Source organism: Anolis carolinensis, chromosome 2 (assembly GCF_035594765.1).
Source record: "Anolis carolinensis isolate JA03-04 chromosome 2, rAnoCar3.1.pri, whole genome shotgun sequence".
In the NCBI taxonomy this organism is placed as follows: Eukaryota; Metazoa; Chordata; class Lepidosauria; order Squamata; family Dactyloidae; genus Anolis; species Anolis carolinensis.
In genome coordinates this window covers 309,037,044-309,181,222 of record NC_085842.1, presented here as the reverse complement: position 1 = coordinate 309,181,222, position 144,179 = coordinate 309,037,044, and the positions used below count along the sequence as shown (strand labels likewise).

The 144,179-nt window shown below is 40.4% G+C and overlaps 1 protein-coding gene across 1 annotated transcript; it reads right to left on the bottom strand.

Moving 5' to 3' along the window:
* Positions 1–59,454: 59,454 nt before the first annotated feature.
* Positions 59,455–135,673, bottom strand: mbd2 (methyl-CpG binding domain protein 2). Its single transcript, XM_008115106.3, has 7 exons — positions 135,264–135,673; positions 95,573–95,732; positions 92,492–92,629; positions 79,899–79,989; positions 78,493–78,670; positions 63,052–63,196; positions 59,455–60,669 (listed from the first exon to the last, which is right to left on the bottom strand). Exons 1-6 carry the CDS (start codon positions 135,377–135,379, stop codon positions 63,067–63,069), a joined length of 813 nt encoding a protein of 270 aa, XP_008113313.3. The 5' UTR covers positions 135,380–135,673; the 3' UTR covers positions 59,455–60,669; positions 63,052–63,066.
* Between the last annotated feature and the right edge of the window lie 8,506 nt (positions 135,674–144,179).

Sequence of the window (144,179 nt, the reverse complement as noted above, 5' to 3'; positions counted from 1 at the left end):
TCCATAGGTCACAACGTTGAGTAATGTTATTGTAGCAAAAATCTCACTTCTTTAACTGATTTCTATGGTAATAACATAATATCCACTTTTTGGCATTCATGACTAATACCTCTTAATCTGAATTTTATTTGTTTCCCTTTGTGTAGGTAGTATTATCGTCACCATCCTCAGCAATGTGCCAGCCAAAGGCCATGACAAATATATTGCAAATAGATAAAGTATGAGAGATACAAGATATACAAAAAGACAACATGATTTTACAAACAGTAATGACTTGTTACTGAATGACTATATAAAGTATAGAGTCATTATATGGTTTAATCATGATATAGTGAACTAGGCTTGGTTGAATATTGGTAGAGCCACAAATGTCCTGACTATGTTTCTTTCATGCTTGAAAGGAACTATAGTTTGTCTAGAACTTCCTGATTGGCATGTCCTCTAAACCTTTTAGAATAGCCTTTCCTCCTTCTATACAGGAATATTTTCTCCTTTGGATATTGGCATATGTTTATTCATTACAGATTGAGTGCATCTCTGAAGTTGTAGATCTCCATGCAACCTTGGTGGAGTTAGGCAATTTTAAGACATGTCAACATTTTAAGGTCAAGACAATGTGAACATTGAATTAATCTCCTCAGTATCATTTATCACATCAATTAAGTTGGATTGGCAGGCAATTCTGTCTGTGTATCTCCTAAAAGTAATGCAAATTTAATCACTCAAAAAGCAGAGAAATATTCTTAAATTGGTGGGAACTTTATGGAAGTACATGTACATGTTTTCACTTCACCATTTTGCCAAAGAACAAAAGGGCAGATGAGCAAACATCTGCACATACAAAAATAAGCTTTTTGAGCTTATTTTTCCCTTTCTCCCCAGAAATCTGTTGTTAAAGTAGAACATTTTAAAATTCTACATTCTAGCTTCCCTGCATACCATATATTACAAAATCTCCTGTGCCGGCTGGAGGGTTATCATCGCTTCCTCAAATGCCACAAGTGGTTCTCAGCAACAAAACACTTGTAATAAAAACTTAATTCATGAAATGCTCCAAGTCTAAATCATTTATTACCAGTTGGCTGTGTATTAGTGACAACCTGACTGTACGCAGTGGAAATGTTGCTATTCTAATTGTGCTTTGGCCATGCTATCAGGTGTCCTTAGTTTTTCATGTTTTGTTTTGACTGCCTTTGCAATGTCCCTGAGTTTCAACCACGGTATCAACACTCTTCAGTAGTTCTCTGTTATCTACATTAAACTTATGTTCAGTAGTACGGCAACAGCATGACTGAGGTGGCTTCTTCCAAAACTATATTCAAATTTTCTTCAATAAGACATGCTTGGTTAAAAACATAAAGAGAGCCACACTGGACTAGACCAAACTCTTATCTAGTCCAGCATTCTGCCCTCATAGTGGACAACCACACACCTTTGAGAAGCCTCAGCAGAACATAACACATAACACTTGGGGGACCACAACTCCTCCTACCAGCCCACACAAGCCTTGAGATCATCAGGAGATGCCCTTCTCTCGGTCCCACCGCCATCACCAGTGCAATTGGTGAGATCGAGAAAGAGAGCTTTTTCAGGGGTGGCCCCGTGGCTCTAGAATTCCCTTCCCAGAGAGGTGTGATCTGCCCCTCCTTTCTGTGGAATCAGGCCTTTCCCGATAGCCTATAATAGGTAATGACTAGACAGCTATTGGTAAGGTATATCACTGAATGTTATTTCAAACTTGGCAATGTTTACATGACTTAAAGAAGCTGAGTTTTTAGGATCTTAGTACAATGTTTTTATGGATAACCTCAGTGGCCTGAAGCCCAGGAAATTTTTAATGGTATATGTCGCATTTACTAAGCCTATTGTAATGTGCAATTTGTTTATCTGTTTTATTTGGTTTATACTGCTGTGCTTTTTTTGTGTCATGTAATTTCTGCGGTTTTTAATCATTGTACGCTGCTTTGAATCCCACCCATGGGATAAAAAATAAATAAATAAATAAATAATGGCACAACAACTGGTATATTGAAAGAGGCACACTGCCTCTAATTCTGGAAGTTAAATGTAGTCATTTCATAATTTGACCATATCATGAGAAAACATGACTCACTAAAATCATAGAATTGGAAGACATTACAAGGATCATCCATTCCAATCCCTTCTGCTATGAAGGAATACACAATCAAAGCACTCCCAACAGATTCTGTCCAGGAAAGTACTCCACCACACTCTCAAACAATAATGCTCAGCAAGCTAGAAAGCAAAGGAAAATAAAAACCACACATTTCAAATGAATAGACAGTCAAGGAAGCCATGGTCTTTGAGTTTTGCACGACCTGAGTAGGACTGTTGATGATAGTAACTTGGATGTCTCTAATTCACAGGGTTGCATTAAGGACCTCATCACATAAAAGTGGGAAAAGTGGAGAGAACCATCTTCTTTCATTCCCTATTGTCAAGGTCCCATCTTCAGGGATGGCAGCCATCCCATATCATTTCCCTGTCTCTTCCCACTTTTCTCTAGCTTCTGTCATTGGGAGTTGAGTAGCACCTGACTCTTGAAAACACAGTCTTCATTTCTATGTGCTGCCGCAACAGAGTCCCATAGCTACAATTTCCACACACTCATTGCCTTCCCACCCAAGAATTTGAACTATCACCTTCTAAATCCAGCCATCTTGGTGACCATCATTTCATCTTATGGAAGCAAATTGTGAAGAAGAATCTCTTTGTGCCAGCCTTCAATCTCTCACTGTGGAGGTTTAATGAGTGATCATTGACCATGACCCACAAGGGAGCTTTAGTTTAAATATTGCAAAAAAGGGAGAAAAACACCTAGACTTATAAAGCTAGAATGTTTCCCAAGGATCACCAAGACAGACTTTTTGCCAGTGGAAAAATTTGCAGCTAATCCATATCTGACATTCTCATTAAAATCCTCCAAGGAAGGTAAGCCCTATTTGTTTCTGTTTGCAACCCACTATAAATCCACCTTGTAACAAATCACATGGAAATGTGTAAATTCAAGATGTAGCATCTCTAGTTAAATGTATTTTAGATGCCATACTAATTATGAACAGTTTATTTTGAGTGACACAGTCAAGTAGTCTAGCTCAGCAGGAGGCAGTTTGTTCTCACCAGCCTTCGTTTCATTTGCATTCATTGCCATTTAATCCCATTGGTTGTGGCTGTAGATGGGATTGTGGTTTGCGCAAGCACATCCAACGGGATTAAATGGCAATGAGGACAAATAAAGTTCAGGGGAAAGGAAGAGGAAAATGGTGACAAGTGGCACAGTACAGGAAAAGCATCCATATGTTTCCACCAAGTTTGTCTTTTTAAGCAGAAATTGTTTTTTGATACACAAGAAAATAAACAGAAAACAAACCAAGTCATTACTGAGCAGTCAGCCCTATTCAAAACCACACAGAGTAGCATTTTTTCAATCTTTTTCTCAAAGCTATTTTAGTCTTTTTATTTAATCAGTTTATAAATGCAATGCCTTTATTTGCCTAAGGATAGGTTTATGGCTTAAAGCATCTCATTACTGCATTTTGGCATTGCTTATGCCCTTCATTTAGTCTGTGTGTGAAATCCATGAAAACAAAAAAAAATGGGCAGACTGTTTGCCATTTGATTTAATTTCTCAAAGGCCCATTATAACTGACAGCACTGAAGGCAACACTTTAAACCTTAGTTTCTCTTACAGAAATTAGTTTGTCCCCCAGCCCCCACCCTCACACACAAACACACACATTTCTGGTTGGCAAAAATTAAACATACAAAAAGATATTTATACAGAACAAATTTATACAGAATACAAAACAAGGAAATGCTGCATCCAGAGTCCATGCTTTGCCTACAAATGCTCCAGAGTCGGTGCTTGACATCTCCAGGCAAGCAAAGACTCCTGTCTGAAAAGCAGAAGTGCATCTACATAGAATGAACACAGTTTGAAACCATTTTAGCTGCCGTGGCTCAATGCTATGGATCCTGGGAATTGTCTTTTGGTGAGCTACCATCACTCTTTGGTAGAGACAATTCACCCCAGGAGAGCCCAAGAAGGGGCATCTAGGATTAATGCAATTTGAGACCACTTTAAGTGCCCTGGCTCAATGCTGCGGATTCACAGAAGTTGTATTTTGATGAGGCACCAGCACTCTGTGGCAGAGAGGGCTAAAGAACATATGAACTTACAACTCCCAGTGGGTTTGATGATCAACCAAGGAATCGTAAGCTTGGTCTCCAGAGTCATAGCTTAATGCTGCTCAAACCTCTCCACGGCTTTCCCTTTTTGAAACAGACCAACCAAAACTGTGCACAGATTTCCAAATGTGACCAGCACACTCTAATCTGATATCACTGGCATTTTCACAATATCAAAGTGCACATTCACCCTTCTCCCTAACAAACCTAGTCTGGAATTTGCCCTTTTTTCACAGCAACTGAAGTGGGTTAATGTTCTGAAAGAATGATCGACCCTCATCTGGATGCAGATTTTCAGCCCAGCCATCACAAAATCTCCTCCTCCCATCCCACTGCCACAGCATTGACTCAAGTGTTGTGTTGCCAAGCAACACCTGCCCTTTGATAACAGTAAGTTCCTCCTTCCCGCTTTAGATCCCTTAGGCTGAAAGTCATTTGGAGACACATGGTCCAACCTCCCCACCTCACAAAGGCAGGATTTGCTGGTTCCTGCAGCAGCTTTTGCCTGTCATATGAATGGATGCTCCCAAGAAGCAAATATTCCAGTACTTCTCAGAGAGAGAAAATGAAATGTGATCCAATGAAATGTGTCTCAAACCAGCATCCTACTTTTTGATCCAATCCTTCAAACTAATACCCTACATTTCCCTCAATACTTGAACCTAAGGGCACATATAAAATTAAAAGCAAAAGATACAACTGAAAGCACAATAAACTGTTATATTAAAATGCAATTACAGAAAGTATCACAATAATACAAAAGCCAAATGAAAAAATAATAATGTAAAGATAATTTAAAAAGAGATTAAGGGGAAAAGCATCGCACTCCTCTTCAAAGCATTTATTTAGCAGCTGTTCAGTTACAAAACATCACTGAATAAAACAGTCCAATTGTCTTGGACATGACAACCTGTTCTCAGAGATGGGAATTTTACTTTTTTACTACATGTTCTGGAAGTAGGATGGTATAAGTTGCTGCAATGGCTGATTTGATCAATTTTTTCATGGCCAGAAGCAAGCCATTTACAGTTGAAGACTTCAGAATAGATCTTACCAGAACTTGGAATTATGGCCATACTGGCTGGAGGATTCTGGGAATTGCAATTCAAAAAACCAGAAGCCTCCAGACTCCACCTGCTATATAATTGGCCTTTCACATCCACGGATTCTGCATTCAGGGATTCAACCATTCGGGGATTGAAAATATGCAAACAAAAAGCAAGGGAGGCCATTTATGCCATTGTATATACAATAATTAGACTTGAGCATCCATGGATTTTGATATCCACAGGGGGGTCTTGGAACAAAAAAATGTGGATGGATACCAAAAGTCCACTATATATCTATGGGTTTGAGGTTGGTTTTTCCTACATTTAAATTCTGCCTTCTCAATTCCTAAAACTAAATCCCAAGGCAAATACAAGACATGCAATATTCACAAAGCTGTGCAGCTTTCTGATTCTAACAGTAGCCAGTAGGCTTGATCGATCCACGAAAAATTTGATTCTAAACTCGTTTCAAAACTAGAGGGGGGCAGCGTTTCGTTTCTGAAGGTATTTCCGAATTTTGCCCCCCCAAAAAATTCGAAATTAACAAAAATTCGTTATTTTCTAAATTAATTCGTTAATGGCGGACGCGCATGCGCAATTCCCAAAAACAGCACAGAGGGAAGGGACTTTACAGGACTCTCCCACCCTCATTTTTTGAGTGATCTTCTTCAAACTTGGTACAGTGGTAGAACACATTTAACACTGATAGCTCACCAAAATTTGGAACGTTTCCCTTATCCTCTGATTTTTGGCGAATTTTCATAGCTTTTATAATAAACCATTTTTTAATAATTGCAGAAATCTGTTCCTGGTTTGAAAGTCTTATTTCCTGTTAAATTGGGTTGTCTTTACTGTGAAAGTCATTGTTCTACTTCAGAAACTTTGTTTTTGTGGCTGAAACTTTGTTAAATTGGTGTGTGTGTGATATATACTGTGTATATATATATATATATAGTCCCTGCATATGTGTGTGTGTGTGTGTGTGTGTGTGTGTGTATATAGGTAAAGGTAAAGGTATCCCTTGACGTTAAGTTCAGTCATGTCTGACTCTGGGGGTTGGTGCTCATCTCCATTTCTAAGCCCAAGAGCCAGTGTTGTCCATAGACACCTCCAAGGTCATGTGGCCGGCATGACTACATGGAGTGCCATTACCTTCCCGCCAGAGCGGTACCTATTGATCTACTCACATTGGCATGTTTTCAAGCTGCTAGGTTGGCAGAAGCTGGAGCTAACAGCGGCCACTCACTCTGCTCCCGGGATTTGAACCTGGGACCTTTCGGTCTGCAAGTTCAGCAGCTCAGTGCTTTAACACACTTCGCCATCGGGGCTCATGTATATATAATATACATACACATACACACAATGTGGAGAATATGTGGAAAGGTAGATAGATAAGTTGGGAGCCACAGCGAAGGCACCTTCCTGGGAGCAAGGTCTAATAATAATAATAATAATAATAATAATAATAATAATAATAATAATAATAATAATAATAATAAATCCCTTACAATATCCAAGATGGCTCACTGCTACAGAATCTTGGGAGCTTTAGTTTGGTATGGTACCATTATTGGCAGAGAAAGCCAAGCTGTAGGAGTTGAAATCCAATCATTTATCCTCCCTATAGAATCAATTTTATATGCATTTTTAGCTACAGAAAAGCTAAAATCAGGACAGTAAAAGAACAACACCCAGAAAATGGGAATTCCAGACAGGAAACAATCAGGGCCAGCTAATACCTTCCAACAAAGGATTCCCCCAGGTAGGAAGCAGCCAGGCTTTGAAGCTGCAAGGCTATTCAATGCTAATCAAGGTGACCAATTGCAACATTCACACTTGCCTCCCACAGACAAGAGTTCTTTCTCCCACCCTGGACCTTCCACAGATATATAAACCCCACTTGCCTAGCTTCGCACAGACGTGAAAACCTCTGAGTATGTCTGCCACAGATGTGGGTGAAACGTCAGGAGAGAATGCTTCTGGCACATGGCCATAGAGCCCGGAATACATACCACAACAGTGTGATCCCGGCCATGAAAGCTTTCGACAACACAACCACAGTATCCATTCAAGTTCATGTAGCGTGGTATGGAGACCTGTATTGGGGGAGGGAGGGTGCGAATCTGGGCCCCTGGGAGTCGTAGTCCTCCCTCCCTCCCTCCCCGGGAGCAGCCGAGGACGGGCCTGGCCCACACCCCCTCGCATCCCGGGCCTCTTCCTCCTCACCGCCGGGCCCCTCTCTCTCTCTCTCGGTCTCTCCATTCCCGGCTCCATCCGCCGCCTTCCCGCCTCACAGGGAGACACCAGGCCTGAGCTGAGGCGAGGCGGCGGCGGTGGCCATTTCCCCCCTCCGTCTTCCTCCTCCTCCTCCTCGGCCTCCTTCCCCCTCGCCCCCTCCCATTGGCTGAGCCCGTGACGCCCCTTTTGCTGAGGGGCAAAAGGAAAGGGCCTGAATGGTGGGAGTTTGGGTGATTTGCAAAAGCTTTTTTTTCCTAACGAAAAAAACGACGAAATAAGAAAAAACGGCCTCTCGCGATTCGAAACCGCGATATCCAGACGTGTGGACAATCAAGGCCGTATATTGCTTCAAAACTAACGAAAATAACGAATTAATAACGGGTAACGGGGAAATCGAATTATTTGAGCAAGCCTAGTAGCCAGCAAAAGTGCAGGAGGGTAATAAGCCAAACCCTAAACCTATTTCCCTGTGTACAGTTTTGGTTGTATACAATTCAGTGATGCCTTCCAAATTGAACAGCTGTAAAGGAGGAATTAATAAATTCATGCAAATTGCACTAATCAGCAATTATCAGTCAGATGACTTTATGTCACCTCCAATATCATACACAATATATGCCTGCATATCATCTGCTAGGAAACACAAGACACAACGTGAAATTGTACTCATGTCCTGTTGGCAGACTGCCAATAGGCACCAGAATGTTGTGATAGATTGGCCATTGGTCCCATGCATTATGGTTATCCTTATGTTCTCAAGTACACATAAGAACATATCCCAAATGCCCCAAAAAGGAGACCATCCTGAGGCCCAGCTTAATTTACTTCTAAGTTAGGACTTTTTCACCCATTTTCTCATGACAATTACATTTTTGAAGCGAACTGAAATGTATCATTGTTGGAACAATCACTTTTCACACCTCAGCCCAATTGCACTTTGATGTTGGAAATCCCCATGGTCACTCTTCCACACAGCCTTGCTTCCTACTTTTGCCTTATCCTAACTTTCTTATTTTTCTGTCTCCTTTTTTGCCCCAACTGCATAGTCGCACAGTTTTGTCAGTCTCAAAAGACCTTTCTGAACTTTGCAATGCCGGGACTGCAATGGAAAGAAATGATCATGCAAGGAAGAGTAGCAGAACAAAAGCCGCATCGGATTCATTGATGGTTTTTCCCTTCAGTGAAAAGAGGCAATCCAATCATGATTCAAGTGCAAGATGACTATGGAAGAACCTCTATGATGCACAGTAAGCCCCATCAAAAGGTGCTCTTATCCTGCTGTGATCACACTTTATCAACTTCGTGTGATAAGGTCCTTAATCAACTGCAGGCTGTGTATCTTTTGACATCGGTACCTATTTCCTTCCATGTTCTGCAATTAATCCAGAGTTTCCCTTTGCATTTTTTAAAAGTGCATGCCTTTATTGCCACACTGAGAGTTATAAGAAAAGGTGTTTCTGTGAGCACAAAGACTGTTTCATCTCTTTAATGGGTCTCGTTTCTCGTCAAAATGATGTTCTCTAAGCAATTTGGCATTTGTGGTGCTTTTTGCTGCAAAGAAAATACTGCGCTCTTTGCCTGGATCTTAAAAACATTATTTAACTGACACTGAAAAGACAGCAGTTCAGGGTAAGAAAACAAAGTGAACAGCCACTCCCTGCTGAAATTTAAGTGTGTATGCCAGTATGAAGTCAGTTATTTTCCTGTTTTAGAAACAGCAAAATTTCAACTGGAACTCCACTTATTTGTGCAGATGCCTTCAAATTCCTGATTATTTTTAGCCACCTATCAATCCATGGCAATTTTAACCGGTTATCTATGTGGAGTTTGAATGATATGTTCAAAGCATATCATTGGGAGCAATTCCAGTGGTTGTGACAGGACTCCTCTGAGCAACTGCTATCATGAAGGATGCAGTTGGATATCGCCTGCAAAAAGCCCTTGATTCGCAAGTAACATCAAAGCCAAAGAATGCATAACTGATGGGGAAGCTGGGATTGCCCCTGTGGAAAAACAAAATGTATTGTCTGAGCTGACCTCAAGATATATTGCTTCCATGATACACATTTACAGTGTAATAACTAAGAATAATGGCAAGGGAGTCCCCCAACATGTATCTACAAGAGTGGCAGGAGTGTGATAAAACTCAGGGCTGTTTCGCCTCCAACGGAAAATGCTGATTGACTGAAATGGCAGATAAATGACCTCTATAAACAACAGCCTCTGATAGTAAGTGTTGTGTCTGACCCCAAGAGGGTAAACTATCTTCAAAAGAGCAAAGGAAAGAGTGAGATGTAAAACTGTCTAAATGTTAGAAGACCTGCCCTGGTGTCTTATTTACTGAATACAGTCAATCCTCTACGTTTGCTGGGGTTGAGGTCACAGAACCACCCAAGAAGGGAAAAACTGCAAATAAAAATGTTATTTTTATTGTGATTTTTGTCTATTGCCATTGTATAAATCTTCATTAGTACAATATTTCTAAAATTACTTTTTTACTTGAGAGAATATCTCTCTAGAAATGTTGATGTCCATCATGCACAACCATATGGTCAATTTCTCTGGAAGATGACAACAGAGTCACACTGGAGAATGCAGAGATTCCTAGAGATAACATTTGAATCAAATCACGAGTAATCAAATCTGCAAAAGTAAAACAAAATTGCAAATTTTGAGTATCAATTTTACTTGGAGCAATTTTACTTAATTGAATTTTCAGGTATCCTAATAAAAAATGTGCCAGGCCCTTTCACCGGTGTTCTCCATTAATTCGGTGTGACAAACCCAGTTTCTTTGGATTTATAAAGGAGGCTCATAATGTGTCCTCGTTATTATTATTTCTTGCAATTTTTCTCTCTCAGTCATTATTTACACACAAAGAGACACACACAAATAAACAAACAATCCTTGTAACAGAACTTTACCAACCATTTGGTTTACTGATTTTATAAAACTGATTCTGTAAAAAGAAGAGCACTAGCAAATAAATCATGCCATGTCCATCTCTGAATTTAGAAAACACTTCTTGTACCTTGGACAAAGGGGTGTTTATTTGCCATGGCCTTTTGAGTAGTAGCACCCATTTTACTTAGTAATGAATAATGAGGGTAGAAAGAATAGTTGAGACCTTCACCAAAAACTTTGGTGGGAACCAAGGGGAACTATTGAATCATTTTGCTCTTCTAAAAGTTCTGCTTGAATTTATCCAGCCCTACTTTTTTCCTATTGGTCCCCAACTGACAGATAAAGAATCATCTCATTTGAAATGTGAGGCTAGAAGAGAGTTTTATAGATACAACAGAATATCAAAAAGACAAATAAATGGCTCGTACAGCACATCAAGCCTAAACTCTACATAGGAGCTGTAATGACGACTGGGAGACACTCATGTTTGGACATGTCATAATAATTGGATAGACTCAATTTTAAAAAGCCACAGTTTTGAATTTATAAGACCTGAACAGGGCTGTAAAAACAACAGGATGCCTTGGAGGTCTCTCATTCATATGGCTTCTATACGTTTCTATACGTTAGCTTCAACATATAGAAACCATATGAATGAGACACCTCCAAGGCATCCTGTTGTTTTCACAGCCCTGCTCAGGTCTAACTTAACATAAATTAGCTTGTATTTCCATCAGGTAACTACCAAGTGTCATTTAGACTTTGATTTGACTTTTCTCAGAATATATTTTGTTATCTCTGAAAGCCAACAAGGGTTTTAAACTGAACTGAACAAACAGTTTCTGAGAAATGAACTCTTAGATGTTTTTTTCTGAGCACAGATCTTATGTAATAACATTTTTTAAAGTTTCTGGGGAGATGGTTGGGACCAGTATGACAATTAATAAACAATCTCCGCATTACAATGCTTGTCACATCTGCTGCATTATTAAAATTCATACCAACTGCATGTGTTACAGATAATTTGAAGCCCCTGCAATGCCTCGGATTAATAATCCAAGCATCCAAATTACAATTTATATGACAATTTCCTAAGGGGACCTGTTACTGTCATTTTGTGTAAATGATACTCTTTTAAAATTGTATAAATAAAAATGGGTTTTGCGTAACAATCCGCAATAGCTCCAGAGGAACCATTATCTTCATCAGCTAAACAATATGCATGTTTAAAATGTGTCGGTATACATTTTTAATGTATTTTCCTCCTTTTCCAAGAGGCACTGTAATGTTTCTTGCGAAGCTGTGATGGTTTATTGCATCAATTTCCTTACATGTGTGGGATGGGGAAGATTCAATGGCTTTGTTTTCCCTTGGTGTTAAAAGCAAATGTGCCTGTCTAAAAATCTGCGCTCAGGATTTATTTGAATGCACACGTTTCTGACTTAAACCCTCCAAAGGAAATAAGGAAAAGATTAACATAAAGTTTCCTTTTTTATTGTTGTAAATTACTCCACACTTGTTGGAAAGAGTTGATAATTCGATACAAACATCCAGTGCATGCGAAAGCTTGACTATTGGCCATATTGGTTGAAGAGTGCTGAGAATTTAGAGCCCATAAAATATCATATTTTTAAGGTCTGTGAATATCGTAAACACATATTGATGATTCTTCTGTTGCATTTCTAGAATACACGTCTGGAAAAGAAAATTACACATGTAGCTTTTATGAACTTGCAGCTTGGTATGTTGAGAAATATCCAGTCCTTTTCAACTGTAATGTTTTGCATTAAGAGCATAGCCTTTCACTAACTAAAGATATGGAAGTGGTATGGGGAGAAATCTTGGTTTTGTCTCAATTTTAGCTGAGATAGGTTGCTCTAAACCCCACAAGACAGCTTGTCTCTGGCACAAAAGGAAACGCCTATGTAGTTGCTTGTATTTTCTGCAATATGTGCGGAACACCTTTGGGCAAACATAGTGCCTAATTTTTTAAAGAGAGAGATGCAAACACACACACATACAGCTTGATTGATCACAAAGATTGAAACAATCCCTACAGCTATTACTTTTACAAGCTCATGAAACAAGACATCGCAATGATTTTTGCCCCTATTGCATATTTCACAGAACAACACCAAAAGTTATTTCAAAAAATGTATTCCCATCGTTTCCATTTTGTGCATTTCAGAATGGACTTAAACCGTTTTAAAAACAAATCAAATAATTGAGAGTGACTAAAGGGGTTGAAGAAACATGCCATCTTGCAGCAAGACCCTTTTCCAAATTTCTCATGTACTAATGAAGAAGGGTGATGTTTCTAACATCATAGTTGTGATAGTACCTCCTGTCCACATTGTGTAAAACCCCATGGTTATATTTTTACTGAAATTGTCCACCATCAGATTCAGAGATGACACATGCCAAAGTTGCCTAATCCTTCAACCCAACAGCACTATCTTGTGTTTGTCTGATGAAAATATGGGTATATCTACACTGTAGAATTAATGCAGCTAAATACCAGGCTTGAGCAAATTTTTCGTTAGTTCGTTAAATTCGTTTAAAATTCGTTTCGTAATTAATTTTGAATTGATATTGAAACATCTGCTCACTGCCTTACAAATATTACGAATTTGAATAATAAAAGTACCTTTTTTTCGTTTGTTTCTGATGTCTTCGGATCGCCCCCCCGGGGCCACACCGGCTCAGTAGAAGCCTTCCGCGAAGCAGGGAGGGAGCGAAGAGAAGAGAGAAGAGCCATGCCTGCGTGCCTGCTCTTGGCCTTCTCCTCGCCCTGCCTCGCCCTGGAGCCGCCGTTTGGTTTTGCTTCTTCAGCCAGGCTTAAAGGGGAATACCAAAACAAGGCTTGCCTTCCTAAATGGAATCCTTAGAGCCAGAGGATATCCCTTTAAGAGATATCTCCACTGAGGAGATCTCCCGGAAAGGATTCTGGCACCAGCTCAATTGCAACAGATTCAGCTTAATTGAATCCCCATCTAGACTGCCATATAACACAGCTTTGACTGCCTTTTAATGGTCAATGTAGACTCATATAATGCTGATTGAACTGCATTGAACTGGATTATAGAAGTCTACATGCCATATAATCCAGTTCAATGCAGTTAATCCGCATTCCAAAACTGCATTGTAAGGCATTATAGATGGGGCCTGACTCTCTCCAAGAACGTGATATGTATTTTCAGTCATATATTTATTTGCATGTAGATTATTTTTGTATCTTTTAAAATTGTGTAATGGTTGTACATATTCACATGCTAATATGCATTTCTATTCATATCCTAACTTTTGTTGGTCATTTTCTATTGGCTACCAGAGTTGAGCCATAGAGATCAATCTAGCAGATGAATCAAACATCTATGTCATATATTTGATGTGGAAATCTTGTGCTTTTCTAGATCAGTACTACTCAAAGTGGTGGCCCCTTGATCCATATACATCCCTGGCACATTGACTATGGGTTCCTGACAAAATACCAGAAAAGAAAAAACATACTCCATGGGCAATAACATGGCACTAGTCCAGTAGTTCCCAACCTTTGGGCCTCCAGGTGTTTTGGACTTCAACTCCCAGAAACCCCAGCCATTTTACCAGCTGTTAGGAACTGTGGGAGCTGAAGTCCAAAACACCTGGAGGTCTAAGGTTGGGAACCACTGCACTAGTCCTTGGCACACTGGCAAAAATGAATTGCATTTAATGTATCAGATAGAATTAAATGTTTCTAGATTTCTGTTCCCATCCGCTGTAGTCCACCTAATTAATCCTGCCATGATAGACATTGGAGTTCATCAACATCTAGAAGGTCACACACTCTCTACCCCTGTTCAACTTATGCTGACATGGATGAAAGATAAAGGCAGCTGTGTTTCTACTTTTTATTTGGCCCTTTCCAGCTTTTAAATTTTTTATATTTCAACATTTTTCTCCTGTTGCTCTCAAATAGGTGAGGGTAAACCTCCTTATTTATCTGTGTATAAAATTCTGACTCATCCTGAAATTTCTGCCACATCTTGGAGACCCCAGATACATTAGCATTGCCCCCAAATCTAGTAAAAGAGAATATTTTTGCAGACACAATTAAAACTTTGCCATGTGCTCAAGCCTTGCGTTACCTGGGGACATTTGTGAGCATAGAAGCAACAAGGGAGCTTATCTCAAAAATATTATAATACCATAATATAACTTTGTGGCACTCCTTAGCACTTGAATTTATTATTGTATTAATGATTTATTCCATGGGTTTGGATTATTTAGCAGTGTCAGTGAACTTTCTTCCTCTCTCCCTCTCAATGGAGAACTGCTTTTGTTTCAAGCTTGAGCTGTTGCCTCAAAACATTAAGATTTGGAGGCATTGTGAACTCCTATTAATCTGGCATTATTCTGTGTTTTCCATTGAATAGCAAGGTAGGCAGACCTGAAAGCAGCTTAAGATCATTAGTCTTCCAAAAGGAAACAAAACAATATCCACCCCATTCCTTCAACTTCCTTTGCATTAAAAAGTCAACACACTCAACTAGGAGTCTATTCAAAATTGAAAATAATGTTCACCTTGACCCAATCCCCATTCTTTACCTGGTCACAGCAGAAATTCATTTGACGGCAAAGAAATATTTCTTCCCTCTGGAATTTAAAATAGTATTTCCCAGAGAAGCAAGTGATAGAGAAGTTAGAAAGGGAGAGGGGTGTTCATCATGCAGCAGTATTTTAAGACGAATTTAAAGTTACAAGTCTCTACTTTTATACTTCAAAATTATAAGGAAGAGTACATTGTTCATGGGTAAATTCTTGGAAAGGATGGTGGATAAATCAGTCCTATTGATTTATTGGTGCAATGGTTTAAACCTTTGTGCCGGCTGAACTGCTGACCTGAAGGTTGAGTTGCTGACCTGAAGGTTGCCAGTTCGAATCAGTGAGATGGGGTGAGCTTCCATCTATTAGCTCTAGTTTGCGAGGACATAAGAGAAGCCTTCAAGGTAACACATCCTGGTGTCCCCTGGGCAACGTCTCTGTAGACCGTCAGAAGCTATTTGCAGTACATTTTCAAGTCGCTTCAGACACAATTTTAAAAATTTATTTACAGTAGTTATACCCTGCCCTTTTCACCACAGAGGGGATTCAGACCGGCTTACAGAACACACACACAGCAAATATTCAATGCCGATTATACAATTAACAAGGGCAGATAACACAAACAGAGGTAAAGGCATCTTATTTCTGGCATCTTGGAGGCTGTGCTCGACTCCAGCCATGGGGAGTGCTGTTGCTCTATCTTCCATGCCAAGGAGCTTTTCTCAGATCTATGTCCTTAAGACAGCCTTTATTACCTCCCTGCTAAAAGCAGTACTATTTATCTACTAGTATTTCTGCTTTCAACCTGCTAGGTGAGCACATGAGCTGAGACTAATGGTGGGTGCTCACCACAACCTGGGCTCGAACTGGCAACCTTTTGATCAGCAGGATTTTTCTGCAGTTTAGCCTCCTGTGCTAAGCCCAGCTAATACAAGTAAGGATTTAAAGGTGTGATGATAAAAACATAAATTTGGACAGGTGAGAGATTATAAGGTAGTGAAATCAAAGTTCAGTCTGCCTTCCACATTCCACAGGGCCCATGTGAAAGTAAGGAATCGTGAATAAAGAATCTCTTTTTTTAATGTGAGAGAACACTTTTCTAGGAATTTCTAGATCTTGCAGCATGCTTGACTTCTGCTGGAAGCTGGCCACAAAATTGCACTGGAGAACCTAGAGATTCCTAGAGAAAGCATTTGTAATCAATCCCATGAATAATTACACATGCAAAAGTCAAAACCTCAAATGTGAAGACTGCTGTAGAAATGAGCTAGCATTAAAACCTTCAAGCTAAAATTGCCCCTAATGAGACGACACTGCAGAGATCCTTGAGGTTTGGCTGGTGGCGGAAAGAGTTAGCAATGCGGTAAGAGATCCACTCTGTTTCCCCATTTATAAGGTGTTGCAAATGTATTTCCCAAGCCACAGCACTAAATGAAATGATTACATTATTCATTTATACTAATTTCCTGTTCAATAATGATTCAGCTGATTAGGAGTTTGTCATGCAAAAAAGCCAGAAATTAGAGAAGCTCATTACAGAATGAGGAACTCAGCAGCAGCAGCAACTGAATACTCTGTGGTAGAGACCTTGGTGACTTGGAAGTCAAGAAGTTCACTGTTTTTGCTGCTAATTGACCACATAAATGTAGACCACGAAGGCCTTGCATTTAGCCTGCTGGTAGGGCTGGGCTTCCCCTTCACCAGTTGTCCCTTTGCATGCATGCCGGCAAGAGCTGCAATGTCCACCACCTCTCCCTGCCAAGCTATAGAGGCTTGCCTTACAAAGCAAGCACCTCTGTAGTTCAGTGAGGACAGACAGGTGGGCTGGCGAGTTCACCCACCAGCTCACCTCGTGCCTCCACATCTATGGAGGCCTGTGGGTGGATGAGAGATGAGCAGGCATTATGAAACTGCATTATATGGCAATGAAGATGGGACCTGCATGTCCTCAACAGTTGAGCCCATTTCCATCCTTATCATACACCAGACCTCCTCAATGGATTGTCACCTTGTGATAGTGAGGGTGAGAGAGAGCAATAAAGAAAAGTGTTATCCTGCCATATAGAAGGCAGTGCTATAAAACTGCAGCTGCTTGCCACGTACCCAGCTTGCCACATACTCAGCTGAACTTGTTCTGCAAGTGGCTATACCCCTACCCAGCTTGCCACTTACTCAACTAGCTGGCTAAACTTGCTCAGCAACATTTCTGCAATAGCATATTTAAGGAATATGTTGAAATAAGGAAAAACAAACTGGTCAGACAAGGCTAGATGTGGACAACGGAATATGGTAAAACAAGGAAAAACTGATCAAGGGTACATGTGAACAACGCATGAATGCAGATATGGAACCAATCGGATAATGCATGCACACTGTATGGAACCAATGGTTGTAGAGATCAAGTTATGGGGCAAGAGAAGGGAATGCTTAAAAGGTCATCTACTGCCGCCATGGGACAAGGCAATCTTTCAAAGCCCACCCAGCATCAGAAGAAGGCAACATATCTTGCAAAGAAAATCCCATGAGAGATTCACTTAAGGGTGACTTGAAGGCTCACACAATAGTTTAGCCCTTTGGAGAGCTCCTTTAAAGTTCGGAAAAAAACTCACCACTCCCTGTAATAAAAGCCATTCACTACCACAGTTTCTGATTTTGGCATTTTCAAAGCCTATTTAAAAATAAAAAGAACCTTTGGCATACAAAGTTATGTGCTCTGCCACTGGGCTGTAGACTTTGTCCATATATCCCAATGGAAGAGGGATTAAGGCAATTTATCTATTGTATATGCCTGCCTGTTGTAATTTGGGCCACTCACAGTGTGAAATACAGCCATGAATAAACCAAGCTTTGACTATTGGGAAATATTAGGACATTCAATATAAACAGAATAATGAGAGCAGGCTGCATCCTTTCTCCTTCTAATGGTTAGCTCTGCTTACTGCCTTAGCAGCTACATAATTGTCCCTAAAGAATGGGAAGTAAAAGAACAGGCCAGTAACTGAACAATCTAAACAACTTTAAGAAATATCAGAATTGGACATGCAAGTAGTTAACTGTAGCGCCAGTGTGGTTTCAGGATTGGAGTAAAAGATCCATGATCAAATTTCCACTGAAACATGAAACTCATTGGGAAATCATGGACTTTTCACTCTACCTCAGTCCAACCAATGTCACAGGGCTGTTATGGTGATAAAATTAGGGGGAACTCATTAGAGGAAAGACAGGATATAAACAAAGCTATTAAATAAATCCTTTCTGTTTGATAATGATAGGATAGACCACTGCTTAAGATTTTGTCAAATAACACAGATGGAGAGCCAGCAACGTAGAATAGTTTGAGCATTGGCTTAAGACTCTTTTGACCAGGGTTCGAATCCCCAATCCACCACAGAAACCCACTGAATGACCTTGGACAAATCACACACTCTCAGCCTCAGATGAAGGCAAATCTAAATTTCCCTGTACATGTCTTGCCAGGAAAATATCATGATAGCTTCACCTTAGGGGCATCATAGATCATAAACTACTTGAACATACATATAACAACAACAAGTATGGCAAAGGAGCTCATTTGCCATTCTAAAATCAAGAGGGAATCACTTCATACCTTCAAGCACTCAAATTATTTGAAGCCAAACCAGTGGCACAACTCCTGTATGGAGCCCAGCTAGGTCCCTTCTCTATTTTTGTCCCCCCCCCCCCCCAAAAAAAAAAAAGCTTGTACAATCAAAATTTTTGAGATTGGCCCTACAAGTACCAAAATGCGTCTCCAATGCCATTCTGCGACTGGAGACAGGCTTCATGAAAGTAGAGGCCAGAGTGTGGGTGGTCATACTCAACTACTGGCTCAGAATATCTGTGATCCCCCTGGCCTTGCCCCACTAACCATGAAGGATGACTTTCAGTGGAAACTTTCATGGAAACAGGCAGTAACAACAAAAATCTCATCACTGGGCTTCTCTCCAGGGTTGCTACTCAGTATGGAGCCCAATCAAGCCAAAGCACTCATCAAACAACATATCTCAGACACAGAGTGCCAATTGGCTCTAGCTCTCTCCCAAGCCTTTATTGTTAACAAAGCCAAAAGATATCTTGCCTCCCCTATGGCATACTTAACAAATCTAGAGATTCCCAATCATCGAAGGGCCTTCACCCTGGCTCGATGTCACGCCCTTCCATCAGCTGTACTCGAGGGCCAATACTAGAAGACCCGCTACCCAGAGAGATTCTGCACCTGTGACTCAGGTCAAATAGAAACAACTGTGCATGTGCTCCTCCAGTGCCTGTTCTACAGGGACATTCAGTCCAGACTAACCCTGCCTTTGCTATATAATTACCCAGGCCGTTCAGGACAATTTTACACCACCCTACTGCTCTCAAATACAAACCCAGTATAACCTACAATGCTGCCAAGTTTTCTCTAGAAGTACTTAAAATCCACTGGGTGATGACTGGATCCAAAGGTTAACAATCTAACTATCAGCTAACTGAAATGAAAATCAGTTCTTCCAGCCCAGTCCCCTAGACTTTTGCCCTGAATGCTCCTACCCCTCCATCAATCTCCCTCCCTCTCCATCCTTTTTTAATTCCTTCCCTTCTCTAAATGGTTTTTGTGCTTTAGCCTTCAACATACCTTTATTATTTTAGCCTTTTAGATTTTAATGTACAATGCTTTTATGAGACTATATCCCACTTTCCTTATGGTAGTCTATGACCGTAATAAAGATTTTTGATTTTGAACAACAGATATGTGGATTAGAGGCAGCAATCAAAATCAGGGATAGAGGCAAAGGAAGGGAGTTAAGACCATCCTGGGATCTAGTGAAAATTCTTCCCTCTTCCATCTACTATTTCATTCTCCACTCAAAGAAAATTTGCATGTCCAAGCTTTCTTAGTGGCATACTGCCAGCCTGGGTGTCCAATCCATCCCTACAGTAACTATTTGCCAAAATATCAAAAGAGTGTCAGAAACAACCACAGATATCCATTCTCTGCATTGAGTTTGGAAATTTTGGTTTTGTGATGCTATAACTCCCCAAATCCCCTAGGCAGTATGGCTATTCTGGTGAATGTACAATGTACAGGATTTTGTGTGCCTTCTATTAAAAAAAACCACACCAGGTATGCCCTCTGCTGTGCTTCCTTTCACATTTTCTTATAGCACTTCAGTGTACAATAATCCTTTTGCTAAAATAAATTAATTATATGCAATCTCTTGTTTTATAGCTATCTATAAGTAATTTCCAAGTATTCCAGTGGGGAGACCAAGATTAAAACAAACCAATCACTGACCTTGGTGTGACTCTCTCATTTTTCCATCAAGCTGTTGTACTTATCACACTTAAGAAGAGCTGCGCTACAAGAGAACAACTGATCTAACTACTGATTTAATTCAATCTTTCTATGGCAAAGTGTTTCCAGTTGCAGACCAATGTCCTATTATTATAATATTCTGTCCCCTTGTGATTTTTTAAGGATTTCTGTAATTTGAGAAATGCAAAATTGCCAGAGTGGACATGTATAAAAATTGATTGTTCTGTTGTTGCTGCTGCTGCTGTTGTCAACCTGGACATTGTTTCTAATGGATCTTACACATACAGTAAATGGAGTCTCTCACCATCATTAAAGCAGAGTATTGTAAGTGATCAAAGCTCGGGGCTGACCCAATACAACATTTCCTTCAACAATACACTGATGAAATCTGGAATGCATGTGGCCAAGCAATCTCAGGGTATGATGTTGATGATAAAATCTACCAATGAGGAAGAACACACAAGCTAACAAAGGCTGCAGCAGTTTGCTTTTGCTTGAGCCTATTGGGAAGGGCAAGATTCTGCCCCTCTTTTCCTTTCCTTCCACTGAGTTGATTGCAAATTATGTTGGCACTTTAAACACAGTTTGCAACAAGTGAAGTAAGTTAAGAACAAAGGGGGGAGTGGGAGGAGAAGAGAAAAATTTAACATTTTAAAATCTGCTGAAAAGCGGGATGATAGAAGTCTAATTCGGGCTATCCCTGGCAAATCAGGATGGCTGGGGGATATAATAATAATAATAATAACTTTATTTTTATACCCCGCCCCATCTCCCCGAAGGGACTCGGGGCGGCTTACATGGGGCCAGGCCCGATAAAACAAACAAAACAGTAACAAAGCAATAAAACAATTATCCCAGTAAAAAACATCAACATCAATAAAAACAATCATTAAAATCAACAAGCAGGATACAGTGTTAAAAACAGGAGACTAATTCGTAGATCCCAGGCGAAATGCAGAGTGATACGAAATGGGAAAAGGAAATTTCACAGTTGGACAATAAAGTGTGGTATAAAATGGCAAGACAACAACAATGGGACTATTATGGAATGGACAGATAGATCAATCCAGCAACAACTAAACATCGAAGGCCTTTTGAAACAGCCAGGTTTTTAAGCTCTTCCGGAAGGAGAGGAGGGTAGGGGCCTGCCTGATCTCTCTAGGTAGAGAGTTCCAAAGCCGGGGGGCCATGACGGAGAAGGCCCTCTCTCTCGTTCCCACCAACCGCGACTGTGAGGGTGGTGGGAGCGAGAGAAGGGCCTCCCCCGACGAGTGAAGAGAACGTGTGGGTTCATAGAGGGAGATGCGGTCTCTAAGGTAGGTGGGTCCCAAACCGTTTAGGGCTTTGTAGGTGATATGAAACATTTCAGTTTCTAATGAAGGACAAGATAACAGTTCTCCCCATTCCTTGTAGAGAAGCTGATAGAAATCAACACATAAGATCAGAGTGTCTTCCGTCATACCTGATGATACAGAAAAGACTGAGGCCCCATCTACACTGCCATATAATGCAGTTTCATAGTGCATACTTGCAGGACACCTCAGTCAGTGGCTGAAACTGGATGAAAAAACTCCCTCCTGGGCACACAGAAGACTGGGTGACTTAGAAGGCACTGAACAGACTGAACTCTGGCACCACGAGAAGTAGAGCCAACCTTAAGAAATGGGGCTACACAGTGGAGTCCACAACATGTGAGTGTAGAGAGGAGCAAACCACAGAACACTTACTATAATGCAGCCTGAGCCCTGCCACATGCACAATGGAAGACTTTCTTACAGCAACACCAGAGGCACTTCGATTGGGCATCTTCTGGTCAAAGGAAATTTAGCGTAATGCCAGGTTTTTAACTTTGTTTATAGTTTTTAAAATACATTATAACTGTATTCTCAATTTGCTTCTGACACAATAAATAAATACTGTAGTTGAACTGCATCATGTGTAGACTCATATAATGCAGTTAAACTGCATCATGAAAATGCATTATATGGCAATGTTGATGGGGCCTGCATGTCCTCACCAGTTGACCCCATTCCCATCCTTGTCATACAGTGCACCAATAGCTACCTTCATTTGTCTAATGCCCAGTAGATCACTAGAGTTGGTACCACCTTGTGTGGTAATTCATGGTGTCACCCTCATACGGGCTGGGCTGTGGCACAGGCTGGTTAGTAGCCAGCTGCAATAAATCACTCTGACCAAGAGGTCATGAGTTCGAGGCCAGCCTGTGCGGAATGAGCACCCAACCATTAAAATAAAATAAATAGCCCCTGCTCGTTGCTGACCTAAGCAACCCGAAAGATAGTTGCATCTATCAATTAGGAAATTTAGGTACCACTTATATGTGGGGAGGCTAATTTAACTAATTTACGACACCCTAAAAAATCGTCCAGCAAGCTTTTGGAATGAGGAAGTTGCCGTTGCAGTGGATGATGAAGCAGCTGCTCCCCCTGTGGCCGGAATCAAGCATAGCCTCAGGAAGCTAGAGAAGTTTAAATTGCCTCTGTGTCTGTCTCTGTTCTATGTGTATATGGCAATGAATGTTTGCCAATTATGTGTATATTGTGACCCGCCCTGATTCCCCTTCAGGGTGAGAAGGACAGAATATAAATACTGTAAGTAAATAAATAAAATAAATTGTCCTCCTCCCATAGAAGAAATTATGTCAAAATCAATTGCTATAAAACATCAACAATAAAAACATGTGTGATTGGATGTATGCAGACAAAACTGCATGATTGAAAGCATATGAGAAGTTTCAAAAAGTAAATTAGCATACAGTTTAAACTTGTAGGTAGGTAAAGGTAAAGCTAAAGGTTTCCCCTGACGTTAAGTCCAGTTGTGATCGACTCTGGGGGTTGATGCTCATCTCCATTTCTAAGCCGAAGAGCCGGCGTTGTCCATAGACATCTCCAGGTCATGTGGCTGGCATGACTGCATGAAGCTCCGTTAATTTGTAGGTGTATCAATGCAATACATGCAAGCTAGGTTTATAAAGGGGGTTTTGTGGCAATATCTAACTAGATATTTTTAAATAAAATAAATACATTCCTGCTGAACACACGGCACAAATTTTATAGACAATCCATTTGGTGCCACTCCCTCTGAGGGTATCACTCAGTGCGGTTTCCACCACTCCACCTCCAGTGATGCCACTAGGTATGTCACATCACAAGCAAAGAAAGTTGCAGTGAATGAAGGGGGGAGGGCATGGTTTCATTGTCTCCAGTGGTTTTAAGAGATTTAAACTATATCTACATAAGCTCTGGCTTTCGGCCTGAATGCCCTTTGATGTAGACTAATCCCACATATATACCTATCCCTAAACAATAAATTAATAGGCCATTCACTTTTTAATCATTCTGCCTCAGTGGTTCCAACTTTTCATCTGGAAAGGAGAAAAGTGCATTGGTAGCAACCCTGTGAAAAAGACTGCACACACAAGAAGAATCCAAGCAGGGTATATACTCCCCATTGTTGCAACTGCCCATTATATGTTAAGTCAACATAGATATACATTTAATTCCTCTGAAAAGTTCTGTGTTCTGGCCACTAACTCATATACTCTTTGTATTGATTCTTTATTAATGAGAGTGGTTGGAATGATGGAAGAGACCAGATAGCAGAAGGCATTGGTGATTCCTCCCCAAGGCAGGAAGGGAATGAGAAACAGAGAAGAGAGCATATACAGTATTATACCAGGTGGTGAAGTGTGTTAAAGCACTGAGCTGCTGAACTTGCAGACCGAAAGGTCCCAGGTTCAAATCCCGGGAGCGGAGTGAGCGCCCGCTGTTAGCTCCAGCTTCTGCCAACCTAGCAGTTCGAAAACATGCCAATGCGAATAGATCAATAGGTACCGCTCCGGCGGGAAGGTAACAACGCTCCATGCAGTCATGCTGGCCACATGACCTTAGAGGTGTCTACGGACAATGCCGGCTCTTTGGCTTAGAAATGGAGATGAGCACCAACCCCCAAAGTCAGACATGACTGGACTTAACGTCAGGGGAAACCTTTACCTACATTTATCATACCATACCAGTAATTTCTTTCTTCCAAGCTCTGGTTATCTCAAGGGGTACCTGGAAAGCTTGTGTACTACAGGGTTGTTGTATGTGTACTACTATGTACACATAGTACTATGTGTACTACTTTCCTGGGGAGCAGCCACATTGTTGAGTTAAAGGAATTTGATACTAGTTTAACCATCATGGTTCCCTCCTAAGGGATTTGGGGATTTGTAGTTTAGGAAGGGTGAATGAATGCACGCTGCTGAACTGTAGCATTTGATCTCTGGCAGAGAATTCCAAGTAGCTCATGACAATCAAGATTCCATGGGATGGAGACATAACATAAGTGGTATGAAAGCACTATTGTTGTGTTGTATGAATCCACGCTGGTTTTGACTGCCTGTGAAAAATTCATCCTTTACAGATTTCAGCTGGTGTCAACCATTCTTTTCCTGGAACAGAGCCCAGAGTTTGTCATCTTTCTCATCAGATAGAAGAAAGCAAAACAGAAAAGATGCAAAACAGAAAGGACAAAACCAACTCAAGAGATGTCCAATTTGCACTTGCAAGATAAACATCCTTAAGCCCCTGCTTGAGAAAAGAACAACAAACAATTAGCAGGAAGACTTGACCTACATTTATGTCAATTGTTCCTTTTCAGCTGGCTGCATGTAAATCTGCTCACTGTCATCAAAAACTCTCAGCTCCACAGAGAAGAAAGAATTCCTCTTCATAAACAAAACTAGTGAATAGAAGGCAGGGACTGCAGTGCAATAAAATGGCTAAGGCCTGTCCTGAACCCCTTGCTAGGGACTTCCAATCATGCCAAAAAAAATTACTGAGAAAGAACCCTTGATGTGCTGGGAAAGAGTCTTGCAGGATTTCTGCAGCTGGTACAGGCAACGCATGGAAATGGTCATTCAAATAATCATGGACTTTATCATGCAAAGCTGCTGTTCTTCAGTGGTTGCATGGTGGATACATATTGGAATAATCATCGTATTATTGCACAACTGTGTCAAAGCAGCAATCTGTCATATTATGCTTGTACTTCCACATATGATTGTAACCCCATCTTACTGCACATCCACTGCTCCGTGTTTTTTTTTTATTTAAAACAATTTTGCAGTTCCAGCAATGGTGATTTTAAAAATCAAAATATTACTTTAAATAATATAATAAAGACCTCAGGAATAACAAGGAATGGGTGTGGGAATGCCAGAGAAGGTCAATCTTGCCCCATGATATCACTTAAATGCCAGCATGCTGGCACAGAAGAGAAACAGACCCAGGTAAGTGATGGGAATGCTGTAGGGTAGGTACTGGGCAGCTATTGATGGTTTTTTTCCCTGCCAATAGCAGGAGACAAGTAAATCACGAGGACGAAGAAGAAGAAGCATCAGGATGTGCATGGCATTGTTCAATAGGGGTTGTCCCCATGCATGATTGTCCTGCTTTAAGGCTGCTGTGCCTACTTTGTGCAATAAAGTCCCATGTCTCTGGAATCAGCCAGGATGCCTTAGGCCCCTTCTACACAGCCATATAATCCAGATTATCAAATCAGATAATCCACAATATCTGCTTTGAACTGGGTTATCTGAGTCCGCACTGCCATGTAATCCAGTTCAAAGCAGAAAATGTGGGATTTTATTTAGCTGTGTTTCCCAAGCCAGGTGTGTTAGAAAGGCATGCAATTTACAGTCTGGAAACTGGGTGTTTGCACTGCTTAGTGCACTATAAATACCCAAGCTTAGATAAATAGTTACGCTTGGATAGGTAGCTTGCTGGTTATAAAATATTGAAAACATTACTTAAATAACAGGAGAATTAGCATGCGGAGTTATACTCGTGATAGTCTGTTTGAGAGATTTAAATCCCCTTGGTGCAAATGTACTGTGCCAGGCAGCTGTGCTACAGTATTCTTTTGACCTAGAAATGAGAGGTGTGAGACTTCTCCTCATGTTCTACACTGGAGCAAGGGTTGGACTTCAGGAAACGCTTTCCATGTTACGATATCTATCCCAAAACCCTGTGGATCTGTTGGAGAACTGTGGGAGGACTGTGAGAATCCTATGTATACCTTCTGTATACTGGGAAGTGTTTTGGGTTGCATGTTCATTCTGGTCAATAGTGATGATTAATATGGTCTACAAATCTGTGAATGGATTCAATTACATAGTCATAGAAATAATTGTGCAATTTGAGAGTGTTCCCAGAGTGCACACATGATACCTGTAGAGCCACATAATACAGAGGAAGACTGTAGAATTGCTCCTCAAAACAATAAATCGAACATTAGCAGCCTTTCAGTAGAGATCAGCCTGAATAGGGGATAGGCCCTCATTGTTGGCCTTGTGTTGTATTGGTGGAACTTCTTCAAAAATGATATTAGGTTAATGTTTTCAGTAATTGTTAACTGCCATCAAGTTGATTTCAATTTATGGTAATTCCATAAATGAGAGACCATTATGGGCCCTTCCACACAGCCATATAACCCAGAATATCAAAGCAGTTAATCCACAATATCTGCTTTGAACTAGATTATCTGAGTCCACACTGCCATATAATCCAGTTCAATGCGGATTTTATACAGCTGCGTGGAAGGAGCCTAAGAATGTATTCCACATTGTATAATACTGTACCAAGGTGGCATTAGGTAAGAAACTGGGCTGAATTTCTTAATCTTTGGTTATTTAATATCTCATATTGCTGCTGATTTATTTTATTAATTAATGGTTTAATTAGTTTTATATGAATGTTGGACTAGACTCTGATATATTTCAACTGCTGGCTTAAAATTATTGCATTTTATTGAAGTAGGATATTATAATTTTATGGCTTCTTTTATAGACGCCAACTTGGGAGAGCTTTTTGCTCTGAATGGTGTAATTCTTCTTATCAAGGGAAACATCTACAGGATGACAGAATTCCTCAAGCATAGTTTGAAATATATGTTTTGAGCTGAAAAGCGTCTTAGACTGAGAAGGCCGCTTCTACACAGCTGTATAAAATCCACACTGAACTGGATTATATGGTAGTGTGGACTCAGATAACCCAGTTCAAAGCAGATATTGTAGATTGTCTGCCTTGATATTCTGGGTTATATGGATATGTGGAAAGGCCCTGAGAGAGAATGACCAAATGTCTTCTTTTATAAACGTAGTAACCTTTCATGTTGGATAGACTGCTTCATACATTTCTGACCATTGATTGTCTTAACTAGACCTGACATATCCTCCAGCTGTCCTGAAATGTTTGGGACAAACAAATCAATCCTCTACTTTTTTTTTCAGCTGTTTTTGTTAAACCCCAGCTTCTCTCTCCTACATTCGCATTATCTGATTTGAACTGGATTATTTTATGGCTCTTCTACAATGCCTTATAATCCAGAATATCCAGGCAGATAATCCACATTATCTGCTTTGAACTGGATTATCTGAATCCACACTGCCACATATTCTAGTTCACAGCAGATAATGTGGATTTTATACAGCTATATGGAAGGGCTCTTAATCTACACTACCATATAATGCAGTTAATGTGGATTTTATATGGCAGTGTAGATGGGACCTAGGGCCCCTTCTACACTGCCATATAAAATCCAGATTATCTGCTTTAAATAAGACTATGGCAATGTAGACTCCCATAATCCAGTTCAAAGCAAATAATCTGGATTATCTGCTTTGATTGGAATATATAGCAGTGTAGAAGGGGCCTTGGAGGGATAGAGGGAGAGAAAGAGTTGAATCTTGCCCTTCCCTGTAAACTCAGGACACTTTGACACAATGGAAAAGTCTGCTTCAACCCGATTTTAAAAACCCAGGTTGGGGCAGACTGTAGTCTTTTAACATCCTTGCCTGGTGAAGAAGCCAGTGAAACCTCAAAAGCATGATTTTACGCTGTTTTACGCTTTGGAGTTGGCCCAATAATGGTATGGCTGTTTTCTGGATTTTGGATTTTGTTGTATTTTGCTGCAAAGCCAATGTGGCTATCCTGAATATGTTTCCTGCCAACACTCATAATCCTCTGGTAATGAAGGACTTTCAGATGACAGATTCCTAGGAATGACAAGAAATATGTGGCATTCTCTGTCTGATGATTCATTGGACTATAAATGGCAAACTTCTTACTCAAGAATTTTCCATTTTCCTTCCAATTGGCATTGGGTTCACGGATTATTTTCAACAGGAAGATGTAGAAAATGTTTCCTATTTGAGCTGAAATGCTCAGCTGTGTGTACTTTACATTCTTGGAATCCTTTTACACTTCAGGTATACCTCAATTAATGCATTGCTTCTTTAATGGAAAATTTGGTGCCACAGATAGAAATAACATGAACTGAAAAGGGAAGGGCTCCTATCTACTCCACTAAAAACTTGTTATGGGGTAGATCCTTTTGTTAGGAGAGAGTATAATACATCAGCGTTAGCCCAAGGTATTTTCCTGACTGAAGCAAAGCACAAAATGGTAGCACACAACCACATCTGCAGAAGCTGAATGGATGAGCTCTTGAATTCCATTTTACCACTGGTGATAGAACAATGCCTTCTATCTTACCTGAGGACTTGCACTCTAGATTTTGGAGGCAGGGCAACACACAGCTGTGTTCCTGGGGACACACATCACCATACCACTGTCTAATGATTGTGCTAACTTTACAGTACATTTTCTCTTTCAGTAGATGAATCCTGTGATGGCACGCCCAAGCCTTTGGGAAAACTATGGTGTCTGGCTTTACTCGGGGGCTATCTCTTTACATTCTGTTACAGTTAAGTCCCTTAACATACAGAGGCACTTTAGGCAAGGTGAAAGATAACCAAATGAGTTTACTGAAAACAAGATGAGTAAAGGGTTAACTCCACCCGGGACTATTATAAGATAACTTAAAACAATACATTACTAAAGGAGATTATGCTGGTTGCAGTCATCTCTCTGGAGTCTTTGAAAGTCTTTTGCCTCTGATGCAAAGCAATGGTTTACAAGCTGGAGCTCATAAACTGTCTTAATCTTCTTTCTTGTGAAACTTAAGTTGGTCAAAAGCTTCTCTTGTCTCTGGGTATATGTTGGTATATGAATACTGCTGAAAGCAGAGTTTAGTGCTAAGGATGCCTGTTTTGGATTGCTTGGGCCTAGGATTACCAGACAATGCCTAAGCCTCTAAACACTGTAGCTCTGTTGCAGAAAGAAGAGGAGTCTAGCAAAAGAGCTCTGTGCAGGCAAATGGAAGAGACCAACTAAGGCTGGCCTCTAGGGGGGTTTTATGCTCCACCCAAAACTAATACAAATGGAGGTATCTACACTATTGGGAAAACCTATAAACAGTGGGAACTAAAGCAAAGGAGAGGAAAAGGCAGAGCCAAGACTTGACAGATCTGGTAACTTTAGAAAGCCACGTCAATTAAAAGTAATCTAAACTGGCTAGTGGTCTAAGTCATCCCAGTCCTTTCCTGTACTTTTAATGCTAGAGGACCTCAAATATTGAACAGTAAGCTAGAAAGTAGACATTGAAGAGTTAAAATTGTTCAAATTTTCCTCTCCGACACCTACATGGATCTGCTCCTTCTAAAACAGTGGTTCCCAACCTTTGCGCCTCCGGGTGTTTTGGACTTCAGCTCCCACAGTTCCTAATAGCTGGTAAGCTGGCTGGGATTTCTGGGAGTTGAAGTCCAAAACACCTGGAGACCCAAAGGTTGAGAACCACTGATCTAAAATGTAGTATTTCAAAAGTGCATGCCAGACACCTTCTTGAGATGGGTTGGGGGTTGTTGTTGTGGTGGTTGTGGTGGTGGTGTCAGTGTCTTCAAGTCATTTCTGACTTATGTCATTTCTGACTACAAATCATTTCTGACTAGGCTGGTTTTTCTGAGACGGAGAGTATGTAACTCCCTAAGGTGACTCAAATGGTTTTCATGGCCAAATCAAATCTTGGTCTCCAGAGTCATAATCCAGTGCTCAAAGCACTACACCACACTGGCTCTTGAGCTACAGTATTGCATCAGGACAATAACAAGAAGGTTTCCAATAGCCAATTATATTTACAAATAGGAGGTTGCAAGTAAATGAATGAAACCATGAAGCTGCAAAATAAGAACATACATATTTTCTTGTCTTGATTTGCCTAGTTAAATCTCTATAGTACATTATCTTTTATTGTAACCACCTCCTTTTCTGTCTAAATGCCATGTTTTACTTGACTGTCCCAGCCCCCACAATACTCATCTTCACTTCATTTTGTCAGCTTGTAAAGAGCTACAGATTGTTCAAAGTAGTCAGCGTTAGACAAATAGGCATATAATTAGCATAATCCTGTACTCATATGCATAAAGGGGTTTTATCTCCAAATCACAGGTGTGGCATTTGTGTTGGAGAAAAGGGTTTCCCCCTTTTCATGGTGTGGATCTTGGTAATTTTTTGGCAACAGCAAAATATCACCTTCCTGGATAGAAATCAATGTGGAACCAGAATCAGAAGGCATTGTCACTGAAGTGGAAAGGCTGACCAAATATCTAAAGCAATTCAAACTAATCCAGGCTATAAAATGGATATTTGCGATTGACATGTTCTGAATACACCTTGAGCTAAATTTTCCTGCTGGTGTACTTTTCTCTGAGAACATTTTGATAATGGATTGCTCTTCCTCAGCCAATGATATGCTCTCCTTCATTGAAGACATTTCAGTAAAAGCTTGAAAGCCATCTATCAGTGGGTAAGAAGGCTCATGTTTGATCTGACCTACCTAGTCCAGCATTCTGTCTAGCCAGTTGGATCTGGCAAATCCACATGTAAGGTATCAAATCATGCCAGATGTCCAAGCAGGTTTCAAAAGGGGAGAAAAAAGCTTTCTGGGGGCCCTTCCACACAGCTGAATAAAATCCCACATTTTCTTCTTTGATCTGGAATATATAGCAGTGTGGAGTGGACTCAGATAACCCAGTTCAAAGCAGATATTGTGGGATTTTTTGCCTTGATATTCTGTGTTATATGGCTGTGTGGAAGGACTCTGAAAAGTCAGTACCTTCCACCATACTGACTTTTCCCGTATGTGGAATTCGCTTTCTGAATCCATATAAAAAAAGTGAGCAGACTCTGTGTGTGCATCAATTACATTGCAGTTAAAGATTAGAGAAAAAAACTATCAAATGCACATTAAACTGAGTGATGCACCAAATATTCACGCTATACTGTTTGGAGAGTGGGATGAAAATGTACCTTTTAAATGGCCTGCTTTTCCTCACAATTGGACTGTTTTTGTTTTTAAGTTCATTTCAAAACGTTTGGCTGGCACTCATTTTTGAAGCCATGCCTGTTTCAGTGCCAAGCGTTACTGCTGTTAAATCCTTATCAGCAATGATTTCTAGAAATAAAACCATGCATTTCCTCTGTTCAGTGTGAGAAACATGGAAAACAGAGGAACACAGCTCATCAGCTCATGCAAACTAAACATTTTTGTTAGTACTGCTAGTAAATCAGATCAACAGATTACAGATGTCACTGCCACCAGTGTGTCCTTACAATGGAATGTAGTTAAATGCATAGTGTAGAAATATTACCACCAGGACTAAAACTTCCACAATACCCCAGTCAGCATCACCATTGGCCAGAGTCTGCTTGCAAATCACATGAAAATGGACATAGGCAAATACCTTGAGTCAAAATAAAAGCCATTTCTTTTGCAAAAGCCACACACACAGAGATGTGGATTTTAAATACTCGCTGCACGTTTGTAACTTGTAAAATATTTTTATCTGCTTCCAGGGAATCCAATTCTTTTAATAGGCAAATCTGAACATTGTGTTAGAACTTGGCAGACCTGAAAGCTGTCAGGTGAGACAATCTATCTTGAAATCAGAGAACAGTTCCTTCCTTTTCTTGCCTGTTATCTTAAAAAAGATTCACAGCAGCTGCCTTCACACAAACAAGTTATTCTGAAAAATATGTGGCAGCTGAGCTGCAGACAACCAGGTAGAATTGACAAACTACTGCTGCTTGGAAAACTTCTTCTGAGTAGCGATATGCAATGATCTAAAACTAAGAGCATACATGGTTGCATGTAGCATAAGAGTTCTGGATGTGGAACAATCATATGAATTCCCTGGAGTCACCATATTGCTTTGATTTCCATGGCTGGAAAAAAAGTGAAGGGAGGGATCAAAGAAGCCAATATCTATGTTCTGATAGCCTGATGCAGAATGAGGATTTCTTCCACCAAAACCTCCAGAATTCTTAGTTGATGATGCCATCTATCCATAGCTGGCTATAGTAACAATCAGTTATTTCTCCTGCCCCTCCCACTCTACCAGCTTGTTGGGAGTAGAGTTGTTACTGCACAATGATGAGTCCTGGAAGAGGCGCTTTGGTCATTGTGAAGGGAAGTAGGAAATATCAACCTCAACAAAAAGGAATGTTACAAGCATAAGGTGGATTACTCTTGCATATATCACTAACAAGATTCTGGTCTAATATGTTGGCTAAATGCCATGCAAGCTTTGGATGGATGTAAGCATTGTGATCAGCTTCTGGATTAGAGGCCTTCTTTGTGCTCTTATGAATTACCTTATAGTCCTTGCATGTTAATATACAGCAGAAGCTTGTGTGAACCTCTTATCACATGTGCTACTCAGTAAAATGGTGAAGCAAACCATTCAATTCATACTGCCACCTCTGATTCTGTTATATCTACATTTATGAGCAAGTCAGTAAGTGGCATTACTAATCGGTACTAATAATGTCAGCATCAATGTCAGCATCGCCAATAGGTTCTAGGTATTGTTGTCCACAACCTAACTTACTCACATTCTGTGTATATACATAGGAAATATCGGGATTTATTTATTTATTTACATAATTTATATTCCATCCTTCTCACCCTAAATGGGACTCAGGGCGGATCACAGTACACATATACGGCAAACATTAAATGATGATTATAACAATGACAAGGCAGTTAGTCAATACATCAGTCAATCAAAGTTGTCTTTTATTTAACCAAAAATACATTATAAACCATCTAAGAATAATTATTTTTCCATAATAATATACATGCCAAAGTCAGGTTAGCAAATTGTGTTAGACCTGCACTGTCCACCTCAATAGCATTCAGGAGATTTACATACATAAATACTTTTTGCAGCAGTAGTAAGCAAAGCTGTTTTGTGTGTGGTATATGGGTAAAATTTTGAGAGCACTCAGTGTATCATCAAAACCCGGCACCCAATAAACAGGGATGTCAAATATGTCCTATGAATCTCTCCCAGGGATTTGATATAAATAACAACAGTCAACAACCAAATGTATTTGGAAAGACTGAAAGCAACACTAGATATCGTCAGAAAAGTTACTACACCAAACATGACAGATGTATAAAAGCATTGACTCCAGGTCTTTAAAAAAAAAAGCCCAGAAACTTAGGGGTGCCTCTAAAATAGACCTCTCTTTTTGTTAGAATTGAGACATCACTTCAATAAACCCTTGTTCATCTTCAGTTCTTTTCTGAGCAATCCCAATCCAAGACAGAAACCAATTAACTATTAGTCTTTTAGAGCTGCCAAAGAATGTATACGTATATCCTTTAAAAATCTTCTTTATTGGTTTATTTTGTCAAAAACAATGTACTTCAGAACTCAAATAAAAAGCAAAGACAAAAAAACAAGAAAAAAGAGGAAAAGCAAATGTGTGAGTTGTGTGTGTGTGTTATTGGGAAAGATTCTGAAAGACTCCAAGTAAAAGCTACAGAAATAATCATCATCATGGTACTAATCACGAAAAACTATTTCTTACCAGCCTCTCCTCATGGCCCAGGGCAATCCCATATTCCTAATCTAAACCATAAATACTAACTAAAACTCAATATATAACATTACATATCCAGCTAATCAGGCTAATAGAATTATAGTAGGCCTATTTATTATGCAACCTCATTGAACACAGTGTTAGTTGCATGTGATAGCTTTGAATGCCATAGCAAAGTGTATAAGACCTAGCAATGCGTATAGAAAAGTTATCTCCAGGCCACTTGTGTAATTCTATCATCCATTTCTATCTGACATTTCTCTCAAGATTGCTAGGTCCTCCTGCACAAATCTATGGCATGTTTTGGTCAGAAATCCATGGGTAAGAAAATAGATTACGTGAAATCATATAACACAAAGCATCCCAGAATGGATCCCTGATGTAATACACGGGTCTATTGTACTAATAATAACTAATAACTATAGTCCCAAATTATTATTGGGCATCCCAATCCTATAAACATGGACAAAGAAACAACTTCCACTGAGTTAAATAAATAAATAGATAGATAAATAAATAATAACAACACTTTATATTTCGCCCTATCTCCCCAAGGGGACTCAGGGCATATCATAGTACACATACATGGCAAACATTCAATACTGTTTGGACAGACAGGTCAGAACAGAACAGACAGAAAGGAGGTATGTTGTCTCAGAGTTCAGTTTCGATGCCTTGGAGGTTGAGTTCAGATTCAGTCAAGGGAGGTGCTGTTGCTTCATTCTCTATGATGAAGAGTCATCAGGACTTCCACCTTCCTTTTTGGTCATCACATTTCTGGTCTTGTTCTTTATGGTGTCGTAAAATACCTCCCACGCTAATTAGCAGTACCTGTTTTCTCTACTTACAGCTCTAAGGTTAACAGTGAGCTGGGCTTGACGGTCAAGTGCTCACCCCAACCGAGCTTCGAACTGGCCACCTTTAAGAACCGGCAGATCTTATTACTGCTGGTGATTTACCAGCTATGCTAAAGCCCAGCCCAGAAAAGGATTTTCTCATTTGCAAGCATAGGCTACATTATAGCGGAAGGAACTGGCAAAACCAACACTGAGTAAGTATTCCCTGCCTAAGAAACCCTATGAAATCCATAGGGTCACCATAGGTTGACTTGAAGGCCCATGTACATGTAAGCTGAGCCTACTCATGTTTACTTGAAAACAAATTTGATTTTGTTCAATGAAACTTATAAACATAACGAACACTGCTTCCTTCCTAACAAAACGTAATTTTCCTATCACCATGTCAGCTCTCCAAAAAGAGGAGATACATTTTCCCCCTTAACTTTCCATCTTTTTTATGCTTCATTAACAACTATCGGAAAGTTCTGAAGCCCTTAAAACTCATAACCTTATAAAGTTATAAGGTTCCCTGGTCCCTCAGCTCTGCAGTAAAAAAAAGTCCTTAGTAGAAGCTGACTTCATTTGAATAATTCTACAGTTATTGGCCAATAAGTTTTCTGGTCATGAATCGCAAAGTATAAAACAGAGGAAGAAGAAAAGAGGAAACTTTCCAAGATTAGGTTCATCTGAACTGAAGGTGACTATTTTGGAGCCAGAACACATGCTTTGGGCCATTCTATCTGGAATAAAATATCAAACTAGACAAAGAAGGTTTTATAGACAGGATGTAGATGGAGATTTGTGCTCTTTTATCAAATGCTAAAAGTATTACCAGTAAAAGGACACCTGATTTGTAATGGAATCTTCTTTGCACTCTCTCTGGATCAAATGCTGCATCGTAAGTCTATAAAAATGATTGTCAGTCTGTAACATTAAAGAGAGAATCACTTCTCTTTCGGGAAGCGGTCATTTTTTATAACAATGCAGTACATTGCCAGCATTATATAAGATGTTGCATAAGAATACGTTGAATGGATAGATATCCTGTAAATCTATCCTCCCATCCGTTCTCTTCAACAGAAAAATATTAATTGCATTGTTCATCCCCCAAATCATAACATCAAAAAAGAAACAGTTAATGCTGTCACTTCAGGATGGAAGTAGCAGGGAATATTAAATGATGGGTATTGGTGGCTGTTCAGTGGAGTAGGGAATCCACTTTGTGTTATAATCCGAACTTTAAGAGAACCTCTCAAAGCACTGAGCCTATTTTGGGGGTATATTTCAGCACTTGGACAGCTACTTTCAACTTGAGATTACAATGCAGAATGCACCCTCTGTCATCACACAAAACTCACTAACACAGTTTTGGGTTCCAATTATTTATTTATTTATTTTACAGTATTTATATCCCACTCTTCTCACCCCAAAGGGGCCTCAGGGCGGATCACACTGTACACATATAAAACAAACATTCAATGCCATATAACATAGAACAGAGACAGAGACAGACGCAGAGGCAATTTAAACCTTCTCCATCTTCCAGCTTCCTGACTTTATGCTTGATTCCGGCCACAGGGGGAGCAACTGCTTCATCATCCACTGCGACGGCCACTTCCTCATTCCAATGGCGGCTGGGTGATTTTTATGGTGTCGTAAATTAGCCTCCCCACAAATATGTGGTACCTAAATTTCCTACTTGATAGATGCAACTATCTTTCGGGTTGCATAGGTCAGCAATGAGCAGGGGCTATATTTTATTTTTAATTGTTGGGTGCTCACCCTGACACGGGCTGGCCTCGAACTCATGACCTCTTGGTCACAGCCCGACCCAATAACTCATTCTGTCTTCTGCACTTCACAACCAACTGTTGTGAAAGGCCCTTATACCACTAATATTTTAACTTAGTATTACAGTACTCTGGATGTGGATAACTGTAAGAGGCTACAAGCCTGACTCGGGGAATATACACATGCCCACTGACCCCTTGAAAAGAAATCGATCTTTTTGCCCCCATATGTTCCACTCAATATTCCCTAGAGAACGTGGAGGCATTTTCACCATCTTTTGCACTCCTTAGACATAGAAAAGACTTTTTTTTTTACCACAAGTCAATGCTAATTTGTTTCCTGATGTGGGGGAAAGGCCTCCCTTTGGTTATTTTAGCCCCAGGGGTGCCAAAATTGTGCCACAATTGCCTCTAGATGGCAATTCCTTAAAAAAAAACCTGAAACCTGGGCTCCTGTTCCTTTAATGGTTGTATAAAGACATAATTTCAAAAGTGTTGTTACCTGGTTATGTAACAAGCAGTACCTGCTGGAATTCCCAATTCCATATAACTACTAAAAGTGAAAAATTCCTCTCCAGTTTTCAATCTGGCAACCCTAGATGAGTGCCAGAAACACTATGGATGGCTGCATACAGCTTGCAGATCATTGGTATGAGCTGGTCATTGACCATAATAAAAGTTTATTTACTTACTTAGTTGGCAAATCACACCCCGACACTAAATCTATGACTCATGTTGGCAATGTCAGCTGTGGCAAGTAATTGGTGATGGCTGACTCCCATAGCTTCGAGTTCAGTTATGACAGGGCTGCCAAGCTCATTTTCATTGAGGGCCACATCGACCTTATGACTGCCTTCAAAGGGCTGTTGATTCCATGGACAAAGAATCTGTGGATAAACACAAACATACACACACAGAGTGATCAGTGCTCTTTATTTTTTTTTACCCCATTTGGGTCCCCAGATATTATTTAATGGCACCTTACATCACTTTTGATTATCCACCATGATTATTCGGATTGGTGATAATGGGAGTTGCGGCTTTGAGGTTGGGTAAAGTTTGAAGTCAGACATCATATCCCCAAGACTTGTATCTAAATTCAAACCCAACTATCATGGCTAAACAGAATAAATGGCATCCTTCCTATAGTTTCTGTATCACAACTTTCATCAACGCTAGTCATTATGTCTAATACAGGAATTGTAATCCAGCATCTGGAGGGTCAGATCAAATTACATGGAGGGGCTGGGTATGATGCACAGGTCTTGAGTTTGACACATGTACTCTATGGCCTGTATTTTAAACTTGAAAGGTACTATTAAAGGTCTTGAATCCCATTTCCAAATCAGTTCAGCATCTTGGATAGCTTTTTTAAAGCTAAACATCTGGAGCAAATGTGTTATCTCTCTGATATGAAATACATTAAGCCATGAATGTGTATCATTTAATGTGACTAGATGCACTTTCTGGACACATGTAGAAATTATGGCTAGCATTCTGCCAGGTATTTGCATCATCATAAATGAGCATCTAAAGATGAATTGCAACACTGAACTATATCCATATTTTCAGGAGAGATGCAGAGATGTGGCTACATCTTTGGGGGAATTGTGCAATGGGCATCACAGTGTGGTGGGTCCTGTTGTGCAATGGGACACAGCACAAAACATCGCAGTTCACAGGGAAGATTGTCTTTTGTATCAGGCATGTAGTTCTGTTGTTAGAAAGTTATGTGTTATGTTTTCTGATGCATTATCTTGGCTCCAATTTTCTCTGTAACTCATCACAAAGCATACATATAACCAGTAATTTCCATCCTTTTTGTTTTACAAATGCAGGGCTAATGCTAGAGGCAACAAAAAGCTAGTGATGGACAACTTGACAGGATGGTTTCTGCCATTAAAATATTTATCAGGACAGGAGCATCCTTACCTATCAGAATGAGTTCAATTTGCCTGCTTTAGGATATGCAGAATATGTGGCTCTTCAACATTCTTGGAGGAGCCATGCTACCAGGCAGATGGGGAGAATTATCATCCAAAAAAGTAATTTTTCCAAGCTATTTTCTTTGGATAAATACCTTCACACCTGTGGTCTAATTAATGGTTATCTGGACTTTTGGTAAGAACATTACTTATCAAAATGGGTAGTTAAGTGTGATGTTCACAGATCCTGATTCTGTATCCATACCCAGTGACTGTATTGATCTCACAAATCCATGCTGATTCCACATGGTTTGTTCCAAGCTTTCTGTGCTGTGGAACTGAGGCCCCTTCCACATAGCTGCATAAAATCCTACATTATCTGCTTTGAACTGGGTTATATGGCAGTGTGGACTCAGATAACCAAGTTTAAAGCAGATATTGTGGAATTTTCGGCCTTGATATTCTGGGTTATATGGCTGTGTGGAAGGGCTCTGAGACCAACAGTGGATAGTTTTCCTGAAACACTTTCCGAACTACATGAGGGCCTCTGCATGGACAATTTCAGCCACATTTGTGTTTTCATGTCAGTAGGAAACCCTGCTCTGGCCTTTAGTCTTTATTTTAAAGGAGTTGTTAGGTAGCCTTGTGTGAAAGTAAGCAATCAAACAAATGTTACAGACCAGAACAGGACTCAAATGCACTCTGCTAATAAAAAGAAACCTCTTCTGGTGAAGTCAGTTCCCAAACATTAAGCTGAGAGCTGTGAGCTGCAAGTACCATGCTAACCATCCATGTGTGACATAGTGTTTTGTTGTTATTGTTGTGTGCTTTCAAGTTGTTTCTGACTTACAGCAATTCTTAAGGCAACCCTGATGTCTCCAAATCTGTTAAGTGCCACCAGGACTAGAACTAGAAACTCTTGTCTTTACAGATAGGTACCCTGCATAGTGAGCCAGCTGTGCTCAACACATTAATGCATTTCCTGATAGTGAAGACTCACAGCTGTTGTATTTATTTAGCTATTAGATTTCGTCAACAGTCAGAAAACATGGATGGATCATTGACTGGTCAATTACACATTTTCCTAGCTTAAATTTGATGCATTCTGCTCTTGACTCAACTCTTTGATTTGGCTCCTAACATCTTATTCCTTCTCTGTGTTCACCAATGGTTAGTGTTTTCTTCTGCTGAGGCAAAAGCCCAGGTTTAGCCAAAGGACTATGATTCAGCTGTCATATATAGTGTTAATATTTGTACACTCAGGATTTGTCGGTGTGTTAATATTTTCCAATTGACACAGGCACATTTTTCCTTTTGTGCCACTCTGTTCTGCTTTTGTAAGACCTTACCTAGAATACAATGCCCAATTCTGTGTACAATTCAAGGAGGATACTGACAAGCTTGGATGTGTCCAAAAAAGCATGGCTAAATTTTTAAAAAAGGTCTAGAAGTCTAGTTCTGTGGGGAATGGCTTAAAGCGATTGGTATGTTTAGCTTGGAGAATAAAAAGTTAAGAGGGTACAGGATAACAATATTTTAATATTTGGAGGAATTTCGAAGGGATACCAAAGAGGTAGCAAGTTTGGTTGTTGTTTTTTTTACTAGGACACACAGAAATTGACACAAATTCCAGGAAATGAGATTCTACCTATACATTAGGAAGAACTTTCCAGTGATAAGGACTGTATTTGACAATGGAATATGCTGTTTCAGAGTGTGGTGGAGTCTCATTCTTTGGAGGTGTTTGTAATAGAGGCTGAGCCATCTCTCAATAGTGCTTTAATTCTATATTCCTGCCTGGCAAAATAGGTTAGGCTGGATGGATCTTCTGGTCCCTTCCAACTGTATGATTCTATTATTTACACACCCATTCTTTACTTTTTGAAGTAAAAACACATGTATTATGGAACTGGAAATAGGAGAAAGAGAGATTGGTAAAGTTGCAGGCACAAGCCAACAAGTTCCTTGCAGGTACAACCTTCCTGAAATTTGAAAAACTATTTTTTCCAAAGCTGAAATTAGAACATAAAATTGTACAGAATAAAGACAGCCCCTTAGACCTTGACTAGACTTTAATTGAAGAGTCTATCCTCCATTGAACTGTTCCTTATTGTGTTGACTTGTTTTATGTTGTAATTACTTTATTTTCTTTTTGGTTGTATTTTACAGGTATAACTCAGTTAACAAGATGTATCCCTGGACATTACTTCCATATGGAAAATTTGGCACTGGAGGCAGAAATAACGTGAAAATAATATGAATAAATTCCTGTACCACAAAAAGAGCAGCTCAACACGTTTCAGACAACTTGTTATTCAAAACCAACAATATGCAAATGTGAAATGAATCAACCAGACACTTTGCACAAAGAAACAAAAAGAATTCAAACCTTCTCGAGACTACTTGAGAGCTTCTTCCAACTGCATCCAGGGATAACTTCTCCTTTCATGAACTTCCACTTTTCTTATAACAACATCCTGTTTGGCAAGTAGTTCAACTGAATATCCTTTGTGGTTTCTTCTGACCCCTATAATTCTATCCAAAATCCACAAAACAGCAATATGTTTATTGGACAATCCAAAGCTCCATTGGGTTCTTCACCAGGGATAATACATGAGAAGAATTTTTTAATGTTGTTAGAATCACAGGCATACAATTTGCTAAGATCTTGTTTCTATTGTTGTGAGTTAAGAGGATCTGGAGTGGTGGTTCTCAACCTGTGGGTCTCCAGATGTTTTGGCCTTCAACTCCCAAAAATCCTAAAAGCTGGTAAACTGGCTGGGATTTCTGGGAGTTGTAGGCCAAAAAAAACTGGAGACCCACAGGTTGAGAACCACCGATCTGGAGGGATATCAAGGGAGGCCGTGGTCAATCCCCTTTTTGGTCATGGTGGCACATTTCCTATGATTTCCATTTTGGTGGCTGGACTTTAAGATATATGTTTTAATATGCTGGTGGTAGCAGGTGAAACAAACTTGTATGTTCTCTCCTTTTTTCTGGTGTGTTGCTCATGCATTTTCAGTAAGGAATTCTGGTAGGAACCATGTTTTTACCATGCCTTTTGTAGACAACTACACACACTTGAGGTGGAAGCAAAAATAATAAAATCCCATGCTTTCTCAATGCAGCCTTTATTTACTGGAGAAATACTGCTGTTAATTGCTATTAAAAGTCTGACTTTCTTTACCCATTTTTCACCCTTCTTTCAAATGCTGCCAAAGGTTGGAGAGGAAAAGAGAAGAAAGCAAGAAGTTTGCAAAAAGCCATTGTCAGTGACTTTTATTAACTGGGATACACCTGTATTTCTTTATGTCATTCATAGGGAGAAAAGTGAGATGTACTTTTAATAAAATGAATGCAGGAAAAGGGAAAGGGAGGGAAAAAGTTTGGTTTCAAAGCAGTTCTTGTTTTTTTCCAAAATGTTTAATCTGTCTTCCCCTTGAACAGCAAACAGTTATTACATCTGTTCTCCCCTTGAGTAGCAAATGTCAATTCTTTTACTTAGAAAGGGCTGAACCCAGAAAATATCCACATTAGAAGCCTTGTAAGGCAGGTCCTACTTGAAAAGGGAAGTTAAGTAGTTACTCTTCACAGCAAAAAGTTCTCCTGAGATTCATATCTGTCAATACAATACAATTCAAGAGGAAATCTGTCCCATCTGAACCAAGAATCAATAGTTCTCTTTTAAGCCTCATTCCAAAGGGGACAGCTGCTGCACTGAAGGCTCCTGTAAAAGATTAGATATTAACACTTTATCATTTGTCAGCTGGCTGAGTGGCAAAACATTTCATAAATATTTTTCTGATGCCTCATACAAAGATATGTGGGAGATGGTCGCTTCATTATCCCTGAGATCACAGAAGGCCATTTCTCATTTTCTCTGGGTAAAGCACAACACCAAAGAAACGAGTCCCAGGATGTGCTCTGAGGGGGGGAAATGAGACATAACTCAAGTGGAATATTTCCTTTTCCTTGGTTTGAAAGCAGTGGTTTTTAGAGAACAGTTAGCTGGATTTTGGAAATATGAAATCAAAGCAGTGTTATATGTACATTGGTAGAGCAGACCCGTTGAATTAAAGTTTCAATGGCATGTCGACACATATGTAAAAGTCATTGGTTTAATAGGTCTACTCTAGCTAGGACTACCAATAATTCAGTCCTTGGAAATAATTCATCTATATCCATAGTAAAAGTGAAAATATGTATTTATGTGTGTGCTGGGGTGCCCACTTACACAGACAGGCTCCCACTTGCATAAACAGCTATGATCCCCACCTATGAGGACCCACCAAAGGCCCTCCATCCAGAGACAATGCAGATTATAACGAGCGCCGTTAATATGTCGAACCTCTGCCAGTGTCCTCCACAAACACAAGACTGCCCACTGCCCACTGCCCAAGTGAATGCTTTCATACAGGCCAATTTCATCCTAGATTGTACCCTGTTTCCCCTAAAATAAGACATCCCCAGAAAATAAGACCTAGCAGAGGTTTTGCTGAATTGCTAAATATAAGGCCTCCCCCGAAAGTAAGACCTAGAAAAGTTTTTGTTTGGAAGCATGCCCGCCGAACAGAACACCAGAGCATGCAGGCTCGGTAAATGTACGTACCATAGTACATGTACATATTACATAGTACATGGAAATATTGGCAGTAACAAGAAATTCTTGATAGGATTCAGTGTTTGTCTGGTTATGCTGGTTTGTGATGACAACTACTGTACAGTATATATAAAATGTTCAATTTTTGCTCAATAATAAATGTGAATTCTTCTTTATGGAAAAATAAGACATCCCCTAAAAATAAGACCTAGTGCATCTTTGGGAGCAAAAATTAATATAAGACACTGTCTTTTTTTCGGGGAAACACGGTATGTGTTTCCTCCACCACAAACATCTCAGTCTTTCAGACTCTCTCCATTGGTGTGGAATTTGCATGATCCCACCCACTGCCTCTTCCATAACCCTTTTCTATTATTTTCTATGGTGCATAGCAATCAGAGCAGAATTGATCAGTAACTGAACATACTGGAGAGGACTGGGGGCCGGACTCAACATGATGGTAGATGCAGTTCACCCTTCTTCAAGACAGAGCACTGTGTGCCCCACTGACAATGAACCTGGTCCACATTTCGCACATAGAAGCCCCAAGGACAACAAAAATTACTGAAAAGGTTTGGGGAAAATTGATTTTGATTTATAGGAGTTGTAGTTCACCTACATCCAGAGAACACTGTGAATCCAAACAATGGTGCATTTGGACCAGACTTGGCACGCATACCCAATATGCCCAAATATGAATACTGGTGGGTTTTGGGGGGAAGTGCCCTTGACATTTTGATATTTTACGTACTAGGATTTAAAGTTCACCTGCAATCAAAGAATTTGAATCCCACCAAAGATGGACCTGGACTTTATTTGGCACACAGAACCCCCATGACCAATAAAAAATTAAGGAGGGCTTTGGGGAAAACTCACCTTGATTTGGGGGGGCTGTAGTTCACCTACATTCAGAAAGTACTGTGATCCCAAATGATGATGCACACATGCCTGATAAGCCCAAATTTGAATACTAGAAGGGTTTGGGTGGGATTGACCTTGATTTTTGAAGTTGTAATTTATTTACAACCAGAGAAACTGTGAACCCCACTGACAATAACAATTACATTTTGTGGACTTTATTATTCATATATTTGATTGATATGTTCTCTCTAGGAAACTCTAGGTCCTCCAAGTAACTCCATGATCAACTTCCTCTGAACCTAGAAATTCCTAGAGACATGTTCTCTCGGGTAAAAATATTAGTTGTTTGTTTGCCATTTTCCCACTTTCATGGGGATCTTGCACTCCCAACTCTGCACAAATATGGAGCAGTATCTATTTATAAATAAGAAGTATCTTTTTATCTATCCCTGAGAAACAGATGTGTTCCCTTGGTTTTACATTTGCAAATAAGATCCTTTTGAAAGATACCTTCAATTTTACCTTGATTTATGGTAACTGAGGATGGATTTGAATACTGATCTCCTCAATCCAAGAGCAGAAGTCTACAGTATTATTATTATTATTATTATTATTATTATTATTATTATTATTATTATGTTTATTAATAACCAGCTTTTTCTCTCTACAGGGAAACTTTAGATGTGCTGGCTGTGCTGACTGGGGATGTTGAGATTGGATATCCAACAAGAAACCATTCTAACCCCAGTTGCCCAGATACATAGTCTTAGCCAATAAATACATACATAATGATCAAATAATTCAGTCACAATCATCTCATAGTTAATTTGATCCCATTTCACTCGTGATATAAACACTACCAACTTAGGAAACAATCTGTTTACAACTACTTACCAAATTTAATTCTTGGCTGGGCTAATATGGACATTTTAAAATTGTATCAGAATGAACAGCAGAGCTAAACAGAACATGCCAATTGATTTCCATCACGAATCCTTTTTATTAGACCTCAATGTACAACTTGTCAGATTTTTATATTCAGTTCATGGGCTGGAATAATAATTATATAATAATAATTACTGCATTTTTATTATTCCAGTTTGACCAGGATAATGAGAAAAATTAAGATAATTATTAAGATATGTTTATCACAACTGTCGTTGCTCCCAGGAGTGTTAATGACTTCATCAAGATACACTGGAAGGATAAAATACTCTCCTTAATGATTTTGGGATTTTTTTGGGGGGGGGGGAGGGGTTGCCCAGCGAATTTGGAAATACTCTTTATACATGGAAGTGGGCTTTATATGCACCTCCTGAACCTACCTGTGCATGATGCTAACAGCTCTTTCTGATGCACAGATTTTACAAAGCTTGTGTGATGCAATGTGAAGATTAGGTGTTATTGCACCAGGGAGGCCAGCAAAGGAGCACAAAAGATGAATTGGCACTATTGCATGAATTGAGAGAGATATCGTAATGAAGGTATTCATATGGTATATATCTGCTATTGCTGCTCATGCAACTGCCATGGAATAGCATCTTTGTGGAACAAAATCCATAATCCAGTTGTCTAAAGAAACATTGCAGGGAGGAAATGCCTTGCTAGTGCATGTAAGCCACTTATCCTTCTGGAACAAACCAATTGCAAAAGGACCTTTCTTTTGCTTGGAGATATGATGAAATAAATTACAGTGAATGTTGAAGATTTGGTGAATGTTGACAATCCCAGATTAAAATCATGCAACGTTTGTGAGTTTCCCTAGATCAGTTACCTGGCTATTGTTGAAGTGCAGAGTTCTGAATTAGAGAGCCCCACTTCCCAACTCAGCAAAGCACTTCTTAACTCTACCTTACAAAAAGCTGTTTTATAATGGATCAAACTATTTGTCAGACTATTTGTATGCATAACCCAAAGCCTGCACTACAAGTTGCAGAATATCTGAGCCATCATAATAGCCAAGATCCTATACCAAAGAGATAATGTGCAACTGTAGATTGATATATGACAGCAGTGTACAAGTGAATTGTAATACTGCACAACTGAATGTGCAAAATAAATGCTGAGCACACATTTCTGTTGTTGGAAAAACATTTCCATATGCAATGCATAGTAGCACCACATGTGCGATGGCCACATGTTCAACTTTCTTTTTGCAACTTGAATTTGATGTCACACTATGGCTGTAAAATACAACCACTTGCATAAGGGGATTTATGCACGTCTAAGACAATAACATGACTTTAGCTGATGTTTCCAAACTTCAGTTAATTTACACTTTGGAAATGGCCTTGGAGAGTTTTTAACATTAAAATAATAAATACATAAAATTTATTGAATATGTCAACAAACCATACCGAATTCAAAGAAATAATACAATATTCACCAGAAACATGAAAACCATGTTAGTAACAGCCTACAACTATTACTACATAAAGAAACAAAAAAAAAGGTAAAGGTTTCCCCTGACGTTAAGACCAGTCATGTCTGACTCTGGGGGTTGGTGCTCATCTCATCTCAATTTCTAAGCCGAAGAGCCAGCGTTGTCCGTAGACACCTCCAAGGTTATGTGGCCGGCATGACTGCATGGAGCACCGTTACCTTTCCACCGGAGCGGTACCTATTGATCTACTCACATTTCGAACTGCTAGGTTGGCAGAAGCTGGAGCTAACAGCGGGTGCTCACTCCACTCCCAGGATTTGAACCTGCAACCTTTCAGTCTGCAAGTTCAGCAGCTCAGTGCTTTAACACACTTCACCACCGGGGTTCCAGGCTACAATTATCTATATATATAAAATGGTAATGAAATTTCAGCCTAGGACAAAACAACAAAACTACACATCCCAGAAAAACTAAACTTGGTAGCACAACCCCTCATCCATGCCTCTACGTTCATACAACAAAAAGAAAAGAAAAATGAAGTCCTAATTAGATTGAGAGGAATAATTGTTTTTATCCAATTGCTGCCAGTTAGAAGGCTAAGCTCCGCCCACTTGGTCTCCTAGCAACCCACTCACCCCAGGGGACAGGCAGAGTTAGGCCTCACTTAGGCCTCTTCCACACTGTCTATAAAATACAGATTATCTGATTTGAACTGGATTATATGGCAGTGTAGACTCAAGGCCCTTCCACACAGCTATACAACCCATTTATAATCTTATATTATCTGCTTTCAACTGGATTATCTTGACTCCACACTGCCATATAATCCACTTCAGTGTGCATTTTACCCAGCTGTGTAGAAGGGGGCTCATAGAAGGGGGCGTAATGTCAGGGGGAAACCTTTACCTTTTACCTTAACCACTACCAATTCCTCAATACTTTATTTCCCATACAACCATACTTCGCCACAGCAACGCGTGGCCGGGCACAGCTAGTTACTACATAAAGAAACAAACAAGGTGCTCACTAAATAAAATAATTGGACTGGATTTTGGCTGCCCTGGAATCATTACAGAAATAATTGGCATTACTATAAATCTAGGATGGGCAAGCTATGGCCAGCATGTTTTGTTTTAAAGTTAAATTAATGGCCCCTTTGCTACTTCTGGAGAGTGGCAAATTTGGCACTGGATTTTCCATGGGTTTGGTGTAGAATGCTTCCCCTAGAATTTGTCCATCCCTGATCTAAATGCATTGACTTGCCATCGTTGCCTTTCAGTTTTTTTGTTTTTTGTTTTGTTTTGTTTTTTGCCATACATCTTGTGCAAGTTTTTGTCCTGGGCAAAGTCAATAAGAATTGGTGGTAACCCAATCATTATACTCATCTTTAACATGAGGACTATCTGTGACTGCTTGGAAACAAACGAAGAGTCAATAGGGAAGGTAATTGGACTTGCACAGTATATAAACATTCACAAACAGTCACAAAAAAGTAGCATTCCGCAACCAGTTATCCAGATGTGTTGATTAGAATTCTCAGGCAGGATGATTCACGTTGTCTGAGGAGGGTGGGCATTGAAATTCAACACAATTGTAGAGTTACTGTTGGGAATATTGAAAACTGGTATTCTTCTCTCTTCCCATCCCATTTCTGTAACTCTTGAAGAAGAAAAATGATTCTGGTGAATATCTAAGGCCCGTTCTGCACTGCACATAAAATCCAGATTATCTGCTTTTGACTGGATTATATGGCAGTGTAGACTCATATAATCTAAAGCAGATAATATGGATTATCTGGTTTTATAATCTGGATTATATGGCAGTGTAGAAAGAGCCTGAGTTAGCAAAAATGCGATATATAAACTCCAAAGACTGAAATATCTAAGAAACACATGACATTGATGAAAGAATGAAATAGTTATGCTCAGTAACATTAGTGAACATTTTTTATAGAATCCTAGTATTGGAAGCATCCAAAATGGTTGTCTAGTCCTATCCTCTGCCGTCTAGGAATTAATAACTAAAGCACTCCTGAAAGATGTCCATCCAACTTATTTAAAGACCTCCAAAGGAAAATCCCACCACTTTCCAAGGCAGTATATTTTCCTTTTAAACATTTGTTATAGTAAAGTTCTTCTTAATATTCAGTATGTGCTCTCTCTCTCTCTCTCTCTCTCTCTCTCTCTCTCTCTCTCTTTCTTTCTTTTTTGTAATTTGATTGTCAGCAGCTAGGAAGGTCACTTAAGAGGACAGAAATCACACATAGACTGACATGATCTCAACGTCTCTGCAGAAGAAGTTACACGAAGCATTTTTGATGCATGTCTGTCAAGAGTGCTTAATCTGAAATTAAATCAGACTTTGATCCCAAACTTTTCAGATGTATGCAAGACCTTGCTGAAAAGTGAGCGAGGGGAGTCTTATCACAAGGATAGGTTCTCATTAGGACAAAAGGAGAATAAATTCCTGGCTCAAAGATTGCATGGCTGCTGCGTTTCAAAGCATTCTGTTGTTTAACTTACAGTGACCTCTAGAGGCCTACTTAAATCATATATTTTTGAAAAAATGAGTTTAGCAAAACACTTCTTAGCTAAATGTATGTAGTGGGCCCTTGGTGTCCATTGGGATGCCAAAATCCCTGGATGCTAAAGTCCTGTTATATCCAATGGTATAGTAAAATAATCAGGTTTACCATTTGGAGATAGATAGACAGACAGACAGACAGACACACACACACACACTTGGATTGGGAGAGAGGGAATATTTGCAAGCTGTGGCTGGTTGAATCATTGGATGCAGAACTTGTGGATATGGAGGGACAACAGTATATTGTTTTAATGTGGTCATGCTTTCCGCAATGGGCATTTCTACTGCCAATCTTTGGAAGGCTTTACCAACTACCAGTTTAGTTACTGAAGCTCAGAGGAAGGCTGGGTAAGAATCATACAGCCCTTCCAATGTTGTTGGACTGTAACTTCCAGCATTCCTCGCCATTGTGTTGTTAAGCCATGGCTCTCCGCCACTCAAAAAAAGAAGTATAGATCATCAAGAGACTTCAAGCAAGATATGATTTTTCTTTATTATAAAACATTTTCCGTGACTCTAGAATTGCAAAATGTTAAAGTTGCTAGAGTTTCCAGGATGGACCTAGAAGTAGCTGCACCCTCAAAACTAAATACAGTAGAGTCTCACTTATCCAAGCTAAACGGGCCGGCAGAAGCTTGGATAAGTGAATATCTTGGATAATAAGGAGGGATTAAGGAAAAGCCTATTAAACATCAAATTAGGTAATGGTTTTACAAATTAGGCACCAAAACATCATGTTATACAACAAATTTGACAGAGAAAGTAGTTCAATACGCAGTAATGTTATGTTGTAATTACTGTACTTACGAATTTAGCACCAAAATATCACGATATATTGAAAACATTGACTACAAAAATGGTTTGGATAATCCAGAAACTTGGATAAGCGAGGCTTGGATAGTGAGACTCTACTGTAAATCTAACCCTTCAATAAATGTATAAACTTGAGATTTCATGCATAACTTGTATCTTTCATGGATTGTGTCAATTCCTAAATGTATAAACTGCATCAAATGAATGTATCTAAAATGTGTCTAGAAGGCAGCTCCCTTTCCGTGCCCTCAGCATAATCTCTTGGGAGCAGGGATTAATCAGACAGGTTCCCTCCAGCTATTTCTCAAATAAACAAGAAAATCAGACAGATGATTGTATTTGTTACCAGGATGAGCTCAGGATGTTTGTTCCTTCAACTTAATGCTGAGACTCTGCCACTCCCTCCGTAGTCAAGCCCTTGATTTTTTGGAATCATCATCTTTGTCTTTTGGATCTTGCACCCTTTAGGCTCTTCCACATAGTCATATAACCCAGAATATCAATGCAAATAATCCACAATATCTGCTTGAACTGGGTTATTTGAGTCCACACTGCCATATAATCCAGTTCAATGTGGATTTTATACAGCTGTTTGGAAAGGCCCTCTGTTTCACATAGAACTGGACACTTGAGTGAATCAGAGACTCATCAGCATATCCACATCACCATTTCCTCCGGGATAGTGCCCTTCCAAGGGGCATCTCTACAATGGACTGGCTCTTTAAACTGACCAACTATCAGCAAACTTTCCTCCCACCACACAAATCTCCTCATGCAGGTGTGACATCAAAGGAACCCCATCACAATCCTGGCAGATTCTTGCCTGCCTCTCTCTTCAGCTAATCAGCGGAGGGAGCAGGAAGTCTGAACAGCTGTCAGAACTGTATAAGATGTCATGTATTTTTCTGTGAATTTGTGCATTTACTTCTTGAAGCGTATTGCTTGTACTTGCATTTGTATTTGGACAAATCATAATAAACCTCTGTAGCTTTGCCTTCAACTCGGAGTGCCTGTACTCTGTTCTGGCTGATCTGGTGTAATAAAAGCTCACCGGGCACGGACCTCTCTAACCACAGTCCTAGCTGAAATCACTACATAAGGTTATGGGAGTTAAACTGGCACCTCATCTATACTGCCACATAATGCAGTTTCATATGAGTCTTCATTGCTATAAAATGCAGTTCAATGCAGTTAAACTGCATTCTGAAACTGCATTATATGGCAGTGTAGATGGGGGATTTGCAATCCAAGAATATCTGGAGGCCACTTGATTCTCATCTCAAAACAAATCCCTAGGTAGGTTTCTTACACATAACACAATAACAGCATTTTCTTGTGCCTTTAACTGCCATGGATCTGTCCTAAGAAATCCTGAAAGTTGCAGTTCTGTGACGTATTTAGAATTCTCTGTCAGAGACCCCTAGTGCCTCACCAGACTACAAATCCAGGGATTCCATAGTATGAAATGGTATTAGTTCAAGTGAACTCAAATTATTATTAGCATGTCTTTTTCTATTCAGTGTGTAAACTGCATTGTCCCCTTTTAAGATTGTTCTTAAAACCTGGACTTGTAGTGCTTTTTAAAAAACGTTGTAGGGGTTGCAATTATTTTTTTATTTCTCCTTATTTATATGTATGCCTTTGTGTGGTGTTCCTGCTATACTTGCATTCCATGAAATAATGGGCAGAAGAATAAAAACAGCCATTAAAGATACAAGAGGCATGTTCAGTTTTTACTTTGTCAACAAAAGCTAAGTACAGTTGGCTTTCCACATTTGCAGGTTTCACTTTTATAGACTTGATTATTTGTGGATTTGATTAGTATGGTCTTTCTAGGAATCTATAGGTACTCTGGCACAACTATATTGTCAATTTCTGGAGAAAGTTGACTACAGAATCACAATGGAGGACTCGGAGATTCCTTGAGAAATTAGATAAAGATATTGTGGGTTTTCATTTGTGATTTTTTCACTTCCATGGGAGCCCTGTGCCCTTAACCCCAGAAAATGTGGAAGGCTGTTTGTAGAGTAAATTAAGGGTGAGGTTTTATAAGCCTTCTCAAACTTTCATGATTTTTAGAAGTCCAACGAAACTAGAGCAGCCTCCTGATCCTATTGCCAATTTAGTTTGGGTAAGAAATATTTATAGTTTATGCAAGGATGGGGGATTATTCAAGAGCTCTCTGAAAACTATGTGAAGGACAACTTTTTGTGAGTCTCCTTGTTGAGCAGTCAGGTGGGGGAAAGCAGTATTGTCTTCTAGTTCCACCTTTAAAAACAAATACCAACAGGAACTTTCAAAGGACAGATTCCTCTTCAAAGTTTGCTATGAAGACAGCAGAAAATGTTGGCCTTGATGGATTATGATGGAATTTCCAATTTCACCTTTAAGATCAGGAGATGAGGAAATGCTCTACTGCTTTTACAAAATTCTCTTTCCTGGCACTAATAAAAGTTCAGTGCAAAATATGAACATAAAAAACTGCCTTACATCATGTTTTCTATCTACCTTTAATGGCAACTGGCAATAGACTTTTCTTTCACAGCCTTGCTGGGGAAAACCTATTTTGTTCATTTTGTTCATTTTGTTTGGGGATGTGTGACCTTTCAGAAGTTAAAATCATAGAACCATCAAGTTGGAAGAAACCTGAAGGGCCATCCAGTCCAACCACCTGCCATGCAGGAATGCAAAGTTGAGGGATAATTCCCATTACACACAGCCAGAATGACAAATGAACAGGAATGATGAGAGCTAAAGCTCAACCAGATCTAGAGATCTGTGGTCCAGTGTTGTAGATCTCTCCCATCTTCTACTTTGTTGTGGTAGGCTTTCAAGTAGTTTCTAACCTGTGATGACACTGTCACATGGTTTTCTTGGCAAAATTGGATCTGAAAAGACATATCCTTCCTTTACTACCTGCTCGTATTTTATCCCAAAATTGTTGGGGTTAAAGCAGGGATCTAGTGTCTACAGAGTCTGTGTTGTATTCCTTAAAGTGCTTCCAACTCACAGTGACTGTAAGGCAAATGTATCACAGGTTTACCTTGCCAAACTTTGTTCAGAGATTGGCCACTGCCTTCATCTGGGGATAAGAGAGTATAAACTGCCCAGTGTTACCCAATGGAGCCCATATCTAATGGGTATTTTTATCCAGAATCCATGTCAAATGCTCAAACCACTGTATGTGTTGCACTTTTGAGATAACTGTTGTATTCTTGTATTCATGTTACAACCTTCTCTAGTTAAGAATGCAGCAAGACAACATTCTCAGAGCTGAGAAAGTTTCATATACTGATATTCCAAAAGGACAAAATTCCAAGTGTTCAGCCATTCCATAATGCCAAGGAAGTTGAAATGGAATCATAGTGCTATCATTTTGTAGTGTGAAATGACTAATTTTAACAAACTTTGGCCATTCTCCAGCACTTGACATTTGCTGGTGTAATAATAGAATCCAATGGAAATGGGAAGAGCACTTCACTCCCCCATGACAGCCATCTGTGTGACCCCTAAACCAGTTCTTGGGGTTGCTTTTAGGCAGTGTGGGCAGCTGGAAGGGAAATTGAAAGAAAGTTCCTCCGATGAAATGCTCTTGAATGAATGCCTTGAAATTCAGTAAACAAATGTCCAATGCCATGAAATTGCATCATGCAAGCAGTCACTAGCATTATCAGATCTCTGAGCTTGACCCCATCATTCTACATGGAAAGGAATCCTAGGATGAGAGCACTGTCATGAAAAAGGATGTGCATCTCTGTGCGTATCCCCATTTTTTAGACATGCTTGCAGAAGTATAGTTGATGCTTAATTTATCATGCTTAATGATATCACCAAGATCTGGTTCTTGTAACATCAACCTTGTTGACACCACCAGAGACTGCCACATGTGACATCACAGGAGGTCACCCCTACATCTCAGATTTAGACCCTGAAATTTAAAGGGCAGCGACAGTTCTGACTTGGCTTTCCAAGTGACATCTCACTGGGTTTGAATGACTGACCAAGCTTTAGAAGAAAGCACAGGTACGTCTGCATGAATTTTTACATCAGTATAAAATCACTTTAACAGTCATGGATCCATCCTAAGCATGGAAGATGTAGAATGGTAAGGCACCAGCACTATTTGTTGCTTGTAAAACTACAACTCCCATGATTCCATAGCATTCAGCCATGGCAGTTAAACTGGTGTCAAAATGCATTAATTCCATGCTGTAAATGCACCCTATGTCTTTGAATTCTATCCCACTGGGAAGAGAATGACTAAATCGCAAATCAATTTAATTTAATCCTGTAATACAAATGGACACTTGAGTTACCTGTGGAAATTATAATGTAGAATACCTCACCAAGCGACAAATACCAAGTATTTAACATGGAGACACAGCAGTTAAAGTGGTATCAAACTGCTCTAAATGTATAGTATAGATGCAATTTAGCAAAGTGAAATCTATGTGTGGAAATTATAACACAGCAGGAAATTATCCAGCATTGGCATTAGGAAGCGATGAAATGACCTATTAGATTTTGTTTTCCACCCTCTTCCTCCAGACGGGAATACGAGCAATTACATAAACAGCAATAATAATTAGCATTGCTGTTGAAGTATAACAGATCATTAGGTTTTTGAGCTAGGAGGTAAACTGCTTGCGAATCAGCACTCAGCCTGGGTCCCGGTTATTTATTGTTGAGACATTTATCTTTCCCTGAGGGGGGGAAAGGGGACAATTATCACTTAATTATCTTATCTCATCATTTGAAGAAGATGAACAAGTCACGATCTCCTAGTCACAAACTTTAAAAAGCCAAATGAAGTGTCAGGATTTGCAGTGGGAGGCTTTCTCTGCCTCTCTCCATTGCACTAGAAATCAAGGATGATTCCATAATCGTCTGCTCTTGAAGAGACAGTTTCTACAAATTATTGTCAATGTCACAACCAGTGTGATTTTTCCCCTCTGGTATGAAACAGATACTACAAATGGTTTTGTTTTGGAACAATGAATAAAAAATAACTAAGAAACGGGGGTCCTTAAACACAGCTGTAGAAAATCTCGAACCTGTTGAGCATCTCATATCTCGAATTTCAAAACCTAAAATACTCCAAAATCCAAAGTTGTCTACCCAGGTGGCTGAGATAGTGACACCTTTGTTTTCAAGTGATTCAATATACACAAGCTTTGGTTCATACACAAAATTATTTAAAGTATTCTATAAAATTTGGTCGTGGAAACCTATTGGGTGACCTTGGATATCTCACACACTTTCAGGCCCAGAGAAGCAAAGGCAAATCACCTCTGAATAAATCTGGCCAAGAATATTGCATGACAGGTTCTCCTTAGGGTTTCCATAAGTCAAAAATGACTTGAAGGTACATCACAGCAGCAACAACAACCAACAAAAATATAAGGGTTTATGACCATTTTACATAAAACTTGATGTGAAGCAAATTTTACTGAACTTTATTTCATTCAACTCATAAGCAATGCCATCAACCTCATCCTAGGCAATGTTGGCTAACCAATCTGTCTGTCTGTTTGATTCGCTCTCTCTCCAGAGATTTATCTTTATTTTTACCCAACTTTTCTCCTGATATAGGGACTCAAGGTGGCTGTATATATGTATCTATATTTCTCTCATTGGTTAGTCATAGACTCCTTCTTTGACTAATTGTACCATGGAAGCCGATACTGAATGAGCCAAAGGTTCATCTTCCCCAGGGCACTGTTGGATGTCTTTTCCATGACCTTCCATTTTGTCTTTTTGGGATGAATAAATGCCCATCACTGCAGGAGAGGTAAACTCACCAAACAGGATGCTTTACAAGTTTTTGAGGAGTGTAAAGATCAATGGTTTATTTGGAAATGACAGATCAGGAGAGACGGCTGAAAAGAGTGAAGTCTAAGATAAACGGCTCCAACAGCCACAGTTCAATGTACATTATTATAAAGCTGCTAGAATCCATCCGCCTCCATATGTTGGCTACAGGTGGCTTTTATGAAAAATCACCATGCAATAAGGATATCTTCGCAGCAACCAAGAACTCCGGAAAGGCTCATCAGCTTGAGACTAGAAAATTGATGTGCTTCCATGGCCTGCATTTCATAATCAGCTTTTCTCCCAAAAGCCTGATCGCAGTTGGTGGGGATCACAATGGAAAACCACAATGGAAAGACCGGTTGCTAAACACCTTGCCTCAAATGCAGGAGAAGCTGCCCAGCTTATTTGTCAATCTATGACAGTTTTGTATGTGTGGAATCACAAGTCCTTTTCTTCTCATTTCCACATTGATCTGCAATTTTCTGCACAAAGATCCACATTTAACCATGTGCTTTTAAATGAACAAACACCAGTGTCCTGTAAGAAGCAAAAACCACCAGCATTGAAATGATGATCGTCAATAACTTCACTGGACTAGCCACACTGTCTGAATGCCCATCACTGTCTCCTAAAGGTGTTATTTACTCTCAGTTCAAGAACAGAAAATGGAATGTCTGTGGACAGCAAAAGAGATTAAAAGATGGGCCTAAATATAACCTAAGAAAATGTAGAATAAACTCAGAGAACTGGGAAGTCTGAGCATTTGACATTGTTACCAACAATGCTGCGGATTTTGAAGAGGTACGTATGGAGGGCGAAATGGAAAAAACATGCCAAGAGGAAGGCACATCACACAAATACTGTCAGGACTGCCTTCCATCTGGAAATGTAAGCTCTCACTGTGAAAGAACACGCTGATCCAGAATAGGTCTCTACAGTCACTTACAAACCCACCACCAAGATTACCCTTGGAAGACAATCATACTCGGGCACGAGTGATTGCCTATGATGGTGATTTATATGAACATTTGATTTGCTCCCACATAATATATATTTTCTCCATCCATCCATCCATTGATACCTTGTTTTCTTTTCTTTTTTTCTCTTCTGACCTAAAAACAGAATAGCAATTTTGAAAAGGGTAAAATCTAACAGGTCATCACATTTTGATTCATATGTAACCCCAGGAGGGAATCAGCATCAGAACCTGCAAAAACAGGATTCCTCAACTAGCTTTTCTCCAAAAATTGGACACTTGCCTCGACACTGGAAAATTAATGGTTTGACACCACATTAACTGCCATGACCCAAAGCTATGGAAACATTGGAGTTGTAGTTTCACAAGGTCTTTAGGTCTCTCTGCCAAAGAGTGCTGTTGTCTCACCAGAATACAACTCTCACAAGTTTTGTATGTGTAGGTATTTGTATGATTTCTTGTGTGTTTTCTGTAAAATAAATTAATTTAAAAAACAGGCAGATATCTGAAACATTTGGTATGCTTTGTATGGTTGTGAAAGTTGGATAGTGAAGAAATCTGATAGAAAAAAAAAACATTTGTGATGTGGTATTGAAGAACAGTTCTACAGATACTGACTCTTAAAAGATCACTTTTTTAATGACTTGAAGACCTAAATATGAGGTTAGGTAAAGTGTCACTTTGGGTCCACATGTGATTCCTTCGAAGATGTTTTGTGCCCCTCAACCCCTTTAAACACCTCCCCAAGAACTCTTTTAATAATGCTTTTTAAAAAATAATTTTTCAAAACCAGAATGAGACTTCTGATGACTTGTGAATATCCATTTTGGACTTTTGAGAGCACTTTGGGCATCCCAGTTTCCCAAAAATGGATCCTTAGCTTCCACTCATCACACCATTGCCCACCTGATATCGTATGTAGCTGGCCAAACTAAGGAGCCCCGGTGGCGAAGTTTTAAAACACTGACCTGGAGACCGAAAGGTCCCAGGTTCAAACCCCAGGAGCGGCGTAAGCGGCCGCTGTTAGCTTCAGCTCCTGCCAACCTAGCAGTTCGAAAACATGCGAATGTGAGTAGATCAATAGGTACCGCTCCGGCAGGAAGGTAATGGCACTCCATGCAGTCATGTCGGCCACATGACCTTGGAGGTGTCTACGGACAACGCCGGCTCTTTGGCTTAGAAATGGAGATGAGCACCAACCCCCAGAGTCAGACATGACTGGACTTAACGTCAGGGGAAACCTTTACATTTACCTTACCTGTATAGGTTTGTTAAATGTGCTTCGCTCTGCATGGGGAAGATGGGGCAAAGCCGGGTAGAAAAAATCAACCTGACACTTTGTCTAGGGACTTGATGATGAAAGTCTTCTTCCATGATTCGCTTCAATGTTGTTTTTTGTTGTTGTGTCCTTGAAGTCATTTCTTATTAAAGATTGTAAGGCAAACATGTCACAAGGTTTACTTGGCAAGCATTCAGAGGGCTTATGCCCTTGTCTTCCTCTGAGGCTGAGATAACACGGCTTGCTGGAGGTTACTCAGTGAGCTTCCATAGCTAAGCAGGGATTCAAACCTTGGTTTCAGAGAGTCCTAGTCCAATTATTAACGCCATTTTCCACACCATTCTGTACAGATCCCACATAATGTTCAACCACGTTTCCTTTCAAGTGATTATATTTGTTATTCTCACCTTATGATTATCTTTTTCCGACTGAATGCAAAAATATCTTGTTAGAATGCAATAAGCTTGCAAACTAGGGGAAGATGCAAAACCTGAAGTGAACAAGAACTCCTGCTGCAATGATTGGAACATTGCCTGTCGTCACAGAAGTGGGCCTTCTTAGCGCTTGCTCCAAAACTATGGAATATATTCAAAAGAATCTAGGAACTTGTTCTGCCCACTTTTCCATTAACAGGCAATAATCTAATTCAGACATGCCATTGGTAGTTAATACTAGTTGTGGCAAAGGATCTTTGTATTGCATATTGCTATACTTTTATCTTTCTTTTTAATTCTGTTTTCAATGTTTTTTAAACAGTTATAAATTGGAATTTCTAATAGCAATACTTCTTTATAATCTTTTTACTAGATTTTTAGCTGATTTTGTTTTTCATCAACAGTGGAATATTTATGTATTTATTTAATGTGATGCAGTGCCATGTTGGTTTCACTTTCCACTTTAAGAGGCTTATCCAAGGTGCTAAAACCTTTCTCCACAAAAAGTCTGTGCTTGGACAGTGCTTATGGGACAACAATCCATAATGGATTCATTGTTCCACCAGCTACCACTATTCCCAATTTTGTGACTGGTCTAATTGGTTGACTTAGATGGCAGATGATTCATTTATTTATCCATCTACCAAGCACTACCTATCTAAAGTAAAGGTAAAGGTTTCCCCTTGACATTAGATCTAGTTGCATCCGACTCTGGGGGCTGGTGCTCATCTCCATTTCTAAGACAAAGAGCCGGAGATGTCCGTAGACGCCTCCTAGGTCATGTGGCCGGCATGACTGCATGAAGGACGATCTAGTTGGCAGCAATCTGTGATCTAGTTCTTTTCCATTCCAACTATTTGTGATGCTCTTGGATGAAGATCAAACATGGTCCTTTTTGAATAGGAAGCAAATACTTCACCACCAAGTTTGTTGTGTGTTTTCTGCGCTGTATGGCCATGATCCAGAAACATTCAACAACACTTCACCACCAAGCTATGGTCTTTCCCCATAAACCAATCAGGATATCTCACTGTGTGTTTAGCTATTCACTCTGCAGACCATGTAATTTGAAAAGTGCTTTACAATCTTTATTAGATTCATCCTCACAACAACCCTGTGAGGTAGGTAGGTCACTTTCCCTCCATTTGAGCAATAGAAAGCGGAGGTCAAGAGCGAGTTGCCCAACTCTGATGTGGCACATCAGCACACTTTGCCAATGTGCAGCCAAATTCACATTGCTGTATGCATCCAGGTCCCAACAAACTTAACGAAAACCACCGAGGGACTCTTAGAAGTGCCTCTTAGAAGTGCAACATCATAAGCAGAAACTTGGCATCCAAGTCCCCTGGACACACTCATCTCTCTAGACTAAATGACTTCTGTCTAATGCTCAGTCCAGTACAACCCCTGTAACTGCAACTTCAGTTACCTACATCTGAAAAAATATCTCCTACCTAGGACTTTTCTAGGTCCCATAGCCAGTTTTGTGGCATGCTTCCACTAGAAGTTACCATACACTTGGCCTTGAGGATGTAGCAAATTCCTAGAGAAATTTCCATAAAAAGTTCCAGGTGGATATGGAGGTTGTACTGTATTACCATCTGAGCATGAATGGCATGAAGTGCACTGTCTTGCCTTAAATTATAGCACACCACAGTCTAGAAATGTAGTCACTTCGAACATAATTATTTATTCCTCTGTAGAGAATTATCGTGGGTCGATTTACAGATGGTTCCACTCACCTCCAATATAAAAATCTTATATATATATACAACACATCATTTCACAATAATTATTTTTTTTTAAAAAAATGGGGAAAGGTTCTGTTTGCCTGATCCATTATTGCAAGAACACATAGGGTTTTTTTTATATAAAGAAAACAAACAGGGGAGAACATCCCAAAATATTTAGTGCTAGCTGTAATAGTCCCAGGAGGATTGCAATCTGGCATCGAAAGCTCAGCTTCGGTTTTAGAGAATTATCCAACATTAACATATAAAATTAAAAATGAGACTTTTGAAGCCATTATACACAAAATAAAGTGTAACTTTGCCTTTTCTCTTCCTCTCATTTCGTTCCATTTCTTTCTTTTAATAAGATATATACACCAAAATAAAAAGCCCCAAATGGCATTGGTTTTTAATGCTATCAGAAAGCTATATAAATGTGCATTGGTCTTTTTCTTCTTATCATGAAAGACCCACAGAAAACAAAACAAAAAAATAAGCGCCTCCGGCTTCCAGGAATTTCCTCTGGGAGTAATTTTGTTTTTAAGTACCTGTAAAGCAGAATGAAGGGAAAGGGCAAAAAAGAGGGGCTTTGTTTAAAAACCTTAACAGTGTGATATAGTTGTTGCTTTTATAGTTAAAATCCACACTATACAGGAGCCCCCGGATTAAGCTTCCACATAGTCACAAGCCTCAAGGTGTCTGTAGCAGTTTTACTAGTTCTCTCAATAGCAACAGCTCACTGTCTGTCACCACTGACTTAGTCTTGCAATCAGATCATCTCTTTTTTGGGAGTCAGTCTTATGTATAACAGAGGGTGCTCATAGTGCAGGCATGGGCCACATGTGTCCCATGGCTGCAACTTTTATGCTCTCCCAGTTCCTCCAAACCCTGCAAATTTAGAAAAAATCAGTATAATATTTGGCCGCATTTTGAGCCCAATCACACAGACAGTCCCCCAAATGTGTTAAACATCCCACCTATCCACCCAAACCACACCAGGACAAGTTGAGTATCCCTTATCTGTAATGCTTAGAATCTGAATGTTTTGGGTTTGTTTTTTGGAATACCTGCATTTGCATATGTATTTTATTTATTTACTAATATCCCGCTCTTCTCACCCTGAAGGGGACTCAGAGCAGCTTACATAGTTTGGCAGAATTGGATGTCATCTTGGAGATGGGATCCATGCCCAAATATGAAATTTATGTTTCATTTACACAATTTAGGCTTAGCCTGAGGGAAATTTTATACAATATTTTCAACCATTTTGTGCATGAAACAAAATTTGTGGTCACTAAACTATCAGAAAGCAAAAATGTCACAATCTCAGCTATCCACGCAGACAATTTTCAATTTTGGAACATTTCAGACTTTACAGTTCCAGATAAGGGATGCTCAGTGTGTGCCTTTGAATATCTAGGTTTTACCCCTCTAGAATCCTTCTCAAAATGGAAACAGGAAGTGGTTGCCTTGCCATTTTGAGATGGACTTTGAAGAGAAGCAGTGGTATTTGGGCTTACTACAGAAGGAAAGGTGGTCTGCAGGGGATTTTGAGAAACGAACTGCGGTTAGTCACCCCTGATGTATAAGACTGAATCAATAAGTCACTCCCTTTCTGACAATTTTTACAGTACTTTAGGAAGTCCATCATTTCTCTTTATCCTTATTGTGAATGAGCAGAAGGACTGAAGTTAATTTTCTAGCTTTATAAGCAATAGCAGTTGCCATCAGCTGGAAGCTTTTGACGATGTGAAGACTTGTCCAGAGGTGCCTATCTAAGTCACCCATAAATCATAAACACAAACTTGTCTATCTGCTGTAGTCACTGTGAAAATGCACCCATGTTAACTCCTTTAGAGTAGGGGAAAGCATTAGTTTTCATGTAGAATTTCATGTAAAATGAATAGCCACTTAATAAAAAATAAAAATAAAACCAAACCATGAATTCAGCCAGGCTTTGAATACTTGGGTGAGCAGCTGGATTTTAGCCTAGCACCAGAAGGAGGACAGCTTCAATGACATTTAGGCCTCCAAGAAGAGGACCTTCTAAACTAGACCACTACAGCTGAGAAGGTCCTGGATTTTTTTAAAAAGTTATTGTTTCTATGCATTGTTTTGCTTCCATTGGTGGGACAGACCTGAATGACCGGTACATATATGAAGAAGTGCTCCTTTAAAATGAGGTCTCAACTACATAACACTCATTTGATACCCTGAACTTTTGAGATAGTGGTTGAGATAGAGGCCTCTGAAATCACTTGTTCCAAATTGCCAACCACATGTGGAATTTGCTCTAAAATAGATCAAAATTCTAAAACTGACCTAACATGACACTGAAATCTTTATATTTTGGTGGCCCCAGAGCTAAGCAGTCTATAAGGAATCATTGTCATTCTGTCTTCAACAGTTCTTCCTACTGAGAAGATGGACTATCTTCTCATCCAGCACCTGTGCATCTTTGAAGCATCTCTGAAGCAAGGGGCATATGAAGGTTGTTGAATAAGACACTGTTGTAGGGAGGGAACATGTGGCCTGGCCTGCAGCTCCTCAAATCCACCACCATTGGCTATGTCAGCAAGAGAAGGAGAAATCCTACATCATCTGGAGGACCAGATCTTCCTGTCCTTCTTGTACAAGAGGTAGAATGCTCAGAAGATCAGTTGCCACTGTTCCTACACACCAAAGAATTCTAAAGCTCCTTTCAGCAGACTACAGTAGCTATGCTTTATCAACGTCTATTCCCCTTTTTTATTTTTGGCCTTCTGGTCTGTAGTATTATACAACCATAGAAGACAAAGACCAGGTCATTTCCTGGTTCTATTTGCCCCTTAAAACAAATTGCTGGCACTTCATACTTGGTGGAAGCGAAGAGCAAATACACAATATGGTCCTTCATCAAATTTTGTTTTCTTCTGGAGCGTAGGATGTACCTGATTCTTTGATTTTTATGCTTCTTCTCCATTGTCCATCTCAACCTCATCCAAGTCACCTGAATCTGCATCTCGTGACAAGATGTCTGCCATTAACGCCTCCTCCAGTTTTTTGCGTACCTGCTGCACACGCTCTTCTTGTTTCCTGCGGAATAATTCAGAAATCTATGACTAAAATGTTCTCTCTTCCATTTAAGAATGGATCAAGACAATGACTGGTTCAAATTAATGGGCCCAAAGTATTGATACAAATTGATTAATATGTGAATAACCATAAAACCTGTAACTAAGAAAGAAGGATACAATAGGTCCTTGGTATCTACTGGTGTTTGGATCTAGGATACATACTGTTCCCTTGGATAGCATAATTCGTGGATGCTCAAGTCCCATTATATAAGAACATACCTACACATTTGTGGCTTGACTTTTGCAGATTTGATTATTTATAAATTTAATTAGCAATACTCTCTAGATTTGATTATTCATAAATTTAATTAGCAATACTCTCTAGGAATCTCTAGAACCTCAGATGTGACTCTATAGTCAACTTTCATCAGTCATGCTGGAGGATCTAGAGATTTCTAAAGATATCATCTCTGTGAATCTCTAGGTTCGCCAATGCCATTCTATAGCCGACTTCCAGGATGAGTTGACCACAGGAATTTCCAAAGAGATGTCTTCTCAAATAAAAAGTAGCAATTTCTTTATTCACAGTTGTTCACTTTAATGAGGGCTTGTGCCCCTAACCCCAGGGAATGTGGAAAACTGACTGTGCAATGCTCATTAAAATTATATCCCTTGTACAAAAATGGCAAAATGAATATTTTCAACCCATGGATAGTGTAATCCATGGGTACAGAATACATGAATATGGCAGGCCAACTGTACCAAAAATGTTTTCCATATTCTGGGCACCAAACTAGGTTGTTTTATATAGTATATGAGTATTAGATTATATATGATTTTTACTGCAGAGAGGTTGTTTTCATAAAAGAGATCAATTTCAACTGAAACACGTTGCAGAGTCAGGGAGTTCACAATACCAAGAAAAAATGGCTACTGCTGAGATGCCAGCATGAATGCTATTTTCATATATTTCTCTGAAGTTCAATATGCATGCACAATTGTAAACTATGAAAATATTTTAATGAGAGTCATCAGAGAGAATGCAATCTCAGTATCACTGCCATCTACTGATTTCACAGGCAAATGCTGAATAATGACAGAGTGCAAAGAGGAGCAACACACAAATTCCTTTGCTCCCCAAATAATATAACATTCATATCAGAACACACAACACAGCATGATAATACAATTACAGCCAAAGTAGTTTAATATCCTTATTACTATCAATGGGAGATATAGGAGCACATGCTTAGCTCTTGCAAAAATTGAGTTCTGCCTAAAATATACTTTAAGATAGATTGAGCTCCTTGTATTTTGTTTATTTGGAGCATTTAAACCTTTCTTTTTACAGCCTCATCTCTGACGGCACCTCACAAAATAACCAGTCATTAAATCTAAAGAAAATGCAACCCAACAAAACTCTGTAATTAATTAGCTAAAAACAGTAAACAAAAGCAGAACTTTAAAAGCCAAGTGTTGGCTCTTTTGGGAAAACTCTATGAAGATCATGTTATCTTGAAGAAACCAACTCCATAATGAGGGATCAAACAGTAGGTAATCATAACCCTTAAATCCAATTGCTGAAATCATTGGAACAGTTGAATTTGTGTAAGTGTTGATTTACCATCAGCCGCTGACTCAACAGATCTACTCTAGTTGAGACTAGTTATCAGATTTTAACTTTGGTTGCCCCTCTCATGCTTCAGAAAACATTTCATGGGAACATTTTCATTAGGGCTATGTCTATATTAGTTAATTCTTGATAGCATGTTAATAACTGTGGGTCCATGCTATGGAAAATTGGACCCTGAAGTCTGGTAAGGCACTTAGAATTCTCTACCAAAAAAAGCTATATTCTTTAGTTGAAAGGAATGCAGTAGTTCTCAAACTCTTGTCTTCTACGAGGGTTATCCAGAAAGTAGATTACGTTTTGGAATTAAAAATGAACAAAATATAGGAGCAAACATTTACCATATGCAGTTGAAAGCCACACCCAAATACCACATCTCACGTCCTCAACCACTTGTTTCCAACAATGGGGGCGTGGCTGGCAACGCAGTGTTTTGGCGACGCTGTGCAGCTGCGGGAAGGAGTGACCGGCTGGTTGAAGACGCAAGCGGCAGAATTTAGTGGGGAAGGAGTTGCAAAGCTCATACATCACTATGGTAAGTGCCTAGATTTGAATGGCGACTACATGAGATGTGGTATTTGGGTGTGGCTTTCAACTGCATATGGTAAATGTTTTCTCCTATACTTTGTTCATTTTTAATCTTTTTTAAAAGTAATCTACTTTCTAGATAGCCCTCATAGATGTCTGGAATTTCAATTCCCCAAATTATTGAACATTGTGCATACTAGTTGGAAGTCCAAACCCTCTGGAGAACCAGAATTAGACAACCATTGCATCACAAATGTCTAAGTGCTTTAACAAACTAGAAAGCCTAAGAATCCACAGAATGGGTCCATGATAGATATAAATTTGCAGCATGTATACACCTCTCGTGGAACAACTTGTACTTGGGGGAGCTTGAAACTGCTTAGAAAGAGAGGAGGAAAAATAAGCTGGAAACACAGTTAGTCACCTGAGATGGGGTCAGAAAGAGAAGACACACACAGAGAGAGAACACATGCAACCCTCTTTTTCTGGAGGCAGAGCATGATTTAGGGACAGAGCTTTCACTAGACACCTTGTAAGTCAATTGTACAGTTTGATGGTATCAGTGGGGAATCGCTCACAATTCTCAATGACAGAGCACTGTGGGGAACAGTAAAGACCTGATGGCTCTGTGTGGCTTTAACAAAACTATACACAGAAACTGAACTTTTCCAATAGCTCTTTCATTTAATACAAACCCCTGTTCTATAAAATCTAGTGCAAGGAAGGTTGGGTGATCTAAAGACTCAGAGACCTCTCATCTATCCATGATGATGTTCAATGTTTCTCAACTGCAGCAGCATGTTTGAAAAACAGGAAAGTGAAAAGCAAACTCTGGTACTTCTTATTGACAAAAAAGGACTGAAATGTCAGGGTGGCTGCAGAAGTAATTTCTATTCTAACCTTGTAGCAATGGAGTAGAATGGAAACTGTGAGTGGCCTTGCAGATGTTTTCAGACAACAGCTCCCATCAAGCATTGCCAGCATTTCAAAGGACAAGGGATGATGGGAGCTTCAATATAATGGTATGTACAGAAGCACTTGTTTCCACTTCCTGCTATAAATCATTGAAACAAGCATGTCAAGATTTTAGAAGTGGATGTAGACAGACCTTAGCCGAACTCAAATGCCTGTCAAAGCTTTCCCAGAATTCCTCCCAGAAGAAAATAAGCCATGTTTGAGAAGGAAGGAGGACTCAAGGCAGAAAAAAAACCAAATGTCCTGTGATACCTCAGGCACCTTTGGCCCCTGACCCTGTGGCCACTGCTGACCAGGACAAAGAAGACTTGGGTTTTCTCCCATGTCAACAAGATTCAACTCCTTTCCAGATGCCTTCTATTGACATTTCCGAGCCAGCGCCAATTAAGGATGCACTTGAAACAGTGCCGGCTCTCCCAGATTCTCCTGACGGGTTAGTGTTTGATCGCAGGGCTTTTTTGAAAACAGAGAGATCGCAAAGACAAAGCTTGAGGAGAAGCGCCAGATTAGCGGAGCGTGGTGACTATGGCTAAGCTCAGTTCTCTTGGGAAGAATGAGGGAGTCAGGCACCTGGCTTGGGGGAGCTTATGAATGTCAATAAAAGTTTTGCCCTTGGAACTTTCCTGTGTGGTGTCAACTTTACTTCTTACTGAGAAGCATCATTGTCTCTAACTCCTGGAATCCAAGCGGCCTGATGGTGCACTTACTTCTGAGTAGACCGGGTGCTGGTCTACCTTCTGCCCAAGTTTGGACTGCGTTTCAGCTCCAGCTCCTGCCTTGCCTTGAAATCCTGCTTTGGGACTTTTACTCCAGAGAACTCATCTGTGCTACCTTGCTCCTTTTCCCCACTCAATACTCAAGCCGAGTTTGAGTGTGTTTCGGTTTCTGGACTTTGGACCTTAATATTGTACATAAGACTTTCACTTATTGGACTAGTTTTGATCTTTCCTGAAAGGTCAATTGCATACTCAACTATTCTGTTTATTTTCTTTTGAAACTTCATTTGCTTCAATAAAGATATTATATTGTTATTGGCCTCTGTGTTGGTTTTCAGTGCTCTCGCTGCCTAGGGGTGTAACATGTCCATTCAATCTGCAATCCCATCATTCAATAATTGGGTTGTAGAAGAGGAGGAGGAAGCATATTAATGCTAACATACATTCTTGTTTTTGTACTGTTGGACATCTGAACAATAATACAGTAAGATCTCTATATCCATGGAAGATATATTGCAGAATGGACTGCAGATATGGCCAAAAGCCAAAGAATTAGCATACTTCTAGTCATGACATACCACAGAGTTGTGTTCAGTGACCTTCCCTAGGCAGATGTAGGTCCTCGAACACAATTATATGGTAATGTGTGGAGCAAGCATACCACAGAAGTGCCCAGAAGACCTAGCAAATCCCTAAACAGACTTGTAAGTGAAACCACAGCTATGGATTCCAAAGTTACAGGGAGTCTTACCTTGGAAAGGAAATTGACAGAAAGAGTACAAAGAAGACAGTTCTCTATCCATCCATCCCAAGAAAGTGTGTTCTAAGTAGAACAAGAAAGCCAGCATGATATTTCAATTTAAATATCATGTTGGGGCTCGAGATTAAGCTTTAAATCCACAATCGGCCATAGCAGATCAGTGAGTAACCTTAGGCAGGACAAACTGCCCTTTTCCACCCTAAGAGGAACATGATTGCAACACTCCTCTGAATCTATTTTGCTAATAAAATCCTATGATAGGGTCAACATAAATCAGAGTTGACTTGAAGGCACTTAACAAAGTCAACAAATAGAAGAAATTAGATCATGTTATTAGGAATCATTTAAACCTGTGTAGAAAGGAAGGTAGACCCAGCAATGCAATAAGCCCGCAGCTCTTCCCCAAAGGTCCTTTCAAATGTTAAGAATTTGAAAACTGCCTTCAGACAAAATAATGCCTTTCAAGCCTCTATATCTGCATCAAAGATAGGAAGCTATCATGATTTCTGGTTTATTTCAAAACCCTTAGATCAAGTTCATACGGAGGCCACAAATGTGCCCAGTAAAACACATCTCACTAAATAATAAAGATGCTTTATGTTGCTGTTTACTTTATCTTTCCATTCAGTGCATTGCACCGGGTCAGATTTTAGTGGTGTTGGGGGGCAGTAATGTCAATGCTGATGAATGAGATTTATTTTTGAGCAAGACACAGGCAATGCAAGGCTAGTTCAACAAAGTGCAGGTCAGGGATCTTTAAAAAAGAAAAAGCTATTCTGTGCATACGGAATAGCTGGCAGAAGAGAGGAAAAGACGTTGTTTCCGGAGCCGATATGGCTTTAGTAGTCATGAGAAAGAAAAAGAGCATTACCAAATCATCCGCTGGCATTTATAGAGCAAGCCTAAAGTAAAAGAACGGCAGACACTAATGGATGGGTTTTAGAACATACATAATATCCCAGGAATGGGCTATGATTGAGCATCACTTTGAAAGGAAAAGCCAACGGGAATTTTATGAGGTTGGATGGTTTTGAATTAAGTAAAGGCAGGAGAGAATGATACAGGTTTTAACAGGGGTATATCAACATTGTTCAATAACATCTGTTCGATAACACTTTAATTGTCATGACTCCACCCCACATAATTTCGGAATTTGTAGTTTAAGGAGTTACTTAGTATTCTCTACTAGACAGTTCCTGCCTATTGCCTTGGAAGATAATTCTAAGAAGCTCACTAAAGGATTAATCATAAGGGTAAAGGTAAAGGTTTCCCCTCACATTAAGTCCAGTCATGTCTGACTCTGGGGTTGGTTCTCATCTCAATTTTTAAGCTGAAGAGCCAGCGTTGTTCGTAGACATCTCCAAGGTCATGTGGCCGGCATGACTGCATAGAGCATCGTTACCTTCCTGCCGGAATGGTACCTATTGATCTACTCACATTTGCATGTTTTCTAACAGCTAGGTTGGCAGAAGCTTGGGCTAACAGCGGGCACTCATTCTGCTCCTCAGATTTGAACCTGCAACCTTTTGGTCTGCAAGTTCAGCAGGTCAGCACTTTAACACACTGCGCAATCAGAGGCCCACAAAGGATGAATCATAGGATACCATAAAATAGAGCTACGGCAATTAAAATGACACCAAACGGCAACACAACTATATGCAATCGTATATGCAATCAGCGAAGCTAAACATTGAAGCAAATAGGCATCAGGAACACGAGTGAGGAGCTAAGGCCAAAGACTTCGACTTTGGACACTTGTATAGCCAGCCAAAGAGTTGCAGGAGGCATGCCAAAGATCCCAGTTTAGACATATTATGTGCAAAATAAAGGGTTAGGGTTAGGGCTTTTAGCTGGAATAGTAGAATTATCTAGAGGTCCCCCAATGTCTCGTGCCCAAAATATTTGCAGGGAAGTGGTCAGGTGCAATTTTCTAAGACAACAAGAATATAAGTCTATGGAATACGAGTTTGGATTTTGTAATAAAATATGCGATTATAGGTTCCAAAACTACATATAGATACATATATATGGAAGTTAATTACATTACCGAGAGTGTTAGAGGATCAGGACATTTGTAGGGAGGCCAAGATGCTTGTTTTTTAAAGCTATTGTCCTCCCAACCCTGTTATATGCCTGCAAAACATGGACCGTCTACAGACGTCACATTCAACTCCTGGAATGATTCCATCAGCCCTGCCTCTGAAAAATCCTGCAAATCTTTCGATAAGACAGGCAGACAAATGTCAGCATTCTGGAAGAAGCAAAGACCACCAGCACTGAAGTGATAATCCTGCATCAGCAACTCCACTGGACTGGCCACGTTGTCCAAATGCTCGATCACCATCTCCCAAAGCAGTTACTATACTCCCAACTCAAGAATGAAAAATGGAAGGTTGGTGGACAAGAAGAGAGATTTAAAGATGGGCTTGAAGCCAACTTTAAAAACTGTGGCATAGGCAGGGAAAGAGAACTGGGAAGCCCTGGCTCTTGAGCGCTTTAATTGAGGTCAGCTGTGACCAACAGTGCTGTGGAATTCAAAGAGGCATAAATGGAGGGAGAAAGGGAGAAACATGCTAAGAGGAAGGTGCATCAACCCTGACCGGGACCGTCTTTCATTTGGAAACTGATGTCCTCACTGGGAGAACATGCGGGTCAAGAGTAAGTCTCCACAGTCACCTACAGACCCACCGCCAAGACACAACAGACACAACACTTCCTAAGCAGGCCTTCCTACTTGGACACAAGTGGATGATGATGATGATGATGATGATGATGGTGATGGTGATGATGATGATGATGCTATTACATTAGTAAAAGTGCTTTTCATTGCAAGAGGCTCTACTGCTTGGAGCCTGTTGTTAGGTAACTTTTGCTTGTTCTAAATCCAATTCCAAATTCAATGAACAACCAACCTTCTTTATTTTTCAGGGCGTTAGGGTTGAGCGATGCTTGGGAGAGGAGGAGGACAAAAACTCTTTTACCTGCCCCAACATTTATAGAAATGGGGTGGTCTGCAGACTTTGGGGGATCCTAGGAACACAGCACGGGATCCCAAAGGACATGTGTATGCATCTCATGAGCCATTCTCTGCCCATCCCTACTAATCCCAGCAGACCATTTTAAACCAGTTTCTTTCTCTTTTTTTGGTCTTGATCATCTCAATACACTTTAGTGAAACTGCAGTTATTAATAGCTGTGCTGTTAATTACCCGATCATTGATTAGACTGATAACCCAGACATTATATTATTTGGTTAACAAGACACTTAGGGGCACCGTAATTGCGGATCTTGTGTGCAAAGGTTAATCAGAGTGTATTATCCATCGTATCTGACTTATAAGAAGCACTGCTTGAATATCAAACAAAATGTGGGTGCTAGAAATAATATCATACAAAAGCTGACTGGCACAACCTGGGGATCACAACCAGATACAGCGAAGAGATCTTCCCTTGCACTTTGCTACTCTACTCCTGAATATGCATGTCCAGTGTGGAATCTATCTCACCATGTTAAAACAGTGGATGTGGCTCTTAATGAGACATGCCGCATTATCACAGGATATCTACACCCCACACCAATGGAGAAATTATACTGTCTATCCAGTATTGCATCACCTGACATCCATCGGGAAATAGCAGCCAATAACGAAAGGACCAAGGCATTGACATCCCCGGCCCATCCACTGTTCCGATATCAGCCAGCAAGCCAAAGTCTTAAATCAAGAAATAGCTTCCTAAGATCTACAGAGACACTTGCAGGAATAGCTCAGCAAACGAGAGTCCAAAAGTGGCAGGTGAAAACCTGGAATCTCAATCCATGGCTGGTATCGGATGAGAAACTCCCCACTCAGCACACAAAAAACTGGGCAACTTGGAAGGCTCTGAACAGACTGCGCTCTGGCACCACGAGATGCTAATCTTAAGAAATGGGGCTACAAAGTGGAATCCACGATGTGCAAGTGTGGAGAGAAACAGACCACAGGCCACTTGCTATAGTGTGGACTAAGCCCTGCCACATGCACAATGGAGGACCTTCTCGCAGCAGCATTGGAGGCACTACAAATGGTCAAAGGAAATCTAGTATAATGTCAAGTTCTTGACTTTGTGAGTTTTTTAAATACATTATAACTGTACCCTTAGTTTGCTTCTGACATGATAAACAAATAAACCCGTCGTCTTTCCATAGCAGAGTACATCAAGGAATTACAAATCCCTACCAGATTCTGTGTTCCTCGCCCAGTATTTTCTCTCCTGCTTTTCACAAAATACTGAGTAAAATAGGGTTCTCCATCAACTGTTCCTTGAACTACCTTGTTTAAAAAACTGGACATGGAGAGAATGAACCTAAGACATTCTACAGTGGTCACTCAGTATCCATTGGGGTTGGGTTCCAGAACCCTTTATGGGTACAAAATCCCATTGTATACAATGATTAGCAAAATGCTGTTCCTTATATAAAATGGTAAACAACATGCTTTTGGAGATTTACTTCCAAATACTGTTTGGTTAGATCAGGCATGGGCAAACTTTGGCCCTCCTGGTGTTTTAGACTTCAACTCCCATAATTCCTAACAGCCTGCCAGCAAGTGACAGTAGAGAGAAACGAAAAAGGGCTGCCGGCTGTTAGGAATTATGGGAGTTGAAGTCCAAAACACCAGGAGGGCCAAAGTTTGCCCATGCCTGGGGTAGCTCAATGGATGCAGAAACTGTGGATATGGAGGGCAGCTTTATTTGCCAAGTGTATGCTCTACAGCTCAGCAATAGCCTCCTGCTGAAATATGCCCCGTGGATACGGGGATCTTCCTGTACTTGTGTTTTTGATATTGTATCTTGTGCACTTTTATTTTCTTTAAAATATTGTTTGTGAGCTGCCTTCAGACCTAGCTTGGAGAGAAGAGTAGGAGATATGTATTAAATCAATCAAATAAATGACCGATAATAATTCTTCCTTCAGAAGAATGTGGGAATATGAGCAGGAAAAGGAACAAGAGATTTTTTGGGGAAAGATACCAAGAGATTTCCCTTGTGATTACTGCTGAGCTACAATTTCACAATTTTCTTTTATGTTTTATGAATTTTACTAGAGACAGGAACTGGAAACAGCAATATCAAGATGGCGGAGGAATAGCAAAATGCTTTTAAGTGAAAACGCATCATTACAAGTTAAATAAGAACTCCAGCCCTGAAGCAAATGACTTTCCCATTAAAATGTTCAGCTTCATTTCCAGTGCTAATTTATAGAAGCAGCTCTGCGGAAACAGACGTCTCTCAATATACAACTGAATCAACAGCAGTCAGTGCAAATATAATACAACATAATTAAAAAATAATAACGAAACAGAGTAAGTGTGACATGGAGAACAAGGAAGGAATGGGAAGTAGTTATGATTTTACAAAGATCTTCCCATGCTATTTTCCTGATGAACAAATTCACATTTTGATGTTAAAAATCTATGATTTAAGGGTGCCCTCTGCTGGTGGAGGTAGAGAATGACAATTGTTAAAAAGATCAGAATATCTCATTTCTTTTTATGTGGTTCTGGAGGCAGGAATAATAAGAGGGAGGGAAGCATGCTGTGTTTACTTTTTATGTTGCCATTACATAGTTGGAAGGACATAGTGAAGCTGGAGAAAATGCTTAGTCCTTAACTTTTAAAAAGAGATAGATGCTATTGTGACAAAATAACTTCCAAAAAGAAAAAAGGAGGTAGGAAAGGATTTGCCTAGATGTAAAATATGATGGGTTAAACTGCAAGCTGCAGAACTTGCTGACCAAAAGGTCAACAGTTCAATCCGCAGAGCAGGGTGAGCTCCCACTGTTAGCCCCAGCTCCTGCCAACCTAGCACTTCGAAAACATGCAAATGTGAGTAGAAAGGTAACAGTGCTCCATGAAGTCATGCCGGCCACATGACCTTGGAGGTGTCTATGGACAACGCCGGCTCTTCGGCTTAGAAATGGAGATGAGCACCAACGCCCAGAATTGGACACAACTAGACTTAATGTCAAGGGAAAACCTTTACCTAACTTAAGATACCATGCTGCTGTGTTCTCAGTTTCAAGACTGTTTCGAAATTGCTAAATATTCCAACTGACTCTTTTTAACTATCTCATACAAACTTATCTAGGTGCCCAAGAGTTGTCTCCATCTCTGTTCACCCAAAACGGTTTAATGCAAATGTTTTGCATTAGGATTTTTTGTTGCTGTGTGCCGTCAAGTCATTTTTGGGTTATGGCAATCTTAAAGCCACCTGTCATGGGGGTTTCTTGGTAAGATTTCCTCAGAAAAGAATTGATTTTGTCTTTCTCTGAGGCTGAGAGAGTGTGATGTGCTCATGTTCACCTAACTGGTTTCCACAAATGAGAGGGATTTGAATCCTAGAGTGTTCAGAGTCACAGTCCAATGCTTTGACTACACTGGCATTAGGGTCCGTCTGTGGCATATTGTTTCCTTGTTTGGACAGTTTATCTTGTAGGCATAAATACAGGTTATTTCTTTGGTGAACGTTTTGAAAATGCAATATATTCTAAACCTGACTGGAACCCTCCCCTCCACACACACACTTCATTATTCAAAAAGCTACTTTTTCATGTAAGAGGGGTTCAAGGAGGAGAAGTAATGCTTGCCAAAACCTCCATCAAAGAACAAGTGAGTAACCCATCCCATAAACAAAGCCAAGTGGATTGGGAAATGAATCTCTTTTGGAGGGTGCTGACAGGAGGGGATTTTCTGGTACACCTGAGATCTACCTTTTGGGGAGGAGATATGTAGATACATATGTGCCTTCACAGCACCTGTGAAGTTATGGAAACCTGATTAATTACATAAACGGCTTTGCCAGTTTCAGCACTGAAACATACCCTGTAGCTTCCTATATTCATTGGTGGCATTTCCATCCAACTCCTAATCAGATCAGAGGATATCTGGTGCCTGGCTGTGATATGCGTTGGTTTCCAAACACTTTGGTACTACCCCCTGCCTTTCCTTCACATTTGTGGGGCTGATTTTTGTAGATTTGATTGTTCATAGAGTTGATCAAAATATTCTCTCTAGGAATCTCTAGATCCTCCAGCACAATTCTGCGATTAACTTCTGGTGGGCGATGACCACAGCATCATGCTGGAGAACCTAAATCTTCCTAGAGAAATGTTATATAAGCTTACAAAATAGCAATGTTTAAATTCATGGTTTTTCACGTTGGTGGGGGTCCTGTGCCCCAATCCCCAGCAAATGTGGAGGGCTGTGTTTTGCCTTAAAGGGCCACACAAATGGGTGACTGCTACTACATGGCCCCATCTACTAACAGTTTGATAAAGTGTGAGCACTTTGAGTACTGAAAGAGGTCCCTGGAAGATTCAAGTCAGAACCAACTCACTGGGTGACCTTAAACTAGTTCTTTTTCTCAACTTGGAAATAAGGCAGTGGTAATCTATCCCTAGGAAGGAAATTCACTCCTGAAAGAGTTATAATTGAAGAAAGGGGTCTCAACTGAAGCTTTATCGCCAATCCTTTTTTTCCACAACAAGCCAAATTTTTCAACATCCAGTGGTCACAGGGAAAGAAAGTGAGGTGAAATCTTCTGAACAGGGGAACAGGCAGCAAAACAAACATCATAGAGGTGTTAGCCCTTCCCTAAGCTATCACACTTTTGTTTTAAAAAATGGCTGGAGTTGCATTTAAAACACACCTGTTCCAACTTCAGATCATAAGAACAAAGCTGCAGAGCCTGTTTGCAATTTGGGGACTGCCTGTATAAAGGTCACCATAAATCAAAACAACTTGAAGGCACATACTGACCATAATAAACCTAACATTTCATCATGTAATCCATGATCTTGTACGCTATCTATGGTTGCACATTTAAATGGTGCTGGAAGAGTTAAGGAATTCCAATAAAATATTTTATCAGGTTTCATAGGAGGTAATTCTGGTGGTGGTGGAAGAGGAAGGTTCAGGGGGAACAATCTTTCTGGAATTCAGGAAAATCGGTTTACAGAAAAGGCAAAACTGAACGCTATGCCTTGAATAAACGGGCCTTAAACAACTCATTTAACATCCAAACTATGTCATTTGGCTGACTCTTGGCCTCCTGTGAGAGATTTAGAACTGGAGAGCAAAGAGGATCTGGAAGCCTATTCCTTCATGCATGATGAATGGGAAGGAAGGAAGGAAGGAAGGAAGGAAGGAAGGAAGGAAGGAAGGAAGGAAGGAAGGAAGGAAGGAAGGAGGGAGGGAGGGAGGGAGGGAGGGAAGGAGGGAGGGAGGGTAGAGGAGGTCATAATCAAGCCAGACTTGAGAATGTGCCCACTCTCCTATTTCATGCAGCTTAGGCCAAGATGGCACCTCTGATTTACTTCCTTGTTTATGAACCTGCAGGGCTCCACAATGTTGTGTCAGCAAGATTCACAAAGACCAGGCACAGCATGTCACTCGCTGATCGAGCAGAAACTCAAAATACATCTTTACAAAACCTGCAAACTGACAGGTTCATACAAGTTCATATAAAATCAAGTAAAGTTTTCTTTGTAAAATACCTTTGGGTGCAATTTTCAAAGTGTTGGTGGGGCCAAAGCTTGGCAATACTAGTCCTTGGACTATAGTCCCCCAAATCCACTGTTAACAAAGGGATTTAATAATAATAATAATAATAATAATAATAATAATAATAATAATAATAAATTTTATTTTTTGTACCCCGCCTCCATCTCCTCGGGGGGACTTGGGGTGGCTTACAAATACAAATAACATCAAGTACAAAAAAACATACAAATAAAAATTTAAAAGACATAAAATAAACAACCATTAATAGAACACAAGTTAAAACACAGCAATAAAATCCTAAAATGAACTGGGCAAAAGTGCGCTAAGTGAGACTTGTAAACATGGAGGAAGTTAAAAGTTCTATAAGATCATGGGGGAGAACCTTAAAATGGGGGTGAACCCTGAGGCTGTATCAAGAATTTAGCCATGCAGGTGCAACCGATCAAAAAGTGACCGCTAGTATGAAAGTTTAGCATACAAATGGGCAGTACTTATTCAAAGTCTGTGTGAAGAGCCAGGTTTTCAGGCTCTTCCTAAACACTTCCAAGGTGGCAGAGTTGCAGTCCAAAAAAGAAGAGTTCCCAACTTGGGACATGACCAAGTCCCAAAGATTAGAAAGGATCATAGGACTCAGAAGAGGTAAAAAGGGCTGGATTTTGGAACCTGATGGTTATTGTCAGTGGTTTTCAGAGGCAACATTAGAACTGATGTGCGGGGAGGAATAACATGTATTAATAGAATGTCATAAGCAAAGTCTGAAACATTGGGCCTAAATCTAAACCTGCAAGTCTAGAGCTCTCTTGAGATAAGCCAGAAATGGCATTGACACATTGCCTCAAGATCCTGATTCTCTCCCCACGCCTTCGCTAGCAATACAAAAGATGCACAGCATTGTCCCAATACCCCATGATTGGAAAACTTATGAAAATGTCCCTAAAATGGACTCCAGAATGGGTGGGAAACAACCAGCATTTGTCACATAAGTAAGATGGGCAAGCTTTGAACTTTGCTGGGGTTAAAAACAGGATCTCTGACGAAGTGTCCACTATAAGATGATTACTTGGTGACTGATATTATGACCTTGCTGGGACCATGAAATACTCAAGAGTCCCTTTTTTTCATTCCCGTTGCCTTCAAAAGCACAATTATTGGGGGCTTATTCAGAGATTGTCCCTGGGATCTGGACACTTTTTGTAAGGCGACAATTTGGATTTTTTACACCTCCAAAAGGCTTTTGAGAAGACAAGGGGTTGTTTTACCTGAGAAAACACTTTCTAGGAATCTCTAGACCCTCCAGTATGATTCTCACTGGAAGATGACCACCGAATCATGTTGGAGGACCAACAAATGCCTAGGTAAGTGTTCTCTCTAAATTCTGTAACACAGTTGCCAGAAGTTGACAATAAAGTTGCACCAAAAGACCTGAAAATAGCTAAATTCCTACGCTGGGCTGTAGCGTAGGCTGGATAGCAAGCCAGCTGCAACAAGGCCAGCCCGTGCCTGCGTCTTGTCTCTGTCTCTGTTCTATGTTATGGTATTGAATGTTTGCCTTTATGTGTGCAATGTGATCCGCCCTGAGTCCCCTTCGGGGTGAGAAGGGCGGAATATAAATGCTGTAAATAAATAAATAAATAAATATTAATCAAATCTGCAAATAATCAAATCTGCAAAAGTTAAACCACAAATGTGATCTCTGGACATATTCTCGCCTTTCCCTTTTCTCTTGGTTACTGTGATTGCTGCCTTCTTGTGAAGGGATTCTGGGATGGCTGACACGTTACTACTGTGCCTCCTGGCCACTTTCATGAACTCCCTTGACTACTGATGTAAGACTAGTTAGATGAGGCATGGACAAACTTCGGCCCTCCAGGTGTTTTGGACTTCCAACTCCCACAATTCCTAACAACCTACCAGCTGTTTTGAATTGTGGGAGTTGAAGTCCAAAACACCTGGAGGGCTGAATTTGTCCATGTCTTAGCTAGACTTACTTGTAAGAGCTTCCTACATGATGGTCTGCCTTCCTTGGCACCTACTGCCTTCAGGCACAGGGCAATCATCATAACCACTACCTCCAGGATCAGACATTAAAAATACAGCGAAATGCCATGGCCACAAAGAAAAGACATTCATTCCTCTCTGTGGAAGAAAAGAAAAAAGGAATTTTACCGAATATCTTCATCCGTAACAATGAAGGCTTTGCAGAGAGGTTGGGACGTGTTCAGCCACACTGCTGGGTTCTTTTCTACCGCGGCAGAAAGCTGACCCGTGATGGGAGCAGAACTTGTGTGCAATGCGCTGGCAACAGCAGAGAGAAGGGTGTTGTCGTTACTGCCTGGTCCAACACCTAAGAAAAGGAATAGAGTTGTTCCCATCAAGTTCAAAAACATCACAATTCAAAAAGCTGGGTGAGATACGAAGGACACCAAATCTGATCTCCAATGTCCAAACCAGGAACTTCTACACCAAACATTCTTAAGAGATTGATTGATATTATGTTCTCTAAGGATCTTGGGAATATAGTAAGACCTTGTAACCACAGAACCCACATGTGTGGTTTCACTTAGCGACTGGAAACTCTAGGTCCTCCAACTGAACACTATGGTATGCTTGGACCAGAAGAAAGGAAATTCAATAATGTTAGGTGATATTTGTGATTTCACATAATTTTCAGCCAGGAAAATCTTATAAATATGGGATTCTTACTATACATTTGTTTTGTTTTTCCAGTTAGAACAGGCTTAATTTCTTTCATTTGCTAAATTATTTTGGATTTCCTGTTTTACTAGTACATTGTTCCCCTCTGAGAAAGTTTCTGTAATCTCAAAAAAAAAATCCCACACATAAGGACTCAACTTTTCGACAGACCTTGGAAAAGTTACTATTTTTATGTGTTCACTTATATCTCATGTTTTCCCCAAAATCTGGTTCACAAAAATTGACATAAATCCAGATGCCCTTCTCTCATGTTCCTACTGGCTGTACCTTTCAGTGTAACAGAACTGGAAGAACAGCTTCTTCCTTAACTCTCCTGAAAAATTTAAAGCTCAGATATTCTGTACATGAAGATTCAGTCTTCCAGATAGCCTGGAGCCATTATAGGGCTTTGCAGATCTTAGTCAGCACTTTGAACTTTGCATGGAAATGAAATCGTAGTCAAATACAGTTTCTGTTACAAGAACAATCTCACTCCAGCTTTTTGGCCCATTGAAGTTTCTGAGCATTTTTCCAAACCACCTGCAGTTACGATATATTCCCCTATAATGTCATTAACCTGTGCCAAAAAAAACCCCCATAGAGATTGTGGGAGTTTTAGTCCAAATAAGTAACTTCCCCAAGCTCTGCCTATTGGTAGGTTCCACTCAGACAAAGTTTTGCAAAAGGATAGGGACAAGTTCCTACATCACTAAAGAAAAGCAGTTGTTTCAGAAAATCTTTTATTCAGAATATGTGAAATGAAAATCCATTTGATAAATAAAATGAATAAAATTGTGTTAAACAATTAATTATTTATAATTATTAATTATTAATAATTGTGGTCTGGGGACACTAAATGTCACTTAAGCATAGAATACCTTGAAGGCCTTTTGGCAGTTCCATGGATTTGATGATCTGCTCACTCACATCTGATGCACTTAAGCCTTGTAGCCGCTTCTCCCAGAAGAGCTGAAATATTGAACGGCCTTGGTTTAATACAAAAAAAAATGAGGAACATCTCTAATGACAAAACATTCTGGAAAGTACAGTGAATGCTCATTATATAAGCATTAATTTCTTCCTTCTGCCACAATACCAAGACTGGCATGCTGAGAGTCAAGTCAGCAGCATGCAGAAATGTTCAAAGGATGTCACATCCAGACATATTTAGAATACACTTAACAATGCAAGGAATAATTCTGGGTTTAAAATATTTATTTGAGTTATCTATTCAGATATTTATTTTAATATACCATTTTTCTAAAACATAAGCAATCTTTCACGTCGGTTCACAGAAACACAAAACATCAAGTCAAATATTTCACTTTCAAGGTAGAACTTTTAAAGAGAAAGGAGACCCAGTATGGTATAGAGCCAACATGGCAAAGTGGTTTGAGTGCTGGACTATGGCACCGAAATCAGGGTTCAAATTTCCACTCCGCCATGAAAACCCAGTATGACCTTGGGCATGCCACACACTCTCAACCTCAGAAAATCCTGTCTTAGGGTCACAAGATACATCACTTTACTGCTGTGAAAGCAACATTGAGTTTTGTGGAGCTTAGAGTAACACACTTTATTTGCCATTGATATACCTGAAGAATTGGGTGGTCCATCAAAGTTTGTGCCAAAGAAACCATGTAGTTGAAACTTAATATAGCATGCTTAATGACATCATTAGGACTTCCCCTTTACATCACAAGAGTTCATCCTAAATCTCAAATTTTGACCTCAATTTTTCAATGCCTGGGATAGGGTTTGGTAAGATGTTTGATTACATCTCCCAACACTCCAACCAGCACAGTTCACGTAAGGTAAATATTGTGGTCCAACATCAGGTTGGGAAGGTCTAATTTAGACTAAGGTGCCCCATAGTCTAAATCTTCTGTTCTATATAGATCTGTTATCAAACTGATCAAGCTAATTTCTTGTGTGTCTGTTTGACTGATTGTTCTTCACAGATCCTCTCTTTGGTTTCATGAGTTTTAGTTGCTTTCTGCATTTTTTTACCTCCTTCCATTCTTTCTCTCCCTTATTCATTGTTTATGTCCTTTCCAGCTTATGGAAACCCTAAGGTAGGGTTTGCTGGGGATATCAGTGTGCAACTTGTCCAATGTCACCCAGTGAGTTTCCATGGACAAGCGGAGATTTAAACTTTGGTCTCCAGAGATGTCGTTCAATGCTCAAACTGCTACACCACTCTGGCTATCATCTCCCTTTCTAGTTATTATCGTTTTGTTCCATAATAACGTTCAGAGAGAGGGCTCATGTACACTTAATGGTTGTGAAGAAGAGGGAACTTCACCAAGTGTTGCTTGTGACACAGCCAGGTAACAGGCAACACCTGCTGAAACCTCCTCTTCTTTTGCAAGAACTGTCTCTAGTATTCTCTGACAACCCTAATAGAGAAAAAGCTAAATGCAGCCTTTGTCAAGGCCAAAATGCCTTTTGTTTCATTTGCAAAAAACTTCTGTCTGTTTTTGGTTTTGAAGAAAAGATTAGTGCAGCTTGTAGAGAGGGATCTAAGTCAGTGGAAAATAACTCCTCAGACACTTCAAAATTGCTCACCCAGTTATAAAGATGTTGCAAATGATATATGGGCATCTAACCATATTACAGTAGTCTCACTTATCCAAACCTCACTTTTCCAAGCCTCTGGATAATCCAAGCCATTTTTGTAGTCAATGTTTTCAATATATCGTGATATTTTGGTGCTAAATTCGTAAATACAGTAATTACAACATAACATTACTGCATATTGAACTACTTTTTCTGTCAAATTTGTTGTATAACATGAAGTTTTGGTGCTTAATTTGTAAAATCATAACCTAATTTGATGTCTAATAGGCTTTTCCTTAATCCCTCCTTATTATCCAAGATATTTGCTTATCCAAGCTTCTGCCGGCCCGTTTAGCTAGGATAAGTGAGACTCTACTGTATTTTCAAAAATGCTACATTCCAAAAAGTCAATGCATTCAAGTGCAACTCTACAAATGCATTTTTTTACCCCTAAGGGGGAAAATGTGCACCTTCAATAATTATTATGTTTTTCTTCCCCAAACCTATTTCATTCAGCCAAAATAGAAACTAAAAATGGGATTGAGATCTTCCTTTGTCATTTGCATGATTACTAGAAGGACCTTATAAAATGCTCCCATTTAGCTGGTTTTAAATCAATTTAGGCTACAATTATGTCGTATAAGTTAGGTGATCCTTGCCGAGCCGTGCTTGGACTGACAATGTGGTGGGAGAGCTTGGTACATTAACGTAATTGCTTCGTCTCAGTGCTCTCCCCGTGAAAGTCATTAATACTTCATTGTCCAATTAAGATAAATTTGAAGACGATCGTGACAGTGACCGCTCGGGCCAGGCAGCATCAGCCACTATTTACTGATTTTTTTCAGGACAACTCAATTATTTCATTTCTGCTTTTTCACTGAAAGAGCATTACTTGAACATCAACAGCTTCTTATTTCCCAAAGAGCTTTGATTTTGGTTTTCATACTGGCAGATTTAGATAAAAGGTGGAAACATTGGGTACATCTACAGTGTAGAACTAATACACTTTAGCACCACACTAACTGCCATGGCTCAATGCAATGAGATCATGGGATTTGTAGATTGTCATGTATTTAGCCTTCTTTGCCAAAGTGTGTGTGCCTCACCAAACTATAACTCCCATGAATGCTCAAATCCTACTATATACAATGGTGTAGTAAAATGGTCCCCTTGTATAAAATGCAAAATGAAGCTTTGTCTTTTGGATTTTAAACAAATATTTTCACATTGTGGATAGTTGAATCCATGGATATGGAGAGTCAACTGTACAATTTCATTACTGTCACAGTTTGATATCACTTGAACTGTCATAGCTGGTTTCTCTGGAATCCTAGGGTTTGTAGTTCATGGAGGGACTTAGAAGGAAGTTCTAGTCTACTCCCTTCAACTAGAGATGTCTGGGACACAATTCTAAATAGTTCAACTACAAATCCCAGGATTCTATAGAACTGAGTCAAAATGACATAAAATACCTTTAACTATGGATATCCTCCAGGTCATAGTATTTCTCCACCTAGGTCAATATTATCTAGCCTGGAAGCATGGACACTATAAGGCCCCTTCTACACTACCATATAAAAACCTGATTATCTGTTTTGAACTGGATTATCTAGCAGTGTAGATTCATATAATCCAGTTCAAAGCAGATAATGTGGATTATCTGCTTTGATAACCTGGATTATATGGCAGTGTATAAGGGGCCTAAGACCATAAATATATTCATCCTCTCTTGAGAAGTGTTTTATTCTTTGATTCTAGACATTCTGGCAAACAAAACAAAACAAAACTGTAGGATCTTCCACATGTAAACTATATGATCCATATCTGACTTACACAGTCATTATCAGTGTGGGATGAACTATATAGATGACATCAGGTGGGAAATTTTAATTGCAAAGCAGAGCTAATGAAAATCACTACTTGGGATTACAATTCTGATGACCCCCCCCCCCCCCCACACACACACACACACAGATAGCACAGCCTCAATGGAGCTGCTAGAGAGTAATGTACAAGGAGACATTCCAATCTAGCCAGCCATAATTTATTTTTCCTGTAATTTTTTTCCCATTGCTGGAGGGTGGGGAATGGAGATATGACCCGACCATCTCCAATATGTGCTTCTCTCAGCAGAAGCACACAGCTATGGCTGCCCATGTGCTCCTCAGAGAAGGCAACTAGTTTTCAATTATTATCTTGGCCTTCCCGCCCAGTGTTCAAAATAGCTTGAAAATCCCCAATGTACAGCAGAAGGAACTCTTCACTCCTGTTAGGGAGCCAAATACCTTCTTGCTGTAAAGTGGTCTCCTCAGGAACAAGAACAACACAGACACAAAGCTCTTAATTCCAACTGGAAGGCTTTTCTTTCTTTGGTTGGAGCAATAGTACAAACACTATTTCCGGTATGTACAACAAACTCGCTCTCTTCTATCTTCATCCACCGACCTCCAACCCTCATCAAACTCCCATAGGGTTACTATAACCTATATATTAGTCTCAGCAGTGGCCACCACACCCCAATTACAATGACACCTGTGGTTAGACCTGAGGCACTAATCCTTTTATTAGGGTCCCAGTGTTTAAATATTAAACTCATTACAAATCTTTTCAGCCACTAACAAGATATTCCTATTATGCATGGGCAGCAGATCTCTTCAATTTGTAATTTAGAAGAAAACTGATAAAAATGAGAAGTGGCTAGAAGGACAGACCTTAAGAAGCATTTTTCCCTCCCTTCTTCCCTTGTAAACAAATGTATTTTCCAAGTGTCAGGTTATATCTTTTTTTCCAAAAAAAGTATGTCTATCTATCATAGCACATGATTTTCCACATGTCCCAATCTTGTATTCTGCATGCTTTCTTTTCTGAGAATTCATTGGACAGCGGCAACACAGAACTATTTTTTAATTGTAAAATTATGCAGCTATCTCTGAGAAAATCCTATTGTAAGTGGGAAAACACAGTTTAAAACAGGTTAAAATGATATAAAGCCATGTGTGTGTATGCAGGTTTATATGCAAGTTGAGCATCCCTTTTCTAGAATCCCAAAATATAATGTACTCCAAAATCCAAAACTGTCCACATGGGCAAATAAGATGGTGACACCTTGGCTTTCTGATCGTTCTATATATAAACACTTTGTTTCACGCCCAAACTTGTTAAAATATTGAATAAAATTACCTTCAGGTTATATGTATAAGCTGCATATAAAACATCAATTAAATTCATGTTTAGACTTGGGATCCATCTCCATGATATTATGTACATATATGCAAATATAGGCATTCCAAAACTGGGCGAAGGAGGATCAAAACCTTTATGAGGGATACTCACCCTCTATATCTGGGGCAGTACACATTCTCCTTAAAATCTAGATTGACTAAGAAAGCAATCTGATGGTTAGTAAGGCTACACAGGTGTGCAATGCTAGTAAAGAAATGGCCAAATATTCTATGACTATTAGAATGTATCTACCCTGTTTCCCTGAAAATAAGACATCCCCAAAAAATAAGACCTAGTAGAAGTTTTGCTGAATTGCTAAATATAAGGCCTCCCCCGAAAGTAAGACCTAGCAAAGTTTTTGTTTGGAAGCATGCCCGGCGCCCGCCAAACAAAACACCATAGCATGCAGGATTGGTAAATATACATAATAATAATAATAATAATAATAATAATAATAATAATAATAATAATAATAATAATAAATAATTTTATTTTTATACCCCGCCTCCATCTCCCCAGAGGGACTCAGGGCGGTTTACATACCAGTTGTATATGGAAATAACAAGGAATTCTTGACAGGAGTCACAGTTTGTCTGGTTTAGTTATGTTGGTTTGTGATGACAACTACTGTACAGTATAGAATAAATGTTCTTTTTTTTTTCAACAATGAATATGAATTCTTCTTCATGGAAAAATAAGACATCCCCTGAAAGTAAGACCTAGTGCATCTTTGGGAATAAAAAATAATATAAGATACTGTCTTATTTTCGGGGAAACACGGTAGGTTCAAAGACAATTATGCTTCCTTTTATTTTCATTCCTTCAGTGAGAAAAACTAAGTGACATTACTGGTGGCAGAGCAGAAACAGAGAAGCCACAATGAAACTGGGTTCTCTTTTCTCTACCTTGAGGTTTTATCAGGCATATCAAAATAGATAATCTTTGTTCTTGGTGCCTAACTTGACTTGGGGTTAATTGCTGAGTGACTATCCAAGGAAACCAACAATTAAAGGAGCACTGCATGGGCAAGTTCAGCCCACCTCTTTCTGCAGATATGGGCTCTCTCTGCCCCTCTCTCATTTATTTATTCTGGGATTGGCAACTTTGATAAGCCAGGGGACTGCATTAGCCCATGAGGAGACCCTGGACGGCTGCATCCACATTGCAAACCCACCCACCAAAAAAAAGGAATAAAAATATTTTCCTGTCCCTGAATGCCCTTTAGGGGGCATGGTAGCATTTCTGCTGTGTTTTGGTCCACTGAACAATTGTAGGTCCAGGTGGAAGCTTTTTAGCAAGAGGAAATGACCAAACATCAGTTCCTATTTGCTTCCTGATTTAGAAAACAGCCTCATCTTAGGTCTCTATCTAGTCAAAATGCTTCACAACCCACTAGAGGATATTTGGAGTGAATTGGAACTAATTTATGTCTGTGTATGTGTGTGTAAAAATGACCCTGGGGCCCTGAAGACCACCCTTGGATTAATTGAACATTTTAGCTGTCCGCATTTCACTTTTCAAAACATGTGCAATTCATTACCATCCGCTACACTTGACATCAAATGATATACAAAAAGCTGCCATAAATGTTCCAAGGTGCTACATGTTGGACCTAGGGGAATGCGAACTACCCTGACTGTACCATCAGAAGAGGTGACACCCAAATGGTTGTCTTTAGAAAATTTGTGGAGTGTTTCAGCAGAAACTTTATTTTTTATTTTAAAATATCCTTGAAGCTATATATAACCACATTTTTCATACACTCACATGTAGTGTATCAATATACCTACAGGGTTGAAACTCTCTGCCAATTTACTTTTTTGAACTTCCTAATTTGCATGCACTCTGGGTCAGAGCTATCTTCATTATCCAATTACAATGATACTTCCGATCATGCTGTTTCATCTGCACACACTCCAACCACTCCTTGAAGTTTTTCTTGCTGGTGTTTCTTAAATAGCTGCTGATTTTGTCAAATTTTCAGGTATTTTGCCACAATATTGTGATTTGGGAGGAGGTCCATGGGGATGGCCGCATGTGTTATCTCACAAGATGACACCAGCCCTAGTGATGTTCATGTCCAGTGGTGATTTGGATGGAAAATTAATTGCTTGGACTCCGAGGAAATGAAACATCACATAACACGCATGTAATAAACATTACTTAACAGGCATCTAAAACATCCCATGGTTATGCAAAATTGCTGCTGGGCCAACAACACCAGCACCAAGCAATCTCCTAAAAGACTTAATTCATATTGGACATACGGTCTGTACTCACAAAGAAATCATTCCTGTCGTGCTGAGTATGCATTCTCCCAAAACTTGGTCCAGGCTACCAGCTATATGAAGAATTTCACAAAATCTGAATTGAGTCCCTTTTCTATTTAAACAGACTTATAGCAAAAAGGACACTAGCTGAACCTGAAATCAAAAGGTCCTTCCTTCCAGGCATTTTCATCTGATCCCTGGCTTTTAGTTCAAGGTTATTTTTATGAGCTCTTTTCTGAAGACCTAAAAGACATTTCCCCAAAGCAACAATGGTTGTGGCTACAGTAATAATGACTTTACCGTTCTAGAACCCTTAGGAAATCCACATTGAGATCTATTTCCTGGTGTGGGGTGTCATTCAACATAGGCTACCTATTTTTCCCCACTGACTTTACTAAAGCAGTGGTTCCAAAGACCTCCAGGTGTTTTGAACTTCAACTCCCAGAAATCCCAGCCAGCTTACCAGATGTTAGGAAGTGTGGGAGCTGAAATCCAAAACACCTGGAGGCCCAAAGGTTGGGAACCATCGTGCTAAAGATAATCCATGTGTTAATTTGACAAAGAGCTAGAAGGGATTAGAGAACAGCACTGGACCAGGAAAATACATTGTTATTTGTTCTTTTCCACACCAAATAAACTCTGACCACATATACATATTGTATGTACAGTCAGCCCTCTACATGCACAGATTCTGTTTGTAAGAATTCAACCATCGGTGGTTCAAAATTCAAAAAATATCCAAAAGGCAAAGCTTCATATTGTTATTTTACACAAGAACATTATTTTACTGCCATTATTTATACTGGGACTTGAGCATCCATGGAATTTGATATCTATGGGAAGCCCTAGAACCAAACCGCAACTGATAATGTGTATAAAATTTTATGTTTGTGGCAAATGAGATATTGTGGTCATTTTCTGATGTGGGCTGACATTCAGCACATATTGCTCAATTTTATTCTCACTGCGATACAACAGAAATTGGTAAATCTGACAAAGAGTTAGGACTCTGAGAACAGCACCAGACTCACACTGTTATTCTCGGCACTGAGTAGTCTTTGGCAAAGCTAGATGAAATAAATACACAGTAGAGTCTCACTTATCCAACATAAACGGGCCAGCAGAATGTTGGATAAGTGAATATGTTGGATAATATGGAGGGATTAAGGAAAAGCCTATTAAACATCAAATTAGGTTATGATTGTACAAATTAAGCATCAAAACATCATGTTATATAAAAAATTTGACAGAAAAAGTAGTTCAATACACAGTAATGCTATGTAGTAATTACTGTATTTACGAATTTAGCACCAAAATATCACGATGTATTAAAAACATTGACTACAAAAATGCGTTGGATAATCCAGAACGTTGGATAAGCAAGTGTTGGATAAGTGAGACTCTACTGTATATGCATGTATATTTTATATGGCTGTGTACCTGGAAACACACACTTACAGCCGATCATCCATATCCACAGATTCTGTATCCACAGATTCACCTATCTACAGTTTGAAAAAATTTTTTGCTTAATTCCAAAAAAGCAAACTTAGATTTTGCCATTTCATATACCAGACACCATTTTACTAAGACATTGTATATAATGGGATTTAAGCATCCATAAATTTTTGGTATCCATGTGGGCTATGTTTATCATGGAACCAAACTTCAGCGAGTACCAAGGGCCCATTGTACAAACTATACAGATGTAAACTTTTAAAATCTGTATTACAAATAGTAGGACACAACATTTGGCTTGAAATACAAGTTATGTGCCTCATATCACTTGCACAAATACCTCCTATTTCAGGTCCAGGCTATCTACCAGACCATGTCTACCTACATGAAACCTCCCTGGCCCTGACTTCCACAAGAGATAGCTTCTCTTAGTCCCACCATCTTCACAAACGCAACCAAATAGAATCCAAAAACAGGGTATTTTCACTATCACTAAGCTCCTAAACTCCCTTTCCAAGGAGTTTCCCAAATGGCTCTCTTCTTGTCCTACTATCAGTGACAGCAGGCTTTTAGAAGCTAAGATTTTAAAAGAAAGGTCTTTATGAGTGTATTGTATTACTTTTATTGAACTGTTTCACTGCTTTTTACTCTTTTGAATCAGGACACTCGCCCAATTGTTATTACTTTGGCAAAATCCCAGAGGTAAAGTATCTTTCCAAATCAGAAGACACTTTCCACCAGAGGTACAAAGAATTTAACTTGGGAACCAGCCAGAAGTTGTGTGTACTCTTCTACTACTAAGGTGCCTCCTTAAAATACTCATTACTATAGCCATCTGTTATTAAAGGTATTTGCATCTACAGTAGAGTCTCACTTATCCAACACTCACTTATCCAACGTTCTGGATTATCCAACGCATTTTTGTAGTCAATGTTTACAATGCATTGTGATATTTTGGTGCTAAATTCGTAAATACAATAATTATATTGTTATTATTTTGTTATTGTTATTTATTAGACTTGTATACTGCTACTCCCAGTTTGGCTCGGAGCGGTTTACAGAAATAGATTAAAACAATACACTTAGCTTTAAAATAACAATAAAAACAATAAAAACAGACATAGCATTAATTACTACATAGCATTAACGTGTAATGAACTACTTTTTCTGTCAAATTTGTTGTATAACATGATGTTTTGGTGCTTAATTTGTAAAATCATAACCTATTTTGACGTTCAATAGGCTTTTTCTTCATCTCTCCTTATTATCCAACATATTCGCTTATCCAACGTTCTGCCGGCCCGTTTATGTTGGATAAGTGAGACTCTACTGTATTTGCAACAGAGCTTACAACAATGTTCAAATTAAATATACCCATTGTTACAATATAAGCACAATTAATTTCAGTAAATAAACAATCAATATAAAAAGGACAATACATATCATACATCTATGGAGAGAGAGTGGGAGGTAGAGATTGGAAATGACTCCAGAAAAAAAGGACGGTCTGACATTCAGTAGCAATTGACAGGTTTTGTATGTCGGACATTTGAGGTGTGATCCATGGAATTTTCCTGATTATTAAAAACGTCAGCAAGATAAAATGGGGTGGAAAATCCAATCCAGGTTTTAGTCTGACTTTCAAAATAACTTTCCAAAGTGCTGAGCCAAACTTCAAAATTGATTCAGCACTTTGCAGAACTCTTTTAGTGTTCATACTTAAACTTTGTGCAGTGTGTTAAAGCGCTGAACTTGCAGACCGAAAGGTTCCAGGTTCAAATCCCAGGAGCGGAATGAGAGCCCACTGTTAGCCCCAGCTCCTGCCAACCTAGCACTTTGAAAACATGCCAATGTGAGTAGATCAATAGGTACCACTCCAGCGGGAAGGTAACGGCGCTCCATGCAGTCATGCCGGCCACATGACTTGGAGATGTCTATGGACAACGCCGGCTCTTCGGCTTAGAAAAGGAGATGAGCATCAACCCCCAAAGTTGGTCTCGACTGGACTTAACGTCAGGAGAAAACCTTTACCTTTACCTTTTTACTTAAACTCTGAGCATATTCACCATGCCACTTCAGGTTCATATTATACTTTAATCTCCAATTCCTAAACCCATAGCAGAATTTGATTTTTGTACTGAATTTCAGCTTTCCTGGTCATAAAGTGTGTAAGACATGAGAAAATGTGTAGAGTTTTCATGTGCACAAGGTTTCAGAGACATTTGGGAAAACTTTTTTTAAAAAGTTATATGGAAATAGAGCAGAATGAACTTTTGCTTAGAAAAATGTGGGCATTACAAAAAGTAAGATATATCGTTTCATCCATTGTGGAAACACAAGAGGCTAATAGCTGGATTTTAAGGAGAACATATTTCATATGTACCTGCCTGGAACTCTTTCTCACATATTAAATTATGCCTTCCGCTGAGAAAATGAATTTTCTGAAGAGTATTCAAAGTGATCTTCAAGGATAAGGCTATTTTAAGAGGACCTAGCCATCCACAAAGATCAAAAGAAGACTTCCGATACTATGCATCTGGGAAGCAGAGGAGGAATTACGACATTAAGAAAAAAGCCTTTGGCTCATCAAAAAAAGGAAGGAAGGAGAGAAGAAGCAAAAACTCCTGCAAATCAAAAGTATGGGGTTTCAGAACCTTTGAAATGCTGATATCCTCACCTAAAAGGGGGGAAAAATAAATTACACTGTGGTTTCAAAGACCTAAAGACTGTAAAGGCACCAGATTCCGTCTGATCATGGAAGCTAAGTAAGGTCAGATTTGATTATTACTTGGATGGGAAACCATCAATGGATGCCAAGTGCTGTAGGATAGATTTCAGAGAAAAGAACAGGCAAAAAAAAACTTGAATATGCCTTGTCTAAAAAAACCCTATGAAATTCAAGTCGTCAGGCAGCTTGAAGACTGGTTTCAAGGCTACTATCCTAAGCATGCTTGATGGGATGCTTAGTTCCAATAAAACCAATAAAAAGAAGTGTACGTGCAAGACACATATAATTTTCCCTCCTAATAGGTTAATCAAAGGTTGCAATACAATAGTCCAGTGGTTAAAACAGAGGGAAGGAAAACCTGGCACAGTGGGATGTAATGTTCTTGCCTATGGCACAAATTTATTTTGCTGTTCTCTAGAATTAATAACTGGAGACAAGTGACTATTTAAAGCACTGGCTCTCTGGGGAACTCAACTCTGGTTTGCAACCTAGGAAACAGTGGCATTGTGGCTTATTCTCTGTAGACACAAAAAGAAACCATGCTTTGCTTTGCTTTGCAGCAGGAAAACACCTAAATTGGTAAGAAATAAAACCAGCTTTGCTTTGGCTCCACCCCATGCTCATTGCACTGCCAACATTTTCAATATATAATTTTGAGAATACATTTCAGAAAGTGAAATTTTATTCTTGATTAAACTTTTTTAACACCCCATCCTCTATCCAAAGGTGTCAGGGAAGAGTACCATACAACCAATCTAACAAAGTGTTGTCGAAGGATTTCATAGCCGGGATCACAGGGTTGTTGTGTGTTTTCCAGGCTGTATGGCCATGTTCCAGAAGTATTCTCTCCTGACATTTCGCCCACATCTATGGCAGGCATCTTCATACCTCACCTCTGAGGATGCCTGCCATAGATGTGGGCGAAATGTCAGGAGAGAATACTTCTGGAACATGGTCATACAGCCTGGAAAACACACAACAACCCAATCTAACAAAGTTAAAATACATAAATAATTAACATAGTTTTAAAAGGCAAAAAGGCTAGTAAAGAAATATTAAATTAAAATGTTTTAAAAGGCTTGGCACTCTGACCTAGGTGCCATTTACAGCACATAGTTGTAGTAATGTCTATATCCCACTTTTAACTACCACGATAACATCATACGGAATGACAGGGTTTGCCTGTTCTTTGAGAATACATCCTTTAAGAAGACGCCACCATCACCCAAGTTACCTGTCTGGGCTGTTCTATCACCCGCTGTGGATCAGACTTCACTTTGTTATTCGGATGGTTGGTAACTTTGGTCACAGGCTGTTTAAAAATAGAAGCTGTTTGTCTTATTGGCAGTGTTGTATTTAGATCTGGTTTTCCCTATTTGAGAAAAGAAAAGAAATCAATTGTTATTTCATGGAAAAGCAGTTAAACAAGTTAGCCTAAGAAGGGATGATAATTAGGCAACAATATTTTTCCATATTTTTGTCCTGAAAACTAAATTCATTTGAACAAGCAACTGACATAATACAAAAAGGGGGGTTTATAGACTATTTTACACAAGGACTCACAGCCTCCTTGCAAGCTTCTGAGATAGCTTCAATAAATTCAGATCTTCTACCTTGAGATGTACATCAGTGGTCCTCAACCTGGGGGTCCTCAGGTGTTTTGGCCTACAACTCCCAGAAATCTCAGCCAGCTTACCAGTTGTTAGGATTTCTGGGATATTTGAAGAGCAAAACATATGGGGACCCATAGGTTGAGAACCACTGATATACATGAAGCCAATTTTTTTAACATTCAAGATTTATGGGGCTATTTGATTTCTACAACGCAGACATTTTCCAACAGTGTGATGCGGCAGCTTTAAAAAGTCAATGTGATTCTAGACTTCATCAAAAGTTAACATCAACACTCCACTTAAGCATTCTTAAGTATTGGAATCTCAGAACATTTATTCCCTTCATGTCTTGCTAACATTTGAATAGGTGTTTTCCCAGCCTTAAATTGAAAGTTAAGATCACACTGATACACATATACATCCTAGTATATTTGGTTTCCTTTATCACAGTGGCTCTCAACCTGTGGGTCCCCAGGTGTTTTAGCCTACAACTCTCAGAAATCCCAGCCAGTTTACCAGCTGTTAAGATTTCTTGGTGTTGAAGGCCAAAGCATTTGGGGACCCACAGGTTGAGAACCACTGCTTTATTATATCTTATATGCTACAAGTTGCACTAGCGGCACAACTTTGAAGCCCTACATGGTTTCGGTCCAGATTACCTACAGGATCACCTTTTCCTGCACAATCCACCCTTTGGGACACCTAGATCAGCTGTCATAATTTAAAACACAATTGCAGATCCATCTCTTCCGGCAGACCCACCCAGTCCATTTTCAATCATGAGTTTTTATTTACATTACCGTATATACTCGAGTATAAGCCGATCCGAATATAAGCCGAGGCACCTAATTTTACCACAAAAAAACTGGGAAAACTTATTGATTCGAGTATAAGCTGAGGGTGGGAAATGCAGCAGCTACTGGTAAATTTCAAAAATAAAATTAGATACCAATAAAATTACATTAATTGAGGCATCAGTGGGTTAAATGTTTTGAATATTTACTGTATTTCAAAGAAAAACAGTAAACTAACTCTATAAGTGGAAAAGCAACAATAACTTTATAATAATAATCATCATCAACAACAACAGCTTAATTTGTACCCTGCCCTATCTCTCTCCCCCGGGGACTCAGGCCAGCTTCCAACATAGTAACAGGCAAACATATAATGCCTACATAAACAATGCAGAGATAGATATAGATCTACCATTATATATACTAATTTCACATGTGTATTTCCCCCTGAAACCTTTGCAAATCCTCTCTCTATGTGCATTTTCCTCCTGCAATATTTCCAAGCCCTATTTATCAATGTTTATATCTATCTAGACATCTCTGTGTGTGTGTGTGCGCGCACACGCATTTTCCCTCTGCACTTGCAAACATGTGAGGGTAAAATTTATATAAAATTCATATATAAAATTAATGTATACATATAGGAACAGATATACAGGTACATGGAAATCTCTAGTTATCTATATTTACATAGGATTTGCAAAGACCTGTAAACATATGAGGGGAAAATTCATATATTAATGTATTTGTAGGGGGAACATCTATATAAATATTTAGAAGCTTTGGGGCATGCATTTACCCAAGGAAGAAATGCAAGCAAAGCCCCCCTAAAAACAACTTTGTCCTCTTTTCTCCTGCCCTTTCCCACCTCTTTTCTTTCTCTCTTTTTCAAACTCTAACAGTAGCCAGAAAAGGCTTTTTAAAACTTCTCTCCCCCTCGCAAAAAACCCACCTCGTTTTTGTTTCCTTAGGAATAAAAAGAAATACACACCTTCTGTTGCTCTCTTTTCCCTCCTTCCCTCCCTTTGGACTCAAATGTTCTTGCAATAATAGTAGTAGTAGTAGTAGTAGTAATAATAATAATAATAATAATAATAATAATAATAATAATAATAATAATAGTAATGAATAGTGCAAATTTGCAAGAATATCTTTTTTTTCTTCCCCTTCTGCCCATGCAATCTGGCTTGCATCTCACACTCTCCTTTCGCTTTTGAAAACATTTGCTTCTTCTCTGTCTCTCTCTCAAAACAATATAAGATAACCTGCCTGGGAGGAGAAGCGAAGAAGGGAGGTTTTGGAAAAGAAAACATACTGTGGCCTCCAGGCTCGCTGCTGACTTGACCTTGGCCCGAATATAAGCCGGGGAGGCTTTTTCAGCTCATAAATAAGGGCTGAAAAACTCGGCTTATATTCGAGTATATACGGTATATTGCTGCTATATGTTCAATTTGTATATGTCTTTGGTGAATGTTTTTATAGTGATGTGTTTCTATTAATGTTTTTATTGTATGTATTTTATGTTTATATGTTTTGACTTTGTTGTACCATGCCTTGAGCCATCAGAAGAGGCAAATAATAAATATATTATTATTATTATTATTATTATTATTATTATTATTATTATTATTATCATCACCATCATAATCATCATCATCTAAATTGTAGAATTAAAGCAGTTTGACACCACTTTAATTGCCATGGCTAAATGTTAAAGAATAATAGGAGTTATAGTTTTACAAAGTCTTGAGCCTTGTTTAGCAAAGAGTGCTGGTACATTACCAAACTACAACTCCCAGAAAATTCTGTACCTTACAAGTATATTCCCAAGCATCAAAAGGTGGCAACAAACACATCTGACCTGTAATATGGGAAACCTGTATCAGTAAAGTGGATCTGTGAACAAACCTTATTTTGATTTAGTGAATCATTCCTCAATCTCTGTTTGTTCTTCTGTAGTTTACTTGGCATCATCTTCCCTGTCCTGAAGTCAAAACTGCTGAGGTCAACAGTGTTCCCCAAATATCTTGCCAATTGGGGCTTGCTTCGGAACTTCTTTCCAGTTGGACTACAGATTTAATGAAAAAGAAAAAGAAGAAAAATCATTAAGACTCCTTCATACAAAGTGAAATGAGTCCTTTTCAGGTCAGACAAGAATACAGTTTGATAATCCCTTATCCAAAATGCTTGGGACCAAAAATGTTATGTATTTCAGATTCTGGAATAAAAATATTTGCACACAATACATAGTGAGACATCTTGGAGATGGGACCCAAGTCTAAACATGCAGTTGATTTTTTTCCAATGCACCTTATGCACATAGCCCAAGCATAATTTTATACGATATTTTTAATAATTGTGTGCATGAAACAATGAGTTTGAGCACACTGAATTATCAGAAAGAAAAGATGTCACTATCTCATCCACTCATGTGGAAGATTTTGGAGTACTTTGGATTTGGGAATATTTAAGATAAAGGATGCTCAATCTATACTATATTTTACAGGATATTCGCAAGACTTCATTTTATCATCCTATTTAACTTCTATTCAGAAAATGCCATATAGACAGCAGGATTAAAGTTAAAACCTTAACCCTAACCCTAACCCTAACCCTAATACTAATAATACAATATAATAATATTAATTATATATCATATTTTACATGTAATATTACTAATAATATTACAATATGTTGATACAGTACAATATAGTAATTTGTTACCAGTATTGTACTATACTAATATAATATTGTATGTAAATTTAATTTGTAAGCCGTTCTGAGTCCCCTTCGGGGTGAGAAGGGCGGCATATAAATGTAGCAAATAAATAAATAAATAAATAATAAAAGGAGAAGTTGTGAAAATTGGGAAAGGACCATTAACAATAATACTACCAGAAAACTAGAGAACTGGAATATCTACTGATATTAAAATGAAAAGCGCAAAAGCAGGGTTGCAGTGGAATATTAAGAAAAACTGGTCATATATCAATAACTTGCAAATGATGAAATGACATTATTAAAGATTATCTATGCCTTGGCTCAGTCATACATCAAAACTGTAACTGTAGTAAAAGACTAGCGCTTAGGAGAGCTAAGATTCTCTGGCATAAAGATGTATCCTTTAAATACCAAATTAAAATCAAGTGTATGTCTCATAAGTATTAAAGTGAAAACTGGACAATGAAATTGTGATACCATGAACTGCTAAAAAGAAATGAAGGGACCTTAGAGCAAAACAAGCCTGAATCCCCACAAGAAGTCCTAAATTACTCAACTGAAATTATCTAGCTCCGATCACATCTTGAAATGATACAAATCACTTGGTAAAACATTGATGCTCAGTAAAATTAAAGACCACTATAGAGACTGATAGTTTCAATAAAGAACCCATGGTCCTGAACAGATAGTGACCAGAGCTCTTGGAGATTTCTTATTTATAAGGCTGTCATATGTGAATGCCAATTTCATGGCACACAGCTGTCAAAGCATACTTTAAGATCACTAAATGGGGCAAAAAAGTAATGCTACATGTGCCACCTATTATCTTCAGTTTTATTTGTAGACTTCACACCTGCTTTTCTGTATTTTTTCCAAAAGTTTCAAAGAATATCAAAAATGTGTCTTAAATTAGGAAAACGTTATGCAACCTCAAGAATTGCATATACATTGCACGCAAGGCCCACCATGCATCCAAATACCATCAATGACACCTTGGACACACCATTCTTCATTTCCACCCTTCTCATTTATCACACATTTGATGATGGGCAGATGAAGATGTGAGGAGTGCATGGAAAAATTACTTTTAGACTGTTCCCAGAAACCTCTACCCAGAACGTCCCACTGGACAGGCTGAAAGGGGATTTGGGGATTTGTAGCCTGAGCCCTGGAACTGATGTCATTGAGCAATGCTGCCTTTGACTTGATGTGAGGAGGCTTGAAGGGTATGGACAAGTTAGAACATAGCCAGAGAAGGGTGGTTAAAATAATCAAAGATTTGTAATCCAAGCCCAGTGAGGAACAGCTTAGGGAGCTGGTACCCTGTTTCCCCGAAAATAAGACAGTGTCTTATATTAATTTTTGCTCCCAAAGATGCGCTAGGTCTTATTTTCAGGGGACGTCTTATTTTTCCACAAAGAAGAATTCACATTTATGGTTGAATTTTTTAAAAATGAAAATTTATTATCTACTGTACAGTAGTTGTCATCAAAAACCAGCATAACCAAACTGTGAACCCTTTCGAGAATTTCTATATTATATTTTATTGCTATACTATTTTTAAATTACTGTTTTAAATTTCTGTTCGTATGTAAATTTATGTTGTTGTTGGGCTTGTCCCTGTGTAAGCTGCCCTGAGTCCCTTCTGGGAGATGGAGGTGGGATACAAGAATAAAGTTATTATTATATTATTATTATTTCATGTTACTACCTTTATTTCCATGTACAACTATCTATGGTATGTACATTTACCAATCCTGCATGCTTCCAAACAAAAACTTTGCTAGGTCTTACTTTTGGGGGAGGCCTTATATTTAGCAATTCAGCAAAACCTCTACTAGGTCTTATTTTCTGGGGATGTCTTAATTTAGGGGAAACAGGGTAGGTTGAGCTTTGAGAAAAGAAGGCTGAGAGGACACATTGTAGCCGTGTTTTGATATCTAAAATGATGCCACATTGATGGCCGGGAAGCTTGTTTTCTGATGCTTTAAAGCAGTGGTCCTCAACCTGTGGGTCCCTAGATGTTTTGGTCTTCAACTCCCAAAAATCCTAACAGCTGGTAAACTGGCTGGGATTTCTGGGAATTGTAAGCCAAAACACCTGGGGACCCACAGGTTGAGAACTACTGCTTTAAAGACTAGGACATGGAGCAATGCATTCAAATTGCAGGAAGGGAGATTCCACCTAAACTTTAGGAAGAACTTCCTGACAGGAAGAGATGTTTGTCAGTGGAATATGCTGCTTGAGTGTAGTGGGATCTCCTTCCCTGGTGGTTTTAAGCAGAGGCTGGGTGACCATCTGACAGGGGTACTTTGATAGTCTATTATTGTATGGCAGAAGGTGGTTGGACTGGATGGCCCTTGTGGTCTATGATTCCATGGTTCTATAATTCTAGTAACCTTGGACCTCATACCACGGGTGGATGTTGCTAATGTCAAAAAATCATAGAACCATATAATCATAGATTCTATGACATCAGCGATGCCCGCTCATGGCATGAGATCCAGGATTACCTTTTCGCACTATGTTTAGATAAAAATAAACACAGAGATGTGAGCTAGTTCCCACTGGTCCCCCAGCCCAGCCCAATCCAAACATATTACAAATATTCAAAAGGGATCCATTTTAAGTACAGAACTGAGTAGTTTGGTTTCAGAAGTGATCACCCAGAGACTAAAGGTGGTAGTTTATTCTCTCTGCAAGTCAGCTCTGAAACTCTGGCAAAGCTGCATTCCCCCACACCGGATGAGGGGGTGTCGTGGCTTTGCAAAGTGGTCTGAGTCCTAGGCTAAGACAAGAGTCAGAGTGAAAGTAGCCACGTCTTAAAATAAGCAGTTTGAAATGAAACCATTTGCAAGTTCCTGGCATGCCTATTTGAATATCCCCAAGCCCTTTTCCCCAGTTAGTTTCTCTGACTAATCCATGACAGTTTCAGATGACTCTCTTATTTTAGTTTAGAAACAAGGATCCAATACCCCATATTCAACATATACAAGAGCTTAAATTCCCCAAATAGGATTATGGTCAATTTCCCCTTTGACTGGAAGGAGTCCTTGCCATGGCAGCTATTTCCATAGGCATCTGCAGACATTGGAAGGGGTCACAAGACAAAGCAACACATTACTTCCTAATACTTAATAGTTATGGCATGTTGCTGAAGTTAGCTCGCTTTTGTGTTCAGTGTGACATAGTTTTACATCTCACAATTTCTAGAAGCCTACGCAGTCCAGCATTAAAAGACTATTGTTACTTTCGCAAAAAAAACAAAAACAAAAACAAACCCCACTATGTTATACAGTGGGTCCTTGGTATGCACTGCACTTTGGTTCCAGGATCCCCTGTAGATACCAAAATTCATCCCATTATATACAGTGAGACACTAAATGGTGTCCTATACATAAAATTGAAATAAATCATCATGTGCTTTTGGAATTTTATTTTGATCCTTTGAGGCCATTGATACAAAGAGACACCGTATTCAAAGCACAAAGCTAAATATAGTCCAAGAAAAATGAGATCCAAAATCCATTTAGGGCAATACTTTGACCAAGCAGCTCAGAGGTCACTTTAAAAAGTATCATTTTTACTAGATGTCTTCATTAAGAAAGAGGATGAAGAGATGAAGGTGGGGGGACTGCAAAGGGAAGCTAGTTGATGCAGAAATCATTACATCCGCAAAGGTCAAAAAATACAATACAGGATAAGAAAGAGGTTTTTGCATCTCCCTTTGCCCCTTAATTAAATCACACTGTTCCTATGCACCTATTGCATTTCCTGACAAAACTACAACACACCAGGAAACACAGTAACACTGGCCCATATTACTGAAAGGCTATCATACAACACACCAGCATTTCCCAACAAAATGGTTACCAAACTGGGCAGACATAAGATAGAGACAAATTGCAGACATAAGATAGAGACTCTAAGCTGCAGTTTCTCAGTACAGGTATTACGGTATTATGAATTTTATCTGCATGAATTAGCAGACACTTTTAAATAATTTATTTATACAGTACAATGACAAGATACTGTGTTAAATTAGACTTAAGCTAGAAATATTCAGAATGCCTGTATTTGCTTCATGTGTCCAATCAGGCCTATATTAGGATTCCTGATACAACCGCTTCTCACCTGGAAAGACCAAGACAAATAAATTTTTAAAATAAATCGGGTCCCCATACATTTCGTTATTACAGAAGAGTCTCACTTATCCAATATAAATGGGCCGGCAGAACGTTGGATAAGCAAAAATGTTGGATAATAAGGAGAGATTAAGGAAAAGCCTATTAAACATCAAATTACGTTATGATTTTACAAATTAAGCACCAAACATGCTTTACAACAACTTGACAGAAAAAGCAGTTCAATACACACTAACGTTATGCAGTAATTTACAAATTTAGCACCAAAACATTGCAATGTATTGAAAACATTGACTACAAAAACATTGACTACTAAAAGGCAGACTGTGTTGGATAATATAGAACATTGGATAAGTGAGACTCTATTGTACAATGTATGGAAGGGTCTATATCTCTTATAAGGGGTTGATTTAACCTCCAGTTTCCTAGTAAGATTACTGTGTCGCAAAATAATGCATGTCTGAAAAATGTGTCACCAATATGAAATTGCTGGAAAGCTCTGACTTCGGCTAAAGCCCTGAAACACTGGGAGAGGAGGTAAAGTGTTTAAAAACAAATGTGAACAATAGAAGTTGCATATTTTGCCTCACATCTTGTCTTCTGCAAGGGAGAGAGATCTGCTGTTTTTAATGGAAACCAAAGTAAAGAGGATTATGGTTCCTTCTCTCTCTATCCCACCCCCTAATATTCAAGAATACTACATTTTAGTCCAATTTTCCTTCAGTGACACATATGCCATCCTTATTCTCACACCAATCCTGTACGCTATTTTAGGCTGAGATAGTCATTAGTTTAGAGTCACCTCATGAGCTTCGTACAAAACATGGCTCTGAAGCCTTGTCTCCCTAGTCCTAGCTCAATACTAATGGAGGAATGAGAATGGAAATAGCCTCAGAGTGTCATTGGAATACAACTCCTATTCCCTGCCATTGGCCATGCGGATGAGTACTGGATCCCACCAACGCTTAGAGGGTGACATGTTCACTCATTGTCACCACTATAAAAAGCATCTCTGAAAATACTCCAAGATTCCTTGGGGATGACCAAGGGTTGGTTCATTGGAACTTGATAATCATTCCAGGTTCAGAGATATGACAGGTGTGAGCTGGAGGGATAAGACCGCCAAGCAAAATTTAAAACAGCTGGATGAAATATCAGAAAAAATACTTTTTGACAGGAAAAAGGGGGGATAACCTTCTCTTCTTTTTTTTTTTAAGTCATTTTCTTCATGTCATTTGCCATGGCAGAGTTGATAGTTTAAAATAAAGTTTAGAGAGGACACTTCTATCAACACAGAATTAAATATGGTTGTAACTCCCTTGATGAATTGTCACCTTGTTGTGGTGAGGGGGCTTGAGTGTTCCAATGAACCTGCGGGCATAACCACTGGAGTCATGTACTCCCAGGGAAGGCCACAGGGAAGGTTCCAGACTGAGCAAAATCCGAAGACTTCAATGGGGGATCAGGTGGAAGATAACATGTTACAATGGCTGTGAAGGTGGAAGAAGGCTGCAACAGATTGAGAAGCCACCATCCTTGTGTTAACCACGCCACTGGTTGGGACCCTCACTCTGTAAAGACTGTGCGTTGATTGGCTGTGCACCAACCTCCACACATTAAAAAAAACCCTCATGATTAGGTGTCTTCCAAGAACTTGGGCAATGAGGTATCACCTAAGTAAATAAGTGGAAATAAGTGTTTTTAATAGATAAAATAATACAGTGAGTTTTAGAACTCTTCAAATATTTCTGAAATGCTCTAAAAAGCTCTTTGGGCCTTTCAGGCAAATGAGTTATTCTAGGAAGGAGAATCCTGGCACAAAGCAACCACAGAGTACTTTTTTATCTTTAACCAACACCTTTGTAGTCTCATATCTTGGGTGGCATTGGGGGGTTTGCAGAGTGTAACTGAAACGGAAAGCAAACAAGCCTATTGAAAGGGAAAAGAGACCCGGTGCCAAGCTCCACTTCCCGCCCACAGCTCCCCGGCCAGCGCTTGCTTCCCAATGCCGTCTAGGAAAAGCGCAACCCTACACTCCAAAGGAACAGATTTGTTCAGTCAAAAGGAACGGAGCTTGAAAGAGAAACTTTGTCAAGGAGAACAGGGCTTTAGAGCTTTGCTTCACTGCTATCCAATCCCATTAGCTACTAGTCAAAACACACTCCTTGCCATGTAACCCACCCGGATCGTCTTCCAAAGAGCATGAAAGACACACACATCAGGCTCAACCAGCAACCCCAGTGCTAGTGCATCAGACGTTTTAAAAAGAAGCTGCAAAGATGACAATCATTCCAGTATTTCATGTGACTTGAAAAAGATGCTTTTTGACTTTTTTTTTAACTATTCTTACCATCTCTAAAAGCAATTTACTTTTGTGACCAGAAACAAAGCAAGCCAAGGAAATATATAGGGAGTGACAGAGGCTACAAAACAGACCCAAGGGGCCATATGCAATCCAGGTGCACGTTTTGCCCATCCCAATGTAAACAGTCATCTTAGTCTTAACAAAATAGAGGGAAAGAGTGGACTCTTGATATGAGCTGGGGTTTGGATCCACGTCCCCAATGGGTACCAAATCCCAAGTCCCATTGCATACAATGTCATAGTTAAATGATGTCCCTTATATAAAATGGCAGAATCAAAATCTGCTTTTTGGACTAATGGTTGCATATTTTCCAGCTATATATGGTTGATTCAGTGGATGAAGAATCCATTGCAACAGTCAACTCTTGTATTGTAATAAACTTATATGTCCATTGTCAGTTTGTCTTCAGTTAAAATTACCATTGGGTTGCTATGAGTTTTCTAGGCTGTATGGCCATGTTCCAGAAGTATTCTCTCCTGACGTTTCGCCCACATCTATGGCAGGCATCCTCAGAGGTTGTAAAGTCTGTTGGAAACTAAGCAAGTGAGATTTATATAGTTGTGGAATGTCCAGGATGGGAGAAAGAACTCTTGTCTGTATGAGGCAGGTGTGAATGTTGCAATTAGCCACCTTGATTAGCATTGAATAGCTTTGTAGTTTCAAAGCCTGGCTGCTTCCTGCTTGGGGGAATCCTTTGTTAGGAGGTGTTAGCTGCCCCTGATTGTTTCCTACCATTATCTTTAGTCATATACTCCTTTTTTTAAAAAAAGGTCTTGATGTATTTTATTATATCTTTAATAATGTATGTCTAGCTTTTGTCCCATTATAGGATCCAAAGTAGCTTACAACAAAGTAAAAGAAATTATTGTCTGGAATGGGTATTGGTGACACTGCTTTGCAGTGGCTTCATGCCTTCCTGGAGGGTCGCATCCAGTTGGTGAAGCTGGGAGATACCCGCTCGGACCCCTGGCCTTTGACATGTGGGGTCCCGCAATATGACATATGTAGATATGATATCTACATGAAACTGCTTGGTGAGGTCATCCGGAATTTTGATGTTTGATGCCATCTCTATGCAAATGACACTCAACCCTACTACTCCTTTCCACCTAATTCCAAGGAAGTTCCCTGGATCCTGGACCAGTGCCTGGCCGCTGTGATGGACTGGATGAGGGCTAACAAGCTGAAACTTAATCCTGACAAGACAGTAGTCCTCCTGGTCAGTTGTGTAGTTGATCGGGGTATTGGGTGGCAATCTGTGCTCGATGGGGTTACGCTCCCCCCCTGAGGATACAGGCTCGCAGTTTGGGGGTCCTCCTTGCTTGATGCTCAGATGTGTGCACTTGTGCACCAGCCCCAACCATACCTCGAGAAGCCTGACTTGGCCACGGTAGTCCATGCCTTAGTTACCTCTAGATTGGACAACAGCAATGTGCTCTACATGGGGCTGCCTTTGAAGACAGCCAAGAAACTACAATTGGTACAATGGTTGGTGGTCAGGTTGTTAACTGGGGCAAAATATAGGGAGCGGACAACCCCCCTAATAAAACAACTCCACTGGCTGTCAATAAGTTTCCGGTCCCAATTCAAGGTGCTGGTTATCACCTATAAAGCCCTAAACGGTTTGGATCCAGCCTATCTTTGAAATCGCATCTTCTGCTATGAACTTGTGCAAACTTTAAGATCTTCTGGGGAGGCCCTTCTATCGCTCCCACTTCTGTCACAAGTGCTGTTGGTGGGGATGAGGGAAAGGGCCTTCTCAGTAGTGGACCCCCAGCTCTGGAACTCCCTCCCCAGAGAGACTAGATTAGCATCCACCCTGGCCACCTGAAAACTTGGTTGTTCCAATGTACCTTTGACTAATCGGTTTAACAATTTGACTTGACCTTTCTACCACTACTTAATATCTAGCCTTTGCACTTTTTTACCAGCCCCATATTTCGCACAAGCCCTGGACTGCCATTTTAGCACTGACCACAACTATGGCGCACAGCTACTGGTTATCAGCTGTTGTTCAGTTCATGCTTTTATGATGTTTTTATTGTGTTTTTATGTGGTTAATGCCTTATGATGCAAATGTATTTTATTGTGGTTATTTTATTTTTTATTTCACTGAGCTTGTTTCCCATGTAAGCCGCCTGAGTCCCGTCGAGGAGATGGAGTGGGATATAAGAATACATTTATTATATTATTATTATTGACACAACGACATAGTATGACACAGCAAACAAGATAGATATGCTGGATTTCGTGTCACAAAACCACAAGTCGAATACTTCCCAAGTGTTTAGGACTGTGTGATGTATTTTCGGATGATGTGCGCAGATCCCAGTATGGTGGCCTTTTGCAGTTGGCAGATGGTAATTTTGTCAATGTTTATTGTTTCCAAATGCCGGCTGAGATCTCTTGGCACGGCACCCAGTGTGCCAATCACTACCGGGACCACCTGTACTGGTTTCTGCCAGAGTCTTTGAAGTTCGATCTTGAGGTCCTGATAGTGGCTGAGTTTTTCCTGTTGTTTTTCATCATCATCATCATCATCATCATCATATTATTATTATTATTATTATTATTATTATTATTATTATTATTGTTGTCAACTAGATTCAGTGTGGTGTAGTGGTTTGAGCACTGTACTATCACTTTGGAGACTGTGGTTCAAATTCCATGGAAGCGCACTGAGTGACCTTGGGCAAGTCACACTCTCTCAGCTTCAGAGGAAGGCAAGAGTAAACCTCTTCTTACCAAGAAAACGCCTCGATATTTTCATCTTAGATTGCCATAAGTCAGAAACAATCTAAAGCCACACAATAACAACAAATGGCTAAAACCAATTTGGTGACAAAAAACCTGGAATCCCAAACACTTCGGATCCCAAGCATTTCAGCTTGTACAATTTAAAACAGCAGTTTGGGGGAGTGCCTCTTACCTCTTTATACATTCTCTGAGTTAAGCAATACTTTGCATTTAAATATATACATATATATTTTGCAAGATCAGGACTTAACGCTGACACACTCACGTGTATAAAAGAACCCATCAAAAGCAAGCCCCAAGCTGTCTCGTTTGCATTCCATTAAAAAAAATTGGCAGAAAACTGTCATGATTGCTCAGGGCCTCAAAATGAATCGATTCCTCGTCTTGTTTCCCACATGGAATTCCAATATCAGAGGTTACCTTTGCCATGATTTAATATACATATTAAGAAGTGTTAAAAGCTAGCTCCCTCGAGCTAGAAATGCTCTTTTTAAATATCTTTTTATTAGGAAATGCAACAGTCAGTTTATCTGTGGTTTCTCAAGATTGGTGGTGCAATCCGAAATACACTGATTTCTAAATGCATTTACACAAAGGAAGGAATCACTTAGTTGAAGCCATCTTATCCCCTAGTAGCTATATATAGGACCACAACGTTACAGATCACTTTTATGCAAGAGTCACTCATTATCACACAGTTTATTGCTGTGTATGTGTTTGCAGTACTACGGCCTTACAGCACAACCCTACACAAAAAGTATGGGCCACTGGCTGCAATGAGACTTACTTCCAGGTGAAAGCATGTAAGAAAGACTTAATAAATACACTGTAGAAATAATGCAGTTTGAGAGTAGTTTAACTTCCATGGTTCAATGCTATGAAATCACATTGTGTCCCCTCCGAGGTGAGAAAGCCGGGGTAGAAATGTCGTAAATAAATTAATAAAATACTCCTGAGAGTTGTAATTTGTGAGGCACCAGCACCTTTTGGCAGAGAAGGCTGAAGACCTTATAAAACTACAACTCCCATGATTCTATAGCACTGAACCACAGAAGTTAAAGTGGTGTTAAAAGTGGAAACCCTCATTGGGTTGCATTACAGGCTATGTTTTCTAGTCACATGTCTATGTAAGGTAACCCTATGAATTCCATAGGGTTTTCCTAGGAAAGGAATACTGTGGCAGTGGTTCCTAACCTTTGGGCCTCCAGGTGTTTTGGACTTATTTATTTATTTATTTATTTATTTATTTACAGCCTTTATATTCTGCCCTTCTCACCCCGAAGTGGACTAAGGGCGAATCACAGAACACATATATGGCCACCAGTCAGTGCTGTTATACAGACAAGACAGACAACAGACAGAGGTATTTATAGGCATTTCCCTTCTTCGGCATCCTTGGACGTTGTGCTCGATTCCAGCCACAGGAGGTGTTGTCACTCCATCCTCCATGTCAAAGGGCCCATGATCACAGACTTCCTCCTTTCTTTCATTGCCACGAATTTCTGGTATTTCCTTTTTATAGTGCCATAAAATATCTCCCTACTTAAGCGGTACCGAAATTTAGATCTCACGGCTGTTTTCAAACTGCTTAGGTGGACAGTGAACTGGGCTGAAGGTCAGGTGCTCACCACAACCCAGGCTTCAAATTTCCAATCTTTCGATTGGTAAGATTTATTGCAGCTGGTGATTAACTTCAGTTCCCACACTTCCTAACAGCTAGTAAGCTGTCTGGGATTTCTGGGAGTTGAAGTTCAAAACACCTGGAGACCCAAAGGTTGGGAACCACTGGCCTATGGCAACTGATAGGCATGGTAGTCTCCCATCCAAATACTGACCCTATTTAGCTTCCAACAAGATCAGATGGGATCTGATTCCTTTGAGATATTTAGTTCAACTATTAAGGACTCTACTCTCTTAAAAACAAATTGAAAATAGTGGCTAATATATATACCTTAACTTTAACTATGATAGAAAGGACAGATAACATTGTACTTAATTTGCATAATGTAAAATATATCTACCTCCTCTTTAAGCCGAATTTTAATGTAGGGTTTTAATTGAGTTCAGAGCGCACTCACTGCTCTGGTTGTGACCTCTGCTAAAGAAATCAGTGGCTGTCCCAAAAGCAGGGGATTTATGCGTTCAAGCCTAGACATCTCTCCTTCCATACAGACACATAATTTATTTAAACACAGCGATACAGTGAAGCACAAAACATCTTTATAGAATCAAGACCTAACAAATACCAATCACAGCAGGTAAATCTAAACTTCTTAAGACAGAGAGAAACTGGCGCTGCTCAGGTAATGTAATTCTACCTCCAAAGCAAAGTAGATCTGACGATCAAAAGCACAGGGCTGTGAAAACATCTGGGAATAATTTATGCACAAATCTGAAGCACCTGTACATAGCAGGGAGTGTACTACTTCTTCTACAATACATGATGGGCAAGTGGCAGCGGAAACATTTGCTGAATGAAGTTGCTAACAGATTTATGTAAATGTGTAAAACAGCCACTAGGTGGCAAGGTACACAATTTTTTTTGTTACCCTGAAATTCAATTTAAGGTAAGGTAAAGGTTTTCCCCTGACGTTAAGTCCAGTCATGTCTGACTGGGGGTTGGTGCTCATCTCCATTTCTAAGCCGAAGAGCCGGCGTTGTCCGTAGGCACCTCCAAGGTCATGTGGCCGGCATGACTGCATGGAGTGCCATTACCTTCCTGCTGGAGCGGTACTTATTGATCTACTCACATTTTCAAACTGCTAGGTTGGCAGGAGCTGGAGCTAACAGTGGCCGCTCACGCCGCTCCCGGGGATTGAACCTCAATTTAATTTAATTTAATTCAATTTAGGGATCCTAAATGTGACCAACAGTTTAAGAAGTTATGATCTATGGGTTGGTGTGATAAAAACCTGTGTCTCACTACTCTCACACACACATACATGCACAATGTGCTTTCTCCTTCACCCCCACCTCCCGATTTTAATGTTCCTCTGTCACGACCCAGGCTGCAGAGCACCAATAACCATACACAGAGGCCAGAATCTATCTAATATCTTTATTAAGGAAATATATAAAGTCAAATAAAATAAGTGTAGAATGTAGTTCAGAAGAAGACCTTTCAGGAAAGGTCAATTATAGTCCAGGAAAACATAGACCAGGAGCAACAGGAACATCCTTGGGAGAGTAATGGGCTCTCGGATGTATCTCAATGGATTGTCATTGATGAATGCACTGGGGATGTTGAGGAGGAGGACAACACTTTACACCTACATGATTCACTTCAACAGGAACACTCTTCAGGGGACATACACACTGTCTTGCACAAAAGGGACCCTGTCAATCCTCAAAGGAAACAGGTCTTGGTAGTAGGTGACTCCCTCCTTAGAGGAACGGAAGCCATCATTTCCAGACCGGATGGGATGGCTCGAGAAACATGCTGCCTCCCGGGGGCAAAAATACACCATATCACTCAGAGGCTCAGCAGGCTCCTAAAGCCCCATCACCCTCCCCACCTTATGTTGATTCATGTAGGTACCAATGACACCGCTAGGCATACTTTTCAAAAGATCACAAATGATTTTCGAGCTCTGGGAACAAAGCTAAAACTGTATAATGTACATGTGATCTTTTCATCCCTCCTCCCCGTTGTAGGACATGGCTCTACAAGGGCCGGAAAAATAGTACAGGTCAATAACTGGCTCAGAAAATGGTGTCAAGAGGAGCATTTTGGCTTCCTTGACCATGGTCTACTCTTCCAAGAGGATGGACTACTGGCAAGCGATGGGGTGCATCTCACACAAGTAGGAAAACATCTTTTTGCACACAGACTCACAAACCTCATCAGGCGCACTTTAAACTAAATCCACTGGGGGAGGGGAACAACAGCCTGGCGAACACTATATTACCCACGACCACAGGGAACCGCCGAAAGGCTAAAAGGAGGGCTGCACAAACACAGCAAGGACCAAGTACAGAGAGCACAATAATCCCAAATAAACAGTTCGAGGGGAGGTCACAGGGGCTTACATGTCTTTACACTAATGCTCAGAGCATGGGAAATAAGCAAGACGAACTCCAACTCCTAGCACAGCACCACACATACGATGTCATAGGCATCACTGAAACCTGGTGGGATGACTCCCATCACTGGAATTTAACCATTGAGGGCTATAACCTCTTTCACATAAATAGAACAAAGGGGAGAGGAGGGGGAGTAGCTTTATATGTCAAAAACAGTTACGTTGCAGAAGAAATGCAAGACTGTAATCCGGGAAACCAGCTTGAAAGCATCTGGATAAGAATCAAGGGAACCGGGACTCAAAAAGATCTTGTCGTGGGTGTCTACTACAGACCTCCGAGTCAGGATGAAGGACTTGATGAAGCCTTCTGTCAACAGCTGACCAAACAGGCACAAAGAAGAGATATAGTAGTCATGGGCGATTTCAATTATCCCGATATCTGCTGGAAAACAAACTCAGCCAAGAGTACAAAGTCCAACAAATTCCTCACTTGCCTTGCAGATAATTTTATGGTCCAGAAGGTAGAAGAGGCAACAAGGGGATCAGCAACTCTTGATCTAATCTTAACAAATGTGGAAGACCTGATCAATACAGTTGAAGTGGTTGGATCCTTAGGGGCAAGTGACCATGTGCTCCTGCAGTTTGCAATACAAAGGAATGCTGAAACTAAGACAAGTCAAACACGCATTCTGGACTTTAAGAGAGCTGACTTCCAAAAAATGAAGGAATTACTGAGCGGCATTCCATGGACGCCGATATTAAAAAACAAGGGAGTTAAGCATGGATGGGAGTTTTTCAAAAGTGAAATACTCAAGGCGCAAATGCAAACAGTGCCAACAAAGAAGAAAAATAAGACAAGTGCAAAGAAGCCAGAATGGATGTCCAAAGAACTTCTAACTGAGCTAAAGCTCAAAAGTGACATGCACAAGAAGTGGAAAAGGGGAGAAATCACCAAAGAAGAATTCAAACGTATAGCCAACTCCTGTAGGGAAAAGGTTCGCAAGGCTAAAGCGCAAAATGAGCTCAGGCTTGCCAGGGACATAAAAAACAACAAAAAAGGTTTTTTTGCTTATGTTGGTAGAAAAAGGAAGAAAAAGGAGGCGATAGGGCCACTGCAAGGAGTAGATGGGGTGATGGTGACAGGGGATAGGGAAAAGGCAGAACTGCTTAATGCCTTCTTTGCCTCGGTCTTCTCACAAAAAGAAAGCCATCTTCAACCTCAGCAACATGGAATGGACGAAGGATTGGGGGAAATCCAACCCCAAATAGGGAAACAAGTTGTCCAGGAACACCTGGCCACTCTAAACGAATTCAAGTCCCCAGGGCCAGATCAGCTACACCCAAGAGTACTGAAGGAACTAGCGGAAGTTATTTCAGAACCACTGGCAATTATCTTCGAGAGTTCTTGGAGAACAGGAGAAGTCCCAGCAGATTGGAGGAGGGCGAATGTGGTCCCTATCTTCAAGAAGGGAAAAAAGAACGACCCAAACAATTACCGTCCGGTCAGCCTCACATCAATACCAGGCAAGATTCTGGAAAAGATCATTAAGGAAGTGGTCTGCAAACACTTAGAAACAAATGCGGTCATTGCTAATAGTCAACACGGATTTACCAAAAACAAGTCATGCCAGACTAATCTGATCTCTTTTTTCGATAGAGTTACGAGTTGGGTCGATACAGGGAATGCCGTGGATGTAGCATATCTAGATTTCAGTAAGGCCTTCGACAAAGTCCCCCACGACCTTCTGGCAAACAAACTAGTAAAATGTGGGCTAGACAAAACTACGGTTAGGTGGATCTGTAATTGGCTAAGCGAACGAACCCAAAGGGTGCTCACCAATGCGTCGTCTTCATCATGGAAAGAAGTGACAAGTGGAGTGCCGCAGGGCTCTGTCCTGGGCCCGGTTCTGTTCAACATCTTTATTAACGACTTAGACGAAGGGTTAGAAGGCACGATCATCAAGTTTGCAGATGACACCAAACTCGGAGGGATAGCTAACACTCCAGAAGACAGGAGCAGAATTCAAAACGATCTTGACAGACTAGAGAGATGGGCCGAAACTAACAAAATGAAGTTCAACAGGGACAAATGCAAAATACTTCACTTCGGCAGAAAAAATGGAAATCAAAGATACAGAATGGGGGACGCCTGGCTTGACAGCAGTGTGTGCGAAAAAGATCTTGGAGTCCTCGTGGACAACAAGTTAAACATGAGCCTACAATGTGATGCGGCAGCTAAAAAAGCCAATGGGATTTTGGCCTGCATCAATAGGGGAATAACGTCTAGATCCAGGGAAGTCATGCTCCCCCTCTATTCTGCCTTGGTCAGACCACACCTGGAATACTGTGTCCAGTTTTGGGCACCGCAGATGAAGGGAGATGCTGACAAGCTGGAAAGCGTCCAGAGGAGGGCAACTAAAATGATTAAGGGTCTGGAGAACAAGCCCTATGAGGAGAGGCTTAAAGAGCTGGGCATGTTTAGCCTGCAGAAGAGAAGGCTGAGAGGAGACATGATAGCCATGTACAAATATGTGAGGGGAAGTCATAGGGAGGAGGGAGCAAGCTTATTTTCTGCTGCCCTGCAGACTAGGACACGGAACAATGGCTTCAAACTACAGGAAAGGAGATTCCACCTGAACATCAGGAAGAACTTCCTCACTGTGAGGGCTGTTCGGCAGTGGAACTCTCTCCCCCGGAATGTGGTGGAGGCACCTTCTTTGGAAGCTTTTAAGCAGAGGCTGGATGGCCATCTGTCGGGGGTGCTTTGAATGCGATTTCCTGCTTCTTAGCGGGGGGTTGGACTAGATGGCCCTTGAGGTCTCTTCCAACTCTACTATTCTATGATTCTATGATTCTATGAATGTCCAATATAAAATATTAAGGTCCAATAACCGAAACACTTTGCCAAGCAAAGTGAGGGGAGATGACAAGGTTCTTAGTCCAAGGAACTTGAGGCAAGGCTAGGAAGTAAACTTGATTCTTGGAACACAAGGCTTGATACAAGGCAGCAAGGAACGGGACTACATGGCCCATGAGTCATCACATCCTCCAACAATCAACCAACTAGTGTTTGTAACCTACCATTAAAGCCTGCATCACTATGACTATCGCCAATATGTAATACTGATCTCTACCAAGATAGTTTAGCTCAATAATATACAAAGCCTTCATTTTAATAGCTGTCAAATTGCTCCCTTTGATGAGCCAGGCACCTGGATTTGTAAAACCAGTGCATGTTTATATCTGAAGGCTGGGAAATTCTGTTTATCCTCTGCTTCTTTGCCTGAGGGTGCCATACCATACCCAGACGATTACTGTATAGATAATAAAATCATACAGGATTTTAAGGAGAGTAATTATTTAGTGGAAAAGGACTTCAAGATGTAGGTGAAACCAGATTGCAGCACTCTAATTCTGTGAAGCTTGCTTTTCATCTGTTCAACTTTCTAAGCAGAAAAGATTTTGGGAGTTCTCCCTCCGTTTCACTTGTTTTTTCCCTGTCTCAAAGGACTGGTGAGAACGACAAGCTCCCAACTGCCTAAGCACTGTTACGAAACCAGATGTGTTTGTTTATTGTATTTATGATTCAAGCAAGCTAGTACAGTGGCTGGAGTGTTAGACTAGTACACTACAACAGGGCTTCTTAAAGCAGTGGTGGTCAATCTGTGGTTCCCCAGGTGTTTTGGCCTACAACTCCCAGAAATCCCAGCCAGTTTACTAGCTATTCTGATTTCTGGGAGTTGAAGGCCAAAACATCTGGGAACCCACAGGTTGAGAACTACTATCTTAAAGTGTTCCACTAGTGTTCCACCTTTTGTCTCAAAAAGGTTTTTATGTGACCGCAGGCATATAGGTATATAAAACAGGTATAAAAATCAAACATTTACTGATAACAAATCTGTATTTATAAAGCTTGCTAAACAAGCTGTTTTTCCCTTTAATACAGTATGAAGCATCTTCTCCAGAGTCCACTGTAAACACTGCACAACACATTTGTGTCAATTTGTGTCTAAAACTGCCACTAGGTGGTTTTCAAAAACCTTTGACTGCTGCCAAATTTTTCAGGACCCTAACATTGAGCTAAGAAGACCCCATTTGGGTCAGAGCCCAATGTTTGAGAAAACGTGTCTTAGGAAATCAAAGTTTGAATCCCTGCCCAGCCTAGGTTGACCTTGGGCAAGTCACCTTCTCTCAATCTCAGAGAAAGGCTTTGGCAAAGCTCTCTGAATAAATCTTGCCTAGAAATCAATGGGTAGGATCACTAGTGGGTGATAAGAAGTGGCCAACGGGAGTTCAGGAAAGGTGAAAATGGAATTGGTGGAGCCCTTGGGCCTGCCCATCCCTGTCCTAACCACTATACTTAGAGTGTTGCATCTGTCCTGGCCTAAACATATAGCACCATCTATTGAATGTGTGTCATCTTAAATTGTGAAGACCTAGACCTGACGTAGTGTAATTTGGCCCTATTATGCCTTGCTTTTAGCACTGAACACGTCCATTGTGCTCAGCTATTAGTAATTGGTTGTTGAGTTATGTTTCTATGATATTTTATGTTTTTAAGTGTTAAATTACTGCAATTTCAATGTATTTTATGCTGATATATTTTATTGTAGTTTTACTGGGCTTGGTCCCCATGTAAGCACCCCCTGAGTCCCCTCAGGGAGATGGGGTGGGATATAAGACTAAAGAAGTTGTTGCTATTGTTGTTATCTGATCTTTGGCAAGTCACACCTATACCAGCTGCAGGATGCATCTACACTATAGAATTGATGCAGTTTGACACCACTTTCACTGCCATGACTCAGTTTTATGGAATCACAGTTGTAGTTTTATAACATCTTCAGCCTTCTCTGACAAGGGAGACTAGGGCCTCACCAAACTACAATTCCCATGTTTCCATAGCATGAGCATGGCAAATTAAAGTGGTGTCAAACAGTATTCACTTTACAATGTAGACACCTCAAGTCTTTGATCTGAGAATAAATCTGTCAGAAATTGACAAATTAAGAACACTAAAAGTATGGAGCTCAAAATTATTTGCATAGTGTTTTCTATGCATGAAAGAAGGTGAGTGCGTTTGTGAGAAAGGGTGTGTTGTGGACACCAGCATCTTCATTGTTCACTTCATTTCTAGAGCGCAACTTTTCTCCAAAACGAAACTCAATATAGTTTACAAATTAAACCGAATACAACACAGAAGAAAATGTTTTAAAGTGATTAAAATGTAACCAATCTATCAATGATATTGTAACAATTTAAAACATGATTTTTTTTAAAAAAAAACTTAAAATAATATCCTTCCTTTCTTTAAAACTGATCAGCTCATTTTATCAATTACTGTGTCTTCCATTTTTTTGAGATCATGTATGTGATTATGCATGTGTGCATACAAAAGGGTGCATGTCTGGAGGAAAGAATGAGGTTGACTCAGCCCACGTTTTGGCTTTGCGCAACCACTGCTGGAACGCAAACCCCCAGAAAGTCAGCAACTAGGGAATGTGGTCTTTTGGCTGAAGAAAAAATTCCTTCCCTATGACCATGGGATAAGGGGGGAAATTGCCTATGCAACTCTGGAACTTGAATGGAGAAAGGATAGATCTCACACTCTCTAACTGTCCTCATTTGGCAGGGACAGTCCCATTTAATCCTGTTGTTCCATTTCTTCAGCTTCTTCTAAAACAGTGGTTCTCAATCTGTGGGTCCCCAGAATTTTTGCCCTTCAACTCCCAGATATCCTAACAGCTGGCAAACTGGCTGGGATTTCTGAGAGTTGTAGCCAAAACACCTGGGGACCCACAGGTTGAGAACCACTGTTCTAAAATGTCCAGGTTTCTCTTTGTTCTCCTCCAACTTTCTTTTTTACTTTTTGTCTTCAGCTTATTTCAGTGGCTACAAACCAAGTTGAAATTGCAAAAGCAGTCTGCATTAAAAAAATGTTTTGCCATTTTAAGAACTCTTTGTTGTTGGACCATACATGTTATAGTATTCATCACTGAAATATAGGCAGTCCTCGAGTTACAAACATTTGACTTACAAAGAACAGGGGTGAGACAACAGAAAGTGAGAGAAATCTACCCTTTGGAAGGGAAATCCACTCCTGAAAGTTATCAAGGGGAAAAGTGTTTCCACTGAAGCTTTCTCACCAATCCTTGTTTCCACAACAAGCCAAATTTTTCAAAATCCAATTATCAAGAAAGTGAGATGAAATCTTATGAACAGGAGTAGACAGCAAAACAACCACAGGGCTGTTAACCCTTCCCTATGCTAGCCAAAGGTCAAAGGTAAAGGTTTCCCCTGACGTTGTCCAGTCGTGACCAACTCTGGGGGTTGGTGCTCATCTCCATTTCTAAGCTGAAGAGCTGGTATTGTCCATAGACACCTCCAAGGTCATGTGGCCGGCATGACTGCATGGAGTGCCGTTAGAGCTTTGAGATATATATATGTGTGTGTGTGTGTGTGTGTGTGTATACATATATGTATACGTATAGTGTGTGTGTGTGTGTGTGTGTGTGTGTGTGTGTGTGTGTGTGTGTATATATATATATATATATATATATATATATATATATATATATATATTGCTGGAGTTACACTTTAACTCTGTTTAACTCTTTTACCTGTTCGAACTGACATACAAATTCAACTTAAGAACAAACCAACAGAACATATCTTGTTTCTGACTTGCAGACTCTCTGTATTGGAAAATGTAAGATATATTTTGCTCATTTATATTATAGATCATATATATCATACAGTTTTTTAGATGTTTGTGGACTGCATGTGCCAACAACCCTTGCTAGTAGAGCCACTGGTGAAGAATTCTAGAAGCTGCAGTCCTACATCATCTGAAAGGCCACACAGTTTCCACCGCTGATTTAGATTAGTGGTTCTCAACCTGGGGTTTCCAGATGTGTTTGGACTTCAACTCCCAGAAATCCTAACAGCTGGTAAACTGTCTGGGATTTCTGGGAGATGTAGGCTGAAAACATCTGGGGACCCCAGGTTGAAAACCACTGATTTAGATCATGTCTCCCTCCAGACGTCTAACAGATGCTTTTATCTAAAAACTTCTGATTTAGGTTATGTGAACAAACCATGACTTGGCCAAGAAGAACTCCTGAAAAGTAATACCTCTCTGTCTCTCGAGAGTTACATGAGTAGTCCATGATCCACACAGTCAAGCAAGATAGCAACTACTGTTTTATATCATTTGTTGCATCCAGTGGGGAAATGAGCAAGAGGCTTGCTGATATTATACAGACACAAATATTCCAGAGACATAAGCACTCCAAGTTCAACAGCCCAGGGACATATCTAGATTTGTGGGTAAACATTACAGTTGATTTTAAACTATGAATTCTAAAGTGACATTTTATAGGTATGGGTGATTTTAACATGTGTTTTAATCTAACATTTATGTATTGTTAATCAATGTGTTTTCAACAGTTGTCAGTTACCATATATACAGAAGTATAAGCCAACCCGAATATAAGCTGAGCCATCTAATTTACCACAAAAAAATGGGAAAACTTATTAACTCGAGTATAAGCCAAGGGTGGGAAATGCAGCAGCTATTGGTAAATTTCAAAAATAAAAATAGATACCAATAAAATTACATTAATTGAGGCATCAGTAGGTTAAATGTTTTTGAATATTTACATAAAACTGTAATTTAAGACAATAAAAAGGTAAAGGTTTCCCCTGACGTTAAGTCCAGTCATGTCTGACTCTGGGGGTTGGTGCTCATCTCCATTTCTAAGCCGAAGAGCCGGCGTTGTCCGTAGACACCTCCAAGGTCATGTGGCCTGCATGACAGTATGGAACGAAGTGCGTTAAAGCACTGAGCTGGAGACTGAAAGGACCCAGGTTCAAACCCTGGGAGCGGCATGAGCAGCCGCTGTTAGCTCCAGCTCCTGCCAACCTAGCAGTTCGAAAACATGCCAATGTGAGTAGATCAATAGGTACCGCTCCGGCGGGAAGGTAACGGCGCTCCATTTAAGATAATAATAAGACTTTAATAAGATAAGACTGGCCAACTTTGATTACCTATATACTCAAGTATATGCCGACCAGGACCCTCACTCGAATATAAACTGAGGGGGGCTTTTTCAACCCTAAAAAAGGGCTGAAAAGGTCAACTTATACTCAAGTATATATGTTGTTAGTTATCTACTGCATTTTACTTCAATGTGCCCTCCCCACCTTGAGTCTTTGAAAGAGATGGGTAAGAAATAATAATAACAATAACAGCATTAATATTGATACTATGTAGTGGCGTCTCAACTGTGGAACTCCCTACGCAAGGAAGATAGCCTGGCATCATCTCTTTTAAGCATCCAGTGGGGAGCCAAAACATTGTTTGCTCTGCATAATATTCATTGTTTTAACTGTTTCAGAACTAGATTCCAGGATTCCTTTTAGATGACTTTTATGAGTTTTTAAGAGTATTTTCACATGATTTTAAAATGTTTTTCTTTTTGTATTGTTTGTTTTGCTATGTATTGCCTTTGAAGCCATAGTAGTGATGCAAATTAAACAAATAAAATAATTAAAAACATTGTTAACTGAAGTATAGCTGTACATAACAGTACAACCCCTGTATTGTGTAGGTATATGCTCCTGAAGTTACCTTGGAAGCAAGAAGGCGTGATCATAACAAGTTCTAGTGAAATGAATGTTTACTGCTGGAAGTTAATATAGAGTCACCATAGAAGATTTATAAAATTCCAAGAGTGGATGCCTCTCTAGGAATTTTCTAGATCTTCCAGGTAACCCTATGGTAATTCCTGATGGAAGGATATCATAAAATTCCCTGCTAGACTTTGATCATTCCTAAAGAGAATATTTTTTTAAAAATGTGGTTAGATGAACCGCATATTCTGGTCATGCGGGTAAAAGAGTCATATGGGAATCATAAAATCATGCTGTGTAATCAGCCTATCAATTAACAATAGGTCACTATAGCAGAGGTGAAAATTCCTGGATTCTAGATATTGCTGGACTCTAGATAACAACATCTGGAGGTCCCAATGCCATGCATGCCTTAAAGCCTTTCTTCCTAAAAGTAACACAAGTGTTTGTTGCTTCATGTGCTGATGCTGGCTTCCATGCCTGCCTGGGTCACAACGTGGGCACTGTGGAGAAATGGGTGCAAAACATTGGCCAATTACAGGACATCCTATTTCCGTATGACTGGCAGCCCACGGGGTCAAAAAGGAAAAAAGCAGACCAAGGTTGAAAGCTCTCCTTTGGATAAAGTGTGAGAAAAAGAAGAGGGCAAAGGAGGGCTTTGAAGGGGAGGGAGAGTTTTAGAGAGGAAAGGCATACTCTTTCAGCCAGCAATCGCTTTTTCGGCAGCCTCAGCACCCTTTTACACAACTGATAGTTGCGACACAGCAAACAGGATCCAAACATTCCTCTCTACAGACAACGGAAAAGGTTGTGATCTGGAAGAGAGACAGAGCCAGGAGAGACAAAATGCTGTTCTTTGCCTGTTAAATACAATCAACAGCAGGACCTAAAGAAAGGAATCCAAAAAGGGGACTTTTTGGTTGCAGCTCCTTATGTGGAACAGCAAAGGAATTTAGGCAATTAAAAAGAGGGAATAAACTAAACTGACACAGCATTCTAAAATTATCATGTCATTTCTGTTCACCACCCATTCCCCGCCTTTTTAGGAAAGGAGGAGGAGGTGGAGGGCATTTCTCAGTAATAAAATTGGGTAGGAAAAACAGCCACCTAATGTTGACTGTCAGCAAAGATTGTAAAACCGCTCCCATGGTAATTCTATAGTGTCTCCTGATATGGAATCTGTCAGTACATTTCCAATTAGGGTTCCTTATAACAAAATATTCTCTCCTACCTCTCTTTGACCAAAGACATGGTAAGGGATGAAGGCTATAAGTCATTTTGTTTGTGGACTACAGATCTTGATAAAGTCACCATATTTCATTCCTCAAAGAATCCTGCCCAAATCCTCAGATGGAAAGTATCCATTATCACTAGATGAGCAGTGTTACGTCCACTGGATATGTATCAGTTATAGCATCCAGATTGGAACAGATCTGAGTTATTATTTGCCTGCAAAATTGTTTGCAATTTAGTGTTCTTATGGGTCCGGATAAAAAGGAGTCCTGGTCACTTGATACAGTTCCACCAGCTGGGTCTCTACAGATGAAATATGGCCAGATTGGAAATTTGTCTTTGCGGTCTGTATTGCCAGAATAGGTCTTCAGATAAGCTTTGGCCTGTGTGTGATTGGTCTCACTCCAAGTTGTCACTTGATAATGTCATTGGAGTCACCATCTCAGTTGCTTCACTACTACTAGCTCCTTAGAAAACCAGGAGCTGGTTTGGCTCCTCTCCTGGTTTGGGATCCATTAAGTTCACAACCCATTTTCCCTTTCCAGAGTTGAACCAATACTTTGAAGGGACACCTGGCAGGACAGCAGGAAACTTCCAAGAGTCATCAGCAATCAATCTCATCCATAAGAATATTGAAAGAAAGGACTTTAATGGGCTACCCAACTATGCAGAGATTCCGATTTCCAGCAAGTCAAAACTCCACCAGGTAGTGATCTATCCATGACAACAGAATGATAAACAGTTCCTCCATCCTTAGATCATCATCACCAACTCCAACACTGTAAACAAGATCCAGGGCGTGTCTGGAAGCATGAACAGAGCCAGATACCTTTTGGAAAGGCCCCACGGTTATCATGCCGACATGATGTCCTGAAACACTCCTGACAGAGAGGTATTAGTATGGATCTTCAAGTTCTCTAGCACAACAGGCCAAGAGGAGCCACCACCAAACACAATGCCACCCTTGCTACCTCAAGAAGGGAGGGAGGCTGTTGACCCATAGGATGCTAGCACAAAAGGGAGGAAGCTTGCTGATCAATAGGTAGTGGTACACCAACAAAATAATTCACCTGTTTCAGTCAGACAACTTCACGTACCCATACTCAAAACCAAAATTAGGTGGGATGGGGCACCTTATAAGAGGGATGGGACCCAAACTGACCATTACAACCTTCATCTTCAGCATGGTCATCTAAGACCAAGTCAAGCATGGTTGCTGTTATCCAATTCAAAGATTTAGCATTTGTCCAGCCTGCCAGGACTATCCAGATTATTTGAATAGAACAGTGGCTCTCAACCTGTGAATCCCCAGGTGTTTTGGCCTACAACTCCCAGAAATCCTAGTTAGTTTACCAGCTGTTATGATTTCTGGGAGTGGAAGGCCAAAACATCTGGGGACCCACAGGTTGAGAATCACTGGGAGAGAGGGACAGTTTGGGGACACCTTGTGCTTTTTTATTCACTATTAGTATGGTTTTCCCCACTACATCTTTTTATAAATTTTCATTCTCAACTGCATGTTTCATTGCCTGAATCATGAGATGCCTTATCCAGAATAGCTGGAAATGTGCTATCAATTAACACATATACATTCCCACATGTGGTGTAATAGGTTACTTGAACTAAAACATACCATTACATTTTCAAATATTTCCAATAATTGCTATATTTTAACAATTATTTTAAACTCATTCTAGAGATTGCTTGATTGTTCCCTTGGGTTTCATACAACTACTTATGTTCCTCCTACAACTGCTTGATTCCACAAGTGAAATGTACTAAACAATTATTTATTATTATATAATGGCATCTATTTACAAAACTGCCTTACACATTAGAAGATATCTTAACCCATGCAGCTTGTAATCTAAAACAGGGACAGAGGGTATATTTACACTGTAAAATTAATGCAGTCTGACACCACTTCAACTCCCATGCCTCAATGCTATGGTATCATAAGAACTGTAGTTTTGTAAGGTCTTTAGCATCTCTGCCAAGATGAACTGGTGCCCTGCCAAACTACAACAACTGGGATTCCACAGCATTGAGCCATGGCAGTTAAAGTGGTGTTAAACTGCATCAATTTGACTGTTTAGATGCAACACCAGAGCAACAGCAGAGGAAAGGGCAGAACTTAACAGTACTCTTCTTTTCTTTTTCTTTTCTTGGACAAGTCCCAGAATATTCCAATGAGCTTAATTTTTTTAAGCAACATGGCTGGTTTTAATTACATGTACTTTTGCATACGGTAGTATAATATGGAATGGGGACTGAAGAAAAAATGCTGTCTCCCATCTCATTTGATAAGTGTAAAGATGCGCTTTTGGAAGAAAGCAGGTATTCCGAGTCTTATATATTCTCCATTCTTTACCCTTGGGGTGCTTTCTTGAAGTATCAATGACATCATAGAATCTTTCTTATAAAGATCTGGAGCTTCTTTATGATGTCATAGAATTCATATAAACATGATTGACTGATGATACCACTTACATTGAAGTGTTTTGTGGGGCACAAGGGATGTCAACCAACCTTTTTTGCCAGAATACCATCTGACAGGATCAGGCCTGTAGCGAGGGGGGGGGGGTTAGGGGTTCAACCCCCCCCCCCCCCGAAATTTTTCAGGTTATAAAAAAAACCTGGTTTACTCATGAATTTTAACTGGTTAACCAAATCCCCATGCTAAATCTATGAGACACAAAACATTAAGAGTCCCTCCAGGCACTATCTCAAGCAGATATTGACAGGTTTGTAGCGGGTGTGGGGGGTGTTAGGGGTTCAACCAAACCCCCCCCCCCCAAATTTTTCTGGCTATGGCCCTGGACAGGATGATTGTTCAAGGCACTTTCAACAATCTTGTTTCAGAGACGTTCACTGCAGTTCATGGTTTCTATATATTTTACACTTTGTTCAAACTCATAAAATACTTTCAGGTAAGATCCATATGTAAAAACTCTGTAATGAAGAGGATGCTCTGCCCACTGGCGATTGCATGAATATGGGCAGAGCATCCCCTTTATTACAGAGACACACACACATTACACGCACACACACATATACACACATATCCTTGGGAGATACAACTCATGAGAGTTGTAATTTTGCAACGCCTTCTCTGCCAAAGAGTGCTCATCAAACTACAACTCCCAGGTTTCCATAGCATTGAGCCATGATAGTTAAAGTGGTGCCAAACTACATTAATTCTACAGTGTAGATGCACCCTTAAAGAAGGGAGATAGACAAAAAAACATTTCAGGGTGAAGTTAAGAGCAGGATTTGGGGGGAAAAACTGATCTATAGGCACTGAGCAAGAATCCAAAGTAAAGCCTATAACCAGGAGTAGATCTTAAGAAGATGGAACTTGAATTAAGTCTGAATTAAGTGATACGAAAGTGATGATACAAATAACATAATTCAAACAGAATAGACATATTTCTACTAAAAACATATTTACATTCTTTCTTAAGCCTGGATTAAGAACCTTACAAAATCTAAGATTGCCACATGTTTTACTGGTCGCCTCCTTGTTTTTTAAAGGCAGGCTGACACTAAGGAAATTCTCACTTAAAAAATTATGGCAAGTAAAACTAACCCTCTACTTAAGATCCCCCCCCCCTTCTTGTAGATACAAAGTGATTTTGTTTTACCATTTTTCTCAGCCCCATATGACAATAATCATGACACCACTTGATTCAACTACTGCAGAACCAAACTGTGAATACACCAGTGAGATGAGTGCTATGCTTCAAAAGTTGGTCGACAAAACTTCTAGAACATGTAAGGAAATAAAGGGCGTTGCATGCCATTACAGAGATGAGAAGCAAAATATAAAAGATTAAGGGGAAAAAAGAGAAAAATGAATGAAATTAACAGGGATGAACATCTCTTCCCACTTTTTCCCTTCAACATCAATTCCAATGGAGAAGCAGCTACTATGTTATTTTTTAATGCCTAGAGAAACATATTTACATTGAGACTATCAAAATTAAAGGCTACATTCAGTACACAATGCTGTGAGTTTTCTTTCCATATGCTCCTGTAATCTTAGGCTGCTCTAGTTATACGAAACCATGATAATGGAGGCCTTCCTTTTCATGTGCAATAAAATGATGTTTTATTAGCTGTACGCCACTCCTTCTGATTAGCTTCCAGATCTTGATTTCAGAATTGTTCCAGGCCCCGAGGTTTCCAGACCAGAGTTTAAGGTCGCATCTACTCTATAGAATTCATGCAGTTTGAATCCATTTTCACTGCCATGGCTAGGTGATATGGAATCATGAGAGGTGTAATTTACAAGTTGTTTAGACTTCTCTGCCAAAGAGTGCTGATGCCTCACCAAACTACAAATCCCAGGATTATACAACATTCCATATGGCAACTCAAATAGTATCAAACCACATTAATTCTACAGGGTAGAAGTATTAAGTATCAAAAACAGTTTCTCACATTTTACCACTGAGAGAGAGAGCGGATGCATTCTCCTGTTAGAAAATTAAGCGAGAAATATTTGGTAAGAAGCTGTTCCCAGATCAAGGTGAAATGAGAAGATCATTTCTTCTCATTTATTTAAGGAGATGAGATAAGGAACATGTATTCAGTGTACTTGCAATGTCTAAAGGCATTAGAAATTGTCAAATCTTGGAAGCTAAGCAGTGTCAGCTCTGGATAGTATTTGGATGGGAGGCAAGAAAGAAATACCAGGCATGGAAGACTTTATTCTGGAGGGATTATAAAATCATAGAATCGGAAGACATCAAAGGGCCATCCAGTTCAACTCGCTGCCATGAGGAATACATGAATCAGGGGTCCATGGGTTTTCAGGTCCCATTATATATAACAGCATAGTACAATGGTGCCCCTTATATAAAATAACAAAATCAAAATTTGCTTTATTAAATTTAAACATATATATATGGTGTGGATGGTTTAATATGGTTTAACCCATGGATATAGAGGTCCAACTATACTAGCAATATACCATGACTACCATAATCTTGTCTTCTCCAGACTAAAGGTAATCATTTTCTTCTATCTTCCTTTTCAGGACTCATTTCACATACTCAAAACCATCTCTAGTTCCCTCTTTTCAGGACAATCTAATTTTCCAATATTCTCCTTAAAGTAAGGCACACAGAAAAGGCAATTCATTGGGTGCTCTATAGTTCTCCTCTGCACCACCTCAGTATCTTTAAATCGTTTTTCATCCCCTTCTTCCTATCAACAAAACCTAACTGTCGCCTGATTTGTTGTGTGTGTGTGTCAGGAGTGACTTGAGAAACTGCAAGTCGCTTCTGGTGTGAGAGAAAGGCTGTCTGCAACAAGGTTTCCCAGGGACGTTTCCCTGATGTTTTGTTTTGTTTTTTAATGTTTTTACCATCCTTGTGGGAGGCTTCTCTCATGTCCCTGCATGGAACTGGAGCATTCTCCCCAGATTGAATTCGCACTGGCAACCTTCAGGTCAGCAACCTAACCTTCAAGTCATCAGTCCTGCCGGCACAAGGGTTTAATCCACTGCGCCACCAGGTGCACCTACTGTTGCCCGATCAGAACAGGGTAGGATCTCCTTAAGCATTAATGTGGTTTTTTGTTTCTCAGGAGTTAAAAATACACTTCCAGATCCTGCTAGATTGCAAGTCCCAGCTGCCAAAGACAGCATGCTGAAAGCTGTATTGCACAGAGATCTAGTGCAGTGGTTCCAAACCTTTGGTCCTCCAAGTATTTTCGACTTCGTTCCCATAATTCCTAACAGCTGGTAAGCTGGCTGGTATTTCTGGGAGTTGAAGTCCAAAATAATTAGAGAACCAAATGTTAGGAAACACTTAAGGGCAGACTTCAACCCAAACGTGGCAGTTCAGGTAGAGACTCTCTAGTTCCTTTTGCATTGTAAATCCCAGCATAGCTAACAAGAAAGATTGCTGGGAGATGCAATTCAACACTATTTGGAGTTTAGCGTGTTTTCCATGCTTCCTTGAAAGCTCTGTTTTCAAAAATGGCATGAACTATATACCATTAGCAACTCAATACAGACTGTGCTCATCATGCCAATGATATGAGTTCTGAATGAGTAAGGACAAATCACCAGTGGGAATGAAGTATAGATGACTCATAAGAGATGTAACAATTTGCCTGGACAAGTTAAAAACTCGTAGGGTCACGGTGAAGATCCTGAATGTAGGATGGGCATTTTCTGTCATGCACAAGAAAGACAGCTGCCATAGCAGCAGCAATGTATGCAAAGGAATACGTTGCACATGGAAAATAACATGCAAGAAGTTGGACTTGTGGTTCACACCTCTCCCTCAATACTTCCTCCAAACAATTAGCTACAGGTCTCAAAAATGCCTTCTTTTTAAAAATAGCCCAACATGCTCACCTCAAAAATATATACAAAAAGGAGAACATAGGTACAACATTGTGGGCTGGAGGCAGAAATGTATTGATTGAAGTCTCATCCGCTGTTGATTTGATATGATACAATATATTATTTATTTACACATGGTATGAACATCCAAACTCTTGAAAATTAACAAAAATGTAACACAAAAAAGCGGGTGGTTACAGTAGTCATGATGTGCCTTCAAGACAGCTCCAGTTTACAGCAACTCTATCATGGGGTTTTCTTGGCAAGGTTTGTTGAGAGGAGATTTGCCATAGTCTTGGTTGAGAGAGCAGACGTGCCCAGCGACTGACTCACCCAGTGAGTTTGTAAGACTGAAGGATTTGAACCCTGCTCTCAAAGAGCTCTAGTCAAACATTCAAACCATGCTAGCTCAACGTAAGAAACAAACTGACATAAGAAACAAACTAGGAGGGAGTAACTTTCTAGCAGGAAGTGGAGGGGGGGGGGGGAATCAAGAAGTAGATGTGAATCCTGAGAGGTGAATTCAAATTTCAACTCTACCACTGAAAGAATACTTGCCTACATATGAGAGCTTGAAAGGTCAGGCAGTAGCCACCTTAAAGACATGCTTCTATTCACAACGCCTGGTGTCCCTTGCTATTGTTGTCCTCTTCTAAAAGAAAAAGCAGTGACCATAATGGAGATCTAGCAGACACTGTTGTTTGTTAACTGTGGCTCTCAAATTCCCAGCCAGTAAGGCCACTGTAGGGCTTTGGAAGATGGTTTGGGGACTTCAGGGCCCATAATCCACAGCTATAGGAGGGCCAACGGCTTCCCCTCAGTCACCTAACCTCAGTTTGGTTACCCAACACTGAATGGCTGGTGGGATTTCTGGTGGTTGTTACCCCAAAGTCCTGGGATGCATCTACACTGTAGAATTAATGCAATCCGATACGACTTTTACTATGGGCCAATAGTATGGAATCATGGATTTGTAGTTTAGATGGGCACTAACACACTTTGGCAGAGAAGGCTAAAGAACTTGCAAAACTACAACTTCCACGATTCCATGGCATTCAACTATGGCAGTTAAAGTGGTGTCGAACTGCAATAGTTCAACAATGGAGATGCAGTCCTGGAAGGGTGGCGATTTGTCACCCAACTTGTTTCCTCCTTCTGGCACATTCTGGGCCCAAAAGGAAAATCCAGGCAAAGGATGAGGCCACACCAGGGAAGGGGCCCTGCTCTGCTTGGGGCGGGACCTGCCAGAGAGGAAAATTGAAAGGGGAAGGAGCCAAGGGCAAGAGGTGCCTGTGTGGGTGGCTCAGGAGAGAGAGCGCCCAGGGCTTTCCAAGGACGCACCCAAGTTGCCTCTTCAGGGCAAGGAGGCCGCTCCCAGAGCTGTCTGCTTCTCAGGCGCCAGGCCAGGTGGCTAGGGGAATTCTGGGATTTGTAGTCCAAAAAAATTACTTTTCAAAACTTTTCCAGAAAGTGTGCCAAACAACCAGAATTCTTTCAATGTAGCCTGGGTGCCAGAGGAGGGCTTAGTGCCTGGTGCAATTATTCCCAAACTCTAATCCTCCAGATGTTCTGGACGTCAACTCCCAGAAGCTTCAGCTACCTTCGCCAATGGTCAGAGATTCTGGGAGCTGAATTCCAAAAAATCTGTAATGCCAAAGTTCGAGAAACAATGGCTTAGTTGTTTCTTTTTTTTCTCAGGAGCGACTTGAGAAACTGCAAGTCGCTTCTGGTGTGAGAGAAATGGCCATCTGTAAGGATGTTGCCCAGGGGAAGCCTGTATGTTTTGATGTTTTTACCATCTTTAAAGGAAGCTTCTCTCATGTCCCCACATGGAGCTGGAGCTGACAGAGGGAGCTCATCCGCGCTCTCCCCGGTTTGGATTCAAACTGGCAACCTTAAGGTCAATAACCCAACCTTCAAGTCATCAGTCCTGCCAGCACAAGGGTTAAACCCACTGTGCCACCAGGGACTATGGCTTAGTGCTGATGAAATATGTTGTTGTCACAGTGGCATTCCTATGTGCCTCCAAGTTGCCTGCTGACTTATGGCAACCTCATGCATTTAGTAGTGTTTTCTTAGGCAAGGAATACTCAGAAGTGGTTTTGCCATGTGGTTCTTTCTCTGAAATATCTTACAGCACATTGTATTCATTAGTAGTCTCCCATCCATATACTAATCAAGGCTGACTCTGCTTAGCTTTCAAGATCAGATGGGATCTGATGTCTTTAGGACACACACAGACAAAAAAAAAGTTTTCTTGCCCAGAACTTTTCCTAGACACGCTTATGTTGCCCGGCAGTCTGCAGACAAGCTTTTTATCACCTCTTCCCAGGCCCAGAATGAGGCGAAACTGCTCTGTGAGCACACAAAGATACCAGCACAAAAAAAACAAATTAAAGAGTAGAAAACTCACCCAGCCTTTGAACAAATTCATTCAGTGGCTCCTTTTCAAAAAGGAAAGTACAGACCAAAAGCATGACAAAAAAAACAGAATGGCAGGGGGAATGGAAAAAAAGGAAAGGTTAAGAAGTAGTGTTGTGGTTTGAGTGTTGGGATATGACCCACGAGGCTAAGGTTCAAATCCCACCTCCTGCACGAAACCCACCTTGGAAGACTCACATCCTCTCAGCCTCAGAAGAATGCAAGGGCAAACCCCTTCTGAATAAGACGAAAACTTCATAAGTCAGAAATGACTCAAAAGCACCCTTGAAATGTCTTGATAATCATGGGGTTCCCATAAGTCAACTGGAAGCTATATACACAAACACATATTCAAGTTAAAAAAGTACTGGTTGCCTGTTGAGAAGCAGAAAAAAGTAGGGAAAGAAGCCAGGATCCAACATGAGAGAGATGCCAAGCCCTGGAGATTGGCCCAGCCTCCCCAGGCCTTGTCACTGAGAGTTACATAAACCCTCCATTACTTCCGAAACGAGAGAGGTCAGGTTTTTCCTTTTTCCTGTAAGTTACAATTCTCCACCCTGCCAGGAACTCTTGCAAGTCAGGAACTACAGCACCATCACACTCCCTACAAAGGCAAAAAAGCAAAAAAACGGGAGGCTTGAAAAGTAAAAAACCCATGCTAAAGATGCCATAGGACATTTTTCCCTCCAACTCAGGTTGCATCTACACTGTAACATGAGCGCGGTTTGAGACCATTCAAACTGCCATGGCTCAATGCTATGGAATAATCATACAGTTAGTCCTCAAGTTACAAATAGCCAACATACAAAAAATGTATAGTTAAGAACAGGGTGAAAGAACAGGAAGTGAACGAAATCTACCTTTCAGAAGAGAAATTTGGTCCTGAAAGAGTTATCATGGGGAAAATGTGTCTCCACTGAAGTTTTATAATAAATTCTTGTTTCCACAACAAGCATTTTTTTTAAATCCAATTATCACAGGGAAAGAAAGTGAGATGAAATCTTCTGAGCGGGGCAAAAGCTACAGGGGTGTTAACCCTTCCCTATGCTATCCAAAGCTTGCTTAAATATTAAATTATACAGTAGAGTGTCACTTATCCAAGCTTCACTTATCCAAGGTTCTGTATTATCCAAGGCAGTCTGCCTTTTAGTAGTCATTGTTTTTGTAGCAAATGTTGCAATGTTTTGGTGTTAAATTTGTAAATACAGTAATTACTACATAACATATTCCTGTGTATTGAACTGCTTTTTCTGTCAATTTCTTGTAAAACATGGTGCTTTGGTGCTTAATTTGTAAAATAATGTAATTTTATGTTTAATAGGCTTTTTTCTTAATCCCTCCTTATTATCCAAGATTTTTGCTTATCCAATGTTCTGCCGGCCCGTTTATCTTGGATAAGGGAGACTCTACTGTATTATATATATGTTCAAAGTTACTCTTTAAAATGTATCTGTTCTGACTTATAAACAAATACAAACTTACAGAACCTATCTGTAATCACCTCTCAACAAAGGGTTCCCCCAGGCAGGAAGCAGCCAAGCTTTGAAGCTGCTAGGCTATTCAATGCTAATCAATGTGGTCAATTACAACATTCACACTTGCCTCAAACAGACAAGAGTTCTTTCTCCCAACCTGGACCTTCCACAGATATGTAAACTACACTGGCCTAGTTTCCAACAAACCTCACAACCTCTGTGGAGGGCTTCCTTAGATGTAGGTGAAATGTCAGGAGAGAATGCTTCTGGAAAGTGGCCATACAACCCGGAAAACTCACAGCAACCCAGTGATTTTGGCCATGAAAGCCTTCAACAACTCATAGAACCTATCTTGTTTGTAACTTGGGGACTGCTTGTAGTTGTAATTTGAGCCCCAGGACTCTTTGGCAGGAAGGCTAAAGACCTTGTAAAACTATAACTCCCATGATTCCATAGCACTGAATCTTGGCAGTTAAAGTGGTGACAAACTGTATTAATTCTACAAGGCCAATGCACCCTAAAACAAGCCAAAGACGGTCCGTTTCTTCTTGAAAAGTTGCCTCAAAACTTACAACAACACAGGTTTTTGGGTAGCCAAAGAGCAAGGCAGGAAAGAAGCTGCTCTGCACATGTTCAGAGTCACTCTATGGAAAGTTTCACCCACTAGCACCAGAAAACCTGAGAGAAGGAGGACACTCTTTTCCTCCCCCATTGGTGCATCTCCAGTTTTGCACCAGTTTAGCTGCTACAGCACGGCACTCTGGAATACTGGGACGTGTAGTTTTGATGAGAAACCAATACTCTTTGTCAGAGAAAGCCCCAAACTTTGTCAAACTGCAACTCATCCAAAGAAAAAGGAAAAAGATGCACCTACACTGTAGAATGAATGTAGTTTGACTCCACTTGGACTGCCACAGCTCAATGCTATGGAATCACAGGATCTGTAGTTTGGCAAAGCACCACCGCTCTTTGACAGAGAAGGCTAAAGACTTTGTCAAACTACAACGCCTGTGGTTCTATAGCACTGAGCTGTGACAGTTCAAAGTGTTGTCAAATGGCATTCATTCTACAGTGCAGATGTACCCTCAATTTTATGCAATCCTAGGAGTTGTAATTTTACAAGGCTTTTAGGCCCCATCTACACTGCAGTATAAAATCCAGATTATCTGCTTTGAACTGGATTATACGGCAGTGTAGACTCATATAATCCTGTTCAAAGCAGATAATATGGATTATCTGCTTGGATAATCTGGATTATATGGCAATGGAGAAGGGGTCTTCACCTTCTTGGTCAAAGAGAGCAGATGCCTCACCAAACTAGAAATCCCACGATTCCACAGCACTGGGCCGTGACAGTTGAAGTGGGGTTAAGCTGCACTAATTCGACAGTGTAGCTACACCCTTAAGGAAGGAGGCATAAGGAAATGAAACTATGGGGTGAAGCTAAGGACAGAATTTGGGAAACAGATAATCCATACGCACCAAATTAAGGTCCCTTCCACACAGCCATATAACCCAGAATATCAAGGCAGAAAAACCCACAATTTCTGCTTTGAACTGGGTTATCTGAGTCCACACTGCTACATATCCCAGTCCAAAGCAGATATTGTGGGATTTTATTCAGCTGTGTGGAAGGGGCCCAAGAATCCAAAGAAAAGTCTGTAATCAGGAGTAGATCTAAAGCAGGTGAAGCTTAAAATGAACAGGGAAACCATGGCTGACTGTTGTGAGATGCTGGGATCTCTAGTTTGGTGAGGCACCTTGGCAGAGAATACTACAGATCTAGGATTCTATGCCATTGAGCCATGGCTGGTCAAAGTGCTGTCAAAGAGGATTCATTCCTCTGTGGAGAATGCCTTGATGCTATGTAATCATGGGAATTGTAGTTTTATCAGGTCCTTAGCCTTCTTGGCCAAAGAGTGTGGGTGCCTCACCAAATGGCTGATGCCATGATCCATAGTATTGAGCCCTGGCTGTTCAGAGTAGTGTCGAACTGCAGTCATTTCACAGTATAGATATCCCTTGAAAAACTACAACTCCCAGGATTCCTAACACTGAGCCATGGCAGCTAAAAGTGGTATCAAACTGCATTCATTCTACAGTACAGATACCCCTACACAAGGCTAAAGACCTTGGAGCATTACAGCTCCCAGGATTCCAAAAAGCTGAGCCATAGCAGTTAAAAGTGATGTCGAACTGCATTCATTCTACAGTATAAGATATCCTTATAGAAGGCTAAAGACCTTGTAGAACTGCAACTCCCAACACTGGGCCATGGCAGCTCAAAGTGGTATCAAACTGCATTCATTCTACAGTGCAGATATCCCTATAGACCTTGGAAAATTACAACTCCCAGGATTCCATAAAACTGAGCCATGGCAGCTCAAAGGGGCGTCAAAAACTTCATTCATTTAACAGTATAGATACCCTTATAGCAATGGTTCCCAACCTGTAGGTCCCCAAATGTTTTGGCCTTCGACTCCCAGAAATCCTAACAACTGGTAAACTGGCTGGGATTTCTGGGAGTTGTAGGCCAAAAAACCTGGGGACACACTGGTTGAGAACCACTGCCTTATAGAAAGCTAAAGACCTTGGAGAACTACAACTCCCAGGATCCCATAACATTCAGCCATGGCAGCTCAAAGTGGTATCAAATTGCATTTATTCTACAGTATAGATACCTCTATAGAAGGCTAAAACCTTGGAGAACTGCAACTCCCATCACTGAACCATTGCAGCTCAAAGTGGTACCAAACTGCATTCATTCTACAGTATAGATACCCCTATAGATATAAAGCCCCTGGAGAACTACAGCTCCCAGGATTCCATAACTGAGCCATGTATACTCCTATAAAAGGTGAAAGACCTTGGAGAACTGCAACTCCCAACACTGAGCCATGGCGGCTCAAAGAGGAATCAAACTGCATTCATTCCACAGTATATATACCCCTATAAAAAGGTTAAGCCCTTGGAAAACTACAACTCCCAAGGCTGAGCCATGGCAGCACAAAGAGGTATTAAACTGCATTGATTCTATAGTACAGATATCCCTACAGAAGGCTAATGCCCTTGTTAAACTAAAACCCCCAACACTGAGCCATGGCAGCTCCAAGTGGTGTCAAACTGCATTCATTCCACAGTACAGATACCCCTATAGAAGGCTAATAACCTTGGAAAACTATAAATCCCATAACTGAGCCATGTACACTCCTACAGAAGGCTAAAGTCCTTGGAAAAACTGCAATTCCCAATAGTGGGCCATGGCAGCTCCAAGTGGTATCAAACTGCATTCATTCAGCAGTAATGATACCCCTATAGAAGGGTAAAGTCCTTGGAAAACTACAACTCCCCACAGTGAGCCATGGCAGCTCCAAATGGTATCAAGCTGCATTCATTCAGCAGTAATGATACCCCAATAGAAGGCTAAAATCCTTGGAAAACTACAACTCCCAACACTGGGCTATGGCAGCTCCAAGTGGTATCAACCTGAATTCATTCAGCAGTAATAATACTAAAGTCCTTGGAAAACTACAACTCCCACAACTGACCCATGTATGTACAGATACTCCTACAAAAGGCTAAAGCCTTTGGAGACCTGCAACTCCCAACACTGGGCCATGGCAGCTCAAAGTGGTGCCGAACTGCATTCACTCAGCAGTAATGATACTCTTATAGAAGGCTAAAGTCCTTGGAAAACTAGAACTCCCATAACTGAGCCATGTACAGATACTCCTATAGAAGGCTAAAATCCTTGGAAAAACTACAACTTCCAACACTGGGCCATGGCAGCTCAAAGATGTATCAAACTGCATTGATTCTATAGTATAGATATCCCTACAGAAGGCTAATGACCTTGGAGAACTAGAATTCCCATAACTGAGCCCTATACAAATACTCCTACAGAAGGCTAAAATCCTTGGAAAAACTACAACTCCCAACAGTGGGCCATGGCAGCTCCAAGTGGTATCAACCTGAATTCATTCAGCAATAATGATACTAAAGTCCTTGGAGAACTACAACTCCCATAACTGAGCCATGTATGTACAGATACTCCTACAGAAGGCTAAAGTCCTTGGGAAAACTACAACTTCCAACAGTGGGCCATGGCAACTCCAAGTGGTGCCGAGCTGCATTCTTTCCACAGCATAGAAGGCTAGAGCCCTTGGGAAACTACAAGTCCCGAGACTGAGCCATCTCCTATAGAAGGCTAAAGACCTTAGAAAACTAATACTCCCAACTGTGGGCCATGGCAGCTCAAAGTGGTGCCGAGCTGCATTCTTTCCACAGCATAGAAGGCTAGAGCCCTTGGGAAACTACAACTCCCGAGACTGAGCCATCTCCTATAGGTTAAAGACCTTAGAAAACTAATACTCCCAACTGTGGGCCACGGCAGCTCCAAGCGGTATCAAACTGCATTCATTCAGCAGTAATGATACCCCTATAGAAGGCTAAAGTCCTTGGAAAACTACAACTCCCATAACTGAGCCATGTACAGATACTCCTACAGAAGGCTAAAGTCCTTGGAAAACTACAACTTCCATAACTGAGCCATGTGGTATCAAGCTGCATTCATCCTACAGTACAGATACCCCTATAGAAGGCTAAAGACCTTGGAGAACTACAGCTCCCAGGATTCCATAACTGAGCCAGGTACTGATACTCCTATAGAAGGCTAAAAGTCCTTGGAAAAACCACAACTCCCAACAGTGGGCAGTGGCAGCTCCAAGTGGTGCCGAGCTGCATTCTTCCCACAGCATAGAAGGCTAGAGCCCTTGGGAAACTACAAGTCCTGAGACTGAGCCATTTCCTATAGAAGGCTAAAGACCTTAGAAAACTAATACTCCCAACAGTGGGCCACGGCAGCTCCAAGTGGTATCAAACTGCATTAATTCAGCAGTAATGATACTGAAGTCCTTGGAAAACTAGAACTCCCATAACTGAGCCATGTGCAGATACTCCTATAGAAGGCTAAAATCCTTGGACAAACTACAACTTCCAACACTGGGCCATGGCAGCTCCAAGTGTTATCAAACTGCATTCATTCAGCAGTAATGATACTAAAGTCCTTGGAAAACTAGAACTCCCATAACTGAGCCATGTGCAGATACTCCTATAGAAGGCTAAAATCCTTGGACAAACTACAACTTCAAACACTGGGCCACGGCAGCTCCAAGTGTTATCAAACTGCATTCATTCAGCAGTAATGATACTAAAGTCCTTGGAAAACTACAACTCCCATAACTGAACCATGTACTGATACTCCTACAGAAGGCTAAAGCCCATGGCAGCTCCAAGTGGTGCCGAACGGCATTCTTTCCCCAGTATAGAAGGCGAGAGCCCTTGGGAAACTACAAGTCCCGAGACGGACTGGCCATGGCGGCGGAGAGGCGTGCCAAGCGGGCGGGAGGGCCACGTCGGCGTGGCGGGGAGAGCGAAGGCGGGAGGGTGGGGGGGTCGGGGCCGCGCCTCACCTGAAGTAGTAGACATCGCTCTTGCCGGCGCTGAGCCCGGACTTGCGGATGACCTCCTCCTTCTTCCAGCCGGGGGGCAGCGCCGGGCAGTCCATCCTCTTGCCCCGCTTCTCCATCCGCGGCGGGGCCGGGGCCAGAGCCGGGGCCGGGGCCGGAGGGGCGCCGCAGCCAGGCCTCCAGGCGCCGCCGGGGGAAGAAGAGGCGCAGGGCAAGGGCGAGAAGGGGCGGCGCAAGGCTGGAGCCCGGGGAGCCCGTCGGGGCGGCTGTCCAGCACCACCCGCCGCTCCCCTTCCTCCTCTCCCTCTTCCTCTCCCTCTCCCTCTCTCCGTCGTCTTCCTCCTCTTCCTCCCCTTCTGCTCCTTCTTCTCCTCCAGCCCCGGACCCTGCCTGGAGGCGGACAGAGGAGGAGAAGGAGCGGCAGCAGCAGCAGCAGCAGCCCCGGCGCCTCCTCCTCCTCCTCTTTCTCTTGCTGCTGCTGCTGCTTCCGTAACTGAGCCTCGGAATCCGTGTCATCGGCGCTCGGAACCTCGGGGTCATAGAGCCCGCGCCGCGCAGTGAGGAAAAGGAGGAGGAGGAGGCGGAGGAGGAGGAGAGAGAGGCAAAAGAGGCCGGGCCCGGCGTCGCCCTTTAAGGCCGGCTCCTCCTCCCACTCCGGCTCTTCCCGGGGAAGCCTCGGAAAACAGAGAGAGAGAGAGAGAGAGAAGGGAGCGCGCAAGGGAGACAGGCAGCCCAGGCGCGCGTTCACGAGGGAGGCGGAGAGAGAGAGAAAGAGAGGGCAGGGCATCTAGCACGGCACAGGCCAACTTCGGCCCTCCCTCCAGGTGTTTTGGGCTCCCACAATTGAATAACTCAACTACAGAAACGACAGCAAGAAAAAGCCCACTCCATGGTTCAGATTTGTGGAGGACACCTTCACCATTTGGAGCCTTGGAGAAGAAGAACTCAAGTTCCTGGACCAGGACCACCTCAACTGCATCCATCTAAACATCCAATTCACCACGGAAAAAGAAAACGAAGGAAGGGTTGTGGTATGTCTTTCGGGCTGTGTGACCATGTTCCAGAAGTATTTTCTCCTGACGTTTCGCCCACATCTATGGCAGGCATCCTCAGAGGTTGTGAGGTATGGATAAACTAGGCAAGGAAAGGAATATATATATATATATATATATATATATATATATATATATCTGTGGAGAGTCCAGGGTGTGGCAAGAGTCCTTTGTCCCTGGGAAGCCAGCATTAATGTTTCAGTTAATCACCCTAATTAGCATTGGAAAGGTTTTTTCTCTTGCCTGGGGGCATTCTTTGTTCAGTCATTAGCTGCCCTCTGCCCTCAGAGTGTTGGTTCCCATCTACTGTTTTGAACATGGCCAGTTGGCCACACAGCCCGAAAGACATACAACAACCCTGTGATTGAAAGCCTTCGACAACACATAAAACAAAGGAAAATTGCCGTTTCTAAATGTCCTCGTCATCCGCAAGCCCAATCAACATTGGGTTTACAGAAAACCTAAACACATGGATATGAGGGTTGAATGAAAACTAATGCCTCCACCTTCGTAACAACAACAACAACAACTTTATTTTTGTACCCCGCCTCGATCTCCCTGAAGGGACTTGGGACGGCTGTAACTCCTCAACAGATGGTAGTACTGGTATGCTGCAGGTCCTGGCTTGTTCAGTAGACTCTCCTCTACAGTTCCATTTGGCAGGAAGCCTTAGCATTGAACAGTTGTGTTGTTAAAGTACGAAGTATGGAACCCTGCGTAGATGGTCGGTCAATGCACTGTGCAGTCACTGAATTCTTGACAGCAGAAGGTGTCACTCCAAAGGAGACTCATCAGAGAATGCAAGCTGTTTACGGTGATCGTGTTGATGTGAGTACTGTGCATCGTTGGACAAGTTAGTTTAAAGATGTTGAGGTGGGAACGTCTGACTTGCGTGACAAAAAAAGAGTTGGACGTCCTGTGACAGCAACCACCGGGTTTCACAAGCAAAAGGTTGACAGATTGATTCAGGACGATTGTCGTATCACTCGGAGAGAAATTTCAAGCATAATCGGCATTTCACAAGAAAGTGTGGGTGACATTGCTTTGCTTGGCTATCGGAAGATTGGTGCATGTTGGGTACTGTGAGATATGGAAACAGAATGTTGCCTTCTTCTGTAACAGCTTCAGAAAACTTGTTCATCGTTGGCAGAAATGTATCCAATAGTCTGGTGATTATGTGGAAAAGTGAATAGTGGTAGTTAAAGAGCACATTCTAAGGATTATTTCTGAGTTCGATTTATTAAAATATTCCCATCCAAACCCAAATAACGAAGGTGGAGGCATTACTTTTCATTCAACCCTCATAGATACTAGGGTTACGTAAAGGTTTTCCCCTGACGTTAGTCTAGTCGTGTCCGACTCAGGCTTTTGGTGCTCATCTCCATTTCTAAGCTGAAGAGCCTATGTTGTCCATAGACACCTCCAAGGTCATGTGGCCGGCACAACTGCATGGAGCGCTGTTACCTTCCCACCGGAGCAGTATCTACTGATCTACTCATATTTGCATGTTTTCAAACTGCTAGGTTTGCAGAAGTTGGGGCTAACAGCGGGCACTCATCCCACTCCCCAGATTCAAACCTCCGACCTTTTGGTCAGCAAGTTCAGCAGCTCATTGGTTTAACCCACTGCGCCACCGGGAGCTTCTACACAATAGATAGATATCTGCATAAAAACTCCAACCATCACCCAAGTCAAAAAAGAAGCACAATTCAAGCCCTGGCAGACGGTGCAAAAAGAATCTGCGAACCCCACCTCCTCGAAGGAGAACTGAACCACCTCAACTGGGCTCTACAGGCCAATGGAGACCACAGACATCAGAAGAGCTGCAAGACCAAGAAGAAGCCACCAGAGTCAAGCAGTGGTTCTCAGCTGTTAGGATTTCTTAGAGTTGAAGGCCAAAACATCTGGGAACCCACAGGTTGAGGACCACTAGAGTAAAGACAAAGATCCACCCAGAGGAAAAGTGTTCTTGGCATACATCAAGGAAACCAACCACTGACCGCGTAGGGAAGCTGATGAAGAAACACAACCTACAAACTATCCAACAAATGCTACATTCAGTGGACAAAAGGGTTTTTTTCATCTCTGCAGGAGTCTACTGTATACTGTGCAGCTGTGGACACGTCTACATAGAGACCACCAAACGCAGCATTGCGAATCAAGGGACATGAAAGGCATTGTAGACTAATCCAACCAGACAAACCAGCCACAACAGAGCACTTGAACCAACCTGGACACAGCATATTATTTGAGAACACAGAAATGCTGGACCATACTATGTCAGACTACACAGAGAAGCCACGAAAATCTACATGTGGACAATTTCAACAGAAAGGAGGAAACCATGAACATGAACAAAATCTGGCTACCAGTATTAAAAACTCTTAAGATCAGGACAGTAAATAAAGTACAACACTCTGAAAATAGGGGAATTTCAGACATGAGACATTCAGGGCCAGCTAACACCTCCCAACAAAGGATTCCCCCAGACAGGAAGCAGCCAGGCCTTGAAGCTGCAAGGCTTTTCAATGCTAATCAAGGTGACTAATTGCAACATTCACACCTGCCTTCCACAAACAGGAGATTTTTTCCCCTTCCTGGATCTTCCACAGATAATAAACCCCTCTTGCCTAGTTTACACTACAGAGCTTCCTGTCGGCTGTTACCACCCCCAACTCTTTCAAAGTCAAGCCAGTCACTTCTAGGATACCATCCACCCACCTTGCCCTTGGTCGGCCCCTCTTCCTTTTTCCTTCAATTTTCCCCAGCATCCTGATCTTTTCCGAGCTTTCCTGTCTTCTCATTATGTGGCCGAAGTACTTCATCTTTGCCTCTAATATCCTTCCCTGCAGAGAGCAGCCCAGAATATCAAGGCAGAAAATCCCACATTATCTGAGCGGGGACTCAGATAACCCAGTTCAAAGCAGATATTGTGGGATTTTCTGCCTTGATATCCTGGGATATAGGGCTGTGTGGAAGGGCCCTAAGAGAAAGTAGAGGGAAGATTACCAAGACAGCCAGTGCAGTGTGGTTTGACTGCTCATCCCCATCTATAATGCAGTTTGAAACCAGTTTGAAACTGTGACCGCCAGACAACTCCCTCAAAAGTGTACAAAAGAAAGCCCTTAAGGCGGATTAGTGGTTTGTGTAATCACTATCCAGGCCTCAAACCAGGCAAGACACTTTAGGCCCTTCCACACAGCCATATAACCCAGAATATCAAGGCAGATAATCTGCAATATCTGTTTCGAACTGAATAATCTGAGTCCTCACCGCCATATAATTCAGTTCAATGTGGATTTTATACAGCTGTGTGGAAGGGGCCTCTCAGCCTCAGTGGAAGGTCAAAAGCAAACCTCCCCTGAACAAATTTTACAAACATCCTTTTCTGTTTTAGACTGGATTATATGAGTCCGCACTGCCAGATAATCTGGGATAAAAAGAAAAGCTGGGATCAGATCCTGAGATATAGGGCCAGCCTGTCTGGGAGGGCCTTAAGACAATCCATGGCCCCTTCTACACAGCTGAATAAAATTCCACAGTTTCTGCTTTGAAATGGAATATATGACAGTGTGGACTCAGATAACCCAATTCAAAACAGATATTGTCAGTTTTTCTGCCTTGATATTCTGGGTTATATGGCTGTGCAGAAGGGCCCCATGATGGCTTTACCTTGGGGTCTCTGTATGTCAGAAATAACTTGCAAAGTTACCCAAGAAATGCAATCTCAGCCTTTTTAAAGAGCCTTACCTGTAATTTATTCTCAGTGTCTCACTCTGCAATGCTGGAAATCTGCAAAAATTGGGGAATTAAATTCTCACCAGTGGATCAATGCTTGCACTTCGTCCTCCCCCGCTTTCTCATACCCAAATGTACTTTTCTAGCCATTCTTTTCTAGTTTAAAAGATTGATCTGTGACCATTGTCTTTTTGCTTTTCCCCCCAGGAATAAAGTTTTTTAAAGTCACCTCTTCAGCTGTAGTTCAGCAGTTCTTTGTCATGTGTGAACAGAATTAATTTCCCAGCTGTTCTAGAAATCACATTCTGCCTGTTTATGTGAATGAACTAATAAATGCAGGATATCATCCAAAGTTCTGGAACTACAGAGTGTGGGAGAAGGAGCTGGAAACGAACGCATTCAAGAAAGTTAGCAAAGAGTTGTCTTTAAGTTTCATTTTAGGTCTGTTTTAAAAGTTTTGTATTAATGCCTTTAATGTAAACATTAATGTTTTAAATAAAAATAAATAGTCATGGGAAATGACAATAGATATAGGTAAGTTTGACCTCATATCCACAGCATTTGCATTGGATACACTATAAAAAGGAAAACTGTAAAGCCAATTTAAGTGAAGGACTTCTGGCCCAGGAATAGTCATGCCGGAGGTTTTATAAAATGCTTAGAGAGGAAGTACTTTGTTGAATCTGGATAAATGAAACTGTATGTATCTATTCCATGGATGCACTGTATCTTTATGATGTTAAAAGTTCATTAAATGCTGATAGTTGAAAACTTTTGGTTTCTGTTTTTTTTCTGAGGGTGCCATAAAGGCAAAGTTCATGTTTGCCAAAGACACAGCTTGAAACTCCAAGTCTTCCCCTTCTAAAAAAAATTCATATTCCTAAGAAAGCCACAGAGCAGAAGTGTAAAGAAAGAAAGGGTTGGGACTCAGATGTTTAGAAAGTTAGTAACTATGGATTGTAACCTATGGACTGCAGTTCCCAGAATTCCACCCAGCCAAAGCACTTTTACTAGGAGGATTCTGGGAAACGTAGTTTATAGGCCCAGAGCACTGTGGCACACTATAAAGACTGGGGTGAAAATCGTGCAGGTCTCCAGAGGCTGCTCAGGCATTTTTCCAGTGGCTATGTTTGTCAAAGAGATTGGAAGTACATCTACATTGCTAAATTAATGCAGTTTGACATCACTTTAACTGCCATATTAAATGCTATGGATTCCTGGGACTTGTAGATCTTTTTTTTTTTTTCTTTTTTTGGTGTCAGGAGCGACTTGAAACTGCAAGTTGCTTCTGGTGTGAGAGAATTGGCCATCTGCAAGGACGTTGCCCAGGGGACACCTGGATGTTTGATGTTTTACCATCCTGTGGGAGGCTTCTCTCATGTCACCACATGTGGAACTAGAGCTGACAAATAGAAGCTCACCCCGCTCCCTAGACTAAAATCTCCGACCGTTTGGTCAGCAGTTCTGCCAGCATAAGCATTTAACCCATTGCACCACTGGGACTCCAGTAGGTTAGTGAGACACCACTCCTTTTTGGCAGAGATAGCTAAAGATTTGTAAAACTATCACTCCCGCAATTCCATAGCACTTAGCCATGGCAGCTAAAGTGTTGTTCAATTGCACTAATTCTACAATGTAGATGCATCCGAGGACCACATATGATTTCTCCCTTATTATGATCCTAAAGCAAGGATAGACAATTTATACTTGCAAGGCAGCTATAGTTGGACTGCAGTTCCCATTATCCTTCATTATTTACTCTTGCTTGCTCAGACTAATGGAGACAACTCTAGTAAAATTAGTGAGCTGCATGTGACCTAACTAGTGATTAAAACTGCATTATGATAGAGTTTGCATCCCTTAAACTAGAATGTAGCCGTTGGAGGATATACCCAAACATTTTGTAACAAGTTTCCACATGCACACCAGGCAGCATAATCTTGTTTAATCCAATGAAAAATACGACTCGGGAAACATACAACACATCAAGCTTTTTAATATGGGAGTTTATTATTTCAATTTATTATTTTAGCTTATCCAGCTGCAAACAGAGACAATCTTTTTTTCCCCGAAAGACCAATGCATTTCGATCTATTTGCAGTAGATTCTCAGTTAACCAGAGCACAATCAGCCAGAACTTTCAAGCAACAGGCAAAAACATCAAAGAAATAACAACATTCAATCTAAAATAATATATTTATTAGCGACATTTATATCCCACCCTTCTCACCCTGCAGGGGACTCAGAGCGGCTTATGTAGTAAAACAGTAAAGCCGTGTTACAGTAACTTTGTCTCTATTTTCTTAATTTGCTTTTAATTACTGTATTTCGATATAAATACAGAGCCTTCGGTGGCACAATGGGTTCCAGTGGTTCTCAGCCTGTGGGTCCCCAGATGTTTTGGCCTTCAATTCCCAGAAATCAGCTGGTAAACTGGCTGGGATTTCTGAGTGTTGTCAAAACATCTGGGGACCCACAGGTTGAGAACCACTGGGTCAAACCCTTATGCCGGCAGGACTGCTGACCAACTGGTCATGGTTCAAATTTGGGGAGAGTGGGTGAGCTCCCTCTGTCAGTTCCAGCTCCCCATGTGGGGACATGAGAGAAGCTTCCCACAAGGATGGTAAAACATCAAACATCCGGGTGTCCCCTGGGCAAAGTCCTTGCAGACAGCCAATTCTCTCACACCAGAGAGAATTTTTTTCTTCTCCCTCCTGACCAGAAAAAAAAAATCACTATCAAGTCAACACAGAGTTTGACTGTAGGTCTATTTTTAATAGTAATTCTCAAGCAACCCGAAACTACCTCTATCTAGCATCTCCTAATCCTAATGGGTGCTGGTTAACTAAGGGCCTTCCACACAGCTATATAACCCAGAACATTCTGCTTTGAACTGGGTTATTTGAGTCCACACTGCCGTAAATCCCGGTTCAAAGCAGATGATGTGGGATTTTATTCAGCTGTGTGGAAGGGGCCTAAGAGTCTCTATTGTACATATTTCAACCGTCTTCTTCAAGTGCCGCATACAATCGAATAGCAGAAATTTCCTTCCATTTACTGGACCAGAAAAAAAAATGAGCTCAGAAAAGGAGGCCCAGTCCTTGAAACAGCCCGGATCCAGGCCATAGAAGGCTTTAAAGGTCATCGCCAGAGTTTCAATTGTTTGGAGACGGAATGGCAACCGGCCGAGTTGTGTCAACAATGAGGTTCTGTGCTCCACCCGTGACATAAGCAGGCATGAATGACGTGTGAAATGCAATTTATGATTGCGCATGTCACTAACAGGATGTTGGCCTGTGAGTATGCAGATGGAGGGGAAGCATTCCATTCATTTCGCACTAAAATTCTCTTCCCAAAAGATTTCCTATTTCTCATTATTTCTGTGTTTTTTTATCTTAATAGGAAGATCTCCACTGTAGAGATGCACTTCAACTGTCATGGCTCTCAATGTTATAGATCAGGCATGGGCAAACTTCGGCCCTCCAGGTGTTTTGGACTTCAACTCTCACAATTCCTAACAGCCTACCGGCTGTTAGGAATTGTGGGAGTTGAAGTCCAAAACACCTGGAGGGCCAAAGTTTGCCCATGCCTGCTTATAGAACTATGAGAGTTGTATGTGTTGTCGAAGGCTTTCATGGCTGGGATCACAGGGTTGTTGTATGTTTTCCGGGCTGTATGGCCATGTTCTAGAAGTATTCTCTCCTGACGTTTCACCCACATCTATGGCAGGCATCCTCAGAGGTTGTGAGGTATGGAGAAACTAAGCAAGGAAGGTTTATATATATCTGTGGGAAGTCCAGGGTGAGGGAAGAACAACCTCTGAGGATGCCTGCCATAGATGTGGGCGAAACATCAGGAGAGAATAGTTCTGGAACATGGCCGAAAGACATACAGCAACCCCATGTCGTCGTCGTCTCACTCGTTCAGTCATTTTCGACTCTTCGTGACCTCATGGACCAGTCCAAGCCAGAGCTCCCTGTCGGCCGTCACCGTTCCCAGTTCCTTCAAGGCCGTGCCAGTCACTTCAAGGATACCATCCATCCATCTCGCCCTTGGTCGGCCTCTCTTCCTTTTTCCTTCCATTTTCCCCAGCATCATGATCTTCTCCAAGCTTTCCTGTATTCTCATG

Coding starts and splice junctions, on each gene's coding strand:
- mbd2 (XM_008115106.3), bottom strand. CDS start 135,379: ATGGAGAAGCGGGGCAAGAGGATGGACTGCCCGGCGCTGCCCCCCGGC. Junction 95,733..135,263: donor AGCGATGTCTACTACTTCAG/GTGAGGCGCGGC, acceptor TTAAATCTGTAG/TCCAACTGGAAAGAAGTTCC. Junction 92,630..95,572: donor ATTCACTAAATCAAAATAAG/GTTTGTTCACAG, acceptor TTTCTCAAATAG/GGAAAACCAGATCTAAATAC.